Genomic DNA, 119,610 nt, shown 5'->3' with positions numbered 1-119,610 from the left:
AGTGACACAACGAATGGAGGATGGGAGTCAATATAAGGTAATATACAATCAGATAGGTGCAGAAACTCTGGATGGTACAGGGTTATTCCAGAAAGGTCCTTGAAGAAGGCCCCAGGAGGTCATTGCCCTGGGAAGTGGGGAGTGAGAGCAGAGAGGAAGAGTGGAAATAAAGAGTAGGGACGGACAGGCATAGTGAAATGGGAGCAGCCCAGGGACTGGCTGCAGTGAGGAGCTTCATGGGGGCACCTATGGAAGTGTTGCTTCTGGGGACTAGAAGAGAATCTTGAGAAGGTCTTCCTAGATGTCTTATCCACAAGCATTTCTCTGTCTCTGTTTTAAAGAAAACTAACTCAATCTCTGCACAGAAAGGATGCCTTATCCCAGAGGATTCTAAGAATAAGCTCTATCTTCCAACTCAACTCAGCTCAGCTCAACTCAGCTCAGTTCAGCTCCACGCAATTCAGCTCAGTTCAACTCAGCTCAATTTAACCTCTCTCTTTATATTACCTGCCAGTCATAGGTCATCACTACCTACCCTCAACTGCCAGAGACAAAAGTGGTGAAGCAGGTAAGACACACAGAGAACATTTCTTTCTCTTTTCTGTCCCAACATCAATCGTGACATGTCATTCCCTTTTACCTCCTTCTTCTCCCCACCCACGGTTGGCAGTCTCCAGCCATGATAGGAAAGCCTCTGTAGGACACTCAGTTCAGGTAAGAGTGTGACTCCTCTTCTCCCCCTGCAAACTGAGCCCATGGTGAAATGGGCAGGAGGACAGAAGTCCTCACTGTAGGCCCACAGCCCCACCTGACCTGCCACTGAGGTTGTGCTGGAACCCTAGTGAGACTCCAAAGTGTCCCTAGCTTGGCTATAAAGGTTATAAGAAGGTTCCTGAAGGACCTAGCACATGTGAGTTGCATAGCAAAGAAGGTTTGATGGAGCCCTTCTCTATTCCTTCTTTCAGAGCCTTCCTGGTTGGGAAATAGGCAGAGCTCTACAACCTTTCATTCTGGCCTCGAGCAGCACTGATGCATTTTAGCAACTCTTTAACCTCAAAGACCTGTGGGTCACTGGGGAGCAGGTCACATGCATCTCTGGCTGAGCCCACTGGCCTTATCACAACGTCCTTGATCTGTTGTTCATGGCCTATAGAGGCCATCAGGTGAAAAGTCATACAGTCCCACATTGCTCCTCATGGGTCAACACAAGAGACAGTCACTGATGAAAACATCTATTGTGTTCCAACAAATATATTGGGGGAAATGTCCCCCATCTCTTTTTATAACTTCTCTCAATGTTTGATATCTTTTATTCAGCTCTAACCTGAATTTAGTCTCACACTATAATGCAAACCAGTTCTTTTGGTCCATTCCTCAGAGACAGCCCATTGAGTGAGAAACTCCAGACTCTGAACATTATACTGGGAGTGGGATGGTGCGGGACAGAAACAAAAGAAGAGGGGAAATCCCCCATAGCAATTTCAAAACAAGCAGAACTGTGGTAGATGCCACAATCACTATGATCACTACTGTTTATTGAGCACCCCCTCTGTAGTAGACACCCTTTCCGGACTTTACAAATATTCCACTTGAACATCACATGTAGACCTCATTAGCTATTCTACAAATGAGGAAACTGGAGCCTCAGAGATGAAGTTACTTGCCTGATGCCATAGTAGTCGAGGGCAAAGCTCATATCTACATAAAGGCTTACTATTTCAACCTTATAATATTCATCTACTTAAAAAAAAAAAAAAACATTTGTGGAGTATCTACTACACGCCAAGCACTGTTGTAGGCATTGAGAACATGGGCAAATACAAACACAGATAAATATCCCTGCCTCACACATTTCAGAGACACTCACAGAATCACAGCTGCAGTGGGGATATAAGTAATCAGTACAGATGAATGAGACAGGCCCAGAGACACTGAGTGGCATCCTTGGTCACTTAGGATGTCTAAAGGCAGAACCAAGTGTCCTGACTTGGGCCTTTCCTTGCCATTCCCCCCACCTTTGGAATTCAACCTTTACCAGGCAGTCAAAAGGTCTTTTATTCCCTGGATTCCCTGGCTGGGAAGTCCTTCTCCATGCTTTGGAGGTGTTTTCCTTGCGTAGGACCTCTAGGCTTACGGCCTTGGGACCCTGGTGGGGCCAACGTCTGGTGTGCAGAGAGCTGCCTGGGTGCCTGCCACTTGCAGAGCGCTCTGTTCCTTGCCCTAGACCTTCATCTTTTAGAAGTATGTAAATGCATGGCATTAATTTTTTTTTTTTTAATGATTGGTATTTATGAGGTTTCCCCCCCCTGGGACCACACCATGTTCTGAAATGTGAACATGGCAAACAGGATGGATACATTTTTAGATCAGTAAGTACAACCAGATGTGTGGATGGGGCTGAAGAAACACAGCAAACTTTTGTGAGGTATGCAGAGCCCTTAGATGTGGCCTGGTTCTCTCCTCCCTGGGGAAATGAGTTCATGACTGGCAAAAAAAACCAAACAAACAAACAAAAAAAAACCCACACAGGTCTAGGTACTCTCCAGATGAGTACCAGCTCCATGTAGCCCCAGCCAGGTGGGGGGCCTGGTCCTGCATCCGTCCACTCAGCTCTCAGTGACAGCAGATAACAGGCAGGTGCTTGACATGGTTCTCTCTTATCTCACTCCAACACACACAGCCACAAAACTGATGAGGAAAATGTGGGTCAGTCTGGCTCAGTAACTTGGCCACAGTCACACAGGTAGGCAGAAGGCAGGGCTGAGATTCACAGCAGGATGACTGCACTCCAAAGTGCATTTTCCTTAGACCACTACCTAATTTCTCTAGACCATCCTTTTGCCCCCAGGGGCATGCTGGCCAGGGGCGGGAGACTGGCAGGGATCCAGCAAGCTGGGGAGGCTCTGTCCCAGGTAACGGACAACTAGAAACACCTCCTGGCAGTGTTGGGGCAGGCAGTGATAAGGGCGCAGGGGATAAAAAGTAGTAGTCAGCCTTGAGGAATTCAAAACCAATGGCGAGGCAAGACACGGGTTCATCTATAAGTTGTGAGTGGCACATGTCAATACACAAATATGCTTCACTCTGCTCCTGGGGAAACACTTAAAATGAGTGCTTTAAGAGTTCTGAACTTGACCTAGAATAATGTGGGAGGCATTTGGGTGGAGGGGTTTAAGCTGCACCTTGAAAGATGGGAAGAATTTGGAAAGAGAGAAGGGTGTCAAAAGTGTAAAAGGCTGAGTGTATAAAACGGCAGGAGCACAGCAGGGGATTAAAGAGGTGGGACTGGGGAGATGACAAATAATATATTAAGCACTGATCAAGTGTCATGAATGGTGCTGGGGGGATTGGATGTATTAGCTCATTTATTTAAGTCAATTATATTTAGTTTTAATTTACATGTAAGAAAATGCATACACTCTAAGTGTACAGCACAGTCTCGGTGACCTGTGCAATAATACCAGGCAGTTTTGTGTCCATGAAATTGGAATTCCAGAAAGATACAAGAGAGGAGGAAACAAAAAAAAAAAAAAAAAAAAAAAAGAAGAAGAAGAAATTATGGCCATATTTTCTCTCCAAATTTGATGAGAACTATAAATGTACAAATCCAAATATCTTACAAAATACGATTAAGTTTCTGAAAAACAGTGACAAAGAGAACATCTTGAAAGCACCCAGAGAAAAAAGACACATTTTGTACAAAAGAACAGAGGAAATTCATCACAGACTTATTATTAGAAACTATGCACTCCAGAGGACAGTGGAATGCATCTTAAAGTGTGTAAAGGAAAAAAAAAATATATCAACCCAGAATTTTAAATCTAGCAATAATATAATTCAAAAATGAAGGTGAAATGATGACTTTTTCAGACAGACAAAAAGATGAGGGCATTTGTTGCCAGTAGGCTTGAACTTAAAAAATATAACAGTTCTTCAGGCAGTAGGAAAATGGTGCCAGATGGAAACTTGGATCAACACAAAAGACTGGAGAGACCAGGAAATGGTAAATATGTGGGTAAAAATGAAAGACCTTTTTTTTCTCATTTAAAATTTTTGCAAAAAAAAATAATGATTTAAAGCAAAAGGATACATTGTAGTGTTAATAACACATGCAGCAGCAAAATGTATGACAACAATAGCACAAAGTACAGGAGAATGGCAATATGGAAAGTTGGGATGTTCTGGTATTATATTCACATATAATAATATTTGAAGGTAGGTTGTGATATATTAATTTTATTTTAAACCCTAGAGAAACTGCTAAAAAAATAAAACAAGGTGATACAGTTTAGCAAGTCAATGGGGGAGATAAAATGGAATACTAAAAAATGCACAATTAATGCAAGAAAAGACAAAAAGAATAAAAGGGGAACAAGGAACAGATGGGACAAATAGAAAGTAAGTAGCAAGGTGTAGATATAAACCTGACTCTATCAATAATTACATTAAATGTAAATGATCTAAACTCTTTCTCCTGATGAACAGATGGGTTTCAGAAACAGACTCCCTCCCCCTTGAGGTGCCTCAGGGAAGGGGGTTTAGTGCAAGGATCTGTATGGAAGGGATGGTGACCACTAGAACAGGAGCCTTGACTCAACTGGCTCTCATGGGAGCTGGGATCTGAGATGGGAAATATATCCTGAGCTAAGGCCATACTCCCCATCTTTCCAGGAACTGGGGCCTCTAGCTGTTGCCCGAGTGTCTGCTCCATGATCTTGTCTCTACCCCTCGCCCTGTCAAGCCCTCAGCCCTCATGTGACCATCACTGTGAGCACCTGCTTCTCTGTTCTTTCTGCACCACAACCTTCTGCTTTGGCACCCATTTCCAAATGTCAGTAGCCTCTCAGTTTCTCATGCTTACACCCTGAAAGAGGCATCTTAGTAGCCCAGATCATCTTTTTCACCAGGCCACAGCTCAGGAGAGGTAATCTCAGGTCAGAGGCCCACACTGGTAGGTAGTTGCACCTGAGGTGGGAGGAGGGGAAGTTTCTCGTGGGAGTGGGCTATAGTGAACAAGATTGGCCTCTCACCTGACATACTTTTCCTGAGTGGGAACAGAGAAGACAAAAGCCATCCTTTTGAGGATTCAGAAATGGCCCTTTTACAATACTCTCCAAAGAGAAGAGAGAGGTCATATTTAAACTTGGGGTTAATTCCATGGCACCTGGAATATTATAGAATTCACAGAAAAAAAGTTTCCATGTGAGAATAGGCAGACTCAGACCTTGAAGGCCTGAAAAGGAGCTAAGAGAACATTAGTTCTCATTGTCCTCCTTGCCCTCTTGGGAGAGCTAGGCGTAACAGCATAGCATTTGTAATTGACTCTCTTATTAAAGACCCTCCTTTTTGTCTGATTCCAGCAGAAGAGTTTTATAATTTGCTCTGTTAAATCCTCACTTTCCTGGGAGGGGGCAGGAGGTTAGAGTGAAATGCTGGCCAAGATAGATTCCAATTCCCTGCAGGTGTTAGACATAACAAACCGGCAGGTGTTCGAGTAGAAAGAGCATTAACCAACCTCCCCACTCCCAGTCAGGAGACCCCAGGCCACCTCCAGGACTCTGAGTCCTCCTAGCCATGGGCCAGGCCTGCTCCCCGTGAAGGCTGAGTAGTGGGGCCAGGCCCAGAAGGATTTGGAGTCAACAGAGCTGGGGCAGGGCCCCTGTTTCTAGCCCCACAGACAGCCCTGCCAGGATGGCTTGGAGCTGCTCCCTGGCCTGGGACCACCCCTGGGAAGCAACAGGCTACCGGCTCGGAGCCAGGGCATCAGATCAGGGCTGGAAAGGTCACAGAATCCTGCCAGAGCTGATGCTGACATGGCCACAGAGCAGCCTACCTTACCCAGGGTGGGGAGAGCAGGAAGCCCAGCCTTGCTCACACAACCTCCAACTGTCCACACTTTCTTATTATTGTTTTCATCATATTAACACAGAAATAACAAGTGTTTTCAACATCCTAAATCACATATTTGGAAGCTACAGCAGGTTAGAAAAACACAAAACCTACAAAGAGTTGGCCACTTGTCTGAGCTTCAAGAGGTTCCCATCACCTTGAGACCTGTCACACTTGATCCTGAACTCAGCCCAGCGTCACCAGGTTGTCCTGCCTCAGCAAGGCCAGACACTGTGGTTGTTCTTGCTAAGACACCAGCCAAGTTCCAATGTTCTATCCAAATGTCACCATCTCCAGAACCACTTGCAAGAACTTGGATTTGGAAATTGTCTTGGTAAAGAGAGCTTGCCATTAGAAATCCAGCCAGCTGCAGTGGGGGGCTGAGAGGGAGGGTGCCATGGAATCAGGGTGGGCAGGACTGCCTCAGGCCTCAGATGGCTGCATCTAGGCACTTGATCTCTGCCCCCAGAGGGACAGCACTATCCTCTGTTGTAACAGTTTGGACTGGCCCCAGCGGAGGGAACATATTCTCAGGGGTCTGCAGACCTCCCCTATTGCAGCATGCTGCAGGAATGAGTGAAGCCACATGCGAGGCTCTGGGAGAGCCCCCACCCACCCTTGTAGGGTGCTGCCACTTATAGTTGGGTCACCTTGGACACATTAAGAGATGTGTCTCAGAGATGGGAATCTCAGAGATGGGAATACAACCCTCCCTTGCCTTGCTCACTGCACCAGACTATAATATCAGTGTAAAATAAAAGAGCTATATAACTAACCAGGCACTGAAAAATGTAATGATAGCACCTACTGAAATGACGTTTAACCTGGAGGACATAACTTGTTACCCACTGCATTTGCCTGCAAAAATTCAAGTGGCATTTCTTCGTTCTCTTTTGCTGTACTAGACACCGAAAGAGATGCCTTCCCCCTCACTTTGTGCAAACTGCCTCCCACCAACCCATTGGGTAAAAGCCACTGGCCCTGTTAGCTACTGTGTGCAGCAACTCATGATCGTGGCTCTGGTTATCGTTAATTATTTCAGGGGTGGGCTAACTGGCTAGAAATTTAGAATATGAACGTAGCAAGAGAGTAGTGAGACCATCTCTAGGTGGCTGGATGTGTAACATAAACTCAAGAGCTGGAGAGCAGCCAGAAGGGCCAATGTTTTCTATCCTCTCTTGAATCTGGGACACAGAGCCCATGCAGGCCCTGCAGAGGGGATGCACCAAATTCGCTCCAAAGGCCTCCTCCGCTCCTCTCTTTTTTTTTCTCCTTAGCAGCGTTCAGTAGTTTTCAGTTTTCCTTGAGCATTTTTGGTTAGATTTATTCCTAGGTACCTGATGTTTTTTATTCTATTGTAAGTGGCATTTAGTTTTAACAGATAGATGTTGGCCAAATGGAAACCTGGCAGTCTTGTCTCTGACTCCTGGGGCCAGTTTGGGCCCCAGAGGAAGAAGGTTCTAAGGCCGCCTAGCCACTCTTTCTGCTTCATTCCTTTCTGGTGATTTGAGTTGCATTCTGATATCATTTCCTTCTGTCTGAAAAAAACTGCCTTTAGCATTTCTTTGTGCTGGCATCAAAATCTCTTAGTTTTCTTTCATCAGAAAATGTCCTTATACTGCCTGCATCCAAGAGGGATATTTCTGCCTGCTATAAAGTGTAGGGCTGACAGATTTCCTTTAGCGCTTCAAAAACACTGTTCTCCTCTCTTTTGGCCTTCACAGTTTCTAATGAGAAATTAGCTCTTTACTGAAGTACTGTTCCCTGGATATAAAATGTTGTTCTTTTCTTGCTACCTGAGCAAGGTTTGTCCTTTATATTTGGCTTGCAATAGTTTGACTCTAATATGCTTGGTGTTCTCTGAAATCTATAAATTTACGTTTTCATCAAATTTAGGAAATTTCCACCCATTATTTCTTCAAGCATTTTTTTCCCTGCCTTATTTTCTCTCTCCTCTCCTTTTGCAATTTCAATGACACGTATTTTAGACTAATGTTATCAGAGATCTCTGAGGCTCCATTTACGTTTTCAATCTTTAAAAAAAACCTTCATATTGTGTTCCATATTGGATAATTTCTACTGATCTACTTTTTCCTCTATGTCCACCCTGCTGTTAAATTTATCCAGTAGATTTTCCGAGTCCAGTAGATATAGGAGTATCTATTTTTGTTTCTATTTATTTGCTGAAATTTCCTCTCTAGATTCATTGTGAACATATTTTCTTTTACTTCATTGAGGATAGTTATGATGATAGCTGCTTTAAAGTTCTGGTCTACTAATTGCACACCCAGTTCAGCTCAGGGTTTTTTTTTTTTTCCCCCTCATTAATATTCCTTTCTCAAGAATGTGTTCCATATTCTTGGTTCTTTGTGTGTTGGGTACTTTGAGATTGTATCCCCTGGATGTTATGAAGGTTAAAGTAGGAAGACTCTGGATTATGGATTATGTTATTTTATCCTGATGAATTTTGTTTTTCTTTTTCTTTCTTTTTAAAAAATTCTTCCCTCCTTTCTTCTTTTTCTCTTTTAAAAATTTTTTTAAATTATTTTTAAGTTTATTTGAGAGAGAGAGCACGTGCACGCACACACATGCAATGCATGAGAGGGGAAGGGGCAGAGAGAGAGGGAGAGAGAGAATCCCAAGCAGGTTCCAGACCATCAATGTAGAGCCTAGATGCCAGGCTTGAACTCACAAACTGAGAGGTCACAACCTGAGCCAAAGTCAGAAGCTTAACCAACTGAGCCACCGAGGTATCCATCTTCTTTCTCTTTCTTTTTTTGTAAAAATGTTTTTTTAATGTTCATTTATTTTTGCGAGAGACAGAGAGAGAGAGAGAGAGAGAGAGAAAATGAGTGGGGGAGGGGCAGAAAGAGGGAGACACAGAACCTGAAGTGGGCTCCAGGCTCTGAGCTGTTGGCACAGAGCCCGATATGGGGCTTGAACTCAAGAACCTGACCCGAGCCAAAGTCAGATGCTTAACCAACTGAGCCATGCAGGTGCCCCTTCTTTTTCTCTTTTAAAGCAGGCATGTATCTTTGTTGGACTCAAACTGCAACCAACTCTTTCCTTGGCTGGCACTTCTAATCTCAATTCAGATCTTCTGTCCTCAGCAGGGCTGTTGTGAGTTAGCTCCACACACATGTGTTCCAGGGCTCAGCAGAGATGTAGGCAGACAGAATCTGGGGATCCTCCCCCAGCGTTTGTAGCTCCCCTGCACTCAGTCTTCTGGGTCCCCACAAAGACAGCAGTTCTTCTACCAGCAGCCCTGCCACCCCATGCACCACACTGACGGCCTAGCCCTCATCTAGAAGCTGTGGAAATGGACACTCATGCCACAGGATTCCCCCCCCCCCCCCCACAAACACGGCCTCCTCACCACAATCTGCCTGCTTCTGTTCACTCACCAGGGCCTTCAGATAGTTGTGTTTTACTTTAGAATTGTGCGCATTCTGTTCAGAGTTTATAGTTATCATCTGCAGGAGGGTTGGTCTGGTAGGGTCTTTCTCAGGCAATACCAGAAGTGCAAATTCCTGAATTTAAGTTTTAGTTTCACCAATTACTAAAGCTTTGTGACCTCAGACTAGCTGATTAACTTCTCCAGGCCTCAGTGTGCACATCTGTAAACTGGGATAATAAGAGTACTCACTGAATAGGGTTCTGATGGGGATAAGAAGAGATAACGTGTATCTGGTGCAGAGCAGTAAAGGGCAGCTATTGCGGGACTCTCCATGCTGCCGCATGGTGGCAATTCAGCTTCAGCAATGATAACGTCTTCCAATCTAACTAGATGCTCATCTACTGAGTGGCTACTATGTGCCCAGCATGAGAGATGAAAGTGATAGTAAACACCTTGCTCTCTGGAAGCTCACATCATAGTTGAAGCCCAGTGGGCAGAGAGGTAGCACAGGCCCTCGGGAAACAAAGATGTTAAGTACTGAGTAGAGGGGGCAGCAGGGACTCACACATGAGCACACAGTCTCCCCCCAGAACTGCACAAAGCTCCTTTTCCTGCTGCAGCAGGCAAGTTTCCCATGATGTTTCCAATAACAGGCGTTTGCGGTATGAATTTAACAATTTCATAGTCTGGCGGCAAATACATTTGTGCATTTGTGCTGGATGAGCTTGTCAGACACATCTTCCCACAGCGCTTCTGTTTCCTAGTCCTAGTGGAAGGCCTCCCCTCGGCCCCCCCCCCCCCCAGACCACAGTCAAACATCAATCAGACCTATGCAACCCGCAGACGAGGGAAACTCTTTCATACCAGTCCTCGACCCCAGGTTCCCAGGGTTTGACAATACCCTTTAGTGTACTGTACGGATACCCTCAAACATGCTTTAGCTGGGAGAAGAGCTGAAGTAATCCCTTTTTTACCCTCTGGGAGTCATACTTAACCAGGTCTATGAGCAGGTGGCCCCCCGTCTTGATCAGTTCAAGCTGCTCTAACAAGATACCATAGACTGGATGAATTATAAACAGCAGACATGGAAGTCAGACCAGGACGCCAGCATAGCTGGGTGAGGGCCCTCTTCCAGGTTGCAGACTTCTTGTTGTACCCCCACATGGTGGAAGATGCTAGCGGGCTCTCTGGAGCCTCTTTTATAAGGCACTGATCCTGTTTAGGAAGATTCCACTCTCATGCCTTGAGCACTTCCTAACGGCCCGCCCGGCCTCCGGATACCATCACTTTTGTCTGGTAGATTTCCACATAGGAATTTGGCAGGAGTGGGGGCTACCGACATTTAGACTGCCCCCTCCCTGCCACAAGCCATGACTTGAAGGCACTGAGAGGACTACTTCTCCCTCCCCCATATCTTTTTTCACTCTCCTGCAATTGCTGCTAATGGCTCAGAAAAGAAAGGCAGAGTGTTGCCTGTTAAGAGGGGCTCTATTCCCTAATTCAGTGACATTATACTACTTGTGTACAGATGTGGAGTATTGTGGTTGGCATAATTTATTGGAGATGCTATGGCCAGAAGGTAAGACATCAAAATAAGTAAACAAAACAGGACAAAAACAAGTTCTTTCCGTAGGGTCGATGTGTGTGCATTGGGTGCAGAGGAAGCCATTTATTCAACTTTCTACGTGCAACACTTTCTCAGGCCCACCATGTGTCAGTCCCTGAGATGGGACTGGTGACAAAAAGGTGAACTCGATACTGTTCTTGCACTTCAGGCATTCACAACCAGCCCAAGTGTCAGAAATGAAAAATCAATGGGCTCTGATACAAAAATCTGTTATGATGGAGGAATAAACAGAATATCAAGGGAACCCAGAGTGGGTGGGAGGTGTCAGAGAAAACACCAGAGGGGTAAGGGGCCTAGGGTTGAGCAGTACTTTGCAAGGCAGATGGGGTGAGTGGACAGAGGGCAGGTGTAAGGACAAAGAACAGTAGGTGTGGAGGCAGAGCTGAGGGAGTGAGTGGGTGTTCAGGGCTGTGAGAATTCCAGTGTGGCTGGAGCGCAGAGCACGTGGGTGGGAGAGTGGTCAGAGGGGGGTGGGAAGGTGGTCAGTGGTCAGACCACAGAGGCCCTTGTGTGTCAGTCTAAGGGATCTGGATTGCATTTCGTGGCCCTAGGGAGTCAGTGGAGCAGTGATCTGTGGAAGTAACACCCGGGAGCTGAGTTGAGAGGGGCAGGCTGGGGGAAAGTCAGGCCTGAGTAACCAGGCCAGGGCAAGGACAGGATAGGTGAGAAGAACATCGGCCATGGCCTCTGCCTACCTTACAGTCAAGCCCAGGGCTGTCCCCCCAACCTGAGGCTCCATGAAAGTTATGCTTGTTTCTTGTGATGCACTTTAAGGGTGTCATATTTGCTTGTTTTATATAAAAAGCCTTGCCTAAAATAAAATGTAAAAATCACCATTTTGATCTACTTCCCAGGACTCAAAATAACCTATGTGGCAACACAGCACAGACCCCCGGACCTGGGATGTTAGAAGGGAGCTTGGGTACCCTCTCATCCAACTCCTGATTTGATGGAGGGTCTTTCAGAAAAGGCTTGACCTTGACCAATTTCCTGCAAACAGATCCAGTGCAATCCGACCAAGCCCTCTGCACATGATGCGGAAGGATGGAGTGTGTCTGCCAAGAAAGTGGCTTTCAACCTTCCAGATACCATATTTTTGAAGTTTCAAATGGAATATTTTCCATTCTTACCAAGAATTACTCACATTTATGATTAACACTACTGAAGCCAAAACAATAATGCTGGGTATAGAGATCTGAAGCTGAGTATCAATCCTGTGGGTCCTGTTTTTCTATTGTTTTATTTTAGAGAGAGGAAGGGAGAGAGAGACAGAATCTTAAGCAGGCTCTACACTCAGCATGGAGCCCAACACGGGGCTTGATCCCATGACCATGGGATCATGACCTGAGCTGAAATTGGTGGATGGTGGGTGTACTATGGAATGGAGGAAAGTAATTAATCAATATATGTATATGTAAGCACACACACACACACACACACACACACACACACACACAACTCTGGATGAGAGGAAGTCACAGGTTAGATTCTCCGGAATCAGATACTGAAGCAGGACCTGGAGTGCAAGATACTCTTAGGGGGTGAATCCCTGTGAAGGGAAAAGGGAGAAAGGATGGGACAAGCGGGAGAAGCTGAAGTGTCATAAGGCCTTGGCCATCAGCAAGGAGCTCGGAAGCAAACGCTGTCCCCCAGAATTGTCTAAAATAGCTGTGCTTTTTTTTTTTTTTTAAGTAAATCCCTACCTCCAATGTGGGGCTCAAACTCACGACCCTGAGATCAAGAGTTGCGTGTTCTACTGACTGAGCCAGCCAGGTACCGCATTTTGAAAAGTGTTTACTTAAAGAAATAAATTAAAAAAAAAATAAAATTGCTGTGCCTTTACATCCTTGCCTGTTACTGGTTGCAAACCGTCTTCAGAAGGGCATGGCCTTGAACATGACGGCTTCCCACAGTGAGGTGGTTCTTTGCAGCTGAGGCCGAACCTGAGGGAGCTGGCCCCTGGAAGCTGCCCGCTGCCTGCACTGCCCCTGGATGGGCAGCAGGTCCTTTCGGAGGTAGAGATCCAGCTGGTGCATCTCATTTACCGCAGACCATGGTACCCTTACATTCTTGGCCATTTCATCCCGACTGCCTCTTTTGACCGACTATAACTCACTCTGGAGTTTCCTTCCCACTCCCTGTGCTGCCTCCCCCATTTCTCTTGGTTCAGTTTCTATCCTCCTTGCTCAACTAAAGGCAATCTGAGGGTGGGAAGGTGAAGAAGAAAAGAACTATCCCAGGCCTCTCCCTCCACCTCTCCAGTGCTGGATGTGGCTATGTGCAAATATTTACAGTTCCAATGACCTTCAATCCCTGAGGGTTGGCTTCAGCTTCCGACTTCAGAGTCATTAATCATTTATGATTATTATCCAAATCATTAATCCCCTGAAATAGGCCCTCCATCCTGCCTCTATTTATCACCTTTCTTGCAAACCCCCAAATCCCTATTCTCGTTGCTCAGAAACTACATTTGAGGCAACATTTCACTATACATTTTAAATCCTTTGTTTTGTGCACAAGTTTCTGCAAAAGTTAATAACCGAGGGGTAGGGATGTGCACCTTTATTATTCCCTGAAGTGCGTAGATAGTAGTGGGTGCACAGTGTGTACTGCTGTATTTTGAATTTTTTTTTTCAACGTTTATTTATTTTTGGGACAGAGAGAGACAGAGCATGAACGGGGGAGGGGCAGAGAGAGAGGGAGACACAGAATCGGAAACAGGCTCCAGGCTCTGAGCCATCAGCCCAGAGCCTGACGCGGGGCTCGAACTCACGGACCGCGAGATCGTGACCTGGCTGAAGTTGGACGCTTAACCGACTGCGCCACCCAGGCGCCCCAAGTACTCGTGTATTTTGTATTGAACCAAAGGAAATTTCTTTTAAAAGGTATGTTCAAAACATAACGTGGTTAAATTCCTATCACATACAAGCACTTCTAGCTGCTACAGTGTCCTATCTGGAGGAAAATGAGTGCTTGGGAAGGAGTCTGGAGAAGCAACATGTGGGAATTTATGTTCATTCATTTACCAGCCAGAAAAAACAGCAATTTTTAGCCATGTGGAATGGGCTCCAGGAGTCATACTGCAAAGGTGGAAGGAGTTAATGGATCCAAGTTAGAATCCACAGCTCCTGAACTGTTAACCTTGGGAGCCACTAGTTATTTTTTTTTTTCTATAAGGTTTTTTTTTTTTTTAAGTTTTTTATTTTTGAAAGAGAGAGAGTACAAGGCAGAGAGAGAGGGAAAGAGAGAATCCCAAGCAGGCTTCATCCACACTGTCAGTGTGGAGCCCGATGTGGGGCTGAAACCCACAAACCGTGAGATCATGACTTGAGCTGAAGTCAGATGCTCAACCAATTGAGCCACCAAGGTGCCCCCCACTAGTTATTTCATTAAAGAATCAGCAACTCCTGTGATCCAATTTTAGGCTCCACAAGATGCATCAAACAAGGAAAAAGTGGCATACTTCCCCCGTCCTTGGCATATTTTAAGATAATTTAAACTCATTCAAAACTGTTGGCTACCTACAGTGTAGTGTGGGGCTTCTGGGGGCTCTAAGACTTTTTCAGGGGATCTGTGGGGTCAAAACTATTTCATAATAATACTAGGAAATTATTTGCTTTTTTCACTTTCATTCTCTCAGGAGTATATAGTGGAGTTTTCCAGAGGACATGTGGTGTATAATGACATGGCTCTGGCAACTAATGGAATGTGTGTTTTGTGTTTTCTAGAACTTTCTAAGGTGATGGGTTGAGGGTATAAATATGTGCATTTTCAGACATTAACCAAGCATGTCTGCCATACTTGGACTGTGCTCTTACTAGCTTTCCTTATATCTGCTATAATTTCTATAACCTCATTATTGTCCAATGCATTGTTTTGAAATCCCAAAAATTTCCTTGCATCTCTCTGGAAACTCACCAAGAAATGAGTATACTTTGTTGTCACTTTTTGCAATAATTTAATTTTTTTAGAAACTTTTCAAATTTTAAAAATTGTCTCTAAAAAGTTTCTAGAATTTCTTATTCAAAGATAAAAAAATTCAGAGGAGATTTTTATTATTGGTAAGGGTAGACTGGTGGCCTGAAAACAAGAGATAAGAAGACTCACTCTTTCAAACCAGCCCTGTAGCCTCTATGTCCAAAGATACTGGAGAAAATGAAACTGAAGAATATCCACAGTTATCTGAAAAGGCTACTAAATTCCTTGTCTCCTTTTCCAACTACATATCTATGTGAGGCCAGATTTTCTTCATATGTTTTAACCAAAGCAACATATTGCAACAGATTGAATGCAGAGGCAGATAAATATAGCTGGCTGTCTTCTATTAAGCCAGATATTGAAGAGACTTTCAAATATTACAGCAATGCTGCTCTTTCACTATATTCCTACAAAACATATTTATTTTTCCCCAAAACTGTTATTTATGTTGATGTATGATGGGTTTATTATTTTTAAAATAGCAAATATATAATAAATTTGTCTTAATTTCTAAAAGAGTATTGTTAAATCAACAAATAAAAGGTTTTGAGGGTCATCAATACTTTTATAGAGTGTGATGGAGACCAAAAGAATTTGAGAACTGCTTTCCTAAACTGATAGGAGCCTAGGATTTTAGGGAAACGGGCTCAAGCAATGCTCTGTTCACCTTGACCTTCCTTCCCGCCCTGACAAGCCTGGAAGGAATATGTTCCTCTGCGCTGAATAGCACACATCACACATGTCACTACACAGGCCAGGATGCAAGGACAAGGCAAGAACTGGAAGTCACAAACCATTAAAATCAAAATACCACTTTCTTTGGCTTGATCTGAATTATGGTTTTCAGCAACATACCTCAAAAGTGTAATATTGTTCACAGAACATTCTATTAGAAACTGCTCCAGTGTGGGTCCCAAGGACAAGATTCTAAACATCTTGCCTTAAGAGAATGAAAGCACCTTTCTGGATGCCCATCAGGCATACACAGAAACATTTGGGAGGGACAACTCTGTGGTCTTTCACCTATGTCATACCATGGTCTTTGGTCTCTTTTTAAGGAAAAAAACTCTTATTAATTAGGTAGAAGAACTTCCCTCTTTTTACAGATGCACTACAAGTCATATGAGCCCCACTTCTCAGTAAATGGTAGGCACTTTAACTTCAAGCAAACCTGGCATCTTCTAAACCTCCAGCATTTCTAGAATCGGAAGATGTGAAGGCAGTCTCTTTACAGTTGAAAGGGGGTATATAATCAGCAGAATGACGCAATGAGACCTAAAAAGGTTGAGTCTCAATTTCAAAGTTAATAAAGTCAGGGACTTTAACTATAAGGCAGTTAATTAAGTCATAAAGTTAGAAAAAAGCACAGTGACTTTTTATCAAAGTTTTTGACATAAGGCAAGGGAAAACAAGAAGCCACACAATGCCATCTTGTTCTTCAATTCTTGCAAATCGAAGAGAATAAAATTTTAGGGGAAAAGACCATGTTTTATACTTTTAAAATATATGTACAATAGATACTTAAGTTGTTTTTGAAAATTAATTCATTCTTTCAACAAATATTTACTGAGTGCCTGCCATGAGCCAAGTAGTGAGCTGGGCACTTAGGGGTACAGCTGATAAACATGATGGCAATAAATTCTTTGCCCTGAAGAAGGCCGCAGTCATAACTAGCAATGATTCCATATGTAAAATGGGGAGGCCCCAAACAGATTAGCTGAAGGGACACTAGAGAGTTTTTCCAGAAACCTCAATCATGAAAGGAGCCACATTGGTTTTCAAAGTGTCAGGCAGCAGTTGATAACAATGTGGATTTCCTATGGGATGACACAGTTGTGATCATCTGTACTGGTACAAGATGGCTACCACAGGTCTTATGACATACTGCAGCCATACCCCATGCCGTGTGTGTGTGTGTGTGTGTGTGTGTGTGTGTGTGTGTGTGTCCTGGTCCCATAACCACAGCCAGGTTATAAAATGGAATGGTGCATTTGGAGAAAAAGAATTAATGAATCTCTTCTATGTCTACTGCCACATTTCTATGAGGATGTAAAAACATGAACTAAATTTATAGTAACTATACTATTAATTTCAAGGATAAATTATTTTGCTTTATGGAAGACTGAAACATCTTATGAGCACTGAAATAAAATCTGAACGGAATCATGGTTGGCTTTATTCTATCTGCTTCCCAGTAATTTGCTATGCAAGAAGTTTTATAGATTTTCTTCCCCATGAAGATTTAGAGATCATGTTTCAACGTTTTGACTACATCCTTCAATAAGATTACACATGTGGCCAACAGTATATAGAAGTGCTGGCTGAATTTATATTTTAGCCATGCTTTCAAGCAGAAAAAAGACAGACCAATTTTGATAAGAATTTGATTTCAGTTCTGCATTTCTACTAATGGAATCATAATGATGGATATAAGGATCGAAGAAACAACCACAACATTTATTGAGCACGTATTACATGCCAGGCACTGTGCTATGCACATCTCAAGGACTATTCAACGTAGCATTTCCACACCAGGATGAGGTAGGTGGATGAGGCAGATGAAGAAACCACGCCTGAGAAGTTAAGAAGCTTACCTGTTAGTAGGTAGCTGAGCCGAGGCACAGCCCAGGCAGTCTGACAACAGCTACACAGCTATGAAATAAATTTTAGTTCCTTAGAAGAAAAATGCTACATAAAGAACTTCCTTCAAGAAGGCCACAGTATTTTGTTCATGACAAGAAGCAAAGGCCAAGAGAGAACAGTGACTTGACCAAGATGACACGAGCAGTGGCTCCTCAACCTGAACGCGAGTCTTCCACCACCACCACATGCCAACTCTCTAAAAATCTCATCAGACCTCGTACAATGTTCAAGGGCATTGTTTTCCTTCTTCTTTTTAAAATGACTTTTTTTTTTTCAACGTTTATTTATTTTTGGGACAGAGAGAGACAGAGCATGAACGGGGGAGGGGCAGAGAGAGAGGGAGACACAGAATCGGAAACAGGCTCCAGGCTCTGAGCCATCAGCCCAGAGCCTGACGCGGGGCTCGAACTCACGGACCGCGAGATCGTGACCTGGCTGAAGTCGGACGCTTAACCGACTGCGCCACCCAGGCGCCCCTAAAATGACTTTCAGTACCATGTAACTAGGGTCTGTATTTTCACATATAGTTTCATCCAACTCCATGGTTATTGCCTTAGTGTTTCCAGCACTCATTTGTTCTCGATATCATTCATGGGTTTCCCCATTCGCCACAGCAAAGCCATCAGATTAGTTATTTCCTTGTCTCTTTTTTTAAAGCTACCTGGATGGACAGCTTCGGGCCCAAACTATGAGAGAGCAGTCTCTGCATTTCTTCCAAACATGAGCTTTTAAGTCCCCTTGAATCTCTTCACTCAATTAACAAGGACTGAAGGATTAGTAATCTTCCATCAATCAGTCCACTCACTAGAGGATTGGTTCAGTGAACTGAGACTCTAACCACAATCCATTTGAAAACATTATAGCATACTTAGAAACTTTCTCCATTTCCAAAGCAGCATCCTTTTGTGGCTTTACTGAAGTTCTAAATAGCTTTAAGGTGTTAGTATAAAGGCACTTTTACCTTTTGTAATTATATATATATATATATATATATACATACATATATGCCTTCTTTGTATTGGAACTCACTAGAAGCTACCCAAAATCTGAAAAAAAATGCATGCTTAAAAAAATCTGAACATATGAAGGAGGAAGATGATGTGGACACTCAGTAAGAAAACAAGATTAAGGACACAGATGAAGGGGAAAAACAAGTAGAGAAGTGTCTACTTAGTTTTTTCACTCCTGGGGCCCTGCATTCTGAATGTTCAGGCAGAAAACACCATCTGTGCTTTTTGTATCTATATTACTTGTATTACATATACTCTGAAACAACTTTTTAAAGTTTCAGATTTGGTGTTATTTCCAACTTTCTCTTTTAATCAAAGATCGTACTCTTCATTCCTTTAAATATCTAGTTGTACTTTTAGCATTTACTACAGTGGTGTACTTCGTTTTAAAGGGCAAGCTTTTCAAGAGGAATTATTTGACAGTCACCTGTTTTTGCTACACAGCTGTGGCATATTTAAAGATGATCCAAATGCACTGAAGAAGGTATACAATCTATTACTAGGAAAGTATTTTGATTTAAACACACACACACACACACACACACACACACACACACACACACACACAGTTTTAGTAGTGTATGAGCTAAGTAGATGATAAAAAGTCAGTGGTATAATGTTAATGGATGAATGGAAAGCACAGTTACGGATTCCCGTTACACTTTGCCTTTCCTGAAAAAGGCAGAAGAAATGCTGGCAAGAGGGCATCAATGGTCCAAACGTGTGAAGAGATTCTAGGAAAATACCCAGTTAATGTAAATATGTTCAAATATCCTGGCCTAGGTCAATTTTTTTTCCCTGAGAACAGAGTCGCCAAATAAGGGCTCTGAAGGCTGAGTCATCAGAGGTATTGAGGAAAATGGAAGGTGCACTGGAAGACCAGAGAAAGGCGATTCCTACCTTTAAAAAAGGGGAAGCAGGTGGTTTCACAAACTGCAGACCAATGAACTTGACATAATCCTGGGTGACATTCTGGGATGGATTACTAAAGGTAGGGCCTGTGAGAATTTAGGAAAGAAAGTGGTAATCTCCAGGAACCAGCGTGGGCTCACCAAGAACAATTCATGTCAGATTAACCTTACCTTTTCTCATATTACAAAATAACTTAATAGATTATGAAAACAGGTAGAGCAATCTAGATTTTAGAAGGACATGCAGTAAGGTTTTCATGATATTCCTGTCAATAAAGTGGAGAAATAAATAAGTGCATTATTAATTCATTCACTCACTTAGCAAATATTAAGGATCTACCCTGCGTTAAGCACTTTGCTAGGCAATGAGAATAAAACAGCAGACAAAATAGACACAGTCTCTGTTCTCAGTTTCTCAAGAGGGAGAGTCAAAACCCAACAACTCAAGTAAAATATATGCAAGTTTTTTGTAATAAAGACTATGAAGAAAACAAAAGCAGGGCAGAGACACAGAACAATAGGAAGGAAATCTTTAAATGGCGTGATCAGGTCTCTCGGAGGAGGTGACATTTAAGCTTAGGTGTAAAGAATAAAAAGAATGTCTTGCTACCTGGAAGCATGGGGAGATGAGAATTTCAGGAGGGAGCAACATGTGCAAAGGCCCTGAGATGTGAAAGAGACCAGAGCACTGGAGCCATTGAAAGGCCAGTGTGACAGGAGAGTAATGAGCAAGGGGCAGAGTAGTGCTAGAAAAAGTTGGGGAAACAGTCGGGGAACTCTCCAGATAATGAACTGGAGAATATGAATAAGGAGACTCTTTCTCCTTGGTCTGTTCTTTCAACACTTTACCAATGGTTTATAATCTATTTTTATCAGTTGTTGAAAATCTACTGTCCTCTTGAGATGTCAATAAAAAATGACAGTGTTAGAAGAGCCATGAATATGGCTAGCAATATTAGTATCCAAAAAATATAGTGGATAAGGGTTTGGGTTCTGGCCTCAGACCGGTGTTTAAATCTAGCTCTGACATTCACTCTCTGTGACCTTGGACAAGTTATTTAACCCCTGTAGGTCAGGTGTCAAAGACATGTAGAGGACTAGACACAGGCAGCTCAGGTAAATCTTATGTACTACAGAATAATCTGTTGCATCAGGTTAGATATGGTTTCCTGGGCCTGGAAGCTATTCTGGCAGCTTTCCCTGTATGATTATTTTAGGTAGATCACCCAGCCTCTGACAGAAGTGTTTATAGATCAGATGTAGACTCTTACATTTATTTTGTTCATGTCACCAATAAATTATACTGCCTCTCAGACTATCTGACTATTGGATATTAAATTTAGCATAGTCAAATTTTAGAAATTAATTTTGGCCTTCTAATCCTATCATCATTCAGGAAGAAATTGCTCTAAGACAGTGTTTTAAAGATATGATTTAGAAATTTATATCATCCAGTATTGGAACTACCATACCAAAATATTTCTCTGTTCCCGAGATGTCATTAAAATTCAGTAGTGTCTCAATTGCACCCAAGAGCACCTACAAAATATTTATAAAATTAGATGACAAGGTTTTCAGTCATTACAGTTCAATTTTGATAAGGGGTTTTAAAAAAGCCCTATAAATTTTAAATAATTCATCCTAAAAATAGAAGCTATAAAAGATAGGACGAAGTGCATAATTGTATGTATTTTAAAACAGATGAGAAAAGAGTAAACCATTTAGTGTAATGATAAATTTCCCTGAAGTTAAAAAAAAATACCCTAAAATCTTGGGTTTCCAGTCAGGGATAAGTAAACCCCAAGAGAAAGAAATGTCAGGTGGTAATATTATACATTTCTAAATGCAACCTTGAGTATTAAATAAAAATTCAATGCAGTTTTACACTTACTAAAATTAATGAGAAAAACTACCTCAGTCACGATAGCATTTGGGTGGTTAAATTCACGAACTCTCTCTTCAATCCTTTTTGCCATGCTTGCATAGCGCTTTTTGTCAGGTAAGCAAAACTTTTTTGATGTTCCTTTAGATTTTACTTAATTTTCCCATTTTCTCCATGAAAGTATATCTAGGAGTGATAAAGCTGTCCTTATTTGATCATGTTTTTTTGCATTGAAAAAACTTGCCTTTCAAAAATATACTATCTGTATTTTGCTATATTTAAAAAGATAGGATGCAGATTATATTAAATGGGAGATATTAGCTTGGCTTCCTATGATTTGCATGAATTTGGATAAAGTATGACAAATTTAACTCGAGATCTCTTAGGCAAGCAAATTGCTCGCCTTTCTTTACCCCAAACTGAGCTATTTTTTTTCTCTTGCAGCTTCAGATGTACTCCTCAGTTTAATTCTAGTGCTAGAAATCTGATCTAGGCAAATTTCACAGGGCTTCCTGTCTCTCTCCCGGTTATAATCCATTGTACAGCTGCTGGCATAATTTCTAATACTATCTTAAGATAGTAGATAAATTCAGACTCTTCAGTCTGGCACATTCAAATGCCACAAACAACAGGTTCTTCTCGCTCAATTCTGCCCTTCATTAGTTGCTAGTCATCACCGCACTTCCAGACCTGGCTTCCCCACCACCATCTGCTAAGTCCAATTATTAGACAGTCTTGTGATAAAACAGACCTAAGACACCAAATCATCCCGCCTCCACTTGGATCATTTCTGTTTTTCCTTGTCAAGCATGTAAGCACGTTTTTTAAAATTACTTTTTGCTTCGTCTATTTCCATATATTGTCATCATTAGACATTTATGTATTTGTCTGTGTCCCCACTAGTTTAGAAGTTCCATGTGGTAAGGGTTCTCCTACTGAAATTTTATTTGAAGAAACCATCAGTGACTGGGCCTTTGCAATGTCAGTTACTCTAACCCACTGACTGATCTGCCTCAAGAGTTGGAAGGGATTGAAGATGTAAAGCCCCCGCTGTTTCAAATAAGGGGTAGAATCTGTATACCATTCTCAAAATAATTCAAGGACTACAACCGTCTTCCTCTTTCTATATCTTATCACCTATCTGTATCCGTATCTTATAAACTTTCAAACCTTTCACTGTAAAGTCTCATGAAAAAATAGTGGAAGGATAATTAATAAATGTTGACAGCAGTTACCTCTTGGAAGATTACAAAAATGGGAGTTAGGAGAGGCAGGCTTGGGGCTGGTGATGGGAAATGATAGAGAAAATGACAACATGGACTGATTTTAAATTTGGGGGGCACATATTCTTTATAATCTTCAGTCCTTCCTAAATATTGCATAATGAACTGGCATTTCTCACATAAAAAAATCCATACTAAAAAAGATACACAGGGGCCACCTGAGTGGCTCAGTCAGTTGGGCATCTGACTTCGGCCCAGGTCATCATCCACGCTTTGTGGGTTGGAGCCCCGTGTCAGGCTCCGTGCCGACAGCTCAGAGCCTGGAGCCTGCTTGGGATTCTGTGTCTCCCTCTCTCTGCCTCCCACCCCCTACTGTCTCTTCAAAATTAGCATTAAAAAAATTATTAAAAAAAAAGATACACAAAGCTAATTTGACATAGGAAGCATGACAACCCAACTTGATATGGATAAAACTTTAGAGTGCAAGATTTAGGATTCCAGTAAGTAAAAACTTTTTCAAAAGTGAAATCCTCCACCTCTACCAAATCCTTCAGATTTTCAAAGAATCTAATGATATAGAATCTTGAATTGACAAACTAAGATAAATGTTGCCATAATTACCCTCCCCAAAGAAATACTTAGTCCCATGCAAAATTCCTACCTGTTGCCATCCTGTCCAATGGTCTGAAATACTATCCATAAGGGGACTCCCCTATTTCTTCCCCTAATTCTATGTTCATATATACAACTGCCTGCTCAATGTCTCTGTTGGGGTAACTAATAGAAATCTCAAAACTCAACATATCCAAGGGAGAATTCAATTTACACCCTCCATTTTGCTCCTCCACTGGTTTTCTGAAATCTCAACTAATGGCATCACCGCCTTTGCTCAAAATCAATCATTTTTGGGGGCGCCTGGGTGGCTCAGTCGGTTGAGCGTCCGACTTCGGCTCAGGTCATGATCTCACAGTTCGTGGGTTCGAGCCCCACATCAGGCTCTGTGCTGACAGCTCAGAGCCTGGAGCCTGTTTCAGATTCTGTGTCTCCCTCTCTCTCTGCCCCTCCCCTGTTCGTGCTCTGTCTCTGTTTCAAGAATAAACATTAGAAAAATTAAAAAAAAAAACTTAAAATAAAAAATCAGTCATTTTTTATTTCTTTCTTCCTCCCATATGATCCATTACCAGATTATCAGCTTTACCACCAAAAGAGACATCCTCAATCTGACCTCTCCCTATACCACCCCAGTCCAGGCTTTCACCATCTCTCACCTAGATGACTTCAATGGTCTCCTTTATTTTACCCCACTATAGGCTGTTCTCAATCTACTAGAGAAATAGAAAGCAGACCACGTCACTCTGTTGCTTAAAACCCTCCAATGGCTTACCATCACATTCAGAAAATATAAATTCCTTTCAATGCGCTCACAGTCTGAAGCAGTCCAGCCCTTGCCAATCTTTATCACCTGCCATTCCCCACCACACTCACTGGACTCTGGTCTTATAGCCATTCTCTTTCTCATCATATAAGCTCATTCCTGCTTCCAGATTTTTAGTTTCATTGTTTCTTTCATCAAAATGCTCTCTTCTTTGATCTCGGTTATTTTCTTTTTGTCATCCAAGGTCACCATTTCCCAGTGATCCTACAGATTTGTCTTGTACCCCAATGTATAACAATCACCTAAAATGGTGACTGGCACATGAGTCTTCAATAAATAATTGTTGAATGACTGGCTGAAAAGAATCTAAATATTCAATCAAGCCTCCTGGGCATAAAAACAGTTGTTCCAACTGATCCATACTTTGCAACAGCAACTCCTCCATTCCACCCCCAACTTCAAAACAACAACAAAACACAACAACCAAGCACTTTCCACAAAAATGCCAACCCCAAATCTCCTCAGAACATACCACATTTTAGAAGTCTATGTTCGGTATCAGCTGTTGCAAAAATAGGAAACAAAACCTGAGCCTCATAGATATACACTGTTTATGCATACACACACCATGCAGTATTGTCCCCTTAGGAGACTTTTTTTCACCTTTAAGCCAGCCCTTGGTGTGCATTCTTATTTAATTTCATCTAGGTAAAGTGCATGTGTTGGGCTACAGAAACAGTGGAGAAACTGGTGTGAGCTTCCCTGTGTTAACACACTCCCAGAGATGGACACAGGCCCTGCCTCTTTCCTAGGGGAGTGCTGACTCACTCACAGCCTCTGGGCCTCTACCAAAAAGCAACTTTATAGCTTTCTTTGCTACAAAAATAAAAGATCTAAGACCAGTCTCAATAATAAGTTACCAAACTAGTGTTTAGTGCCAGGGAGCAAAGGAAGCTTGGGATAAAAATGAATAGCAACCAGATCAAAACATCAAGTAAAAAGGTTCATAAACTCTGAATTTTGTCAAAGTGAAGCACAGAATTCAAGTTTCAATTTTTATGGCTCAAGCCATTATAAATCTTATATAAACATTCCAATGGACCATAAGAACACAGAACAGTTTGTGGAGTAGGATTATTTGGGCTCAATTTTTGTTGAAGAAATATAAATTTAATAATGACTCTTAATAACTGTATTTAAACCAAGCTGTTCCTTTTTCAAAAATTTTTTACTGTGTTTAGCCAGAAAATAACTGATGCATGCTTTCTTGTTGTAAGGGGACTGTATTACAAATAAGACTGTATCAGCAAGACTAAACTTTAGGTGTGGATAATCAAATTTGAATGGTACAAGGATAGTATGTGTGTATATATATATATATATATATATATATATATATACACAAGAATAAGGCCTCTAAATGATGTTAAATCAGATGGCAATATTATTGTTTAAAGTAATATTAACATCATAAATGTATATACGTATGTGTATACATCCATGTGTGTATGTGTGTATATGTATATGCATACACAGAGAGAATGAATGAATGAATGAATGAGAATGGATAGGAATCAGACCAACCTTTCCTTGGGTTAATTACTTTACTATGAAGATGTGTCCAAACTTCTAAAGAATTTCCTGGTTTGTATTAAAATGCACTTCAAAAAGACCATGAAAACAAAAATTTAGTTGACAGGCTACAGTGAGATTCAGAAAAAGACACAGTGAATATAGACTAAGGTGCAATTTCATGCTGGTGATTTTTCTTTTTTAAAATGTAAGCCACTAATTTTTTAAGAAAAAAATTTTAAACCAAAGGTTGCATATTAATATTACACACAAACTGGAACATGTGACTTTTAGCACAGTGTATACATGCTCACATAAAACTCAAATATTTACACATTTAAAACAATTTCCATTTAACATATGAAAGTTCTGAAATACATAAAAGCATTAATATTTTCTATAAAACTACAATTAGAACATCAATTTGCTACAAGCATATAAAACATCAAGTGTTTTCTTGGAGTTTCAAGTTTCCTCTTTAAAACAGGATCTTGCTTGCATATATAATCTTTCTCCAATAATCAGTAAGGACTTTTTTCTTTTCCAAGAGATTACTTTCCAGATACATTATAAGCTCAAGAAAACGGACCCAACAGTTATGCAATATAATTATGTCGTAACAACTTAATTGCACATAATGCTTTAAAGTAGGTTTGGATGACGTTCTCGAACACTTTGGTATATGTTCTTCAGGGACTTCTATTAGAAATAACAGGAATTATAAGTCCCCTCAATCCCCATTTTGCTTTAAAAATGGACAAGTCTTTGGTTAAAGTTCTACATTTTGGGCATTTATGACTAATAAAAATGGTCCCCAAACCAATAAATGGCACTGATATATTCTTAGTTCACAAGACTTCATTTAACTTGTTTCTGATAAAGTGGGAGACTAAAGATCTTCATTTATTATAACTGTCATTGATAGCTTCAATCTTTCATTTATAAGCAGAGAAATCAATAGGTTAGTCAATATTTCTCTGTTCATTTTGTGTTATAATCTAAACTGTACAGTAATGTGCAGTAACTATAGATACTGCTCCACAGTGTATGTGATTATGATTGGAAAGATGAATAGCATTAAATTTAGAATCTGCTTACTCAGAATAAGTCAATATTAGACTGTACAGTAATTCTGCATTAACTACAGTAGGTTGTCAGGTAATGCTTGTTTAAAAACCCCAATACCATTGCATTTATAAGAGAAATTGTTGCAAATGTATAAAACAGCAGATATACAAGGAGAACACCAAACGTACTTTATTAGCACAAAAAAGCAGCCATAACAAGGCACAGCAAGCAGAAACGTACATTAGCAGTCAAAGGGTTAGTGTTGCATACAAATATAGCTTTTCTTTTTTTGTAGCCTTGGCAATAGCCATCAGGATGTAAAAGAACTTTCTGTAGCAGCAGGTAAGGAAACCAAGGAGCACTCACCAGTGGTACAGAGCACATGAACAAAAAGACACAAGAATGGATTCGACTAGTGCAAAATGTCTAGGACAGAACTGTAAATTCAGTTCGTTACTAAGAAGCAAACACTAGAACTTGGTATTACTTCCAAAATAGCTCACTCAAGTAGTATTGCATACTATTCTAAGTGACAAAAAGGTGCTAAGTAAAGTTATTTACAGATACAATGGTTGTACAGTACCTTTTAAATCTGCAATGTAGGTTTCAGATTTTCCATTAGAAATTAACTGCACTGAAATTCTATAAATTGTACTTAAGCAATTCAGCTACGAGAGTTTACAACAAAGATATAAATACTGCCATCCAAACTGTTCATTACAGTTTAACAATAATGTCAACATCAGCAACCACTGTAGCTACTGTTATCTGACTTGGTTGGGCATCTTCTAGTCTCATTTCCTTCATGGTTCACAAACTCATCATGGGCACAGAAAGATCCAACTTTAATGAATGATTAGAATGCGTGTATTCACTTAAACAAAAATCACACACAGGACTACACTGCAGCTATTCCCAATGTGTTTTAAGTTAAAGCACTCATTTAAAAAAAAATACCTAAGGCCTTTAAATAAAATTCTACTACCAACTTTGTAAGCCTGAAATTTTAAGAACTATTTAGAAAACCTGGTTTATTTAACAGTACCTTTTGCAGAAGAGACAGGGGACTGACTATAAACTACATCAACACTTAAGTGAACTGCACTATGCCCTTGTGGCCAGAAAATTGCATTTTTTTTTCTCAAAGGAAGGCAGTCTTTATTTTTTGGACTTCCAAAGCTTGATTTATAGTAACTACAAACATCACTACTTTTGGAAGGTTATAGAAAAATTCTTAGAAAAAATAACAATTTCAAACATTAGTTACACTGTTGAAATACTCATCCAATATTAATAATTTGTTCTTCAGTAAGAAATAGAATTCTTCATAGCAAATGCCCCAGAGTTGCCTCACTCAATTACTACAGTCATTAAAAACCAAACCGTTAGCTCAATCGACAAAGTGTTTTTGTAGCCTCACTGAACACCTGTAGCTGTCTTCTGTTGTCTCAACAGGCACCACGTTTACCTGACTAACAGCAGACTGCATCTGACAGATACTAACACTAAGCCTACATACTGTACTGAAAAAACCTAACACTGATATGTGTGCTTGCTATAGGTGTACTGTCTGATGCACATAAAAGCAGATCTAGTTAATGCCCTTTGGGGGCAGGAGAGTTTACTTTGCCTTGACTGGTTCTCGTTCTAACCAGCGAACTCTAACTTTTTGCTTATAATGATACTCTTTCAAAAAATCCTGCAACATTGACGGTAAAGGGAGCCCATCAATTCCATCATATGTAGTGCATCTACAGATTACTGCACGGCAGATATACTGCAGGCTAAAAGGGAAAGTCCTGTTTAGTGAGATAGTAAGCAATGGTTCAAAAAACATGCAAGAACTGGGATCTTTATAATGTTCTAAGAGTCCTGTTACAGTGGAGGAGTGAAATACACATGGGTCATGGGCATCAAAACTAAAGTTGTGGTTCCACTGTTCAATCCGGGCGTGCAGGGACCTGTTGTAGCGCCGGAAGCTCACGGAGAAGAGGTAGTCCTCTTGCGCAGAGTCCCTGAGCAAGAATGTGCCTTCAGGTTTTCCTTCAAGGAGGGCTTCTGCTTCGTAACGGTCCATCACTCCCCAGTAACAGGGATTCCCTGTAATCTGAAGCAAATCAGGCACGAGGCAGTGTATGTAATCAATCTGTGTATGGACTTTCCAAGCTCCCTGTCTGCTAACGTGGGCATGGCTATCTCCAGACACCTGACGTTGCTTCTGCCTCCGAGACTGTAGACACAGGGTAGTAGTGTCCTCTTCTGAGTCACAATTAACTTGTGGAATTGCAGTATTGTCCCCACTTACTTCGGTCATTCCAGGAGCTAACTTTGGTCCCAGTTTATATAACGGATTAACCTGTGCGGTGGCTTCAAATGTATGTATTTGTGCGTTAGGAGGAGGGTCAACCCCCTCTTCAATACTAAGCCGTCTTCTCTCTCGAAGTCTATCTTCTTCATCTTCTGTAGAAACCAAGGATGGATCAAATGTATCAAAAAATGTTGAGTGTGGGCTCACAGGAGCTGTATGCTGTTTAATCAAATGCCATTTTTGGGCTAAATCTGAGCCGGCAGGAAAAGGGCATTTCTCAAGCATTAATTCAGAAAGGTGTATTTTTCTTTTATTAGAGAAGAGGGGTTTTGACTGCTTGCTGTAAGTTCGCATGGGAAAACACAAGCCCACCGTATCCTGCAACCTCTGTCTCAGAGAGCGACTTCCCACAGTTCTGCTGGACATGCCATCCATATCGTGCACCGAGCTTACGCCATACCGCCTCTCTCTCCTTTGAAGTCCGCTTCGAGTTCTACCAAACTTTTTATCAGTATCCAATGAACTCTGTGTCTTTGTAGAACAGGAATGTTTTTTCTTCCCACCCCATGGGGCATGCCGAGAGTAGGAATCTCTTCTTGCCAGTCTTGTTCCTGGGGTGACACATGAATCATTATCCTTTTCAATGCTTATTTCAACAATCTGAGGAATTTCAGTGGCACAGTTAGGGTTTCTCCTTGAAGAATTCTTTGAAGGGCTTAATCCCAGTTGTAAGGCAACATTTTCTCTTAAGGGACTGCTTTGTTGCTGAGGAGCTGAGTCTCCTATACTGATGTTTCTCTCTTTAACAGACAGATATCTGTTGGAGTTCATGTCCACATTTTCACTACGGCTCCCTCCCTCATGACCGAAGAGATTTTGACACCTGTATTTGAAGTTATTCCACATCTTCCCCACTTTATCCATTGATTATAAGATCTAAAGACAAAATAGGAAGAGAGAACACTAAGTTAGGTGGTATGTGCGAACAAAACAGGCAGTTCCCATACACCCCCCCCCCACCCCGCCCTTATCGTTGGAAATTTCAGTGATGCGGGTCAGGAATCTGCCCTCCCTTGCCCTGCTAAAGTGGTGAGGCAAACAATGCTGGTAGTGGTAAGGTCTCTGGCCCTTTCATGGCACTCACAGCACCACTAGTCAAGCTAGTCCTCACTCGCCATTTCCTTTCAGACAGAATACTCAGATCTCATGGGAAAGGAAACAAACCCTCTCAATTAAACTCTGGTTTCTTTTTCCCACGCATCAACCTAATGTCATTATGACACCGACTTTGGTCTCCTTACTACAACTAATTCAGGCACTGGCTCAAGTACTACAAAGGGAAGATATGTTCTGTATTGTTGAAACATATCTGTATTCAACTACTCTGAAGTTGAAATCAGGACATTTGTGTAACACATTAAAATTAGTTCAAAAATCTTTAAGTACTAATCTTCCTGACTTCACTTACCAACTGCTATATTCCACTCATCTGGCAACCTACAGCTTACAGATAAACCACTTGTAAAAATTCAGTATCCTCCCTTCCTATTCTGCAATGTATTGAATTTTATCCACAATCTTGAAGAAGCAGTTTGAGTAGAAAAGAAAGTAGGAGGAAAGAAAGAGAATATTTGGATTTAAAAGGAAAGGTGTCTTTCAGCTTCCCAATTCTTAATCCTGGAAAAGCCTGGAGATAACAGAGTAATAGAAAAAGCTATGATACCGCAGTAATTAACAAAACAAATAAAAAAATATGCAATTTGGCTTATTTTTGTTCCTTTAAAAAAAATCAAAAGCAGATTATCACACTTTACAAATTATTTTACGACTCTAACACTGACAGTCACACTGTCTCCTTCAATAACCTAAAAGTCAACATTAGAAGAAATGGAAAAATGTAAATTTAAAATCAAGTGGTTTTGTCACCAAAGGATAGCAGAAACTTTTTTTTTTAAAAGTTCTTTCTATTTTCTATTTCTATTTCTATTTCTTTCTATTTTCTTTCTATTTTCTATTTTCTATTTAAAAGTTCTATTCTTTCTATTTTAATGAGTATGGTACTTTTTTCCCCAGAATTTTGTTTTGTTCATGTTTATTATCTCATTATGTTTTACTCTTCATAGTTTACAATCCTGCCGGAATGTTTTTCTTACAGTGGTGACAGGCATTAGAGCTGACCTTTCTACAACTGTGCCTAATGCTCTTTGTGATAAATAGCTGGATTTTCAAGACATTGACTAGGGCTAAGACAACAATAAAAAATAAACTTTATATAGCTTCATTCTAGTTTCTTACAGAAAGGGCTCTTGGACTAATAATGATGCCAACATAGAGAATTTATGCCTATGAAATCATAAAATACACTTTCAGATTAGATTATTCTTTATTATAAGCATACTGTTAGGTATATAGCAGTTAATATACAGAGGGGCAATAGGTGAAAAGTCCATGATCACAGCAATTCCTGGTCTCCTCTTATGTGACCTGTTTTTATTTTGTGAGAAGTTGTGGTTTCTTCTTTTTATCCTTAGCCTGGGCCTTTTTTACATTCATCGTGTCCTTTCCATGTCCTTCCCACTGCCCCCGTCCCTCCCTCCTAAAAGTCCTTTTGTTAGACAACAGACCTCTTAGATTCATCTTCTGATTATATATATTTTCTTTTCAACATTGCATTTCTTTTTCTTTTCTACCGTCTGGAAGATTTCTTTGGTGTATCACTTTGCAACACTTCTACTGCAGTTAGAATGTTTCCTATCACAGCTTTAATTTCCAAGACCGTTTTTCTTATTCTCTGAATGTTCTTTTTAATAACATTCTATTCTAGCCTCTTGGATGAATATTTCATTTCTCAGAGGATACAAATTTTTCAAATGTTTTCTTCTTTTTTTTAACACTTTAAATGTTTTTATCTGTTTCTTTCTTTTTTCTCCTTAAATCTTTAGGTCTCTGTTTTTTATTTTGGAGGCTTTCCACAAGTGTCTGATGAGTCCCAGCCGTCCATCACAGATGATGCGGCCACTAACACGCTGATCAGAAGCTCTGTCTACGTGATGGTGCAGGAGGTTGGGTTGGGTACTTGTAAAATGACTGGCTTTCCCTACAAGGTGAGGAGGCAATGAGTTGGTTTTTTATTATGAAATCCACAAATGCCAGGATCTGTAAGTCTTGTCTCCTGGCTGCTTACCCTGGAGAGAAATACTCCAATTTCCTCTCTGGGACATGTCCACCTGACTGCCATGTTCTGAGAACAGGGCAAGGAGAATAGTAGGGTTTTAACCACAATATTCAGACTTTTGCTTAGTCCTTATTTTTAAAAAGGTGTTCTTATTTTCAAAAGATACTCCACTTCAGTCCTGACTGGACCTCTTAGATTAAATTTCTCCAAACTCTAACCTCTAGTTTTACCCTGGTAAAAAAGAGCAGTAGTCTCCTGACTGCTAAGGGTAAAGGAGGGCATGTGTGAATCTGAAACATACAGACTTTCCAACACTCCTATGTTCAGCTTCATATTTCACCCTTACCTTCTGAGCTAACTGGTTCCTCTAATTTCTGAGCCAACACTATAGATTGCTTTGCTTATTTTTAATATCTTTGTTTGCAGCCATTTATATCTGTTTTCTCCATTCTGTTAATTCCTAGTTACCTGCTTCTACTGAAAACCAGTTGATCAATCAGGCTTATTATTACTTCAGTCTCTCATTTGCTTTCTTATGGGTTTATGCCTTATGCCTTCTTTTTAAATTATTATTTGAAAGAGAGAGCACACACACCAGCACGCAGGGGTGAGGCAGAGAGAGGGAGAGAGAGAATCTTCTCTCAACATGGGGCTCGATCCCACGACCCTGGGATCATGATCTGAGTCTAAACCAAGAGTCGGACGCTCAACTAACTGAGCTACCCAGGTGCCCCCCTTATACCTTTTTTATTCCTTTAATTTTAGCGAGGTTCCAGGAGTGAGTAAAGTTAACATGCCAATGTTCAACCTGACATATTTAACTGGAAAGCCCTCTTTTCACTGTTACAGAGAGTGAATAGTACACCACACAGAAAACCTCCTACCCAGATTAGTGATTCTTTCCAAATGGATAAAACAGCAAATTTTTTTTTTTTTTCCCCCTGGGGTGAAGGATCCACACAATAAACACTGGCTGCATAATATAATCACCCGGAAAGCTCTTTACACTACATGATACACAGGCCACCTCCCGAGAGATTGTGATTCAATTGGTCTGGAGATGGGCCTGGACACTGCTGTTTTTTAGAAGCTCCTGGGTGATCCTAGAGTCGAGCCGGAAAACCACTGACCTACTCCAGCCATGGGCTCCAATGGTAGCTCTGAAAGACATAAGTAGGAGGACACTGCTCTGTAGCGGCTGGAGGGATGGGAGCAGAACTAAGTACACCACCCACCACAATCTCATCACTGGTTCTCTTCGTTTCATTTTTGCCATGTACACAAGAGGCCTATGGAATCTTAGGAAAGACTATCTACAGTAGTGCCTCTTAAACTACCCAGAATGAAGAGGCAGTTTCTTTTTAATTTCACAAATAGATTCTTTTGTAAGACATTCTAAGAATACATTAGAAAAGTGAAATGTGAAAAAAGACATATGAAATACAAGTGCCAATCTTATTAGATTGAATAGACATAAAATAACTATCAAATAGCTGTAGAATATTTTAAATGCTTCTTTTTAATTCCTATACTTAACTTGTCCCAGACTGTTAACAAACAACACTGGCACCAGTTCACAGCCCTCACAGTAGCTTGTCATCTAGAGCTGTGCTGTCCAACACATGGGTTATTGAGCCCCTGAAATGTGGCTGGTGCCATATATTAAAATGATAAATAGTTTGGATATAACTAGCCAAATATATTATTAAAACTAATTTCATCTGCTTTTTACTTTTTTATGAATGAGGTTTTTTCTTTTTAAGGATAAGTGCCAGCAGCTTATTTAAAATTTTATTTTGGGGCGCCTGGGTGGCGCAGTCGGTTGAGCGTCCGACTTCAACCAGGTCACGATCTCGCGGTCCGGGAGTTCGAGCCCCGCGTCAGGCTCTGGGCTGATGGCTCAGAGCCTGGAGCCTGTTTCTGATTCTGTGTCTCCCTCTCTCTCTGCCCCTCCCCGTTCATGCTCTGTCTCTCTCTGTCCCAAAAATAAATAAACGTTTAAAAAAAAAAATTTTTATTTTAATGTTTATTTTTGAGACAGAGAGAGAGAGAAAGAGAGAGAAATCATGAGTGAAGGCAAGTCAGAAAGAGAGGGAGACAGAATCTGAAGCAGACTCCAGGTTCTGAGCTGTCAGAGCGCTGTGCTGACAGCTCAGAGCCTGACACGGGGCTTGAACTCACAAATCGTGAGATCATGGCCTAAGTTGAATGCTTAACCAACTAAGCCACCTAGGAGCCCCGAAGTTTGTTTTGTTTTGTTTTTTATGTTTATTTATTTAAAAAAAAATTTTTTTTTAACGTTTATTTATTTTTGGGACAGAGAGAGACAGAGCATGAACGGGGGAGGGGCAGAGAGAGAGGGAGACACAGAATCGGAAGCAGGCTCCAGGCTCTGAGCCATCAGCCCAGAGCCTGACGCAGGGCTCGAACTCACGGACCGTGAGATCGTGACCTGAGCTGAAGTCGGGTACTTAACCAACTGAGCCACCCAGGCGCCCCTATGTTTATTTATTTTTGAGAGAGAGAGAGAGAGAGAGACAGAGCATGAGTTGCGGAGGGGTAGAGAGAGAGGGAGACACAGAATCTGAAGCAGACTGCAGACTCTGAGCTGTTAGCACAGAGCCCGACGTGGGGCTCAACACGAACTACGAGATCATGACCTGAGCCGAAGTCAGACACTTAACTGACTGACCCACCCAGGTGCCCCTGAATGATGTTTTCAAATGTTTATTTATTTATTTTGAGAAAGAGAGAGAGTACATGTGTGTACATGCGTGGGGCTGGGGCAGAGAGAGAAAGAGCATGAGCAGGGGAGAGGCAGAGAGAGCGAGAGAGAGAACCCCAAGCAGGCTCTGCACTGTCAGCTTGGAGTCCGATGCAGGGCTTGAACCTACAAACTGTGAGATCATGACCTGAGCCAAAATCAAGATTCAGACATTTAACCAACTGAGCCACCCAGGTGCCCCTGCCTTTTACTTTTTAAATGTGCCTACTAAAAATATTAAAAATTACACATATAATCCAAATTATATTTCTGCTGGAAAGTACTGATCTGGATCAGGGTCAGCAAATGATAGCCCAAAGACCAAATCTGGCCTGTGGCCTGTTTCTGTATGGACCCTAGCTGAGAACGGTTTTTACAGTTTTAGAGGGATAAAAAAACAAAAACAAAAAATCCACAAAGAATATTTGACAGAGACCACATGTAGCCTGCAAAGCTTGAAATATTTTCTATTTGGCCTCTTACAGAGAAAGTTTACTGACCTCGGTCTAGAGTATGTCACTGTGGACATCAGAAGAGCAGTATTCAAGAAGTCCAAAAGTCTCTCTTCTCCATGTTTATAAGATAAATTCTGTAGCTATTTATTTCAGCTATACCTGAAAAATGTCCATTTTAGAAAGCAACCAAACTTAAAACCACTTATTATCTCCTTATACAGTTCTTTATACGCTGTAAAAACAAGTGGGACATGTAGAAAACATGGACTTGCCAGGTTACAGAAGGCTGTTTCTAACACTGAACCTCAGTTTCATTTTCACAGAGCATGAAATTTAGTGAATTCTCCATTCCTAATCTGGAGACTGTTGCTAGACTGCATCGTGACAAAATATTCTAATTTAAAGAAAGACTATTATGCTTCCACATCCCTTGGGGATAGAAAGTAGATTTTTCTTGACATGGGGAATGTTATGTGGGCGGCTGTAATACTGCAAAGAAAAAAATACTGATAGTGATTCACAGATGAGTCCATGTAAGAAGAATCAGGAAAGCATTTCAACTATCTTAATATTTACAATGTCAGTTTTGAGGTTCTTCTCTTTGTTTTGTTGTTAAATTTTTGGAAATGTATTTAGCTGAAACTCTTTGAGGCCTAACTTACAAGTCCATTACTTTAGGGCTTTATATAAAGTTACACAGGACTAAAAAAGTGTTGAATTTCCTATGTACTGACTCTAGATTACAAGTTCATCATCCATTATAAGCTTTCATTCACATTTTTACACCTGCATAGCTGTCCTTAAAATGATCCAAAGCAAATTCCTAAAAAGTCATTCCTTCCCCCAAGGACAATCACAATTTAAAACTGGTTTTATAACTATTGTAAGTTAAAGAGCTTTTGTTGAAAAATGATATCTAACAGGATAAGCTATAAATCAAAATTATGGAAAATCAGAGGTCAAATTCCATTACTACAAAAATTTACATATATAAAAAAAATTAAGGACTATAGTCAATGGCCCTCTTAATGTCAAGCAGTATATGTTACAAAATTTCCACAAAACAAAATAATTGAAACAGTTCCTGGGGTTCATTTCAATGGGACTTAATTCATACTTTATTAGAAATAAATTAAATTCAACAAGTTTTAAGACTACATGGCACACAATAGTGGGTAAAGAAGGGGAATATAACTCAACCCACATCCCTCCGCTATCTATCTCCCTCCTCTTAGTCTATTTAGACTACTTTAGTCATGGTAATACCTGTCCAGTGAAAAAAGTCCTTCAGTCACAGTAACAAAAATCAAGACAACAGGGACTGATTAAAGTATTTTTGTGCCAAATTCAGGTACAAGAGGAGGTTCAGGAGAAATGAGTTTTGATAGATATTTTGGTGGCACTTCAATAATTTTTAGAAAGAGATGATACAGTGTTTAATATTAAGAGTAAAACGGAAATCCAGGGATGTATGGCTGTCATAGCTGTAGTCCCGTAAAGAATCTGGGAACCATTTGGGCTTTTACAAATGTTATTTTTTAATTGTTATTTATACACTCTCTTGTGACATGGTCTGTGTTATCTAACTGGATGCCTGTTTATCTTTTATACTGGTATTTAATATCATGTTTTGTGGGTAATAAATGGTCATATAATTCAACCTTATATACTTTACACTTTTACAACACACATAATATATTAATACAGTAGACCATGTACATGTGTACTCGAAAACCGTGAGGCCCAGGGGTGCCTGGGTGGTTCAGTCAGTTAAGCGTTATGACTCTTGATTTTGGCTCAGGTCATGATCTCACGGTTCGTGAGTTCGAGCCCCACATCAGGCTTCGTGCTGACAGTGCAGAGCCTGCTTGGGATCTTTTCTCATCCTCTCTCTCTGCCCCTCCCCTGCTCACTCTCTTTCAAAATAAATAAATTAAAAAAAAATGTTTTTTAAATGTGAGGCCCAATGATCTAGTACACCCAGATACTTCTGTTCCCACCAGTTGAGTTATACTTTTACAGAGTTAGTAGTTATGTTAGCTTCCAACACTGTCCATGTTATTTATACTTATTATTGTAACAGTGTGATTTAATTGTTAATTAACCTACTGAAATGTGGAGGAATGGGGAAGACTGAGTTGAAGGACTCTGAAATAATAAAAGGGAGATACCACTGTTGAAATAGGTATAAGAAAATAGTAAAAAAAAAAATCAGAAAAAATATTGCAAAGATCTACAAGGAATTCTAAAGTCAGAATGCATGATCAGAGTCTGAATTCTTGTTCTACCTAAAAAACCCAAACTGGAAATCTTAGATGATACATATAGGATATGGTTTCTACAAGATAAGCAATATGGAATTGCAACTAGTGAACCTACTCTCAAAGAAAAGATCTTGGCCCTTAATAAAAAATCTGGCAAATGAACATGCAGTCTTATTCTTGAAATTAGAGTAAAATATTTAAGGTATGTATCCCTTCTTATGACTTCTTCCTTTATTACACTTTGTAGGCCACTGGTCCTAAGTGAATCAGATAAGAGGTCTTCCTCAATAACCATTTAATTAAAATTTATAGTAGTGCCAAGAGGGTGTAGTACAAAGCCCTAAGAGTAGAGACATGACCTAGTTTATGGTGATGGTGAGCAAAGACAACTTCTCTCTGAGGAGGTGATAGTTCAAAATTTTGTCCTGACAGATGAATCAGGACTGTTCTATAGGCAGAGGGAACAGCATTTGCAAAAGTCCAAAAGCAGGAGTGAGCATGGCCTGTGTAATGGCTAAATGAGCAGAGACTGGCAAGTGAAAGGACGAGTGTATAGGTGAGGCTGGTGAACTTTGGAATCAATGAAATGAGAATAAGACAGAATGCTAATACTGCACTGAAGACTACTGCAGCAGACAAGTAGGAGCTCAGTAGCAGACCACAAGTAGGATGGTGATGGTAAACATGAATATGAAATGTTGAGAAGTCAAATCTATAGGAGTAATGACTGATTGGAAATGAGGAATGAAAAAGAGGCAGATATCAAAAATAACTGCCAAGTTTCTGGCTTGGGGAATTGGGAGTATAGAGATGCCATGACAGAAACAGGAAACACAACAGACAGAACAGTTTGGTAACTGAGGGTTGGAGAGAGTAATAACTTTAAGTTAGGAAATGCTATAGTTGAGACAGTTATTGAGATATCCAAGTGAAGCTTCATTGGTCCATAAATGTACGTTCATATAATGCATTACTATACGTATAGCAGGCATGATAAACTACGGTTGTTTGCATCTATATGTGAATCTCAAAAACATAATGCTTAGAGAAAGAAAGGATATAGATGATACCTACATGATGAATCAATTTACCTTTTAAACAGGCAAACCCCAAAATATATTGTTTAGGCATACCTAGATATATAATAAAAATGTAAAAACCAGGGAAATGGCTCCCTATTGAGGGGAAGGATACAGAATTAGAAAGAGGCACTTAGGGAGCTAACATGGTTGGGGGGTGCTGGTTGGCTTAGGCAGTAAAGCATGCAAATCTTGATTTCAGGATTGTGAGCTCAAAACTCCACATTGGGCATGGAGACTACTTTACATAATTAACGAACATGGGGCACCTGGGTGGCTCAGTTGGTTAAGCATCCGACTTCAGCTCAGGTCACGATCTCGCAATTTGTGAGTTCCAGTCCCATGTTGGACTCTGTGCTGACAGCTCAGAGCCTGAAGCCTGCTTCAGATCCTGTGTCTCCCTCTCTCTATGCCCCTCCCCTGCTTGTGCTCTGTCTCTCTCTCGCAAAAATAAACATTACAAAATTTAAAAAGAAAACAAACAGATAAATAAATAAAACACTGGTAATTTCTATTTCTTAGACTGGGTGATGAGTACATGGTTTTATTTATTAACTGTTCTTCAGATTGCACTTACATTTTATTCACTCTTTCCTGTGCATGATACATTGTATAACAGGAAAATTTTTAAATTATACAGGCCACATTTTGGCCACAATGGGAATTAATAACCAGATATTAAACAAACAAAAAAAACCACTAGGAAAATATAACTCTTAAGTAAAAGAGGAATCCAAAACTGAAAATTATAGACCATTAAGAAAACAACATATTCATATATTAGAGATTTTTTTGTGCATGGAAATTTGGGGATATTTATCAAAATGCTCTTACTTTTAATTTGGAAATTATAGATTTTAAACTAGATGGTTACCCTAAAGCAGGCAGAGTTAAAAAACAAAAACAGAAACAAAAAAACACAAAAACCAACACCAGAACAAAACTTGAAACAGATTTCTCCAATGTAGTACAGGTGTCAACAAAACTTTTTCTGTAAAGGGTCATATAATAAGTATTTTAGGTTTTCCAGCCCATACATTCTCTGTGGCAACTACTGAACTCTGCCATTATAGCCTGAACATAGCCACAGAAAATAAGTAAATGAGTAAGTACGACTGCATGTCAATAAAACTTTATTTGTGGTCAATGAAATTCAAATTTCACGTCATTTCCACTTGCGACAAAATTCTTTTTCTTCTGATTTCTTTTTCAACCATTTAAGAATGTAAAATTTATCATTACCCTCAAGGGTTGTACAAAAACAAGTGGCAAACCAGATCTGCCCTAAGGGACATACTTGGCCACCTTTGATATAACACATTATAACACCTTTGATATTATATTTCCTAAAACTAATGGACATTCTATGGAACAACTTAGGGAAACAATACCTTAAGAGGATAATCTTAAATTTGTAATGATAAAGGTATATGGATGGTTCCTAGAGCATAACAGCAAAAAAATTGGGAACTATTTCTTATAAAAATGAAACATATACATATTAAGGAAGAATTAAAGCACTATATAAACATACCAAAACAAGTCTAACCACACCTGAAATTCCACCACTCAGAGATAACCACTGGTTATGTTAGTATATGTTCTCTTTTATACAAGAAGCTATACATAAGATTCTTTTTTTTTTTTAATTTTTTTTCAACGTTTATTTATTTTTGGGACAGAGAGAGACAGAGCATGAACGGGGGAGGGGCAGAGAGAGAGGGAGACACAGAATCAGAAACAGGCTCCAGGCTCTGAGCCATCAGCCCAGAGCCTGACGCGGGGCTCGAACTCACGGACCGCGAGATCGTGACCTGGCTGAAGTCGGACGCTTAACCGACTGCGCCACCCAGGCGCCCCTAAGATTCTTTAATAATTAAAAAAAATCTCCTTCATGTTGGTGGCTATAGCCCTTCTCATTTCTTGAAAAATGTATTTTTATTTAATTAGCTATGTCAGAGATGGGATCAGATTAGTAAAAGAGAAAAATGTCTAGCAGCTATGTTTTTTAAACCAACAAATAAATCCAAGAGTCTTTGAAGTAAGCAATAAAACATCAAACAAACAAACGTCTAGCAAGCTGAACAAAAGAACAGTGGTGACAAGGATGGCTGAGGATGATTTCCATTACTGAATGCTAACCATGTGCCAGGCACTGATATAAAAATTTTGCTTCTCCCAACAACCCCGCGAGAAAAAATGATCTCAACTTTATAGATGCAGAAATGAATACAACAGAGAGATTAGTAATATCCTGGATGTAAGTTCCTTCCATTATTATCAGTCTGTTCAGGTTTTCTAGCTCTTCTTGAATACAGCTTAGAACTGTACACTAACAACTCTAAATCCAGGTAGTGTCATGACAAAGCTCTTTAAAACCTATAGGAATATATCATTTCTATATTTCTTCAACTATTACAGAACAAGGGTGGAACTGATATTAAAAGTTGACAAAGCCACGGGGGCGCCTGGATGGCTCAGTCGGTTAAGCCTCTGACTTCGGCTTGGGTCATGATTTCACAGTTCGTGAGTTCGAGCCCCACGTTGGGCTCTGTGCTGACAGCTCAGAGCCTGGAGCCTGCTTCAGATTCTGTGTCTCCCTCTCTCTTTGCCCCTCCTCGCTCCCTCCCTTCCTCTCCCTCTCTCTCTCTCTCTCTCTCTCTCTCTCTCTCAAAAATAAACATTAAAAATATTTTTTAAAAAAAGTTGACAAAGCTAACACATACATACTGAAAAGAAAACTACCGCTTGTTCCATTTTAATTGAAATGAGTGAAACAATAATCTGACCAAAAGAATGCCGAGTAAAAGGTGTATTCACAGGCTTACTGTGAATGTTTTACATGTTCTAAAGCATCCATGTTTCTCCCCAGGCTTCATGGTACAAATGTGGTGATGGGGTAAAATGGAAGTAACAAGAAAACTGATGTTTTATATAAGAAAACTATATATTTTTTATAGTTCACATATGTTTCTTTTGTCATTGTTTCATTATTTGTATAACTTCTTCATTTACAAAAGAAATATGTATGCCTATCTACTATGAAAGTCCTAACCCTTTGTATAGGCTTGTGTGCCACTCAGAAATGTTCTGACATTATTAAAACTAATGGATCTATGTAAATAGGTTCTACTTTTCTAGAATACTAGCAATAGTCAGTTAAGAATATGTTTGAAACCACATGCCTAATTTCAAGGGATGAAATTTAAGAAGTTCTTACATTTCTTCCTGCATATTAAGAGAAATACAGTAGCCCATTTAAAAAAAGAAGAAAAAGGGGACATCAAATTAAGAGTCAAGTCACAGTGTTAGACTGCATTAATACTTTCTTCAAAAAGATAACTGAAGGGCTATTTCTTTCTTTTTTTTTTATTTTTTCAATGTTTATTTTATTTTTTAAAAAAAAATTTTTTTTCGACGTTTTTAATTTATTTTTGGGACAGAGAGAGACAGAGCATGAACGGGGGAGGGGCAGAGAGAGAGGGAGACACAGAATCGGAAACAGGCTCCAGGCTCTGAGCCATCAGCCCAGAGCCCGACGCGGGGCTCGAACTCACGGACCGCGAGATCGTGACCTGGCTGAAGTCGGACGCTTAACCGACTGCGCCACCCAGGCGCCCCTCAATGTTTATTTTTAAGAGTGAGAGACAGAGAGACAGAGACAGAGACAGAGAGACAGAGCACAAGCAGGGGAGGGGCAGAGAGAGAGGGAGACACAGAAACTGAAGCAGGCTCCAGGCTCTGAGCTGTCAGCAGAGAGCCCGACGCGGGGCTCAAACTCATGAACTGTGACATCATGACCTGAGCTGAAGTCGGACGCTTAACCAACTGAGCCACGCAGGCGCCTTGAAGGGCTATTTCTAATAAAAAAACAAGTAAATAAAATTTGTATCTCCGTTTCTCAAATTTTACTCACACAATTCTAACTTCCAGTGTGTAGGAGGGTGCTACAGGCCATCAAAATCCCATTCTTAAACCCAAATCACTTGCAGAGATGCTGCCTGCCCTTTGCTTCCAGCAGCATAATGTAAAGGGCACAGGCATGAGATAGTCTATGAGGAGGTGGAGCAGGATACAAGGTTCAAGTCCAGCTTTACCACTTTAGAATGCTGTGAACTTGGATGTATTCATACTTGGATGAATTTCTGAACTTAAATGTCCCTCTTGGTAAAATGAGGATAACAACACCTACCTCCTGGGTTGGATATGAGAATCAGAAACCACATCTATTAAAGCCTTTCACATGTGAGACACTCAAAAGACAGGGGGCTTCAAAAATGCTACCAGTACTATCTAGCATAAAGTTTTAACTTTTAAATAATTCTCCCATTCAGTTCTGGGTCATGGCAAAATGTCAGTATCTGTCAATGTACAGTATCTGTCAGACTGTAAATTCTATTAACCATTTCAACTTCTATATTATTTCCTGGGAAACACTACAGGGATTTCAATGTTCCAAAGCAGTTGAAGCTATAGTTCATCTACAGCCTAAACTGAACATAGTTAATCTGCACAGTACTGGGCAAGGCCCAGAAACATAGTCCTCATTCATTTATTTTTTGCTCTAATATTCCTTGTTAATCTATAAAAACAGTGCCACAATATTACCATATAGATACTGCATACTAGAGGAGCATAAAATCCTAATAAGTTACACTTCATTTTCCATGGATAAAGTATCTTATGTAATAAGCTAACAAATATACCATTCACTGAAACGTTTCTTATCTGGCCAGCATTACTGGCAGACCGTGGTGGAACACAACGAACATATGCTTTAGCTTCAGAGAGCCCGAAAATCAAATTCAAGCACTCTGCTAGCTGTGTGAAATCTAACTCTCAGCCTTTCCATCTAAAAATAGGAACAATTAGCCCTCTCTTACAAGGGTTTTTAAGAGGATAACATGATACAAGGTAAGTTACAGCTGAGTAGATCGCAGGGGCTCAAAAATGGTAGCTTTTGCTTTACAACCAATCCGAGGCAGGAGAAGGTACATGTTGGTGACAGTAGCATAAAGCAAAGCTGTTTTATGTCTAGGGAGAGGTAACTGGTGAGTTAGTCTTTCCTTCATCTCTTGCCTCAAGGGAGGCCGCTTCAGTTAGGCAAATCAGGCACCTGCCCTAAGCGCTGTAACTGTGTGATTAGTACTGTAGATACTGCCTCTACATGCATACAGACACCTGACATCAACACCCCTGTCCCCCCATCTCCCTTAACACCAAAAGGCAGCTACAAACAAACAAACAAACAAACAAACACCAACAAAGCAAAACAACTCTCTGCTGAAGAATTTGGCAGAGCAAGTTACTAGGCTGGCTAGTCTTAATCCAGAAAAGAATCTCTGATTTGGGAAAGTGCTTAACAATGAGCTCCTTGTGATGGTGCTAATAATTCACAAAGAATATTCAGTTACTAATGGTAAATTTGTAACTGTAATCTGGACCATTTCCTTCTCCAGGAAGGGTAACCATTTTATAACCCCAGCAGTTTAGTATCACAAGAAATACAAAGACTCTAAGGGCTAAAATAAGATGATTTTTTTTTTTATAACAATACTTTCCTTTTACCCTTTTACTTTTTGTCTAAAACTACTGAGAATACATGTATCCTCCTCGTATAAACTAAAGGGCACTACTCTCTTCTATGCCAAATTTTAGGCCTGAAGAAAACTAAGGGTCTTCAAATAATTTGATAGCTTGTAATGAATCTAAGAAAGAAAACAAACATAATTAGGACAACTTTCCTTTTTTGATCTAGATTCTCTACCAGCTTAAGAAAGAAGAAAATTTAAACATCTTGAAATCAGTCTATTCTTTAGAATATTTGGGAGGGATCTTGGAAGAAGTAAAGGCAAATAAGGATACCATTTAAACACTTATGAAAACTAATATCAGGAAGAACACTTTGACCAAAATTACAGACTAGGAACTCCAAGTAATACACCCCAGTTTTGTGTTATCTATTACCACACAACATATATTAAAAAAAAAAAAGAGGACAATTAAAAAATCTTTAACTTGTTAAAAGAACAGAAATAAAACCTTATCTATCAAAAGCTGAGAAACAAGTAAGCTGAAAAGATGATTAAAAAATATACTCATTTTAACATTTACTGATACTGCATGTGGAAGACATTATACTGAAAGTTCACATTCTCAGATGAGAATACTTGCTCGATGCATATTTACTCTAAGCTGACCCACATTTTAAACAAACTTTATTCTCTGTTTACCAAGTATATAGCAGTTAGAAACTCCAAGTTAGAAACGGGGCCCGGGGTTAGTGTGCCCACACACGGACCAATCAAGAGAAGACCAAAACCCTTAGAAAGCACAATAGTCTAGGGTCACAAACTACAGGGATGAATACTGTAAGACATAAGGGGAACAAACAGAGATATAAAATAAAGATTTATGGGGTAAAAGGCTATTATGAAAAACTTTAAGCCAATAAGTTTAAAAAGAAGAAATGGCTAGATTCTTTGAAAAAATATAAATTTCCTAAGCTGACTCAAGAAGAAATTAAAAAATCAATAGCCCATAACCCTTAAAGACTTTGAGTCAGTAATTAAAAATCTTTGCACAGGAAAGCACCAACCCAGACAAGCATTCCAGGCAGAAGTCACTCTAACAACTGTGATTTCTAATCACTGGTGGCCAGAGCAAGAGCTTAGGGTGAAAAGAAAAGCGACAGCCAGCACAATATGGCTAGAAGAAGAAATAAATGCATACTAATTGGAAAGGAAGAAATAAAACTGTCCATTCTCAGATGACATGATTGTCCATATAGAAAACCTAAGGAATCTTAAGGAAGGAAGGAAGGAAGCAAGGAAGCAAAGAAGGAAGGAAGGATGGTCCTTCCAGCAGGGTCACAGGATACAAGATAAACACACAAATCAAATCATATTATCTATATGCTAAGTACAAATATATCTATATACTAACAACAAACAGTGGAAACAGAAATTAAATGACTTGCAACAAAGAAAATGACCTTAAAGGGCAAGAAAACAGACTGATATTTCTGTTAAATAATTCCTTTAACCAAAGTCCTAACTTCTATATGCTCCAGAGGATGATTAAAATGGAAGGGGGAAAATATGCTAGAGTTACCACTGCCTTTGTGCTTCCCTAGGGAGCAATGAACCGTAAGAATGTGGTCTACAGTCCAGCCCATAGCCGTGACAGGTCTGTCTGTTCTATCTCACTGCCCCTCTTCCAGGTTCAGGCTTCAGCATCATTTGCACGTCTGAGTTGTAACAGCTACCTAGCCTATCTTCCTCCTCTCCCTGCCCTCTGAACATCTTCCATAGTATTGATTCCAGGATTTTAAGCAGTTAAGAACAAAGTCTAGGTACTCTATATCTAGTTACTTCCTCCATACTTGAAGGACTATGCACCAAAGGAGCAACAAACTATAGTTCTCAGTATCATAACTTAGGAATACAAAGGTAACTAACATACCTGAAATTATAACACTTGGAGAAAAAATGTGACCAAATGGTTGTTTTTATGTGTATAAGGAATCTCTCTCTAAAAAGGAGAATTCCTTCGAAACTCTTAGGAAAAAAATTAATATTGCAAATAGTTAAAAATGTAAATAAACAACCAGAAGAGATCTGTGAGGAGTCTTTCATGGGAGATGTTGAAGAGGATAAGCAACCCTCTGTCTCTAGCCAACCCAGGTAGTCTTTCTTCCACAAGCAACTGAATTAACTAACCTCAAAGGGCTATTGATTTTTTTTTTAATGTTAGAATTAAAAAAAAAAAAAAAGCATAGCATTCCACAAATAGAGTCACATTATTTAAGATCTAGCAGCAGCACAGCAGTTACAGTTCTGATTCCTGATCACACTATTGTCCGATTAAAGTGTAATCCTAACATCCAACGTACAGAGCTGTCTAAATAGTCTCATTACCCACAGCTAGTCATGTTTCAGTCAAGTGCTGATTTAATGCTCAATTTAAACACTACAAGTCAGTGCTAGCTGAAAAAATACCTAATAAAAGCCATACTGTTCTGTCAATACAAACTCCCCCCATCCCCTGTCTCCCCCCAAAAAAACCTTCCTACAGAGTTAAGGGAATATTTACTTCCCATAAATATAGCTTAAAATAGGGGTTCTTTTTACAAATAGAGAAAAATAAATTTAAATAGTTTCAAAGATGAATCAAGCAGCTTAAAGTACAGTTAATTCTCATATTCTCCACCCTGTCAAATAATAATACTCTAATTTTCCCCTATGTCAAATTTTCCAGTTAAATACTTGGATCTAATGTGGATGAACCACTCCACAATTTCTATTTCTAAGTAGAAATCACAAATATGTATGTCAAAATCTGATTTTTAGAAATCTTGATTATTATGTTCAAACACCTAGTTTAAGGAATATCAAACCATCCACAAAGATTTTCTATGCTCTGTACCTGATCAAATTACTTCAATATGTGGTCTGCATTATTTTGACTTCCTACAGATATACTTTACTGGAATTACAACTTAATATTACACCCTCAACTTTTATTAAGAATTTATAAAATGGGGCATCTGGCTGGCTCAGTCAGAAAGCATGTGACTCTTGACTTCGGGTTATGAGTTGGAGTCCCACGCTGGGTGTAGAGATTACTAAAAACAGAGAAATAAACTTAAAAAAAAGGAATTTATAAAATAAATGGCCTGTATTATTCAATATTCTAAAAAATGGTATCTGTCATATAAAGACCCACACAAGAAAACTCCTCTTTGACTTTACTGCCAAGACTTCTCTCTCTCTCAAAAAAAAATCAATATGCTTCCTTTAAGCAGACAATGAAAAACAAAACTTATACTGTTCCTCCTCTTTTCTGCTATTATCAACAGGAAACCCACACGAAAGACCTTAGTTTATAAGTTTGTGATTGACTTGGAGATCCTCCTTCCACTCCCGTACATAAGGCTAGATCAACTATCATTATGCTAAATGTTCAACCATAGGTTTATTATTAATCATCTTTTTTCCTTCTGTTTGGAAGTAGATGGGAATAAAAATACAGCTAACAGTCCAATTTTCTGAAACTTGAAAACTGTGCTTCTGGGTCTATAATTTAGTCATCTCAAATGTTCCTATAAAAGGAATGGGTGAGAATTTTAATGAAGTAAATAGAAGGATAACCTCTCAAAAAAGACGGGAAAGCCTATTTAAACAAAATGCTGAAGAAAGAAACCAAAAGGAAATCCAAATACTTAATGATATAAAATTTTAAACTTTGGTTAACCAAAAAAACCCCCACAAACGAAATTAAAGGACAAATGACATACTATACCTTTAGACCAGTGGTTTCACAATTAGAAATTTATTCCAAGAAAATAGTCAGGTAAGGACATAGATTTACATACAAAAGATAGGCCTCATAACATTATTTTAGCAAAAATTTGGCAATAACTGTATTGTTTAGTTAATAGAGAATTTGTTAAATAACTTGTGCTACTTTCATATGCTGGAATAACAAAAAGACATTAAAAACCATGTCTCAGGAGTTTTTAAAATTTTGGCAATCTTCATGATATTAAACGAATATGGACATAGAACAATACATCTAAATTTACCTCAACATACACATATACATATAAACATATATTTACTAAAGAGATTACGTATAGGGAATACTAATGGGGTTATCTTGGGTGGGTTTTTTTATTATAATTTCATTTTTTTCCTTTTCTGTATTTTCGAAAACATTACATTCAAATGTATTCATTTCCTAGTTGGAAAAAAAATGCTATTGAAAAAGGAAGCAAATCTTGAAAAAGACCAAACTAATTTCATATTATAAACCCAGAATTATGTGTAAAACACATAAGAAATAAATAATGAAGTATTAAAAAAACACTTTTTAAGAAAAGGTGGGGGGACAATGAGGGAGGAAAAAGTCACACAAAGACGGGGGTGAGAGAGGTCGGCGAACCAAATCAACGGGGAAAGGAATAATACAGAGAGAGAGATCTCCACAAAGCCAGCCTGATTTTCTCAAACAGTACTAAGTAACAATGGATTGGGGGGAAAAAAAAACCCTTTCTAAAAGAATACCAATAATAAGTAATGTGCATTTTTTGGTACATGGAGATACTATGTATAGGACAACCAACAGAAGTAGATTATGCGATGCCATCCAACAATACCACTTTTGACACAGCTGAGGTCAAAAGACAAGTTTCTAAAATGTAATCAAAAGGAGAAGGGAATAAGCAGTGGTAGCAATGGTGTGTATTCCACTGCCATGAAAACATTCTCAAGTTGTTAATCAAAAAAGTAGCACTCTGATATGAATTCAACTCTTCTGGTATCAGTCTCTTCTGGCTGCAGAGTACGGACATTCACTTAGGTTGGCAAATGTCATTGTGCATGGTGGGGGCCAAGGACTGGTTCTAAGTATGAATGTGAGGATAAGGGAAGTAGTAAGAATTCTCACAGAAATCCAACAACAAAACCAGTAACACACGTGGGGGTAGGTCTCAAGGACACTGGACCTGAGAACCTGGTCTGGTCCCAAGGCTGCCCTAGGGGATGGAGCAGAAGGAGTTGGTGAGTCCTCATTCTAGTGCCCCTGCTATTGTGGTGACTCAGCAACTCCCTGGGTGCCAGCTTTTGGTATCTGATTTGCCTCCAGCCACCAGCTCGTCTCTCTGCTCCTACAGTCTAATTTCTTTTTAACCCCATGGCCACCACTTTGTCATACCTTTCGCTAATTCTTGGTGCATTACAGGTCTCTCCTATCTCCTTCTCAAATTCTGCTTCTTTCCACTGCTTAACTGCAAAATCTTTGACTTTTTCTATGTTCTGTGATCCAACATCATTGTGTGTCTCCTTACAGCAACCACCACTCCCTTCTACTTGTCTACCCTGAGTACATCCAGACAGAAAATTAAAAGTTACATTTAAAAAAAAATTTTTTTTAATGTTTATTTATTTTTGAGATAGAGAGAGCAAGCAGGGGAGGGGCAGAGAGAGAGGGAGACACAGAATCTGAAGCAGGCTCCAGCCTCTGAGCTGTCAGCACAGAGCCTGATGCGGGGCTCCAACTCACAAACTGCGAGATCATGACCTGAGCTGAAGTTGGACGCTTAACCGACTGAGCCACCCAGGTGCCCCAAAGAGTTAGATTTTTTTAACCAGCCAATGAGATCTGTGGGAACCTGACTGGTTGGGCTGGTTCCCATCTGGACAAAACTCTCTGCGCTAGTGCACCCAGCTGGCCAGTGGCTGACCTATAACTGGCGCCTCTGATTTGGGCACCCACACCATTCCAACCACCTACAGCCAAATAAGAGAAGGTCATTTATAATGTAGAGCACAGCTGCCTTGGTTTACTCCCTCGGCAAATGTTCCCCTTAGACATGACTGGGAAAAGCAGGAGCTGAAACTGCTCTGTGACAACACATAATAATATAGAGATGTTTACTACTACTCCAGAATCCTACTCTAGAATTTCATAAATCATGTTCTTTGGATTACTAGTACGCTATAAAATATCAAAAGGCATTCTATACATAAAGCTTCCAGTTTAAGTAAGATAATGACTGAGCTCTCTGAGAGAAGATAACTTCCTGGGCATTAGTGCCCAGACTTATTTGACAATGGCTACCTTATTAAGATTAGATAGGACACTAATATTCTATCAGTTTGGAAAATGCTATCTTATAGTGCTACAACTTTGCCCACAATCCAGAATCCACCTCGTTAGTTTCAAGAAAGCAGGGACTTTGTTTTGTGCCACGTTTGGTATGTATTATATGCTCAATATATGAATGTTTGTGAAGGTCATTAACAAGGAGGCTGAAGGAAAAACAGCAAATAGGAGGCTAAGCGGGGAAAAAAAAATCAAGATCAAGAGGATACCGTATCTGGTAATGACAGACTAGGATTTTTCAGACCAAACCTCCTGCTGAAAACAATTAAAAATCCCTAAATACAAAAGAAAGAAATTAAGAAAGAAATTAAGAAAGAAATTAAGAAAGAAAGAAAGAAAGAAAGAAAGAAAGAAGAAAGAAAGAAAGAAAGAAAGAAATTAAGAAAAAGAAAAGAAAAAGAAAGAAATTAAGAAATTAAGAAAGAAAGAAATTAAGAAAGAAAGAAAGAAAGAAAGAGGAAAGAAAAACACCACCACCAACAAAAACCCCAAGCCCCAAAAACAACTTAAAGTAAAAAGCTGACAGAATGGTGGGAAACTGCCAGAAAATTCAAGGGGCAACTGGGACCCCAGAGAGGTAACAGGACCCCCCTGAAGACACTCTGGCCCTGAAGGCATTTGCAGGTAGAACACAGCAAATAAACCTCACAGGGTGGGGGGAATGACTGTCAGGGTAAACATGCCTCAAAAGGTGGAGAGTATAAGGGAACTCTTTCCCACATTTACCTGGGACCCCGAAGGGCTATAATCCTAGGTAAAGGTAAACTGTAACAAAACCTAAACCCTGGGGCGCCTGGGTGGCGCAGTCGGTTAAGCGTCCGACTTCAGCCAGGTCACAATCTCGCGGTCCGTGAGTTCGAGCCCCGCGTCGGGCTCTGGGCTGATGGCTCAGAGCCTGGAGCCTGTTTCCGATTCTGTGTCTCCCTCTCTCTCTGCCCCTCCCCCGTTCATGCTCTGTCTCTCTCTGTCCCAAAAATAAATAAACGTTGAAAAAAAAAAATTAAAAAAAAAAAAAAAAAAAAAAAAACAAACCTAAACCCTAATCCCAACCCCAGGGGATTGTAGGGAAGGTTGCTTTAGCCTAGAGAAAAGCAAGAGAAAGGAAGCATGGTGGGTAGGAAAACCAGGATACAAATCCCTAAGACTTTGTCCACCCCAGACAGGATTTGCAAACAGGGTTTGCAGTCTGGGTTTGCACGGCATATTCATGTGGTGGAGCAGAATGGGTACAATGGATTAGAGAAATAAAAATATCATACATATAGCATATGGATGAATGGCACAAAAATCAGTCAGACACAAAAGACTCCATATTGACATATATACATATGCCTACACATATGTGTACAAAAGGGCAAAAATAAACTACATCATTTAGGGATGCACACACAGGCAGTAAACTTTACAGAGAAGGAAAAAATGATTGTCACCGAAGTAGAAATGTTACTTCTGGGAGATGGGATAGGGTAGAGAGAGCTGGGCTCTGATCGGGAAGGGGCACTGGCAGGCACTGTATGTGGTTGAACACAGACAGTGCTCTACTTCTTAATCTGGGTGGTGTGCTTTTTAATTAGTCATTAAAATGACCCTTTATATTTTATTCACTGTTCAATATATATGTATATTTCACCATAAAAAGGGAAAACAAAGAGCAAAAAGGCAGCATACACGAAGGAACAAAGAAAGCAGAAAGCAGTATTTGCTGTAGGCACTAGCAAAGTGCTGCTAACAACCACCTCAGGAATCTTTAGTGAAACTCAAGTTAACAGTCCATCTCTACACTAGACTATCGTTTCCCTTATTATATGACCTTTATCAGTAGTGTAACATGCTACATCTTAAGACAATTTCTAATCTAATTGTAAGAGAAACACTCCTTTGCCAAGTTTCTTTTCCTACTTGACTCCATATGGTTATATATATTTTGCTATATACACAAAGAGCCATTCCGAGAGAGAAAGCCATAAACATTTGGCATAGCAGATCCAACAAAATGTTCCACTAAAGAAAAACATGAAATATTCAATTACATACTGGCAGATTACTTCTAATGTTATGAAATTAAACTACACGTTAAGTAGTTAATCCAATAACTTACAATAATACTTAAGAACATAACTCTCCGTGGCATGATGGTATTCTGCCACAATACTGATTTATTCTAAGATGTTGTTCTTTATGAAAGAACCTAGGTTCTTGCCCCTGTTCTACATCCCATTAGCCATGTAAGCAATTTGGATTCCACTTTCCTATTTAACAGCGTGGGAGAAGAACTTCAGTTTCCTGGGTGTAATTTATGAACTATTTTTTAGTTGAAATGAAGCTAATGGGAAAAAAATTTGTTTGATTTTAAGAGTTTTCACATATATGTAGAAGCTGTAAGAACATGTGTTCTTGCCTTTACCGTTAGTATTTTCTAGGACCAATTCTTACGTCGTCAAATATAGCTGGATGTGTATGAGAAGCACACTTCCAGACGACCCATTCCACCCACTTTTCAGTCCCAATAGCCTAAAAAGTCTGCCTCAATTTGGCTATTCCCAATTGTACTTCATATTCACTATATCTAAAATTATCTTAAGATTCTCCCCCAAATTGGGATATCAGTACTCATTTTCTACAGAATTTCTCAGAAAAATTTTATTTTACTCTTCTTCCACTTCCCACCCTTATATTTAATGTTACCTAGTTCACCAGTTGCTTTTTCCAGGATGACTCTCACTGCCAGGAGCCTTGTCCAGATTTCTACTGGCACACTCCTAAACTTCCACAACACCTTAGTCTCTCCTCTCTTCCTAGACTCTTAACACTGCTAGACTCCTCTCCTTTCAGGAACTGTCAACAGTCACATGCAGCATCTTTTACCCGACTTTCACTTGCTGCCATCCATCATTAAGCCCTGTTTAATCCCAACTTAATTCTTCTTCCTCTGAAACACCTTCACTACTCCGTAGTTCGCCATTCAATTCAATGTTTAATGTCTATACCAAGCCCTAATTTCTCAAAAAGGGTTTACTGCTAACATCACAGTTTGTTCTCTTCTCCTCAGATTGTTGCAGGCATGTTAACTGTATCTCTATAATGGTACTGTGAGATTCAAAAGACAAAGAAGTCTTCTACTTCTTTTGGTAACTCAAAATACCTAGGTGAGGGATGGGAATTTATATCCAGATGTTTTTGGAAAAGACAGAAAGGTATCAGAACCAATGTACTCTATTCTATTCTGGCTCTTCAGTCTTGGCTCAAGCAACGGAGTGAATCAACTGCTGGCTCGTAAGGTGGCTAATCAAGTCTGATTCACCATTTTGCCAAACTGACCAAACAATCAGCAGCAATGGGAAAGTGTTTTGAGATTCTGCTTCAACCACTGTACCTGTACTCTACTTAGATAATTAATTGAAAGCTTGATCTGAGAATTTTAGTAAACATATTAGAATACTATTTGGACTATGTGACCAGTTGGATAGAGGCCAAAACCGGGAATTTTCTAGGCAGCAGTCATATTATTGGCAATCAAATATTCAATCATTCTTGTCACTAAGATAACTTCCACTTAATAACAAAGGGGGTCAGATGATAGGAACAGAGCTAATTTTCCTTACTCCACCCTTCTTATTCTACTTCAATGCTAGAGAATTTCATAAAAGCAAACCACCAAGCTACAGCCATAATTTCTTTCTCATGGTCCAGTGACAGTAAAATCTCTGTATTTTGTTTATTTATTTTATCTCTACACCCAATGTGGGGCTCAAACTCACGACCCTAAGATCAAGAGTTGCATGCCCCTCCAACACAGCCAGCCAGGAGCCCCTAAAATCTCTATATTTTAAAATGATAGGGACTCACAGGTTGTACTCTCCTATGGCTTTAACATATAGCAAGAGACTCTTAATTAAAATGAAATCTAATCTTTTCTTGTGAAAAGCCACTTATGCTTCTTTCTAATTCCACTCTTGTACCCATTTTCCAGATTTCACACCATGATGTTTTTCATAATTTTACTTTTTAGCTTATACTTCAGAAACTGTGATTGGGAGAGGGGAGTACATTACTTCCCATAAAGCTGTGTTCCTAATATAGTGATTGTTTTCATCTTCTTTTTTTAAATTTCTTTAAAAAAAGGTATATAATTATGTGGTTTGTGTTTGGGGATAGTGGTGGTGAAATTAGAATAAGACTGCATCTTTCTTGAGGATATTTGTAAAAAAAAAAAAAAAAAAAACAACTCCCCAAAACAGTGTAACACAGCAACCCAAACATCCACTGACAAATGAAAGGATAAATAAAAGGCAGTACCTATACATGATCATACTCAGCCTTAAAAGGGAAAGAAATTCTGACACAGGCTACAACATGGATGAACCTTGAAAACATTATGCTAAGTGAAATAAGCCAGTCACAAAAGGACAATATTGTATGATCCCACTTATATGAGGTACCTAGAGTGGTCACATTCGTAGAGACAGAGAGTGGAGTGGTGGCTGCCAGGGCTGGACAGAGAGGAGAATACGGAGTCAGTGTTTCATGGGTACAGAGTTTCAGTTGGGGAAGATAAAAAAAGTTCTGGTGATGGCTGATGGGGATGGTTGCACAACAATGTGAATGTACTTAATGCTGCAGAACTGTCTATCTAAAAATGGCTAAAATGGTTAACTTTTATGTGTCTTTTGCCACAGTTTAAAAAAACCAAGTATAACACAGAGAAGAATATACAATCTTTTAAGTAACTTTGTGTTCTGTGTGGTTAATTTAGAGGCATTACTGAAAAGGAGAAGCCACACCCTCTTATCATTGGCAGTGTCCTCTCCACGTAATGGAGAAAATGGAAAAAAAAATTAAGTCTAAGAAATCAGTGTCTACATAAGCAATTTCCTTGTTCACATGGGTATTTAAATATCACTGGCTGCTTAGGCCTCTGACAATTTTGCTGTCTTATCCATTCATTCAATACTCTATGAGCATGAACTATGTGCTAAACTTTATGTAAGATGCTGGAGATGAAAAAGAGAGAGAAAAAAAAAGAAAAAGACACTCAGCCCGAGAAGTCCACAATCTGGTGGAGAAGGCAAACAAATTACAATGCAACCTAAATTCTAATTAATTCTAATTAGCGCTGCTGGGAACACAAAGCACAAAGCAACTACCTCGAGCTGGGGAAGTGTGGCACACTGCTAGCTGCACCCTATACTTGTCCTCCCCTTCTTCCATAATAATATAATTAGCTGGTACAAAGCCACCAAGAATAAAGACATTTGTGCCAACGAGGTGCAAACAGATACATGTTTGAGGGACCCAGGAAACTCTGTATGCCCTTAGTCCCTTTTTTGTTCCTTCCTATGTCAGGCTGCTTAAAACAGATACCTCCACTTTGGACCATGAGGACAAGGGTCGAATCTGAAGGATTTTGGAGCCATGAGCTGGAAATTACTTCCCTAAAGCCTTTATGGAGAAGAGCAGTCATTTTAGCCCTACACTGCAAATTCTGAACTCTGATAGGAGAGAAAGAAATTCTCTCCTGTTTTTAGGCCACTGTTATTTTGGAGGTTCTATTACTTGCCGTTGAACCTGATCCTAGCTAATGCAGGGGATCAGGGAAAGGCCTGACAAAAAAGGTGACTTTCAGCTAGGTTTTGAAGAATGAAGTTACCTACCAAGTGGAGAAAGGCATTTCAAGCAGAGATCATGCAAAGGTAGAGACTCAGGAAAGGGTCTAGCTTTCCAAAGGGAGAGAAGTGATTAAGACTGCTGAAGTACAGGGCAGATGGAATGGAGTAAAAGAACAAGCAACCTTTAAAGCTGGGAAAAATAGACTTTAAAGGGTATTACATGCCCTGCTAAAAAAAGTGCTTTTATTCCTGTACTTGGCCACATTAAATGACCATGACTTCATCGATGATTCTCTGCATATTCTAATTTTTTTTTTTTCATTTTATTTATTTAAGAGAGAGAGAGAAGGAGTGAGAGAATCTGAAGCAGGCTCTGGAGCTTGCTCCCATGAGCCTAGGATCATGACCTGAGCCAAAATCAAGAGTCGGACGCTCAACTGACTGTGCCCCTCTGCACATTCTGGAAGAGCCAAACGGCCCAGTCAGAAAACAATCAAAACTGTATGGATTAAAGTATGGTGATGACAGGGGTTAGGGAAGAAAAGAAAATCTTATTTCTGTAAGAGTAAGGCTCACTAGTACTTCTGCAAATGTTGAGGACTAGAAGGAATAAATATCTGGCACAAAGAAAAGATTAGGACTCCTGAGAAAGTGAAGGGAGAGGGATAATGGACAATATGGAAAACAGTGAGCATATGTAAATTTTGGCAATGTGTGCACAGATAAAGATTAGAATACCCACCTTCCTTTTAAAGCAAACTGAGGTCTATGAATTATAACTATGAGCATCTGATTATAATTTTATTTTTATTAGATGCTTATACCCATGGTTTCCTTTCACAAGTGGCTGTCATAAGTTAGTAAGAGCCAAAGAACACTAATCCTATAGTAGGAATTTGGTATTTGATGATCAAATACCTTTTCCTAACAAAGAAGAGTTATAAATATGAACAAGGGAGAAAAAATAACCTGTGCTCTTTAAGGTTTTTAAGAGTTTTAATTTTTATTCAAGCAAGTAGTATTCTTTTGTTTCTGCAGTAATCATGTATTATTATTCTGAATTTTTAGTTTTTAAAAAAAATTTCTTTAACGTTTATTTATTTTTGGGAGACAGAAAGAGGCAGTGCATGAGCGGGGGAGGGGCAGAGAGATACAGAATCTGAAGCAGGCTCCAGCCTCTGAGCTGTCAGCACAGAGCCGGACGTGGGGCTCGAACCCACGAACCATGAGTTCATGACCTGAGCTGAAGTCCGCCGCTTAACTGACTAAGCCACCCCGGCGCCCCTGAATTTTTAGTTTTATAATTCAAAAAACCACCACTAATGCCTCATCAAAAAAATTTAAAAACAGCAACTGTTACCTTATAGAAGTATCAGGGCAACTGAGAGGGTCTATGGCCTCTGAGAATCTCTAATACATTAACACATTCTGCAAAGATTCAAAGATCAAAAAATTCTTTAAAAAACGTCTTACAATGTTTCTGTTATTTTTGTGTTTAGCTCTTCCTATATTTATGTACCGCATTTTAGCCTTTTAACAAATATTTACTGAATGCTGATCATACAAGACTGTGTGGGATAACAGAGTTTATTAACTAGAAAACTGTAGGACATGATTTTTTATGTTTTATCCTGATATTCTTGTTTTCAATTAGTTTTAGAAAGGGTTTTTGGTACCTTCAATCAGATCATGAGATGCATTCTATCGTGATAACAGGCATCAAAACACTTGCAAAGGAACACTAAGAAAAATGGCTTAATATTGTAAAGAGTGAGGTAGATGCTTTCTCAACTTAGACTTACAATTCATATTGTTTGTATCTAACTTTTGCTTAAAAGGACGCAGTTACCTCACTTATTAGCCCCTTAATTTCTTCTGATATTTATCCATCCTTTACAATGGTTATTCTATATTATAAAATAACTGGGGCAAAAATAGGAACTCAATAGGCAAAGAGATCTTTGACCCAAGTAACTATTTCTTAATGAATGCACATTACAAGAAAAAAAAAATTCTCCAATGATGAATCACCACACCATTTTTAAGCATCAGAAAAACAAAGCTAACAGTGAAACTGGCTATTGTGAAAACTGGTTAGAAAGTCACCTGACTCATTCATCACCATAGAGAAGACTCTCGTGGCCCCACTCCTTAAACTCAAGAAATGGGAGTACAGTAATAGTGATGTCTAGGAACACAGAAAGGGCACACCTCCTAGTAAGCATCTACAGCTTTTGTAATATTCTTAAAGGGGTCAAGCCCATGCAAGATCCACCCTGGATCCTGCTCACCTCACTAGAATCCCAGACTCCACCTGGGCGTCCTTCAATCTGCCCTCTGTATGGTCACCAGGGAATGCCATATACACCAGTCTCAGAAAATAAAATTCTCTGTTCAAAATGTCTCAGTGTTCTCTACCCCCTTGAGGGGCAAAATGAAAATGTTTTTAAGTGGCAGATGGGGCCACTGAGAATCTGGCCCCTACCTTTTAGACACTACGTTTTAATAAGTGTTTCCTTTTCCTTCCAAGTTCTAACCATCTTTAAACCCTGAACTATGTGTGAGCTTCCCGAACACACTGGGCTTCCATCTGCATGCTTTTTGAGGTTGCTCTTCCCCTTGTCTGGAATGCCCTCCCCTTACTCACACAATACCCGGCAAAACACTACACTCATTCCTCAGGTCGAAGTTCAATAGCCATCTTTTCGTCAAGCCCTCTATCACTCCTCCTCCAGGCTGACTGAAGAGCTCCTGCTCCCTGGTGTGTTGCTAAACTAGCTCAGAAGGGGAAAAGAGCCCTGATACTGTCAGTTCTCCGTACATCTGTTTTGAAAACTCAGATTTGCTTCAGGGTGCTTGTTACACCGGGGAACAACACAAGCACAGCCCCAGTCCCATTTGCTTGTGTGCCATGAAGTGAGAACTGTACCCAGTGGTACCCAGCCCTGCGTGCCCACCTCAAACATTTCCCAGCTACCTCTGTCAGCCTTCTGTGTCAGGGCCATCCCTTTCCACATCTGGTGTTACCTTTCCCTCAGGTTTCAGACACCTACTTAGACAACTTCACAATAAGTCACAACAGGCAACCTTTCTTACGCTCACTTCCACAAGCCGACTTCAAGTTTTTTTTTTCAAGGTAAAGCACCGTAGTTAATATTTATGTTCCTCTTCATCATTTTAACATGTAATAACTCTGCTGCCCTTTTTATCTCGTTCCTACCTTTTTTTTTTAATGTTAGTGAGGAAGTTTTTGTGTTATGTCTCGTTTTTCCCTAAGCCTGGTGATTTTCAGAAATGCACACGTCTCGTGATCGCAGAACTGACTGTATGTATGTAGCATTTGCTGATTTCTGTGGTATACAGACCACCACAGACCATTTCAAATACTAAGAGCTGGGCTCTAATGTCCAGCTTGGCTCCAACACAACATACCCACAGTCTGTTACAGGTTTTTATCATAGCAACCATTTTTTTTCATAACAACCATTTTCCTGTTTAAAGACAGTAAGCTCCTGGGGGGCAGGACCCTTTTCACCTTAATACCAACATTCCTTAAATAGTATTCAGCTGTTAAGTATGTTAGTACTCTGCTAATGTAGACACCACAGAGTAACAAGACTAAAAATGTAACATGAATAATGCTAACTATAGAGGTGCCTGGGTGGCTCAGTTGGTTAAGTGTCTGACTCTGGCTCAGGTCATCATCTTGCAGTCCATGAGTTTGAGGCCCTACTCAACTGACAGCTCAGAGACTGGAGCCTGCTTCAGATTCTGTGTCTTCTTCTCTCTCTGCCCCTCCCCTGCTCACACTCTGTCTCTCTCAAAAAATAAATTAACATTAAAAAAAGTTTAATAATGCTAACTATAAAACCTATTTCTACAATGGAAAATTAATATCTGCTCTGCCCCAACCCCTGCCACCCTATTAGTAAGAGGAGAGATGGGATTCAAACAGTGTTTCTAACTCCAAAGTTTATCACAAGACAATGCTTCATAACCAATCTACATATATCTACTAATCTACATATACTTTAAGGTATATGTGGCTTACAGACTAATTAAAAAAAATAATCTGGAGATGTGGTCTAATGGATTTTTCCCCCTGATTGGTAAATTTATATAAAATGTCTTACAAGGGGTACCTGGGTGGCTCAGTTGGTTCAATGTCCAGCTTCGTCTCAGGTCATGATCTCACAGTTCGTGAGTTCAAACCCCATATTGGGCTCTGTGCTGACAGCTCATAGCCTGGAGCTTACTTTGGAGTCTGTGTCTCCCCCACTCTCTCTGCCCTTCCCCTGCTCATGCTCTGTCTCTCTCTCAAAAATAAATAAACATTAGAAAAATTTTTTAATGTCTTATAAGAGTATGCAAATTTATCTTAGTTATACATTTAATATTCTGCAAAAATAAAATAAAATTACACAAAATAGGACCTATTCTCCAAATATGGGCCATTTTACTGAACCCAAACTTAATCTAAGCCAGTATCAAAATCTAAGTTGATTTCTTTACAGACATACATACATATATGTATACACACACACACACACACACACACGTACACACATATTTAAAACTTTAAAATTTGTAGTATTTACATTTCAACTACTGTTTTCTTAATATAGACAAGTATGATTTTAAAGCTGTATGTTAGTGATTTCAATAAAAAAATTAGTTTACTCAGTAATATCTGAGTCTCAAACAATGGAGAAAAGTTTCTTCAGCTTATTTCCAAATTTTGCTAAGAAACTAAAACATACTTAGTGCCTGTGAATCCTACAGCACAGAGAGCGGCTGCTCAAATTTAGCTTGAGTCCGGACAAGTGAAGCTGATCAAAACGAATTACTGGGCCCCAGTCTCAGAATTCTGATTTAGTAGGTCTGAGGTGGGGCTACAGATACTGCATTTTTAACAACTTCTCAAGTGACTCTGATGCCATTGGTCCTGGGACCACACCTTGGGGTCAGAAATACCTGTGTTCAAATCCTAGCCTGTCACTTAATATCTGTGTTCTCTGGACATGGTTTAAAATTTTTACCCCTTAATTTTCTCATATTGAAAAGCCAAAGAGTTGCCAGAAAATTAAACAAATAATATATTTAAAGTGTTGAGCACATGATGAGGACTCTAATGATAACTACCTATGTTGGCTGAATAAATGAATGTCATACTTCAAAGTACACACTACAAGTAGTGGCTGAGATGGGATGAGAACACTCCATACCCTGTCTCTCCTACTGAATCTGATTATAAAATCTAAACACAATGCATGGGGTAGTTATTTAAAGACTGTGAAAAGTAAATGGTAGCAGGCAGACTGGGAAAGAAAACCAGAATTCAAAGAACCATAGAAGCAGCATAGGTTTACTTTTCCTGCCTTGTATCTTGCTGCCTAGACTGGGGGAAACTTATTAGTGGCATCAGTGTAGGCAGTGCTCCAGGAGAAGCCCTGTAGTTCTGGCTGAGCAGGGAAAGGGATTCTACTGGCAGGAACAGCAAGGGGCCCATACGTACCCTAAAAGTCTGAGTAAAGTCCCTAAGCCCAGAAGCTGTGGTTTCAAGAGGGTGTTGCAAACCACTCTCCCAACTTTCCCCCTCTCTCTTTGCTCCCACCACTTGTCCCTGGATGTGGGCACAACTGCAACTGACTTCTTGTCAGTAGAGTAGACAAAGTTTTCTGGCTGGAGAACTAAAATGGGAGCCCCCAGGGAAGTAGAAAGCATAAGGGAAATCGATGAATGGGAGAAACTCAGAAAAGCAACTCCATAACATTATGACCTCCTGGGGCTCACTCCAGAGCTAAACATGTCGTGGAGCTCATCCTAAACAACAAACCAGAAACTCTGAGAATTGAACAGAAAGAGAGTCACCTATCTCCAACTGACCAATGGGCAGTATACTCATAGGACAGATCCAAATAGCAATGTGCTGCAGGCTTTGAAAACCAAACTGACACTGAAATCGCAACCCACAGAAAGCTGGCTGCAAGCTGCAAGCTGAAACCAAAGGGGATGACTGCATGCTAAAACACAAAAATGAACAGTCTCCATAGAATTTAAACAAGACTCAGGGTCTTATAATACCATAGAATGCAATCCAAAATTGCATAGGAAAATCCCAGCTTGCATGGGATAATAAACAGACATCAACAGTGAGATGACACCAAATGTTGGAATTATCTGGTAAAGACTTTAAAGCATTATTACAAAAATGCTCCAAGAAGGGTGAACACTCTTGAAATGAACAGAAAGTCTCAGCAAAAAAAGAGAATCAAATGGAAAGTTTAGAACTGAAAAATAACTGAAATAATTCACTAGATAGGTTCAATAAGTAAAATGGAGATGACAAAAGAAAGTCAATGAATTTGAAGACAGACTGATAGAAATGATTTAGTCTGAACAATAAAACAAAAAAGTAACAGAGCATCAAGGACCTTTAGGATACCAAAAGGACCAACAATGGTGTCACTGGCATCCTAAAAGGAGAGTGAAAGAGTGTGGTGCAGAAAAGTATCTGAGGAAATCACAGCTGAAAACTTTACCAACTTGGGAAAAGACACAATGTATACGCAGATTTGAGAAGCTCAGAGAACCTAAAGAGAATAAACCCCTAAGAAATGCATGCCTAGACACATCATAATCAAATTGATAAAAACTAAAAATAGTGAAAAAAATTGAAAATAACCAGAAAAAAAAAAAAAAAGCAATGCATTATGTATAGGGTACAGGGGAACAGCAACTTGAATGAATGTGAGTTTCTCACCAGAAACGGTGAAGTCCAGAAGGAAATGGCATTGTTAAGGGGTTAAAACAAAAGAACTGTCAACACAGGATTTCCATATCCAGTGAAAATACTCCTCAGGAATGAAGGCAAAATAAAGACACTCTCAAGTGAAGGTAAAACTATGAGAATTCATTGCCAGAAGATCTATTCTAAAAGAATCACTAAATGGCAGAAGGCAAATGATGCCATGGGAAAAACAGAACGTTAGTAATGATGAAAGAACAAAGAAATGATAACCATCTGGGTAAATATAATAAACTATTTTTTTCTTCTTGAAATCCTTAAAATACATTTGGCAATTGAAACCCAAAACTATAACACTGACTGGGTTTTCTATGTATGTAGATAGAATATATAAGGCATTACAACAACAAAAAAGAGGAAGGTAAACAGACACATATAGTGTTAAGATTTCTACATCCCACTTAAGTGTAAAAATATTCTAAGTAGACTGTAAAAACTTAAATACATTACCTCAGAGATATTGGGGTTCAGTTCCAGACCAATGCAATAAAGTGAATATTACAATAAAGGGATTCAAATAAATTTTTTGGTTTTCCAGTGTATAGAAAAGTTATGTTTACACTATGCATAGTCTATTAAGTGTGCAATAGCATTTTGTCTAAAAAAAAACCAATGTACAGGGGTGCCTAGGTGGCTCAGTTGGTTATGCATCCAACTTCAGCTCAAGTCATCATCTCATGGTCTGTGAGTTTGAGCCCCATGTCGGGCTCTGTGCTAACAGCTCAGAGTCTGGAGCCTACATCGGTTTCTGTGTCTCCCTCTCTCTCTCTCTGCCTCTACCCTGCTCACACTCTGTATCTCTCTCTCTCTCAAAAATGAATGAACATTAAAAAAAAAATGTACATATCTTAATTTAAAAAATATTTTATTGCCAAAAAATGCTAACCATCAGCTGAGCTTTCAATGAGTCATAGTCACTGAACACAGATTACCAAACAAATATAATAATAATTAAAAAGTTTGAAACATTGTGAAAATTACCAAAATAGGACACACAGACATGATGTGAGCAAATGCTATTGGAAAAATGGTGCCAGTAGACTTGCTTGATACAAGCCTGCTTCATAAGGCTTCAATCTGTAAAAAAAAAATGCAGTACCTATGAAGTACAATAAAGCAAGGTATGCTTTATATTATATATTATATATTATAACCTCTAGAGCAACCACACACACACACACACACACACACACACACACACACACCCCCGAACACTAGAGTGAGATACAGTAAAAACAAAACAAAACAAAAAAAAAACACAATAGGGAAGTTAAAATGGAATACTAAAAACTGTTCAAACAACCCAAAAGAAGGCATGAAAGGGAAAAAGATGAACAAAAAAACAAAAAGAACAGATGGAAAGCAAATAGTAATCATAAAATAGTAGCACTGAATCTAAACACATAAATAATTATATCAAATATAAAACACCTAAACATACCAATTAAGAGACAGATTATCAGAATGCCTTTTTAAAAAAGATGATCCAATTATATGCTACCTAGAAGAAGTATATTTCAAGTATGATCATATGGGTAGCTTAAAAGTAAAAGGATGAAAAAAGGTGTATCATGGACATACTAATCAAAAGAAAGATGGAGTGGCTATATTAATATCAAATACAGTAAACTTCAAAGCAAAGAAAATTAACAGACATAAAAAGGGGCATTATATAATGATAAAAGGGTCAATTCACCAAGAAGATATAATAATCCTAAATGTGTATGTACCTAACAAGAGAACTTCAAAATACATGAAGCAAAAACTGACAAAACTAGGAGTAGAAATAGACAAATCTCCAATTATAGTTGGAGACTTCAACACTCTTGTCTCTGTAGTCTGTAATTAATAGACAAAAAAATCAACAGGGAGATAGAACTGAACAACACCATCAACCCATTGGATCTGACATTTATAGAATACTCCATCCAAAAAGACCAGAGTACATTTTCTTTTCAACTACACAGAGAATGTTCACTAAGACCGTAACTTGGGTCATAAAACAAATCTGACAAATTTAAAAGAACTGAAATAACACAAAATATGTTCTATGGCCATAATGAATTACACTAGAAATCATTAACAGCAAGATAACAGAAAAATCTCTAAAAACTTGGAAATGTAATGATGCACTTATAAATAATCCACAGGTCAGAGAAGAAGTCTCAAGGGAAATTAGAAAATATGTTTAACTGAAAGAAAATAAAAATACATCAGAATTTGTACAATGTAGTTAAGCAATGTTCCGATGAAAATTTATAGCATTAAATGCTTTATTAGCAAAGAGGAAAATTCTCAAACCAATAATGTAAGTGTCTATCTTAAAAAGTTATAAAAAAAAAGAAGAGCAAAATAAACTCAAATCAAGTAGAAGGAAAAACATACCTACACTTAATATACAAAACTGTGAAAGACTGAATACTTTTCCCCCTAAGACTGGGAACAAGTCACTGATATTTACTCTCACTGAAACATTGCACTTGAAGTCCTAGCCAGTGTGAGAAGTCAAGGGGATAAAAAAGCATACAGAGTAGGGTGGGGAAAAAAAGTCCCTATTTGCACACAACATGACTGTCTACTTAGAAATCTCAAAGAATTTACACAAAATCTCCTAGAGTAAGTAAAATTACAAAGCCCTAGAACACAAGGTCAACACAGTATCATATATCTACATATTAGCAACGAACAATTGGAAGCTGAAATTTAAAAATACTATTACAATACCTCCAAAAAAGTTGGAAATACTGAGGTACGAATCTAACAAAACATGTACAAGAGCTATGTGCTGAAAATTACAACACTATTAAAGAAATCAAAGAAGACCTAAATAAACAGGAAGGCATCACTTTCATGGACTGAAGTTCAACATACTAAAGGTGTCAATTCTTCCCATTTGATCTATAGCTTAACAGAGTTCTAATCAAACCACTGCCCCACAAAATATATTTTGTAGCCATAGACAAATTTATTCTAAAATCAAAAGCAAAGGAACTAAAATAGCCAAACAATTTTGAAGAATAAAATTCAGTGAATCATACTAACAGGTTTTAAAACTTACTCTAAAGCTATAGTAACTAAGACAGTATGATACTGCAGAATAAACCAGTCTTGAAAGGTTACATACACTACATAATTTCATTTACATAACATAAATCGTTGTCAGGGATTAAGGGTGTGATACAGATGGTTAGCAGGAGGGAGTTTGGGGGTGATGACATTATACTGTATCCTGATTGTGGTGGTAGTTCCATGGATCTATATATGAATTAAAACTTATAGACCTACACATCTCCCAAAATCACTTTTACTGCATGTGAATTTAAGAACTTTTAAGCTTCTAAAAAATACACAGTATAAATTATTTTAGGACTTTCTAGTTTTTTTACAAATTAAGGCTCGAAACCAAATGTTTTGAGAATGTGTACATCACTACAATCAGAACATGTAGAGGTAGGAGAATTCAATTTTTAAAAATTACTCACAAAGATACAGTATAGGTATAAATTATAGACTCAGGAACAACTATACCCCTCAACCAATCATACAGACTATTAATGCCTAATATCAACTAAACACATGTTTAATATTGTCTTGTAAAAAAGAAAATGAGATAAAACAAATACAGCATATGTCAAATCAAAAGGAAGTCTGAAGACTCCACATTCGTATGAGATATTCATTTACTCCTTTGAATGGAAATGATATTGTGCATTATCAGTATGGTATGTACCTTGTCTTTTCAAACAGCAGTTAAAGATTTACAATGGTTTATCCATATTTTTTCTCATCTGATTTCACTTGACACAAAAAACATGCACTTTCAGGAATGCTGACTGGATGAAGAAAATGTGACACATATATAATGAAGTATTATTCAGTCACAAATAAGGGAAGAAGTTCTGGCATTTGCAACAACTTGGACCAGCCTAAAGGACATAAAGCTAAGTGACAAAAGCCAGACAGAAAGACAAGTGCTATATGATCTCACCAATATGCATAATCTATGAAAGTTAAATTACAGAAGCAGAGAGTAGAATGGTGGTTGTCAGGCACTGGAGGGTGAGGGGAAATGGAGAGACGTTGCTCAAAGGGCACTAACTTTCCGTTACACGATGAATAATTTCTGGGGATAAAATATACGGCATGGTGACTATGGTCAATATCATATACTTGAAATTTTCTGAGAGTAGATCTTGAATGTTTTCACCAAAAAAGAAGGGGCGGGGGTGTAATTACTGAAGGCAATGGATGTATAAATTAGCTTGACTATGGTAATCATTTCACAATTTATGTTTATCAAATCATCACACTGCATACTTTAAATATATACAATTTTTATTTGTCAATTATATCTCAATAAAGCTGGCAGGGGTCTAGGGTGGGCGGTAAGAATGCTGACTGGAACCAAGTACCAAGACTGGTCATAATTGCACCAACACATAACCCATCCTAAGAAGGCATTAACTGTTTCTTTTTTTTCTTCCTAAGAAATAAAGTCATAGCAAATGAATCTATCAAAACATGTGGAGGATTATAATTCAAGATAGCTATTCTCTATAATCATATATATTTTTGGATGACTGCCATAAAAATTAGTAGGTCTTCTCAGATTGTGATTTGAAAAAACAAAAACACAGCTAAATGACCATAAATCATTTTATTTAAATAAGTGAGCAACCTCACGGTCCCTGACTTTTCCTAGTTCTTAAAGCATTAAATGTAAATTATTTGTGGGAGCACTCAATTGCTTTCAAATGATAACTCTTTTTCATATAAAATCTTCTGGGGATATGAACTTTATAAAGAGCAAATCCAACTCTATCAAGAGCTGAAAGGATGTTAAAAGGTAGTTTGGTGCCATTAAAAAATTGACAAATATTTACCTATTGATTGAATGCTTAAAATATTTCAATTCCTAAGGGTAATACAAGAGATCAAAACGACATAGGTCCTCAAGGACTTAGCTGAGGAGATGATGCACACCCTTGAGATAATTAGACACTGGAACTATAAATAAGAAAGTAACTATATAGAACAATTAGAGATAACATCTAAATAGATGTCAAAACATTCTTTAATAAGTGTCCCATATAAGTCAAGTGGTATTTCAGAAGAGAAAATAAATTGAGCTGATGTAGGGAGGCACTGGGATCCAGCGAAGAGAAGAGCGTGCTGGGGTCCAGAGGCCTGCTTCAGCTCTGCCATTAAAAACCCTTGGCTACATAAGTCCCAACCACTTCAGTGCCCGGTCAGCACACGTGGTGCTTGACACACACAGAAAAGGACATTTGCTCATTCACCTCTGATTTGGATATGGCAAAGCAAGGAAGGGAGGCAGGCCAGGGGCTCCTACTAGAAGAAACACTCAGAATATCTGCAACTCAGGACTACGGCAAGCTCATTGCTTGAATTCAACACTGCCTTCTCACAACCCTGTGAAAGAAAGGATGCTGACACCCAAAAGAAGGAGCTGGCTGCTCTCCTGGCCTCCTCCAGAGAGCAAAACCCTTATACCAAGGTCTCACTGTCCTGGGCCCAGCTGCACTGGCACCTCACGGTCCCAAGAACCCCCTGTGATGCATCAGCTGTCTGGCTTAGTTTCAGTCTGCTTCTCTGGGTCTTGGTAAGCTCATCTCAAAGAAAGCAAACTGGATCAGGTCCTTTACAACATCACAATCTATAAATATAATAAATTACACATAGAAGCCATAGAACATTAACCTTATTAAGTTGTCACCTAGAGTAAAAATAGCTTGTTAAATTTATTATCTGGACTTCACTTTTTTGTTTTACAAGAAATATCAAGCCGTTTTTACAAATGCCAAATTGGAAAGGCAAAACTACTGAATTCCTTAAAAGAATGATTCGTACCTTCATCTCAAAATATCAAAATGGCTAGATCTCACAGTAAAACATAACCTGTGCAAAGATACATCACAGTTCTTCATGAAAGTGAGTTAAATTTTACAACACAGAACAACAATATTCTTACACATCAAGTAGTATTAGTACCTCTACAATACCAGCCCACTAGGGTTCCTAGCAATGTCTGCAGGGAACAAGAAAAGATCAAGAGTGCCTCCTTAACTGCCAGGATTCAAATCCAGAAGTAGAAGAAAACAAGTCATCTTAACAACTACTGAATGGCAAGTAGGAGCTCGGCACTGTGCTGGTCACTTTACATGGGTTACCTTATTTAGTTCCTACGATGATATTATTAGGTAGCTAGTTATTATTGTTTTAATGATGAGAAAATTGAGACTCAGGAAGTTAAGAAATCTGCTTACAGCTTCAGAGACCTTCACAAAGCTTAAAAATAAGGTGATCCACGAAGGATGTACCACTGTCCCAAGCCTTCAGGAAAACACACTGATCAGCAGACCCAACTGTTCACGTCCCTTTGGTAGATGTAGCCCTACTGTCACAATGTGCGCCATCAAACAATCACGGCTTGATATTATTTCTTAACATAATTTAAGAAATTAATGTTGTCTTCCACATTAAGTCTTTAGTAAATTTGCTTAGCATGCAATCACTTCTTGTGACTAAAATGAGTTTCTGGATCTACAACTGCTGAGGAACAGACACCAGACTACTCAAGTTAAGGTCATTCTCTGAGGTCTGGTATGAATGGCACCTCCCTGGAGGATGTGTCTATTTCTTTTTTTCCATTAACCACAACATTCCTTTGTCTCTTCTTTTGAATATTAACTTTCTCTGTTGGATTGCTGACATGTTCTAAATATAGCAAAAAATGTGAAGCTGAGTCACTACAGTGAGTTCCTGAAGAGCACCAGGTCCATATGCTCACGATGCCAGGCAGAGAAACAGCAAATATAACATTTTATTGAGAGAACTAAAGACTATGACTTCTCTCCTTTCTTTAAAATAAGGATATCACATCTGCAAGGAGGTGGACAGTAACAGGAAGACAAAACTCCTTTACAAAAACCCAAAAGCTCTGGGAAACAGAAAAAGGGAAAGAAAGAAAGCAATACTCAATCTCTTCAAGTGTACAAAGAAGTGCTTGATAGAAACCCACAATTTTAAACTATATAACATGAGAAATTGCCTCAGTTTAGAAAAAGTTTAGAACATATACTACACATATACTGTAAGAATAAATGTCTCTTTCACTAAATTTATACTGATAAAGCTCAAGCTACAGAATCTGCAAACACGGAGAAGAGTCATGATCAAGAGGAGAAGAACTAAAAATCACTTAATTCCTTCTTCCCTCATCATCCCAGTCATTAATTTTAACACAATTTTAAAAATTAAAGCAAGTTGTATTTTGGATGATTATTAACATCACAGTACATGGTTTCTGTAGCAAATGAGAAAAACATTAAATAGTATATGAGATGAATGAAAAATAACTCATTATCTCACTACTCAGCATATTTTATATTCTATCTTTTATTTATTTATTTTTTAAACATTTATTTATTTTTGAGACAGAGAGAGACAGAGCATGAATGGGGGAGGGTCAGAGAGAGGGAGACACAGAATCTGAAACAGGCTCCAGGCTCTGAGCTGTCAGCACAGAGCCCAACGTGGGGCTTGAACTCACGGACCGCGAGATCATGACCTGAGCCGAAGTCGGCTGCTTAACTGACTGAGCCACCCAGGCGCCCCTATATTCTCTCTTTTAAATGAAGGTTTCCTTTTTGGGGCGCTTGGGTGGCTAAGTTGGTTAAGCGTCTGACTTTGGATCAGTTCATTATCTCATGGTTCATGAGTTCAAGCCCCGTGTCAGGCTCTATGCTGACGCTCAGGGCCTGGAGCCTATCTCTCCCTCCTCTCTCTCTGCCCCTCCCCTGCTGGTACTCTGTCTCTCTCTCTCTCTCAAAAATAAATAAAAAACATTAAACAAAAAAGATTTCCTTTTTAAGAAACTCAAATGTATCACCTTACCTTTTTCATTTACTACACTATGGACATTTTCTTATACTTCACGCCCTTAAACATGCTAAATCACATGATTTTTATCACCAATCATCTTTAGTATACTAAACAAAAACGTTAAAGAACACGATTTATAATGGTTTTATAGTTTTTGGTCATACAGTGGCATAACTTAATCAGTTAAGGGGTTCCTCATTTTTTAACATTATAAATAGCATTGTAATGAATAAGTAATACACACCTGTACATACATTTATATGCATCTTTTATTTCCTTATAATAATTATTATTTAATTATTAAATAATTTCCTTATTTCCTTATAATAAATCCTAAAGACAGAATTTTTGGGTAAAGGATACTGAAGGATTCTATTACCGCACTGGCATTGCAATGGACTGAATGTTTGTGTCCCCCAAAATCCACATGCTGAAATCTAATCCCTGATATGATGATATATGAAAATGGGGCCTTTGAGAGGTAATTAGATCATGAGGGTGGAACCCTCATAAATGGAATTAGTGCCCTTATAAGAAGAGGCCACAAAGCTAGCCAGCTCTTTCTACCATGTGAGAAAACAAGAAGTCTGCAGTTGACAACCCTTAAAAGGCTCTTCACCAGAACACAGCTATGCAGGCGTGAGCCTTACCTAGGGCTTCTAGCCTCCAGAACTGTGAGAAATAAATTCTATTCTCTATAAGTCCCCTGTCATTTATAATACTGTAAGTTTATGGTATTTTGTCCTACCAGCCTGAGCTAACGTAGCCATTTAGAAAGTGCTATCAATTTATGCTCCCACCGAAATCAGGAATTTGCCAACACTTGATTCTTTTTAATATGACAGACCTATTAAAGCATGGAACCTATGACATAATGATTCTAATCTCTTAGACTTTTTCCATAATTTTGGGAAATAATACCTCTTAGTGTAAATAAATATTTATCTGTGGTTAAGCAATTTTTCCCGTGTTGATTTTTAACAAATTTATCTCTGTTAATTAAGTAGTTAATTGAAATATGAATTGCATAATCATTTAAAAACTAAAGTTATTCTTCTATGTGTATATTTGCAATAAGAGATGTCTGAAATAAAGAAGATGACCATGGTAAACTTGGTTTTGAGATATTTAGTTATTTGCTTTCTTTCTTTTTATTTTAAAATCTTTACTTATTTTTAATTTTTACACTTGGAAGATTTTAAAACATTTTCTTGGGGCGCCTGGGTGGCGCAGTCGGTTAAGCGTCCGACTTCAGCCAGGTCACGATCTCGCGGTCCGGGAGTTCGAGCCCCGCGTCGGGCTCTGGGCTGATGGCTCAGAGCCTGGAGCCTGTTTCCGATTCTGTGTCTCCCTCTCTCTCTGCCCCTCCCCCGTTCATGCTCTGTCTCTCTCTGTCCCAAAAATAAATAAACGTTGAAAAAAAAAAATTAAAAAAAAAAACAACAACATTTTCTTTCTTTTTTTTAAAAAAAAACTTTCTTCTTTGTATGTCTCTGGTATAGTGTGAAATAAAATATGAGCTAGCATTCTTTTAATGAAGCCATACTCTAAAAAGCATCACGTATCAAAAATTATGATGCTTTTCAAAAGAAGAAAAAATTAAAATCCTACATGTTTATTTCCAGTTATGCTGGAGTAACTGGTACTGGGCTAGACCTCCTGATATGAATGACCACAAAACTGGGGAATATATATGAAATATTATTTTCAGATACTGGGCAGCACAGATCTGTGATTCCTGAGAGAAGGGAAACAAAGATTTCTGAATGCCCTGGCTTTTCTGCTTGTGCCACAAGGAAGGAAAACCCAGAAAGAGTACAGAGATCTCACTGAGTTGAGGAAACAGAACTTGAAGTTTGAAGCTACTAAAGTCCCTGGAATTTAACGGGCAGAATACAAGAAAGAAGAGCGCCGTGGAGAGAAAAAGTTTCAGAAATCTGTAGAGAGATCTTCTAATTCTTTACCTGAAGACTAACCTGCATATGCACAATGCAAGACTCCACAAGGCCAAAGAATAAAATCTGGGGGAAAAACAACTACAGAAGGTGAGCTGAACAACTACAGGAGCTTGCAAAGGTCTTGGAGACATTCAAATTCCTGGCAGGTGGAGTGGAGAGACTTCACTGAACATTACATGTATTTATTTGATAGTGACCCCAGGAAGGCCATACCTCTGTATTGGGGCTAAGCTAGTCCTAGAATAAATAAAATGCTAAAAACCATAGATAAAAAGAATTGCGAAAGCAGAGAGGTTAAAAAAAAAAAAAGTATTACACCAAAAGAATAATGGTAAAAACGATCACTAACTTCTTTTATTTATTTATTTTGAGAGAGACAGTATGTGGGCATGCATGCACAAGCAGGGGAGGGGCAGAGAGATAGGGAGAGAGAGAAACCCAAGCAGGCCCCACGCCATTGGTGCAGAGCCCGACTTGGGGCTCAGACTCACTAATTCTGAGATCATGATCTGAGCTGAAATTAAGAGTTGGGACACTTAACCGACTAGGCCACCCAGGCGCCCCTGATCACTAACTTCTTATCAGTAAAATTTAAGCTAGAAGGTATTTAAATGATGACTTTAAAGTACTACAAGGGGGAAAAGGTATCAACATAAAATTTTATCAGGATCATTCAGTTTCCAACAGCCCGGGGTTCATGTGATGAACATGTGAGGCAATCATGGGAGACACAAGAAGTGGGTCCAAACTACCCTACAATGAAAGCTATTCTAGAACTACCAAAACTTAAACCCCAAAAATCCTGAAAACAAAACTCAAAAGATCAAGCTGATCCACAAATAAATTAACTGCCTGCCAGTATACAACTTAATACTCAAGAAAGAAAGAAAAAAAAAAAACAAATCAAGACACTCAACATAACTTCATAACAAATTACTAGACATAGGAAAAAAAAAAAAGAAAAAGAAATGGCAACTTATAACCACGATCCAGAAGTGGCAGAGATAAGGAGAACTTTTAATACAAGGATTTTAAAATAGCTATTAAAAAAATCTAAAGGCTTAAAGGAAAACATGAAATAATGAAGAAAAGAGAAAAATTCAACAGACAAATGGAAATTACTTTCTAGAAAAACCAATAGTAATTCTAGAATGATATATATATACACATATATATAATAGTTATATATATACCTGACATTAAAAATTAACTGGATGGAAATAAGCGTATTAGACAAAAGAGACCTGGGAAAAAATCAGTGTACTTGAAGACAGAACAGAAACTTTCAAACTGAATGAAAAGAAAAAAAGATTGGAAGAAAAATGGACAGAGTTTCAGTGACCTGTGAATTAATATTAAGTGGCCAAACAAACACATGCAGGATTGAAGTCTGAGGAGAAAAGAAACACTGGGGAATTGAAGATTTTGAAGATAGATGGCTAAAAATTTCACAAATATGATGAAAACAATACACCCATAGATTTAAGCTCAACAAACAACAAAGATAAACAAAACCACACCAAGCAGCATCATAATAAATTGCTGAAATCCAGGCACAGAGAAAAAAATCTTAAGAGTAACCAAAGGGTAAAGGCATATTACATATAGGAAAACAAATATAAGAATCACCATAGAATTCTTGTCAGAAACCATGCAAATAATAAAAGAACATTTTTAAAGCGCTAAAAGGAGAAAAAAAACCCATGAAAACCTAGAATTCTGTATCCACTAACAATAGTTTTCAAAATTGAAGGCAAAATAAGTGGGTAGGGTAGCTGCAATGTAAAAAATGTAAAAGAAGTTTTGAAACAAAACGAATATGGTAGCTAACATAAACCTGGATCTACACACACAAAAAAAGATATCTAAAGAAATGGTTAAAATGAAGATAAATATTAAAGACATTTTCTTCATTTTTAATTGCTCTAAAAGATAAGTGTCTGACAAAAGCAAAAACCAGCAATGGGGTTTAAAGCCCACATAAAATAAAAATGTGTGACCATACTGGGTCAGAAATCAGCCCTCCACAAGTACAAAAGATAGAGATCATACCTTGCATATTTTCAGACTACAACACTAAGAAACTTGAAATCAACCACAAGAAAAATCTGGAAAGACCATGAATACTTGGGAGATTAAATAACACCCAACTAAAGAATGAATGGGTTAACCAAGAAATTAAAGAGCAAATGAAAAAGTACATGAAAGCCAATGAAAATGAAAACACGACATCCCAAAACCTCTGGGATGCAGCAAAGGCAGTCATAAGATGGAAGTATATGGCAATCCAGGCCTTCCTAAAGAAGGAAGAAAGATCTCAAATACACAACCTAACCTTATACCTAAAAGAGCTAGAAAAAGAACAGCAAATAAAGCCCCAAACTGGCAGAAGGGAAATAATAAAGATTAGAGCAGAAATCAATGATATAAAAATCAAAAAAACAGAACAGATCAATGAAACCAGGGGCTGGTTCTTTAAAAGAATTAACAAAATTGATAAAACCCTAGCCAGACTAATCAAAAAGAAAAAGGAAAAAACCCAAACAAAATCACAAATGAAAGAAGAGAGATCACAACCAATAGCAAAGAAATACAAACAATAATGAGAATATCATGAGCAATTATATGCCAACAAATTGGGCAATCTGGAAAAAATGGACAAATTCCTAGAAACATATAAACTACCAAAACCAAAACAGGAAAAAATAGAAAATTTGACTAGACCCATAACCAGTGAAGAAATTGAATCAGTAATCAAAAATCTTCCAACAAACAAGAATCTAGGGCCAGATGGTTTTCCAAGGGAATTCTACCAAACATTAAAGAAGAGTTAGCACGTATTCTTTTGAAGCTGTTCCAAAAAATAGAAATAGAGAGAAAACTTCTAAACTCATTCTAGGAGGCCAGCATTACTTTGGTTCCAAAAGTAATGGAGAACTAAAAAGGAGAACTACAGACCAATTTCCCTGATGAACATGGATGCAAAAATTCTCGAGATACTAGCAAACCAGATCCAGCAATACATAAAAGAATTATTCACCACGATCAAGAGGGATTTATTTCTGGGATGCAGGGCTAGTTCAATATCTGCGAATCAATCAATGTAATACATCACATTAATAAAAGAAAGGGTAAGAACCACATGATCCTCTCAACAGATGTAGAAAAAACATTTGACACAATACATCATCCTTTCTTGATAAGAACCCTCCAGACAATAGGACTAGAAGGATCATACCTCAAGATCATTAAGGTCATATATGAAAGACCCACTACTAGTATCATCCTCAATGGGGAAAAACTGAGAGCTTTCCCCTTTCCCCCTAAGGTCAGGAACGTGACAAAAGATGTCCACTCTCACCATTGTTACTCAACATAGTGATGGAAGTCGTAGCCTCAGCAATCAGGCAACACAAAGAAATAAAAGGCATCCAGATCAGCAAGAAGAAAGTCAAACTTTTCACTCTTCTCAGACAACAGGATACTTTATGTGGAAAACCCAAAAGACTACCAAAAAACTGCTAGAACTGATCCATGAATTCAGCAAAGTCACAGGATATAAAATCAATATACAGAAATTGGCTGCATTTCTATACACCAATAATGAAACAGCAGAAAGAGATATCAAGGAATCAATCCCCTTTACAATTGCACCAAAAACCATAAAATACCTAGGAATAAACCTAACCCAAGAGATGAAAAATCTATACACTGAAAACTATAGTAAGCTTATGAAAGAAACTGACCACACACACACACACACACACACACACACACACAAATGAAAAACATTCCATGCTCATGGATTGGAAAAATACTGTTAAAATGTCGATACTACCCAAAGCAATCTACATATTCAACGTAATACCTATCAAAATAACACCAGCATTCTTCACAGAGCTACAACAAACAATCCTAAAATTTGTATGGAACCAGAAAAGACCCCAAATAGCCAAAGCAATCCTGAAAAAGAAAACCAAAGCTGGAGGCATCACAATTCTGGACTTCAAGCTGTATTACAAAGCTGTAATCATCAAGATAGTACGTTACTGGCACAAAAACAGACAGATCAATGGAACAGAATAGAGAACCCAGAAATGGACCCACAAACATATGGCCAACTAATCTTTGACAAAGCAGGAAAGACTATCCAATAGAAAAAAGACAGCCTCTTCAGCACATGGTGTTGGGAAAAGTGGACAGCGACGTGGAAGAATGAACTTGGATCACCTTTTTTGGAGCATAAACAAAAATAAGCTCAAGATGGATGCAAGACCTAAACATAAGACAGGAAGCCATCAAAATCTTAGAGGAGAAAGCAGGCAAAAACCTTTTACCTTGGCTGCAGCAACTTCTTCCTCAACATGTCTCTGGATGCAAGGGAAACAAAAGCAAAAATGAACTACTGGAACCTCATCAAGATAAAAAGCTTCTACACAGTGAAGGAAACAATCAGCAAAACTAAAAAGCAACCGATGGAATGGGAGAAGATATTTGCAACTGATGGAATGGGAGAAGATATTTGCAAATGACATATAAGATAAAGCATTAGTATCCAAAATCTATAAAGAACTTATCAAACTCAACACCCAAATAACAAATAATTCAGTGAAGAAATGGACAGAAGACATGAATACTTTTCCAAAGAAGATACCCAGATGGCTAACAGACACATGAAAAAATGCTCAACATCACTCATCATCAGGTAAATACAAATCAAAACCACAATGAGATACTACCTCACACCTGTCAGAATGGCTAAAATTAACAACTCAGGCAAGGACAGATATTGGCGAGGATGCGGAGAAAGAGGAACTCTTTTGCACTGGTGGTGGGAATGCAAACTGGTGCAGCCACTCTGGAAAACACTATGCAGGTTCCTCAAAAAATTAAAAATAGAACTACCTTATGACCCAGTAATTGCGTACTAGGTATTTATCAAAAGGATACAAATATGCTGATTTGAAGGGGCACATGCACCCCAATATTTATAGCAGCACTACTGACAATAACCAAAATATGGAAAGAGCTCAAATGTTCATCGACTGATGAATGGATAAAGAAGATGTGGTGTATAGTGGAACATTACTTGGTTATCAAAAAGAGTGAAATCTTGCCATTTGCAACAACGTGGTTGGAACTAGAGTGTATTATGGTAAGTGAAATAGAGAAAGACAAATACGATTTCACTCATATGTGGAATTTTAGATGCAAAACAGATGAACATAAGGGAAGAGAAACAAAAATAATATAAAAACAGAGAAGGAAACAAACCATAAGAGACTCTTAAATACAGAGAACAAACTGAGGGTTGCTGGTGGGGTGCTAAGTGGGGGGATGGGCTAAAAGGGCGAGGGGCATTAAGGAGGACACTTGTTGGGATGAGCACTGGGTGTCATATGTAAGTGATGAATCACTAAATTCTATTCCTGGAAAAAAGAATGTGTGACCAAAAAAGCCTCCAAAATGAGAGGAATTGGGAGTATATCATAATGTAAGATTTCTGCACTATAAATGAAATGGCATACTATTTGAGGGTGGACTGATATTTTTTTTGGAGGGGGGAAGCATTCTTTTATTTTTATTTATTTTTATTTTATTTTTTTAATATTATTGTCAGGTTGGCTAACATACAGTGTATACAGTGTGCTCTTGGTTTTGGGGTAGATTCCTGTGATTCATCACTTACATACAACACCCAGCGCTCATCTCAACGAGGGCAGACTGTTATTAAAAAGAACCCATCTAAGGGGGACCTGGGTGGCTCAGTCAGTTAAGTGTCCAACTTCAGCACAGGTCATGATCTCGCAGTTCACGAGTTTGAGCCCCGTGTCAGGCTCTGTGCTGACAGCTCAGACCCTGGAGCCTGCTTCAGATTCGGTGTTTCTGTCTCTCTCTGCCCCTCCCCTGCTCATGCTCTGTCTCTCTCTCTCTCTGTCAAAAATAAGTTAAAAAAAACAACAACAAAAACTTTTTAAAAAGAACCCATCTAAAAGCAAATAGAAAACCAAGACCATGTAAATAGTCTAAACCAGTGGTTGGCAAACTTTTTCTGTAAAGAACCAGATGGGGCACCTGGGTGGCTCAGTTGGTTGAGCGTCTGTCTGACTCTTGACTTCGGTTCAGGTTATGATCTCATGGCTTGTGAGATCAAGCCCCGTGTGGGGCTCTGTGCTGACAGTGCACAACCTGCTTGGGATTCTCTCTCTGCTTCTCTCTGTCCCTCCCCCACTCTCCCCCCTCCCCCAAAATAGATAAGTAAATTAAAACAAAATAAAACAAAACAAAAAGAACCAGAAAATATTTTAGGCTTCAAGGACAATATGGTCTCCGTCCCAACTACCTAACCTTGACACCACAGCACAAAAGCAGCCACAAACAATATGTACATGAATGGGCACAGCTGTGTCCTGATAAAACATTTACACAAACAGGTAATAGGCCAAATTTGGTCTGCCAGCCATAGTTTTGCCAACTCAGAGTCTAAACATACCAAACTTACGAAGTTGTCAGACTAAATAAAAAAGCAAGACTCAACTACATGTTGTGTACCAAAAACCCACTTTATATATAAATGACATAAATAGGTTAAAAGTGGATGGAAAAATATATACCATGCAAATATTAATTAAAAGAAATATAATAAATTTCTAAATTTCATAAATTTAGTATCACACACAGAGACTTCAGAACAAGAGACGTTACCAGAGATAAAGAGGATATTTCATGATGACTGAGGGGTGAATTCATCAACAACCATAACAATCCTAAATGTGCTGTAACACACGTAACAGTGCTTAAAACATGAAGCAGATCTGATGGAACTGAAAGGAGAAACAGACAAATCCAAAACCATAGGTGAAAACTTCAACTCTTTTCTTGATAGAACAAGTAAACAGAAAATTGGTAAAAACATGAGAAAATACAGAGATCACCCTAACTTAACTCACTTACGGAACATGGCACCCAACAACAGAAGATACATTCTTCTCAAGTACACACTGAACATTAACCAAGATACATCACATGTTGGGCCATAAAACAATCAAAAAGCTTAAATGTATTGAAATGTTTCTTTTTAATTTTTTAAGTTTATTTATTTATTTTGAGAGAGAGAGAGAGAGAGAGAGAGAGAGACATAGCAGGGGAGGAGCAGAGACAGAGGGTGAGAGAATCCCAAGCAGGCTCCACACCACCAGCGCAGAGCCCAATGCAGGGCTTGAACTCGTGAACCACGAAATCTTGCCGAGCTGAAATCAAGAGTTGGACACTTAACCAACTGAGCCACCCAAAAGCCCCTCCACTGAAATTATTAAGGGTATGTTCTATGACCAAAATGCCATTAAATGAAAACAGTAATAAAATAACTAGAAAATCCCAAACATTTGGAAATTATTTGACAACACTCTTCAAAACAAACCATGGGTCAAATAAAAAATTACAAGTGAAAACAGAAAATATTTTTAATGAAATGATAATGAAAATGCATAGCTTTAAAAGTTGATAATGCATAAAAAAAATTTAAATCAATGATCAACCTAACTTAGATCAATGCTCTAAGCTTTCACCTTAAAAGCTAAAAAATGTATAACAAATTAACCCAAAGTAAGGAGGGGATAAGGAATTAATGAAAGAGCTCCACTCATAAGCTTAGAAAACAGATAAGCCACAGAAAATCAACAAAACCAAAAGCTGACTATTTGAAAGGACTGATAAAATTGATAACTCCTAGCCTGACTAATCATGGGAGGAAAGGAGAAAATGCATCTAATATCAGGAATGAAAGAGGAGGGGACATTAGTACAGATGCTACTGACATTAAAAGAAAACACTTTCATAAAATGTGTATTTTCAAGATGATAAATTTGATAAATTAGGTGAAATGGACAAATGCCTCAAGACACAAATTACCAAAACAGGAATAAAAAGAAAAACAAAATCTCAATTGTCTTATATTTATTCATTTACAAACTGAATCCTTTAACAAATAAACAAACAAAAAAACCTCCAGGCCCAGATAGCTTCATTGGTGAATTCTATCAAGCATTTAAGGAAGAACATCAATTGTACCCAAACTCTTCCATAAAAGAAAAGAAGAGGAGACATTGTTGGTAGGAATATAATATGGTAAACCCACTTTGGAAACTGTTCTGTCAGTTTCTCATAATGTTAAACATACATCCATCCTATAATGCAGCAGTTTTGACTTCTAGGTATTCATTCATCCACAAGTAAAGAATATATGTGTCACAAAAGGCTTGTACAAGAATGCTCATAGGAGCTTTAGTCTTAATAGCTGAAGACTAGAAATAATTCTTTCCCACAGTAATAACAGATAAATTACAGCATATCTATACAATGGAATGCGATTCAGCAACTGAAAGGAACTATTGTTCCATGTAACATGGATGAGTCTATATTTTAAAGAAGGGCTTTGCATAAATTTTATGCCCAAGAAAGTTTGAGAACCACTGCTATAGAAGCACATACATAATAAGAAAACAAAAAGGGGAAATATAAGAGATTTAGGTAGTTTATAAACTAATCAGTGCCATATACAACCATAAATTGTATGTAACAGTTGTCATTTTCCTTAGGTGCTTAATTGCAATTACAATTATGGTTACAATAGTCCTCTGTTCACGTTGAATTTTCTACTGATGTGCTTGCTTCAAGGACTTCCAGTTCCAAATTTTAGTCTTTGGTCCTCTAACTACCCTAATTTCTCATCAATTCCAACTTAAACTATGCATTTTAGATAAGGAATCCTGTTGACCAGTTCCTTTGCTTTTTTTCTTAATGTTCTACTTCCTTGGTACAGTTTTCCCCACCTCTTAATAGTGTTATTCTTACTGTTTCCTGTACAGCCTTGACTTTCTACCTCCTTTAAAACTGAACCAAAAACTCATCTTTTCCACTAAGTGCAAAACCACCTCAGATTCTTTCCAAATTCCCTCAGCACTTGAAGATCTTGCTCCTAATAGATGGGCTATTTATTTTACAGAGTTTGGACACCTCCTCTTAATGACTCACCAACTCCATCCCCTGGCTTAGAGAGGAGAATCTTTGGAAGAGAATTGAAAAGATTACAGTTCTCTTCAAGGTTCTTTCTCTTGTGATGTTTTTACTTTTCCCTCTTGGAATGCATTCTATTTGCCAGAACCTTAAGCTCTATAGTGCTAGAGGGGCAGGAGAGAAAGAGAGGCAAAGAGATGGTTGATTAGGACTCCTCTGGACTAGATTTTTTGAAGAAGGCAAAAAAAAAAAAAAAAAAAAATGCCTTCAGGCTTCAGTATCTGTTCAGACTACCTCACCAGCCCAAGGAAGCAAACAAGACTCCAAAGAGAGTTTCAGTGAGGAATAAGAAAGTGCATTTGTTACGAATTCCTTGTGTTGTATTGGGATGGCCAGTGTACTACAGCACACTGTTTCAAGGACACTAAAATATTTCTGGCTTTCTGGCAGCAAATATTTCTACATATTCTTTGTAAGGCTATTTGGTGGTGGGGGGGAGGTTGAGTTGAGGGAGGCAAAAGGTAAACACTAAAAAATGTCTACACTCTTGAACTAAATACCAAATTTGCAGTTACTTTTTGTTCTGCATACATTATTATTTAGGAATTATGGTTATTATTCACTTAATTTCACAAGCTTCAACTCTATAAACTTTTTGCCTTCCAAATCCTATCTATAAACCTGGCCATACTCCTGAGCTAGACCTATATTTCCAACTGGTATCTTGGTCATGTTATTACTTACCTAAAAAAGTATAACTACTTACCTGAAAGCAAACCCAATATTACCCCCTCTCAAACTTGCACATATTATTCAACTTCCAAGTCAAGATCCTTAAACTCATCTTCAGTTTCTATCACTTCCAAACACTAACCAAGTCTAGAAGATTTAAACTCCTATATAATCTGTGAAATCAGTGCTCTTGTTTCTATCCCCACTACAAATTCCTTAATTCAGACCATCATAATCTCTTTCCTGATCTAGTGCAGAGCCTTAAATGGCATCCCTGCTTGTGATCTACCTATCAGAGGCCAGAGAGAATGCCCCATTCACTCACCCTGCCATATACATTACTTGTTGAATAAATGTCTCCAATCTCTATTCCTCCAAACTATTCTCTTTATTACTGCTGTAACCAACTGGTTTTCTACAACAGCAAACTATTTGTGTCACTTCCCCACTTATAAAACAAAATAAATATCCAAACTCCTAGTATGGTATATAAGACCATTAACAATTTGTTCCCATTCTACCTTGATTCTAATTGGATTTCCTAATTTTCTTTTGTACTCATTTTGACAGATCAAATTTCACCCTTCTCCTTAGCACACTATGCCCTTTCATTTTTAATAATCTAGAATAAACAGAAACTCAGTCCAGCTTGCTTTATTTTTATGATCACCCTTATACTATTTAAAGCCATTAGCTAAACCTGTACAGAAGTAATGAGTGAAGAAATAATCAGAAGATACAGCCAACTCTCAATTAGCTTATTTTCATAGCCTTATTAACATGGTCAGTGTAGACTAAATGGAAAAGTGAATAAAATGTTTTAACCACCTGCTGAGCTTCTTCCTTACAATAAATTAATGTTAAAAGTCTTCAGTTACAGACTTATTACCTTTCTTTTGATTGACAGGCACAAAGAGAACTATAATTCAAGTTTTCTCACATCTATCCTTTTCCTTCATCTTTAACACTTCCCTTTCCCATTTCTGCTGTTTCTCCTCTGGTACTATCCTCCCCCTGCTATCTTAGTATTCACAGCACGCTGTCTGTCCACTCTTCACAAGAACATTAGTATTCCTCTATCACTCTTAATTGGTAGAGAACCTAAAATTTTATGAAGTATTTTCACATATACTTACTCATTTGATTCTTGCAACTTCACTTTTTTTTCCAAAATCAACAAATATCAAGGATGTGGGGGGGTGGGGGAGGGGGAGTTATACTGTGAAAATTAAAAGGAAACAAGGAAACCTCACTTAGAATGGAGTCAGGGGCCAGCAGGGGGAGCTCACACACCTACCACTCACTTCAATTGCAGACCCAAAAAGAAGACAGAGGACCTTTCAAGTCTGTACTCCTTTAGCTACTACTTTACTATCCCAGCAAGAGGGGCAACAGCCCAGCCAATGAGAGACTGTCACAACTCAACCAATGAGAGGCCACCATACTGCCAACTCCTAGTTTACTCCAATGAACTTTTTGTTTATAGCAGCTTTCCCACTTTCTCCTTTCTCCATAAAAAAGAGGTCTTCTTTTTTGTTTTCCAGACTTGCTTGTAGTTTTGCCATAGCTTGCTCGTCCTGGATTGCAATTCTGTTATTTCCAGGTAACCCATTTTTGCCAGTAAAATAACTGTCAGTTTTAGTTCTAAGGTTAACAATATGTAGCAGATGCTGCCCATCTAAGTAAAATTTAAGATACTTTCTTATAATTTAACTCAAGTTTGAGGAAATCCCAGTTCAAAAAAGTTCAGTTATTCATCTAACATATTGCTATTCCTTCTGCCTAGAATTCCACAACTCCTCTTCACCTGCTCATCTCTCAGGACCCATCTCAAGTCTTCCCCTACTCCCAGAGCAAGAACATTACCACTATTTCAATGCTATCCTAATGTTTTTCACACCACTATTTCACGCCACTAGAAAAATCCAGGTATCTGGACTCTTACTCTAATGTCTTTTCCACCAAACAAGATTTTCCTTATTAATGCCCACTAATGATCCAACATTTTATAGTGAAGAGGAGAAACATTTAATGCATGGCCTGTGCTGATTTTCCAATTTCTAGAGTAAATCTGTACACCAAACTATCCCTTACCTTACCTTTCCTTAAAAATCAGGAACTTGATATGCTAACTAATTTGGATGTAAATTTTAAAAAATAAAAAATAAAATAAAAAAAAAATCAGGAATTTGAGGAATGTCTCCAAATCCTCTCAAAATACATAGATATGGTCTCTCCTGGTAATGACATCCAAAGCTGCCAGAGCAAAGGAGTAAAACAGCATTTCATAAACCCTAAATTAAACTATTATAAATTTTAAAAGATACCTCTTAATATCTTGGGAAACATTTAGGATTAACAATCAAGAGATGAGGACCTTTGTCCCAACTCTACTACACACTGGGTGACTTGGGAAAGTCACTTAACCTCCTTAAGTCAAATTTCCTTTTTTGATAAAACTGGATAATGCCACTTACATTTCAGAATTAAGAGAATACAATGAAAAAAATGACAGCAAATCACTTAGCCTGGAACACACTAAAGAGTCAGAAATCAGTAATCTCTTTCATAATTATTTTCATGTACATCATTTTTGTTTTCAGAATTATGCCCAACAGCCCTCAACATGTTCCAGGACTTTGTGGCCCAGCAGCAACAACAATAAATGCCTTCAAAGAAGTTATCTCCATGACTTCTGGATCCCCTTCCTGGGTCACAATTCAGGTCCTGTAAATACCATTTGGAGTATCTCCTCCTAAATGCATTATCTTGTTCTCTGCTGCATGGAAACTCATCAAAGGATGTTCCTGTAGCTTCTCCGTGTTTGCCTGGCTTTCAACTACCTGGAACACACACAGAGTCAACTGCAAATCTGGCAATTTGCACCGCCAGTCTGTCTTTTAAATAATTTATTAAAATGTTAAATAAAATTGGTCCCAGCACTGATCACTTGAAGGGCAATGAGGCTGGACTACTGTTCTCATGTTAATAACCAAAGTCAAAGACTAAATAATTAGATAAGTAAGCTCCCCTTTGGCTACATGCATATTTTAACCCTTAAAAAAATACTTGGACTTCTCCCAACGTTTTTATTTAATGTCTAATAAGTTTATTCTCCAGCTTTGAGATATGTCACCAGTTTTCCTAATACAAAGACATGCTAATCTGCAGAACCCAGGACCTATGTTAGGGCTAAACTTCTATAAAATCCTCATTTTCCTCCACATTTTTCTCTATCCAACCTCCAATTCTTAACTCCCCTATCTCAAGGTTACATGAAGCCTTGAAGTTCAGTTCCCAAATTAATTCTGTTCCACCATTCCACCTTCCATGTTCCATTTTGAGTATATGTATTATTTAAGTACGCATCTATCCTTTTTAATTGCTTGAAATACAGTATATCAATACTTGATTACCACTCTAACTGAAGAATCTTGCCCAGAATAGAAAGACTGGATATTATTCCTGTTACAGGAGAATTCAAATAAAATAAGGAAGTCATGATTTGAAGACAATCCCAGAGCAGACGCACAATTTCAAAAATATTTTTTCAAATTATCTTCCTCACTGCTTCTTCTTATCAGCTTTGATAAAAGATTATTGTATGACATCTCATCAAAGCAAAGGCAAATTTACTTTTGGTGCTAAACATCACATAAGTAAAATGCTTATGGACTATCATTAGGGAAACTGTGGAAATATATTCTTACTCTACCGTACTTAGCAATAACTGTCATTATGATTATGGTCTGTCTCAAGTCATTCCTTACAATTTTTCACCTACATGTCCAATAAAGGCAGGTAACTAATTCTCAGTTAAATTCAGATGTAAACTTACCCAACATTAACATGAATCAACAGTCCTGCTAGTTACCCTTCAAGATTACTTCTGCTCTAACCAGATTCAAAAGCCTTTTGCCATTTCTCCCTAAAATAAGATACTTGGCTAATTCAGAAAAAGAAATTTATTAAGTTGAGTAAAGCAAATGATTCATATTTTCCCTCAGTCATTCTCTAACAACTACACTGAAGCTAAGAAAGTAGTTTGAGTGGTCCATAACTATTCAGTCCTTGTGTCTATGAATTTTAAATATGAATAATAGGCAACTCACAATGCCATAATTATTTTTAAACATATAAAGAAAACGGCAACTTAATGAAAAATTGAGCAACTATCGGTTATATTTTATTAAAACATGGTATTTCTAATATCTTTTGAAACCACATTTAAATATTTTGTTCATGTAATTAGATTATGTAATAGATCTAAAGAAAAGATCTGCATGTCTAAGTTCTACGAAATTCCTAAAAGCATTTCATGATTCCAAAAATATCCAATAAATTATAATTGCATAATCTAATAGTTAATCAAAAAAAGATTAGTAGGAGCTGGTCACTCTCAAAATGTGATCTTGGAAGCTTTTGATGGCTCCATGTAATGCATTACTTCCAACTAAAGGGATGACCCATGTATTTATCACCTGAAGTACGTACCAACAGAATGCCTGAGAGCTGAAACAAAATAGCATGAATCTACTACTAACATAATAAAAATGCTTTTGCGCTACACTTGTTTCTGATTTTAATCTGTAAACTGTAAAATGCACTCAATTCAATGAGACTCTACAAATAAGGGCAATTAAAAACATTACGTGATATACATTTTTTTAAATAATTGAAGTTAATGTTTAAAAAGAGGCATAAAAAAAGTGAGCCCGTGTGCGACAGACAGGAGGAATTTACATGTTTCTGACAGGAGGCAAAGAAGCATGAAAACTAAAGTTAAGGGGACTATAAGCGGAAGAAAAGCTGCTATAAAAGCAACAGAAGAACCTGGCAGGGCAGAACCAAAGAACAGACAGAAGAAGCCCACCACCGTCATATTAAAAAAACATTTGCTAAACCACATGTTCATGACACTAATTAGACCAGGGTTACAGCAAAGTAAAAAGAACAAAATGCTACAAAATTGGAATTACACAAATTTTATCACTAAAACCCAAAGCATTATAAATGAAGTCATCAGCTTCACTGACCGAAAGCGACTGCAATTAATAATAGATCCTATAAGTTTCCTCACTTAAGCTTACCCAGTTAGCCTTTGGAACTCACTACATTTTCACTAGAATACCTACAAATCAGTTATTGGCATTTTGATTCTAGAATAATGTCACTGCAACAAGGGTCTCCAAATGACATTTAGATAAATGCACATTCCAACTTGATCTGCATACCTAATTAAAGGTCCAAGACGAGCAGAAGACAGAGAAAACAAACATGAGGGCATCATTTGCACTAAGCGCCCCTTAAGACAATTATGTGATCATGTATTAATCTAGGAATTTTTTGTAGTCTCAAAGTGACTTCATTAATAGCAAAGAAACAAATGGGCATACAAGTGCCTGTATACACCTAATGAACCATAAAGAATGGTGTCTATTATCCGTACCCTTTGTACCTTTACTGTGTGCTAAGGAAAGAAACACTTTTTATTTATTTATTTTTATTATTTTTATTTTTTTCTTGTTAGCACTTTTCTTTTTATTTATTGTCAACTTAGCTAACACACAGTGTAGTCTTGGCTTCAAGAGTAGATTCCCATGATTCCTCACTTACATAAAACACCCAGGGCTCATCCCAGGAAGTGCCCTCTTCAACGCCTATCACCCATTTTCCCCACCCCACAGCCCCTATCAATCCTCAGTGTGTTCTCCGCATTGAAGAGTCTCTTACAGTGTGCCTCCCAACACTTTTTTTTAGTGTATTTTTTTAAATATTTACTTTGATTTTTGAGAGAGAGAGCATGAGCAAGGGAGGGGTAGAGAGAGGTGGGGACAGAGGATCCTAAATGGACTTGGCACTGATAGCAGTGACTCCCATGCGGGGCTTGAAAACGCGAACTGTGAGATCAGGACCTGAACCGAAGTCCAATGCTCAACTGACTGAGCCACCCAGGTGCCCTAGAAAGAAAGACGTTTAATCCTCACCACGATCCTAAGAGGTAGGCACTTTCATTACCCTCACTTTACAGATGAGGAAACCTAGGTACACAGTGGTTAAATCACTTGCCCAGAGATCATGTTATTAAGTGACTGAGATACAAAGCCAGTCTTTCTCTATTACAACTATGATCGAAGTTATGTGTTCATGATCATCATGTAATTCTATTACTGCTCTTATTTTTAAAGGTACCAAGATCCGTTTTAACATAACCCCCACACTTCCTGAGAATAATTTTCATATAATTTACTTTTAAGATACAGGAGCCTTTTGAATTCTGAAAATCTTGTAAGCAATTTATTTTTAGAATAAAAATGACAGAACACTAACCTGCTCTAAAAAGTCCATCTAATATTTTAATCTAGATGACATGATGATTTGTCTCTTTCCAATGAGAGAGAAATATCAGCACTTCCACTAACAATGCAGCATATTGTTTAAAACTTTTCAATAAAAGCTCATCCAGTTTTACATCATTTCATGTATAAAAGTAGTCAACTCAAACTTCCCCATCCTTAACAGAGAACAACATCACAAATAATCCAAACACCGTTTATAACTGGCACTACAACTCTTTAGAAATAAACAACGTGAATGTGATAATATAGAAAAACCCTGGACGAGAGTCCAGAGACCTGCCCACCCATCCTGGCTCTGTCACTAACTAGTCATCTAGTCCCTTTCACCGCTCTGGGCCTTGGTTTCCTGATCTGTAAAATAATCACCTCCACAGTCTACTCTTCCAGCTCTAAAAGAAATGTGACTCCTGTACATATATCTTTTCTCCAAGCTTCCCATTCCCATTCTACTTAGTTATCATTACACTGCAGGCATTAAACATTATTTTTCCTTAGTTCTACAAAAAGAGAAAACAGCCCATTCTCAACTAAAGTGATAAGGGAAAGCCTTCCGGACCACTAGTTTTCCATAGATGAGTCTCAAGGTGAATAATGTAGAAGCTATTATAATGCTAAAAGGTGTTAGGTTTCAATATTTTAGGCTACTGTTTGGTGTGCCAGTACATTCTCCCTAAGGACAAATAGTAAAATTCAAGGACAATAGGGGGAAAATTTGTAATTATCCATCAGTTATTGAAGAACTAAAAAGGTGCCAAATGAAAATATTAATACTTTTTTGCAGAACATTTTTCTCTGATGAATTACATTACAGGCAACGTATCACCAACAAATTTTCTCAAATATGTTTAAGTACTTCCTAAAAAAAACAAAAAGCTTTCCTTTTTTAAATTGTGAGGAATTAGTAAGATAACATACATATGATTGAGAAAATATTTAAAAGATTAATGATCTAGCTATGCAATTCTTAGCTTCCTCTTCTCAGTGACATGAAGAACCTCAAAGGGGTGCCAGAGGTGGATTCTGTGGACTGCCACTGCCTAATCCTGGTATGCATTTTCTGTGTTCCTTACCCATTCTCAAGAGTGTTATGCAAATACAAGGTTATAAAAATTAAACTAAGGATCTGACATTAATATTCCAACTGTCAGCTCAACCTGATTTCAGTACTGCTTTCTAGAGCTGCTAGCTTACCAGTATCTTTCCAGTACAATACTTAAAGATGACCTTGTAAAGAAACAATTAAAAGCCAGGGAAAGAAAGCGTGCGAATTGAATTACTTAATATTATCTTCTGGAATAAAGTCAGTAGCAAATTCCATATTATCTTCTGGAATAAAGTCAGTAGCAAATTCTAACAGTACAGTCTACTCTAAATGTTAAGTCAGGAAGAAGTAAGCCACCGCTGTAGAATGAGAGACCTGAAGAAAGGATTTTCAGCAGATGTAGAGGCAGCTACAAGAATTTCAAGGTACACTTATAGGCATTTCCAGCAAAGCTAGTAACTGGTAAAACATCAAACACATACGTACATTTTGTACATGAAGGATAACTGGCAAGTTCCAGGAGCAAGCCTCCTCTTGGTTGGAATGCCAAAGTAAAATGTCAAAAATCACCTCACGAATCCAATCCCCCAGCCTTTCAAAGTTCGGAAACAAACCGACATGTGTACTTAAACTGCTTCGTAGCATCCTTCTTTAAATGCAACTCCCTCTCCAGAAAGTCAGTTCGCTTCAGCTATTTGAATGCCCAAATCTCAGCACCAAACGATCGTAGGAGTCCAAGTAGTTGAAGGGTCTTCCAGCAGCCGCCTGCGCACCCCTTTCCACCTCGGGTTAAACCCCCGGAGGTGCTCCAGTCACTTCCCCCATCTAAGCTCCCCAGCTCTCTCTCTCATCTCCCAGTGGACCGCTTCTCGTTGACCTTGAAGACCCCCCCGGATCGGAGCCTTGGAGCCCAAGTGACTTAGCCGGTGGCCCGTTCCCCACAGAGCGCGTAACTGCCCCCCTAGTCTCTGTGGCCTCTCACGACCCCGATCGCTAGCGCCCTCCAACTAGCCCTGGACGACCCCCTTCCCCTTAGGCACCCAACATCCCTCCAACCAGAAAAACAATTCCTCAGAAACGCTTCGAGAGCCTACTAAGCACAAGCCCCACTACGCATGGCGCGGTCTGCACAGGGCTCGCGGCCCGGACTCGCGGTCCCCCGCCCGCCGTCCTCCTCCCGGCCCGAGGGCCGGCGCTGCCTCTGCCCCGGTGTGGAGGCGCCGGCCGGAGGCGGACTGTGCCGGGCGCGGGCACCGGGGAACCGGCAGGCGGCCGCTAACGCTGGCGCGGGGGCCGGGGAGCGGGGGCTGGCCGGGCCAGGCGCGGGCCGCGGGGACACTCACCGGTCGGGGCGCGCGGAGCGGCCTCATTCAGGGGCACCTGCGGCCAGGCGGACGGGCCCGGACGGCGCAGTCACCGAGAAGGCGAGTCCGCCTGCTCGCCCGCCAGTCCCGTCCCGTCTCCTCCGACTGCCTGATCGAGCGCAGTCTCGCTTCCTCAGGAGGGAGCGCGGGGACCCCAGCTCAGCCGGATGCCCCCGCCAGGCCCCCACCCCCTTCCCTGGCCGCCTCCCCCCTTCACCCTTTTCCCCTCCCCCCCCTCCCCCCAACCCCCACCGGAATGGAAAATACCTCCCGGGGCGGGGGTCGGCGGGGCACGCCTCTTTGAAGGGCAGCCTACCGTGACCAATAGCAGGCGGGGCTCTGGAGGGGCGGGATTTCTAGCGGCCAATCCGGAGGCGTGTAGGTGAAGGCCGAAGGAGGGAGGCAGGGAGCGAGAGGGGGGCGGCCCGGGAGTCAGGGAGGTCCAGCCGTTCGGGTGCGGGCTGTGCGCGGCTGCCATTTTGGAGTCGGGCAGCTGAGAAGGCGGCCGGTCCGGCCCGGGGGAAAGGAAGGAGCCAGTCAGGTAGGAAAGAAGCGGTCACATGGGCTTGAGAGGCGGGGTAAAGAGGGCTGCAGCCCGAGGGGAGGGGTCGGAGGCGGCGAGTCACGGGGGCTGCGAAGAGTCACGTGGTCGGAGAAGGGCCAACGGTGGGCTCGGGGGCGGAAGGTCAACCTGAGTTGGGAGAGGGAAGAAAGCTTTGTCCCTGGCTTAAACTCTGTTAGGGAAAAGGAAAGGAAAAATGATGAATGGAGGCCGTGAGTGCCGGGTCGGAAAATGTGAATGAGTCTTCCTGTCTCTCTCCAGCATGGAGCCACCCAGTTACTAAATTCCAAGATCCACGGAAAACTGGGCACTTCATTTGATTCAAGTAGTCCCATACCTGCTCCCCTCTGTCACAAGCATGACTCCCAGAACTGGTGGAGGGGTGATGGCCCTCCACTTTTTGCCTGCACTTTACATGGATGGGCCCCCGCCCTAGAAATGGCTGAAAGGGTAGAAGCATAGTTGAGGCATTGTGACGCCAGCAGGGCTCTACATCTGGCGTTTTAGAAACCGTGTCGTCATTCACAAATTTACTACACTTCTCTGTTGAACGTAACCATGATCATGTTCAAACGCCTCCGAACTTAAACAAAAACAAAACAAAACAATTTGCCCATGAGTCCCTGTTCAATTCATGCTTCAAGTACAGGCTAAATTAAATTCCCCGCTAGTCCACTTGAAAGTGCTCCTCTTAAGGCTATCGGTGACATCCATATGGCCCAGTTCAAGGGTCACTTTTTCATTCTTATTTGATCTCCATTGCAGGAAACTCTACGAAGTACATCCCTCTTTAAGCTTTTTCTGCTCCCCAATGCACCCCTCATCCCAGTTTCCTTGAGACCTTAAACACTCAGATTGTTAACCTTACTAAATCTGTTATCTGTTGGCTCTTTAAGAGAGTCCCAAGAGCTGATCCCCAGTCCTCTCCTCAGTAGGTACCAAGTCATTCTACTGCACACTAGATGACCTAACCATTTTTGATGGCTGAGTGTACCTTTAATGAGGTCCAGATCTGTTTGTCTAAGTGTTTTTGGACATCTCCACCTGAACCTCATTATGACCTGTCTAACTCAGACCTCAGATATGCTCATAAGTCCACAAAATTTGCTGCTTCTCCTCGGCTCCTTATCTTCTTTGATAATGTCATCACCACTCACCCAAGTCCAGAACCAGGAACCTGGGAGTAATCCTCCATGTTACTCCCTCACTGCTGTAAATACCCTCCCTACCCATTCTAACTTTGTCATGTTGATTATACTTACTGGATGCCCTTTCCTCTATTTCTAGAGGGAATCCACTGCCTCACCTGGGTCACTTATTCATTAGGCCAATATTTACTGAGCACTTTGCCATGTTCCAGGCATTGTTTGAGATACCCAGGATACAGCGGTGAACCAAAGTGCAAGGTTCCTGAATGGGGTGAGACAAACAGTATACGAGTAAACTAATAAATGAACAAGAGTATTCAGGGGGTGATAAGTGCTATAAAGATAAAAAACAAAAAACAAAACAAACAACAACAACAAAAACCAATAGGGAAACCTGTAAGAACTTCCTAAATTATTGTGTATCTCTTCACCTCAAGTCCTCCCCACCCACACCCCATATCTTATCCTTTCTTTTTATTCTCAAAGAGGGAATGGCCCTGATACTTTCATCTGGAGTTTAATTTCATTCCCCTTCATCTGTCATGACTTCCCTCTATATTATAGCTGCCTGAATATGAACCCCTCAACTAGAAGATAAGCTACTTTGAGGGCAGGGATCATACCTTATACATCTTCATGCCTCCACAGTGTGTTGGCTCAGAATAGGTGCTCACAAAATGAGTGTTAAATGGGAAGTTCCCGGACACCCGAATCAGGTTGCCACAAAAGCATCTCCAGCCCAAATCAGAATGGGAAGGTCAGTGAACTTAGCTGTTAGAGTGTACTGGCAGTGGTATGTCATGGCAGGGTGGGGTGATGAATGAGATCACCTCCTTTGGTCCCTTCCGGGCCTGGGCTTCCATGATGCTGTGCCCCGTGAGTGGCAGTAGTTGCTTCATAAACACTATTTTACTTGATAGTGCCAAGTACATGTGGACAATTCAAAAGTACTCTTTGTTTCTGATGATGAGCTTTAAACCTAGAGCATTCTGGGTAAATTGCCAGGATAGGCCCTGCAGGAGAAGGTTGCAGTTGCCACTTCACTTTGTATTTCCAGGCCCTTGGGTATTGCACCCCAACAGGGAGCGAGATGTTGCCAGTTCCGTCATAGTCATTGTAATTAAATCCAAGTTCTGGCAAAGGGCAGTGCGTAATTACGAAGTATTATTATGGTTTTTATCATTATTAGGCACCCAGCTGCCCAGCCCAGGAAACCACAGTAGTAAAACACTGAGAAGCCAAGCTCCTCTCCCAGCTGGCATGAATCAAGACCAGGTGTATTGGCACCGGTCTTGCAGCTCCACTCGTCAAGATGAGACCTTCCGTCCCCTCTTTTTGGCAAGATAAAAATTTAAATGAATGGAAAGAGGAAATGTGAAGGACCTTTGCCACCACCTCTGAATCAATTTCTTTTTTTCCCCATCTACCCAGAATGGTCTCATCTATGATTTATTGTGTAAATCTTTTACAACTTTATCCTTGACCTGCTAGCTTCCTAAACATTATCCCACAACGTCTACTGAGGATATATTAGGGTGGGATATAAAGAGCAGAAAACTGTTTCTACTTTCAGAAAATTTATGATATGGTCTAATTCAGAAAGTATAGTTAGGCTTAACAAGACATCTGCCTTCTGTTGAGCACCTACTCAGTACCAAACTGGGCACTTTCAGATGTGCTCTCTGACTTAATTCCTTCCACCCTGCAAAGTGGATTTCGTTATCCTCATTTTCATCAAGGTATCAAAGACTTAGTAAATAACAGAACTGTGATTCCAACAGAAATATACAGATTTGGTGATTATATACTCATGGTGGATGTGTCCACACTGGTAGATGAATATAGGTGTCAGATTTCACCTCTTTCTACCAAATTAAAAAAATTTTTTTTTTTTTTTTTGTACAAAGTAGATTTTAAGTTGAGCACTTTAAGGACAATTCAGAAGTGATGCTGAGGGAATGGTGCCAAATGAAGAAGCCAAATTGGCCATAAGTCTAAGATCAATCAATAAGGAGAGATTTCTTGTTCAGCAATGTCATATTGTATTCTTCAAGTACTTTTATTGTCTCACCTACTCCAAATGCGGAAGTCAACCCCGGTCGTACAAGGGTGGGCTGATGAGAGAGGAGGGTATTTTAGGTAGGGAATATGGATTTGAATGGAGAACTCCGAAATGGCCCATAAATTGACATATCTAGTACTGGCTTCTGGAACAGCCAGTGTGTTGTACAAGGCAGTTTGCCTTTATATTTAGTGCTGTTTTTTTTTTTTAAGGGATTGAAGATTTCAATAAAATCTTTGAGACCTGTATGCCCTTGTAACCACTACCATAATCATGAAATAGAACATTTCCATCATCCCTAGAAGTTCTTTCTTGCCCCTTTTCCATAGGAATTTTAATACAGTTTGCATTTTGATGACTCTAAAGTTTAGATCTCCAGCTTCAATCTTGCTTTCTAAGTCTAGGCCCATATTTTTAGCTACCTTTGACATATCTACCTGGATGTTGCAAACAGGCACCTCAAACCAAACATGACTGAAAGATAAAGCAGACAGTGCTTATTTTTGCTACAAGAAAACCCCATCTCCAATTCCCTTCTGAAATCATTTTTCTGTATTCTTCAATTTGGTTGAGATAATCATCTACCAAGTCACATAAGCTAGAAATTTTTAAAAATAATCTTTACTCCTCCCTCTCTTACACCTCCCCAGGAGTGAGTCTTACTCACACATTTTTAAATCAGTCCTTTGCATTTCCAGTATCCTCATTCAGATACTTACCCTGCTTGCGCGATCACCAAAAAACTCCTAACTTATTTGTTCATGCTCCAATTCATCCACCAATCTGCCACTTTAATTTTGTTTTGAAAACCCAGATCTGACTGTTTCAATCCTTTGCTTTCAGGGACTGCCCAACTGCATAAAAATGGCACTGAAAATCTTTAACAATATGGTCCAACTTCCCCATCTGGACTTCTCTGCTCTTTGCCACATTTTCATTCCACTGTGCTTTTCATCAGATATGATTCTGAAACGTGCCTCCTCCTCCACCTGAAAACTCCAGCTTAGCTTTCAGAGCCCCATTTATATGACTTTTCTTCATGAAACCTTCCCAGACCGCTCCAGATAAAAATAGTCTCTCTCTTTTACACTTGACCTCCCATACCATGTTGCACATGCATTTATCACACTGAATAGACCGAGTGGTGAAATAGAAGAGAGCTGAGTCAGAAGATCTGAGTCTGACTTAAAAATCTCATTCATTGCTTGCTGTGTTATGCAAAGCAAATGACATAACTTCTCTGGGCCTCAATGATTTTATCTGTGAAATGGTAATAACAACTAGAATAATATCCTACTTCATAGGACTCTTGTGATCAAATCATCATAAATGTGAACACGATTTGCAGTAATCAGATAATAGATATTAAAATTACAAAGCTGTATCTTCTCATGGGTTTTGTACTTCTTGAGTACCAAACCAACATCTGGTCATCCACCTGACACAGTGCATGGCCTTCTCGTTGCCTAGATTGGTTTATGATAATTTATCATTTTTGGTAGGATCATATTCTCTCAATTAACTATCAATTCTACTTTCTACAGTGTTTCTTCCAAAGCCAATCAGGACATCCTTATTTCTTTTTATAATTGTTCATTGCTTTTTCAATTAAATAAAAGCTCATTAAAAGGTCTCTAAGGAAATGAAATAAATATTGTATCCACGATTAATGTTAAATGCCTTCATTTATTTAACAGAAACTTTTAAGAGCCATTATGTGCCCAACCCTGTTCTAAGCCCTTGTTATAGATGGAAAATAAGAAACTTCTCAGAACTTACATTATAGTGGGGACAATAAGCACAAACCAACAAGTAAGATGTTAATCTATACAGTTAAAGGTGCCACAAATAGAAGAGCATTGAGGGTGCAGCTGATGTAACTGGAATGGTCAGAGAAGGCCTCTCTGAGAAAGTGGTGTAGAGTGTCAGTGATGACAAGGAGGCAGCCATACAAAAAGAAGGGGAAATAGCCTTCCAGGTGAAGGGAAGAGCACAGACAGAGGCCCTGAGGCAGGAGCAAAGTAGATGAAAGGATAAAAGGCGGCCTGTGTGGAGTAGAGGAAGTGAGGGGCAGTGGTAGGAGGCTAAGTCAAAGAAGCAGACAGGGGCCAGATCATGTAGGGCTTGGAAGGTCAGGTAAAGAGTTAAATTTTTATTCTAATTGTGATAGGAAACCACTGAAGGGTTGTAAGTAGGAGTGTGATGTGATGTGATTTAGTTTTTAAAAGATAACCCTAACTGTGAATGGAGAATACATTCTGGGGGTGGTAGGAGAGCAGATTAGAAGGTAGACAAATTGTTTTAGTCCAGAGCAGAGTTGTTGGTGGTCTGGATTAGGGTGGTAGTGCTAAGGATGGTAAAGAGTAGTAGGTTTGGGAGTATGTTTGGCAGTAGGACTGACAAATCTTACTGATGGATTTAATGACACCAATTGGGGGAAAAACATTAAAGATGGTTCAGGAGTATAATCTAAGCCAAGCCATTAGGTGGATGAAAGCTCAGTTTACTGAGTCCACAGGGCACCTGTGGAGACTCCGTGCTAGGCTCTGAGAATACAAAGCTCAGTGAATAAGACAAAGTCCTTGGCCTCAAAAAGCTCACAGTCTAGTGGAGAGGACTGCCTCCCACCCCAGGAGGACTTCTGTAGGAGGTTTTAAGCACAATTACAGAGCCATGGAGAGGTTATGAAAGCATCAAGAAGGACTGCCCTACCCCAGTCTAGCCAAGTGAGCCAGGAGTCCTGTCTTCTTGGGAAAATTACCAGGGGACTTTCTCAACACTTGTGAATATGTGCAGTAATCCTCACTCCAGTTTAGCTGAGCTCTTTATGAATGAAGTATAATAGCTGTCCGCAGCATCTTCCAGGATCTCTGATTTGTTACTTCTTTTAAGAGGAGAGGAAAGAGATACAGAAAAAGAGTAAGGATGCTAAAGATTGGGCCGAGAGGCAAGATGTTTAGCTAACAAGTATGAGAGTCCATACGGTCTAGGCTTCTGCTGTGCAGCCCCCTACTCAAACCTACCAACAGTATGCCCTTGGTTGAGGATAGATTCAGGATGTTTTGTTTGGTTTTGTTTTGATTTTAATTGCAACTTCAGCTTTTATGAAATGACCGTATGACTCCCGAATGACTTTTCTCAAGCTTGTTTTCATTTTGGTATTTATTTAATAACTTCTGTTTGACCAACTGACACATTCACATTTCAAAAATCCAAAGAAGAAGGTATGTAATGAATAGTCTTCTCTTTTCCTGCGTGCCCCCAGTTCGCTACCCCCACCCACCCTGGTAGGTATAGATGACTATCCTGATTTTTCTACGTATCCTTCTAGTGTTTCTTCATGCAGATACAAGCAATTCTTACATTTCTTCTCTTCCTGCTTCTTACACAAGAGGTGGCCTACTTTATCCTCTGATCTGGATCTTGTTTTTCTCTCTAACAATGTATCTTGGAGATCGTTCCTATCAGTACTAGGAGAGCTTCCTCATTCTTTTAAACAGCTGCATGGCATTACACTGCAAGATCTGTCATAGTTGATTTAACTATTCCCCTATTGATGAATCCTTGGGCTGTGCCCAATCTTTGCTATATATTACAAACAGTGCTATAATGGATAACCCGGCACATATGTCTACAGGTATAGCCTTAGGATAAATCCTCAGGAGTCTTACAAATACTTTAATAAAATGTTCTAAAAGAATGTTCTGAGATAGTGTGACTGGGTTGCCAAATTAGAACCTCAGCTTTCCAGGCATTAATTCTCACATTCCATCAAGAGTAGTTCCTCATTCTTCAGCCTGTAAATTGTATCTTTGTATTTTTCCCAATAAGGAATTTAAAAAATATGTAATCGGCCTCTCCTACAACCAACAATAGTTGGCATGATATTTTAAAAAAGAAGAAAAAAAGACTAAAATTTGGTTGGCTTGTGCTCCAGTTAGTGAATTGCAAGCTCTAGAAAATGCTTGAGTTTTCTTAAATTTTTAATGTTTATTTTTGAGACAGAGAGTGCGAGCAAGGGAGGGGCAGAGAGAAAGATAGAGACCCACACTCCAAAGCAGGCTCCAGACTCTAGGCTGTCAGCACAGAGCCCCATGTGGGGTTCGAACACACAAACTGAGATCATGACATGAGCTGAAGTCAGATGCCTAACTGACTGGGCCACCCAGGTGAATTTTCTTAATTCAATACACAGAAGCATCTGTAGAATGAGGTCTCAGATGGGGATGATAGGCTTGGAGTTGAGAACTTGCAAGATGTACCCTGCTTCAACCAGCTCTTAGTGCTACCCCAGCTTTAGGGCCAAATACTCCTTGGCCATTTTTTATTGGCATCTTTTTCTTTTCTTTTCTTTTTAAATTAATCTTTATTTTTGTGACAGAGAGAGAGAGTGAGCAGGGAGGGGCAGAAAGAGAGGGAGACAGAATCTGAAGCAGGCTCCAGGGTCTGAGCTGAAAGCACAGATCCTGATATAGGCTCGAACTCATGAACCATGAGATCATGACCTGAGCTGATGTTGGCCGCTTAACTGACTGAGCCACCCAGGCTCCCCTACCATCTCTTTTCATTTCTCTTAGTAACTCTTCATTTTTCCATAGTTGCTTTTGGAAAATAGGTTTAAGGTCTTGGTGAAACATATAGTCTTTGGTAAATGTGCTTTATAACTAGGCCATCTAAAGTAAGTATGCTATTTTTATAATACCCCCCCAAGACTTTTTTCTTATTTATTATATTCCAGGTATATGGGACCAGGATGGAAAAATCCTAGGGCACTTAATCTACCTGAAATCTTTGGGAGAACATATATAGATGCTGAAATATGCACAAGTGATGTGGGCCTTAAAAAAAACAACAACCCATATATATATCTGAAGAAATTAGACTACCGTATTACTATCATTATTAGAAAATAAAATTATCTTTCCACGTAGTGCTTCTCTTTAGTTTGGTTCCATGTATGTGGAGGTGTTTTGTTTTTGTATAATATAGCATGAGAGAGAGTGTTAAAAATAAACCATGAAGTTGACAAGTTACAGCAAATAGCCATCCAGAAAGCTTTTCTTAACTCTAAAGCTCTTTCCCTTAGGAATGACAAAACCTACAAATTGTAGAACTGTCTAGTCTCTGTGAAGAGCACCTAGCTCCAGCTCTAGTTGAAATTATCTTACATTTTTAAAATGTCTCACATAAAAATTCTACAGTCTTCCTTTTGGCCATTACTTTTTCCCCTTAGCTGGTAAGACGTGGGGTCTCTCTTTTAGATGTAATCAGAACTATTCCTCCCTCCCCATCCTGCCACTGCTGTAGCCTCTTCTTCTTCCTTTCCTCCTCCTCCTTCTTTTTTCTTCTTTTCACATTTATTCTTCCATAAGAAAGTTATGACAGTTGTCAACTTTTAAAAACTTCTGTTTGGATTTTGGTTGGCGTTGAGTTTTCCAGGTAGACAATTGTATCATCTGTAAATAATAGTAAATCTCATTCATATTTTTGTTCCTTTTGTATCAGCAGAATTCCTTCTTAAGTGAAAAATAATACTTGCTGACATTATTTGTGCATCTGATCCCTGAGTATCTGTACAGAACATCCATTCAACTAACCACCCTCTCATTTTGTTCTGGGGACTATGGTCCTCCCTTACTCTTAGTCCCTGGGCTTGGGGAAAAGAATGATGTCTCCACCCCCCTGCTTCAGAAGTGTAACATATGACCTTAGTCTAGGTCATCTAGTATATCCTATTCCTCTGACCACAGTAATCCATTCTAGACTTACTAGAAAGTTGGTTCTGAATTTGAACCTAGAGGCAAGTACTCCATGGAGTGGCTTGCATCCATATTGGCTACATGAAGAGACACCTTGCCCAAGAATGAAGCCAATATTGAATATGCTGAATTGAGAAATGGAGAGAGAGAAATGAAGTCCTAGGTCACCCTGTTTGAACCTTAGAGCAAGCTTCACCTGAACCAGAACCTCTAAATTATTCAGTTACGTGAACCAATAAATTTACCTTTTAAATTAAGTTAGTTTGGATTACATTTTTCATCTTTGGCATGCAAAGGATTTTTAGTTGATGCAATATCTTCTAACAAAATTAGGCAAATTAAACTCCTGTTGTTTCCATGGTTTGACAGATTACATGATTTCCCCAGCTAATTCTCGGATTCCTGAGAATCTCGCACTTGGAGTGACTCTACCGTTGCAGCATACCCTTCTAAATACCAAGCCAGAGTCCTCCTCCCCTTCCCCCAAGGACTCCTCCAGTTCTGTGCTTAAACCCAGCCCACTGGTGAAGTTAAAGAAGGAAGGGAACAGATGGCAACCTGATTCATACTGCTTTTATAGGGAATTAAGCCAATTTATTTGGGGGGTCAATTTCAGTTCAGTTCAGCAATGAATGAAGTTGTTTGAATCCATTTTTGGTTCAGGTCTATAATCATCTGAAGTAATCCCAAGTTCTTCACATGGGAAAAATACTTGCGGGGGGGGGGAGGTGGTTAATGTTTGTTCCAGTTTGAGAGAACTATGTAACACGGAATCAAGTTGCACCTGTCTTATTAGGCCTTCTGTGCTAAAAGAGGTAGCATATGGGCAGGACAGGGAGGCGATTAATAGTATACTTAATACTAAAATAATCAGCCTAGACTGTATCCATAATAAGCAGTGTTATAAAATCTATTCTTTGGATTTGCTTTTAATATTTCCAGTCCACATCACAGCACACTTTGAAATATCATATCACATAGTATTGGCCAAATTATTAGAATATAGTTTGAAACATTTTGCCTCTTTTAGAGGAACATGCATTTTATAGGTAAAACATTTATGGTCTCTGTTTGAAAATTATTTCTGATTAGACTGTATTCTGTCAGTATCTTGAGGTGCTAAAACTCAGTGAGCAGTTTTCTGGAAAAATGTTATTGAAAACCTAGGCTCAGCATAGGGAATGTAGTCAATGTATAGTAATAGCGGTGTATGGTGACAGATGGTAGCTACACTTGTGGGGAGCACAGCATAATGTATAAACTTGTCAAATCACTGTGTTGCACACCTGAAACTAATATAACATTGTGTATCAACTATACTTCAATTAAAAAAAAATCTAGGCTCAGAATAGTCACAGGACCATTTTTCAATTGCTTCAGGTAATCTAATGGATATGTTCTGATAGGAAACATTTTTTGTTTCATTGCTTCCATAATAAATACATATATATTTATATGTAATACATAAAAATAACTAAATAAGTGAGATTTCACAACACAAAATGTTCAGCTTGTTCCAAAATATTTTTTTGTTAGTTGATTGTATGCAAACAAAAAGAATGACAGATGCCATCCGTATACAATTTATGAAGACACCTCTTGCTTCTGCATGTGTAAGGAGGACATCGGATTTGACAAGGTGCAAAGAGATGTCTTACAGATGGTACACACGAGGCCCATGAGGACAGGTCTTCCCAAACGAATGGAGCTGTGAAATCAGTTGTCATGTGCACGTCTGTTACACCTGTTCTACAGAGAAATTCCCACTTGTAAATATGGTCTTCAAAATCAGAGCCCAAGGCTGGCTGAGCTTAGTTTAGTTTTCGATCAGTTTGAGAGAGACTACAACTACTAAAATGGATTTCATATCTTTCTGTGACTCTTCTTTGACTTATGCATTTCACTGACATTGTGTTTTTTAACGTTAAAGCTTAAGATTAAAATTCTTTTACTTGGTCCTCAAAGAAATAGCCGTAATTTATCTTATAACATTAAATTCATTGGCAATGTGCTTTGGAGGGAATAATTTGTGTTCTGCAAAAGGGCTTGGATATACAGAATTTCAATGGTTCAAATGATGTAATTTTCTATAATATTTAGCCTGCCATTTTTAGTTTGGTATTTGTATAATAGGAGATTTCGAAGAAAAAGCTAAAGAGAGGCTAATTTGCTTGGTTAGTGCTTCTGTTCTTTTGTTCTTTTAGAATCTAAAATTAACCAACATCTGCAGTGTCAACAAGGACTCCATATGGCATTCAAGTTTGTACTTTTCCTAAATAATGCATTTGAGGCAATATAATCTGAGAGGAATTCTGAGGTGATAATGAGTAGAATTGTATATACCACTTTACGGTTTCAAAGTGATTTAACAACTAGGACCTTGTTTGGTCTTCACAATGATGTTAAGAGGCAAGGAGATCAGGTGTTTCTTATTTTTGTTGAACAGATGAGAAGATCGAGGTCCAAAGTATTGAGGAGAAATGGCCGTAATCACAAACCTGGTGAGTAGCAGCATGAGAAGGAAACCCAAGCCATCTGGTATCTAATCCAGTGCCCTCTCTACCATATTACTAGGACCACATTATTGACACCCCATGTTAAAATAGCACATTTCCAAAATAATAGACCCCATAACTCTATAGGAAAATAAAGAGAACTTAATACTAGAAAGTAAATAACAAACATGCGTATTTGGTTTTCCAGAGTTTAATGGATTTCGTTTGTTCAGTTAACAGATGATTTCCACAGAAGTTCTTGTACTTACTCTTGTGATTTCTTATTTTACCTACAAAAAAAAAAAGAGTTTCTGCCAAAATGCTTTTTCCTTGCAAAATCATACCTCATAAATCTTTGTCATATCTAGAAAATCTAAAAACTTCTCCTATAAGAGGTGTTGCAGCTGAGAGTGTTTTCTTCACAGTAATACATTATAATTTAAGTCTACCTGAGTTTTGAAACATTTCATTTCATCTCAAACTTCTGTAAATTTCTGCAGTGTAGCAATCATTCAGAATTTCTGGGATAAGAAAAAAAGTAGGTTGAAGTAAAAGAATGTATTAGAAACATAGCTTGTGACTGATACACAGGCATAAATTTAGCAAGAACCCATTTTTGAAAGTGTAAATAATGTTGTTGCCAATCCATATTTTATAGAAATTTCTAGCTATGTAATATTACCATTTCTACTTAAAAATGCAGAGAAATTCAGTTGCTTCCACTTCTTGAAAGTTTGAGGCTTAAAAATTATGAATGCCGGCATTCTTGAAGAGGAACACTGTGAGTTTGTAATATCGAAAAGGTACTGGCGTTCTTTTACATTGACAGGCAGATATATTTCCAACAAGTGGAAACACAGGCCTATACTGGCATAAGGAGAAGCCAGCAAGAATTTTAATCAGGATTTGGCTCAGTCTGCGCTGGTTCTGACTTCACAAAAGTGCATCTTTAGGAAGCACCTTCCACCAAGTGGAAAGCTGGCAAGACACAGCGTTAGAGGTTGCTGACACCAAAGCAAGCAAAGCTGACTGAAAACTTAAAATTTTTCCTCCCCGTTAGTTGTTTGGATATGTCTCAAAGAACTACAAACAAAAAAGCAATATTTAAAATTGATATTGTCCAAAACTCTAATATCCTACCTACTCTGTGTCCAGGATTAGTGGAAATACACCAAACATTTTTGAAAAGGTCATCTAACCTAAGTAGAAGAATATTGTCTTTCCATGCATGAGCATACTTGGACATGGGAGCTGCGAAAACGAGATACAGGGAGAAAAGGACAAGGGAAACACTATGCAATGTACTTTGCTGGGAACGAGTAATTGGGAGGATTGGGGGGAGTTAAGGAATTTGGGTAGGAAAGCCTTAGAGATGGGAGGGTTAAATCATTGGAGTTGGCAATAACTCCATCTGGCTAGATAGGGGAGTCTAGAGGGAGGGGCCCAAGGGTGCTAGAAGACCGTACTTGTGATGGTAGTGCTCAGAGTTAATCTGACTGCGGAGACATGGCATTGCAGAGGCAGGGAGAGAAGGCAACAGCATGAGGAAGGGAAGTGCCCGAGGGACCATGAGAAACCCAACTGCAGTTCTTTTTGTTTATTCAGTCAGATCCAGTTTTTCCTACTTCCTCGTCTCCACACCTCTGCCCCTCCCCACCCCCACCCCTGCAAGAAAAATCCGTGTTCACTGGCCCAAGTTTCTTTAACTTAGTCCTCCTTCATCCCCTGAATGATTTGTGGAGCCTGGGGCTGGTAATCATTATTTAGCAGTGACTTCAGCATTAATCAATTAGAACTGGAATGATATAACTTTGTTCCCACTCAGCCCACTCACAACCACAACCTTTTTGTGCTACAGAGAAGTAACGTGGTCCCTTGGCTATCTTGCTGCTGATTAATGGACTGTTGGAAGGGCCAGTACGACTCCCACAATAGTCTAATGCTTTCCTGCCAGATTGGCTTAAAAAAAAAAAAGGCAGCTGATCGTGTCAAACCACGTTAGCCAATACCTGTATTGTCTGTCTGAATTATAAAGCACAACAGTACATCTCGTTCTCTGCAATTCATGATTAGAAGAAAGAACATGAGGAAGTATTAGACCATGCCTGTATCATATGAGATAGCTGGACAATCTTGCTCACTCCCGCACTGCCCACTGGAACATGTCATCTGCACACTGATACAGTGATGATGACTCTTAAAATTACATACAATAGCACTCTCTCCTCTCCTCCTTGCCTGGATGCAGCTGAACAATGACTCTCAGAGACGGTGGGAGGATATGGCCTTGCCAGCTGATGCCAAGGACCCAAGATTTAAGTACATAAAAATAACTCATTAACCTGCCCCTCCCAAGTCACCCGCTCCACATACATCATTGCCCTAAGAGGAATCAGGTTCCCTAAGGTCATCCTAAGGGTGTCTGTGGAATTTTTGACTTCCTCCCTCCACAGACACCCTTACGCTGGTCTTTTGAGGCCTGCGCACTCCCAGGAAACAAAAGCAAATTTCTCCTGTGTGAAAACATCAAGAGCCAGAAAGAATAGAACACTGCATGATTTATCTCTGAATCCCTCATCCTGCTGGATAATGCCCCAGGGTGGAGTTATTCTTGCTGTCACAAATAATTCAACCCTGAGTGGATCAACATGTTTAAAAGAAGTTTCCAAATATGTCTAAGACTCTAGGTGCAGAAACTCAAAGTGCCAATTAGCAAGGGCAATTTCAAATAGAAGAGAAATTGGAAATTAGAAAAGCAAAGAGGCATGGGCTACAGCAGAAGGAGCCAGCTCTGTCGGTGACTCGTTGTAGGCTGTCAGTCATGATGCCCATGTCTCGGTTTCCTTGACTCCAAAATAGACACTAAGATGAAAGGAATTTGGTGAGAGAAACTTTTGAGAGATGTTGATTTATGTTCTGTCTCTGTATTTTTCCTTTTCTCTCTCTCCCATTATGGCTGGCTTACATGCCTTTACCTCAGGAGAGACTTGGGGGTTGGACTTATAAGCTTTAGTTCCAGATAAACCCATGAGGAGAATAAGGTTTGAGGAAAGTTGTATTTTCCAGACTAAAAAGATCTGTTCTCCCAGAAGCAGCAAGGATGTTGCCCTATGTGAGGGGCAGTCCCCTCACTATGTATCCCTCGGGGAGGCTGTGTCTTTGCCGAAGAGCCCTCCTTTTCTAGAAATGCGTTTTGGGACTTACCCATGTGGGGGTAAGGGCCACCAGATATTCTTGCTTCTAAAGATGCCTAGTCCCTGCCAGAGCCCTCAGTGTGTGCATGAAAGATACGTCTCACTGACCTGAGGTGGATTTCCTGTCTGCCTTACAGCACAGATGCACCAAGTTTAAATTGAATTATCATACTCTCAAGACTCTAGGGAATCATCAGTGGTAAGGTGACCATTAGTTTATTATCTATTAAAGCTAAGTATTAACAACTCTTCTACACTATAGGGAATCCACTTTCTTGGGGCTGAATTCATGGAGGGTTTACTTTTGCCAGCCCTGCTTATCATTCCCTTTTCCACACCAGCCCTTTCTGGTCTCCATGTTTTCTCATTTGGGGTGCTTGAGAATGGCTGGCAGCACCTTGAAAAACAGCATGTGCCTCCTCCCAGATCCCTGCATGTTTTCTTTAAAGCTGGAAAGGAGTGTCTTTCATCCCCAAGTATACATATCTGACGTCTGTGTTGCCCTGAGGAGCAGCTCCAAATAACACCACATAGCTAGAAGACCAGGTCTTCAGTAGGATTCTCTGGGGGCTATGTGCCTTTTTGAAGTTGCTAACAAAACAAACAAAACAGAACAAAATAAACATTGAAAGATCTTTTATGCAATTGTCTTTGTTGTTACTACTGCTGTTTGGTGAAAAGTACATTTATTGCTTCAGGACTGTGCCATAATTAGAAAGGGGCAAAATATTAGTGCAAGTGAAAACCTTCCAGAACAAGCTGCCAGCTTTTGGGATCTCTGAAAGCACTTATTGGACATGATCTCATGTGTGTTTTTCTTGGTAGCAGCCATAAATTGCCATGTTCTTTCTGCTATGGCTTGCTTTTCTCTTTAAATATTTTAGGAGGAGAAAATGTATTTTCTGTTTGTTTTGTTATGATGATAACGATGGTTTGTAATTTAGAGAGTCTATATTCTTGATTCAGTCAAAATAATCTTTGGGTCTCTTCATATTTCATGCCTAATAGTCTTTCTCAGAACTTGGAAAACAAAGTAAAATGGTACCCCAAATGTTCCCTTTCCTCTTATCTTTGTAAATCCTCTCATATCTCCAAGGAATCAACATTCTCGGAGGGTGAGGGGAGGAAGCCTCCCTCTAAGTTAAGACCTCCTAAATCTGAATTACCTATGTTGTTCAAAGAACTAAGTATTCTGAAAATTCTAGAAACCATAACTCAAATATTCCTCTCCCAATAGAAACTACTAAAAGTAGTCATGTGGTCTATCTCTAAAAGTAGAATTTATTCGTTCTTTCTTAATTAAATAAGAAATAAAAGGAAGTCATGCACCAGCTTTCAGAGCAATGACTATAAAATAAGAAATGTAGTTCCAGCCAAGAAAGAAAAGAAAAGGATGTTGCAATATAGGAGCAATATGAGGTCTTACTCAAGTGGATTCTTATGCTTCAACCAAAAGCTGGAAGAATTAACAAAAGCTCTAAATAAAGAAAGGTAGAAGAATGCAGACAGTGGAGAAAAGCAGAGGGGTACAGAAAATAACAAGTGTATAAAGTAATAAATTGGAGTCTGGGATGATTCTTAACTAAATTACTTGCAAATTGCAGTTTCAAAATAAAATACGAAGCTGAAAAAATTCATTTCCAGAACAGATAACAAAAATCAATGTGTAACAAAAGCCATTTTGCACGAAGAGCCTTCAGAGACAAGGTCAGCTCCCTGGAGAGAAGCTGAGACGAAGCAAAGTGGCACAGTGGTGTGCATTCGCTAAAAACCATCGTGGCATGACTCTGTCCACCCTATGTGACAGACAGTGCTCTCAAAGGCAACTGTCTTGCCTCATGTGGTCCACTTCCAAAGGGAGATGGGGCTTAGTCAACCGTATTAGTTATTTATTGTCGTGTAACTAATATCTCAAAACTTAGAACTCAAAACAACAACATTGTTATCTCACAGGTTCTTTCTGTGAGGGATCCAGCCACACGCAGCTTACAGCCGCACGCAGCTTAGCTGGGTTCTCCTGCTGAGAGTCTCTGTCTTTTACAAGACTGCGATCAAAGCATCCACCAGCAGGGCTGAAGATCCATCTCCCAGCTCACTCAGTGCTGTGGGAGTGAGGACCTCGGCTCCTCACTGTATATTAGCCAAATACTGTCAGTTTGGTGCCTTGTGCCACGTGAGCCTCTCCACAGCTCCCAACACATTGCAGTTGGCTTCCCTCAGAGCCAGTGTGTGACAGAATGCCAAGAGAATGTACAAGATGGAAGTTAATCTTTTGTAATCTAATCTTAGTACTGACTTTTGCAGTATTTTATTTATTAGAATCAAGTCACTAAGACTAGTTCACACTCAAGGGCAGGGGATTAAATAAGGGTGTGCGGGGCGCCTGGGTGGCTTAGTCGGTTAAGCATCTATCTCTTGACTTCGGCTCAGGTCATGATCTCATGGTTCTTGAGTTCAATACCCACGTAGGGCTCCACAGTGCAGAGCCTGGTTGGGATTCTCTCTGCCTGTCTCACTGCCCCTCCCCCCTGTTCTCTCACTCACTCTCTCTCAAAATAAATAAGTAAACATAAAAAACTAAGGGCGTGAAACCAAGACGTAGTATCATTGGGAGCCACCTTAAGAGCTGCCACGTACTTCAACTTATTTTATTCTTCCCTGAATTTTATAGCATAGAAATAATAGGCTGTCATCTTCAAGACCAAAAATACTTTCTTTGGAGAAAAATGCTCCAGAAATCTTTATTTCCATTGTCTCTTTTATTGACCAGCAAATGGCTTTATTTGTTTACATCATTTATATGGCAATGAGTAGCCCAGATCATCTTAGCCAACAGGCAAACTGTTTGAATAAATGAAGGAAATATTCTTTCACACATTTCATTGGGATGTAAGCACTATGAGGGCAGAGATGTTATCTGTCTTGTTCTCTATTGTATTCCCAGTGTGTACCATAGAGCTTAACAAATAGTTGTTAAATGAAAGGCTTAAACTTACTGGATTGTTATGATATGCCAGCCACTTGATTTCACTCCTTTAGAAATTGAGCATTAGAAATACTTGCATTTCAGGGCACCTGGATGGCTCAGTTGGCTTAGCGTCTAACTCTTGATTTCAGCTCAGGTCATGTTTTCAAGGTGGTGAGATCAAGCCCTGTATCAGGCTCTGTATCAGCAGGGAGCCTGCTTAAGATTCTCTTTCTCTCTCTCTGCCCCTACCCCGTTCATGCTCTTTCTTTCTCTCTCTTTCTAAAAAAAAAGAAAGAATTGCATTTGTACTCAAGAGTGGAGGGAAGAGATTTTTATCACTTGGGATTTCCAAAAGCAGCCCCCATTGGTGACCATCTTTGTTAACAATTCAGAGAGTCTACTGAAAAAAAGGCCAATTCCATTTTCTCCTAAAGGGAGAGTGTGGCCTTTTCTCCTTTAACACATCTTCCTTTCTGTGGCCTATTACTCATTGTTTGAGAGGAGTGTAAAGGACCACAATGAAAAAAAACTTAAACTAGGTTTTAAAAAATCATGAAAATAAAATATACACATCATTTTAAAAAGTATAAAAGCATATAAAATGGTGAGTAAATTCTCACCCTTTGATTCCATCTCCAGTCCCACCTCAACTTCAAAAGTAAGGCATTTAACTGTTTCTTAGATATGATTACAAGTATTTTCAATGCAAATATAGTGTGTGTGTGTGTGTGTGTGTGTGTGTTTATATATATGGTTTCATCATAATATTGTTCTACACCTTCCCTTTTTTTCACTTAATGATATGTCTGGGAACCCACACAGACCTATCTTAATTTTTATTGGCTACATAATATTCCACTGTAGGGATGTGCCATAATTTATTCAATTAGTCCCCACCTATAGATACTCATTTCCACCACCACCACTCCAATGTTTTAGCTATTAAAAACAGTGCTGCAGTGGACACATCTATACAGATATCTTTGCATATTTTGGTGAGTTTATCTTAAATTTTTTTCTTAGTGTTTATTTTTGAGACAGAGAGAGACAGAGCATGAGCAGGGGAGGGGCAGAGAGTGAGGGAGACACAGAATCCGAAGCAGGCTCCAGGCTCTGAGCTGTCAGCACAGAGCTGGACGTGGGGCTCAAACCCACGAGCCGAAGTCAGAAACTTAACCGACTGAGCCACACAGGAGCCCCATTTGGTGAGGTTATCTTAAAGACAAACCCCTAACAGTGGAATTACTAGGCCAAAGAATGTGTGCATTTAATTTTTTGAAAGGCTTTTTTATTATAAAATAAAATACAAATACAGAAAACCAAACCAAACAGTTGCAGAGCTTAATGGATTGTTATAAGACAAGCACCCTTTTAACCATCACCCAGATCAAGAAACAGACTGTCAGCCACGTCGTAAGCCCTCCATGTGCTCTATGATCACAACTGCCTCCCCCTCTGAAACTAATCACAGTACTGACCTCTGTAGAAGTGACTTTCTTCTATTTTTTTAAATGACTTTACCACCCAAGTGGCATCCATAAACCTGATAGTTTAGTTTTGTCTATTTGAAAAAAAAATCTGATCTTTTATACCTCTTTAAACTTACAGTTTTCCCCTCCAAACTTTTCTTTTCCATTCAATTTCTCTGTTGAACAACTCAGGGCATTTGACCAGTGGAGTTTCCTACAGCCTGGATGTTGCCAACTATGTACTCTTGAGGCAGTTCAGCGTGTTCCTCTGTCCTCCAATTTCCTGCAAACTGATGGCTGCATTTGGAGGCTTGATGAGGCTCAGGTTTGATTCCTTTGGCAAGATGATGAGTGGTACATCAGGAGCTACATAATGTCTAGTTGCCTCTCTTTGTGACTTCAGCAATTACTGATGTTCAGTGCTTAGAACCATGCATTTATTATGGGCTGCAGAATATTCTATGTTCTTTCTTTTTCACTTATTAGTTGGAATATTTCTGTAAGACACTTCCTCTCATCTATGAGTTGTTTAAACCTAATGGTACCATTCAGATAGGAGGGCAAAGTAAATGCTTAATTCTTTGCTTTACTTACCAGTTTCCAAGATAAGGAATGTTCTCTACCATCACCCTGCAAAGGTGACTTTTTATTTTACTCATCATGAACTCATGTATTCATACATGTATTCAGCATATTTTATGAGTTTCAAGTCATTGCAATCATTATCTTTTCTGCAGATCAATTTGTCCCATCTTTGGCCTCTTCCATTGGTACTTGAATCTCTTTGACATGACCCTAGTTAGTGATCTGATAGTTTCCTTGCTATCTGATATGACAAGATACTCCAGCCTCACTCTGTATGTCTCATGCCCCAGACTTGAAATCTGCCACTTCTCCAATAGGCCCTGGGTTTTTGTTCAAATTTAAAGTAGAAAGTGGTATTTCAAAATGACAGTCTAGGCACAAACTGTTTCTAAGACTTTTCAATGGACAGAGCTGGGAAATAGCTGTATGTTTGTAAAGAGAAAATACTTCATGAGTTCATTTAAATACTTCCAACATGAATTTAGTACCGTAGGTTTTTATAACCACGACAGGTTCAGAACAATAGTACTAGTGCTACCACCACAAATATGATTTTGCTAAAAGTTACATTTAAAAAAAAAAGTCAATATTTATTTTTATTTATTTATTTATTTTTCAGAGTAAGCTCTACTCTCAAGGTGGGGTTCAAATTCACGACCCTGAGATCAAGAGCCACATGCTCCACCCACTGAGCCAGTCAGGTGCCCCAAAAGTTACATTTTTTTCATTTGCTCTCTGCATTTGCCTCTATTGGTCAGAAGTAATTTTTACTATACCCACATTGTCAGAGGATAGCCATTGCACACAGGAATCACTCTCATTTACCCCTCACTTAATCCTGATGCTTCAAGTAGCTCTGTGTTTAACACTCACCATTATTTTTGGTATTGATGTGTCTCTAGTCACTCTGGAGCTTGTTTTCTAGGAGATACACAGGAAGTGTTCACAGGAACTGTATCTCCTGAGTCCTTACATGTTGACAAAACTTTGTGTCCTTTGTGCCCGAAAGTCAGTTTTTCTAGATGTAAAATTATCAGCTTATGTTTCATTATGAATCTTAAATGTATTTGTTACTCCATTTTCTTTGGACGTAAGTATTGTTGAAACATTTGATGTTAACCTAATTGTCTTTAAAAAAATAAAAACAAAAAATAATTCACTGCCTTTTAAAAACTATATGCCCAAAGGAATTTTTCTCTTTCTTTAAAATTCAGTAATTTTATTAGACCATGTCTTGGTTCATCATTCTGAATCAATATTCTCAGGGACACAGTATGCTTTTCTATATGTAGTTCCCTCTCTCTCTCTCTCTCTCTCTCTCTTTCTTTCTCTCCCCCCCTACCCCTATGGACTTCCTATGGGTATTTGCTTTAAATAAATAAATATATATATATATATATATATATATATATATATATATATATATACATACACATATATATATGTATATATATATTATTTAATATATATTTAATGTTGATTTATATTTAATATATTATAGTTATTTAATACATAATTAAATATGTATTAATTTATTTCAAGGAAGTTTCTTAAAGATTTTTAAAAGAAATATTTGTTCTTGTTTCTTGCCTTGGGCCTCTTCTTCAGGAACTCCCATTATTGTTTGTTGGGTCTTCTTTGCCTACTGTCACTACTGGTCACAATCTCTTGAACCTTTTTACTTCTTCCTTCATTTCATATAGATTTGAAAGATTTTCCCCTCATTTTTACCTTACACTTAGTTTAAGGAATTATTTGTTATATTCCTTTGCTATTGTGTTCCTTCCTTATAATTTCATTTTTACTTCTGAAATAATTTTTTCTTTTATTTCTTAAAAAAATTTTTTTTAACGTTTATTCAGTTTTGAGAGAGACAGAGAGACAGAGCGTGAGTGGGTGAGAGACAGAGAGAGAGGGAGACACAGAATCCAAAGTAGGCCCCAGGCTCTGAACTCTCAGCACAGAGCCCAACACAGGGCTCAAACTCCCAAACCGTGAGATCATGACCTGAGCCGAAGTCAGCTGCTTAACTGACTGAGCCACCCGGGCACCCTTTTTTCTTTTATTTCTAATTCTCTTCTGAGTTCTGTCTCCTCATTTCTGATTTTTTCCTAATTTTGATTTATGTTATCCCTTCATGTATAACTTTCCTGATATCTTTCACTTCATTTTGAAATGATAGGTTACTTGTTCTGATCCTGTTTAAGGACTTGCCTTTCTGAAGTGACTTCATTGTTTGTAGAAATATCATTCTGTCCCTTAGTTTCTTTTTTCTCACAATGTTTGTATGAAATTTGAACTTCATTCTTTTCTGTTGCTCATTTCTATGTAAAATTAGATTTCCTAACCTTTTAGAAAGAGGCATGGTTTAGTTCAAAGGCATGACTGAGAAGTTAGGAAAGCTGACTTCACGGAAGTCCCTTTTGTTTTTGTGAAGTGTTCAAAAACAAGGTGGCTGGCTTTCTAGGATTTCCTGGCTGTGTTCTTCTCTCCATTTTTATCTGAAATTTCTCTTCCTTTGTCTTTCTTGTCCTAGTCCAGCTCAATTTTGGTTCTGCTCCCAAAAGTTCCTCTCCGTGGAGGCATCTTGAAAAGATGCCCTGGCTGGTCTAAAGAGTTCATAGGGTTTACACAACTTCAACCTCTTCAGTCCTTCTTACTGAAGGCTCCATGCAGTCACCAACTATAGAGCACAAAATTCTCCTAGATTTAGCTGTTTTTATCACATTGACCTACCATGCTTTCCAGTGAATACCTGTTGGCCATTTTTGAGCTTCCCTGGATACACAGTGCCTTCCCTTTGCTTCTTCTTGCACAGAACCATCTGTGCAAGATGCTGATAATGTGCCGGTCTTGCGGCTACCCGCTTCTGCTTGTGTTTTGAAGTTCATGGGGATACTTTGTCACTTAGCTTTACTGCAAACATTTTCGAGGGGTTTTGGATTTTCTGTGGAGTTATTCTGTTTTTGTGAAGGGACCTGGAGAGAGTCAAAGCTATGCTGCTACCTGCTCCATCTTCCCAAAATTTCTTCCCCACTTGAAAATGTGGTTGGTGTTACCAAATTACCTGAGGGGTGATATACTTCCTGTGGACATCTGCTTTAAATTAACGCACTTCCCATTTCTAATCAGCAGAAGGAAAACAGTGAACATTCTGGGAGGAGACCGTACGTCCTAAGCATTTTCATTCTGAGCCATAAGTCTGCAAGTGGTGTCAGAGAACTTTGTAAATAAGAGCTGGTGGGATCTTAAATTTTGCAGAATATTTATAGAACCTGTGTGGGCCACTCTGAGATGATCGGTGCCCCTGGAGGACGGACTGCCTTTCAGTGGCCCAGTCAGGAGGAAGGTGCATATGCCACAGCATCTTTGGAGCAGAAACTTAAGATCATTGCAGGATCAAGCTTGAATATAAATATGTTGGAGGAATTCATTTGGGCATTTCTCAAGCCACAGATCACATGTCTGTGTTTTTTCAGGTCTCTTCAAAAATTAAGTCAGCTGGGAAGGACAGTTGGTTTGTATTATATTCCCCTATTCCAACAGGCTTCTCATTAACAACAGGCAGCTTCTGACAGGGACTTTTAGTTATGTTCTAAAAACACTAGCTTTTTTGGACCTCATATTTAGTTTATGTCTATACTGTAAAAATGAGTCCAAGGCCCCTAAAATTAGCAATGGGCATGGTATTGTCTAGTCAGCTAGTGCAGATATTTAAGGTGGAAAAAGAAAACATTCTGTGTTTGACTTATCTTTCCAGACTGATGTGTGGATGTGTTCCTAGCCATTGACTAATTGTGTATTTTAGAATATTAGACTTGGCCATCTTCTTCCTTGTACTTGGGTTGACATTTGTCCCTGTGAATTTTGTGTTCACTCCCAATTCAGTGAAATATGAGGCCACCTGCTTAGTGTCCGGATCGTGTAAAGGCATCTCCATGCAGCCCAACTGGCACTGAACCTGCCACTAGCAAATTCAAGATGAAAACCCAGTAGAGGCTTTCTCTGGGGAGTTTCAAGGCCAGTGATGGTTCTCTAAACTAGACAAAATGTGTTTAGAGTGGACAACAGTTTGGCGAAAGATTGAAGAAAACCTGGCGCACCTGTACTACTGATTCTCATTTACTTTTTTGTTAAAGCTTTTCCTGAGTGATTGGGTACACTGCTGCCTTCTTTCAAGATAGACTACAGAAACACTTAAAAGCATCTACTTCTAGAACTAATTAATGTATTTAAATGTGTGTTGCTATCATATTCATATGAATTCTACTGACTACTAGACCACAGGCTATCCGGAAGGTCCCAAAGGGAATATTACCCCTGAAAACTTGAAACCTATACACTCCATCCATTTCTCATCAATCCACCACATGATTTCCATTCATCCATCAAAAACACTCACAGAGTTAACTAAACTTCCACCAGATGTCTGCATGAAGAAATATAACCGACAGGATAGTACAGTATTTCTCATGTAGTTATTAGAGTAAAGCCTCATCAATTATTTACTATCCATTTCCTACACACAAGGTGCCATGCTAAATCATACCCAACCTTATGGGGTCTAGTTTTAAAGCAGTCAACTATGTAAATGCAACTTTTACAATTGACATATGTTAAGTAAGAAACGTCAAAAACTGTATTTTTAAGTTCCATGCACAGAAGGTATGGTTAATTGCTAACATTTATTTGGCTTATGAGACCTATTTTCTCCTCACTGCACTGGCCACACGTTAGCCAGAGAATGAGAAGTCTTTTCTTTTTGTTGTGTTTTTTAACATAGACTCTGTGAAAAAAAGATGAGAAAGAACCCCTACAGTGCAGAAGAGAAAATGGAGTTTAGTGAGGGAGTAGAAATGCATTAAAGAGAAAATGGAAGTGTATGGGGAATAAAGAGAGGGTTTGTTGTTTGGTATTATTCAGGAGACAGGAGGGATATGTTGTTTTTTGTTTTGCTTTGCTTGTTTATTTGCTTTGAACACACAGATGAATGCTTAAGTGTAGATAGAAAACCAAAATCAGAGAAGAGATTGCAGCAGCAGACAAGGAGTTTTGAAGGAACGTTCTAGACAAGTGTTTGCTGCAGTAGAGCTATTTTGTTCATTTGCTTTTGCAGTAGGGAAGTTCATACAGCGAGGAAATGTCTGGATAGAAAACATGGATTGATGACAAATGGTTGTGTGACTTAACTGGCTTGTTTATTATTAAAGAAGTAGGTAGGCATCAACCTGGATATATATAGAACAGAGTAGCCTACAGCTCACCTGCTTATTGCCTACTCTTGGAAACCATACACATCGATACAAACATGAAGAACTAGAAAAGGTCCAGAGGACTAGTGAGCTACTGCATGGGGTAAAGACTGAACAGGAACATTATTAAATTATTGAAAGTATGAAGTTCATATACTGTATAATCAGGAATGACTCACCAGATGATCCAGTGCTAAAACTAAAGGAGAGAAGAAGCCCTTGAACTTTGAGAGATGTAATTTTAGAACATGTAAGAGAAATTGTACTTTACTCTTGGAGTTATAAATTGGTCACACAAAGAAGTGATACAGACATGGACAAAATAAATGCAATAGAAATTTAGGTAACTGCATGGAGAAAGAACTCATCATGGGTTTCTTAAAGGGAGCTTGAGCTGTTTAGGATATGGCTATAATTTTGTAAAGATGATATCCTGCAGATTAGTTTTATCTTTCCACGAAAACATCTCTTGACTTGTCTATCAGAGTAGTCTTCTGAATGAATGATACTCGGTCTTACCAGCTGGGACATCCAGTACTTAGCACAGTGCCTGGTAGGAAGTAGTCTGTTGGTCTTTGATTTGTTGAATCTCTTTTATACCTTGAAGAAGTATGGCCCTCAGAAACTGATGTTGTTGACCTAATATCTGGATGTTTAATTTGGATAAGGAAGTCATTTGAGCAGTGCAGATAATGATTTATTATTAATAAATAAACGGAATTAATTGCTATTAGTAATGGGATGTTAATGCACAGGATGAAAGACTGGGTTCCACTGTGGTTTCTACTACTGCCCAAGGACTGGTCCAGTCCCCTAGATAAGTGAAATGACACAGATAAACAAGGTTCGACGAAGACAAACAGCTGCCTTAATAGCAATCTGGTATTGCTTCAAACCCATATTCTTTAAATACGTGCTTCATATTTAGTTAAAGGCAGCCTGACAACCACAGGTGAAAGAGGATAGGATCAGTCTCTTTTCCATTGGCTTGAATAATTTAGTTCTGACCCAAACTTGTACCCTGTGCTCAGCAGAAGAGCTCTGCTGTTAACCCCACCCCAAACCCCTTTGATGGCAGGTGAGTGAACTTCTGTTGTTCTTTGAGCAGCCCCCTTGGGGGCCTCAGCAGCGCCTTGGAAATTTCCCACCCCAAACAGCTTCCTGAGGTGTTCTGAGTAAGCATAAGTGTCTCTATTTTATTACATTTCAGTATACAGATTGGGCTTCCATTTCATTTATAGAATGATGCCTGGAGTCCTACCCTTAATTCAGCTCTTCAGATAAAAGAAAGGGTGAGAAACAAAGTCTAGTAAATTTAAGATTTTTACTTAAGTTATTTACAGTAGCCATAGATGGTTACTGGATTGGCATCCCATGAGGGTAGAGATTTTGTGTTATTTTTGCACCCTCATCATCTAGCCCTGCATGGACAGACAGAATGTTTTTAGTCAGTGCTGATGGAGATAGCACAGGGATGACTGACAGACAACAATGCTGGATCACTCTCTCATCCTCCACTTCGTGTGGTCCACGGAGGCACTCTAAAGACCGCCGTACTTTATTCTCAAATTGACTTAAGGTGATAATCAGTTCAAGCTGATGAAAGGAGGAGGCATCTTTGGGAGAGGGCTACTCATTTTATGCTAGAAACAGCATAGGAAGTTGAGTTTTTCAAGCCCAACCATTTAAACTGTTCTGTTCTTTCTGAACAGCTCAATGTGCATTGTGTTAGATTGAGCCGTATGAAATAGCCTGTTTTCAATCTTTTTTGACCTATAGAGAAGCTCATCACAGTGGAAACAGTGTTACTTTCAGCATGACCTCGTAGACAGAACATGAGGATCAGATTCTGAGTTTTGAATTCAAGTCCCAATACTGTGAAACCTTAGAGAATCCACTTAACCTCCCCGTGTCTCACTTACTCATTCAGTAAATACTGAGCTGCTACTATAGGCAAGAAACTGTGGGGATCAGAGTTTCTGCCTCCTCTGGGCCCACAGTTGACTTGGGGAGATAAAATTCACTTGCAAAAAATTATAATCCAGAGCAGTATATGATAGCATCGAAATTGCATTTTTTAAATTAACTGCATCCCAGCAAGAGAAATTATTTCCTGCTGCAATAATCAGGAGGACAATGGAGAATAGAGGACAGTTGAGCTTGGGTTTAAAAGATGCTTAAATTTTGTTACACAGAGGATTGGGGGAGGGCAGTTCAAGCAAGTGACATGGCAGGAGCAAAGGTGCAGAGGCAGAAAACACGATGCTGTTTTGGTGTGGCTGGACAGATGGTTTGTGTGGGCGAGCTGTGGGAGAGAAGACTAGAAACCTGTTTCTTCCATGGCACGTGGTAGGAACTTTTTTGTTTTCATTGCTACACTGAATAAGTAAATTAAGGAAGATTGGTAGAAAGAAACCCCAGAGTGAAAAGCGGGAGACCAGACATCGGCTTTGTCACCAATTCTCTGAACTCCTTTAAGCGACTCACAATGGGGCTGTGTTGTCCTCAGCTGTGGAATGAAGGTAATTGGACTATGTGGCCCTGAGGGTTACAAGGGTGAAATGAACAATCAGAAAGAAAACTCTTGGAAGAGTAAAACTGCTTTTCCCCCTAACGGGAGTCATTACAGATTAAAGTAAATTTAGATACTCCTGGTAACAAATGTGTGTACTTTCTACCTAGAGTACTTTTCAGGATAATCTCATTTCTCATTTACAATTGAAAGAAGCTGTGTGAGTGGGGGAGCAGGGAGCTCAGCCTGTGATCATTCGGGTCAGCTAACAATACAATAAAGTCTCCTGGATGGAGGCATGGACGGAGGGGATGTGGAAATAGCTGCTCCATATCAAACGAGAAGCCCATCGTTGTACCTGGAATGAAGCCAGGGAAGCAAGCCTCCTGGAAGTAGGAGACTGGATGGAAGATTCTTTGAGCCCAGGAATCTCATCAGATTGCAAAAAGCCTCCTGGTGTCCTTCCAGTTCTACACCATGCCCTTGCTCCAGCAGCTCATGACCCGTGCACAGGTTGCTGATGCAGAA

General features: G+C 39.1%; 1 protein-coding gene across 4 annotated transcripts; it reads right to left on the bottom strand.

Moving 5' to 3' along the window:
• Positions 1 to 25,520: 25,520 nt before the first annotated feature.
• SOCS5 (suppressor of cytokine signaling 5) lies at positions 25,521 to 91,479 on the bottom strand. Of its 4 annotated transcripts, none has more exons than XM_047068575.1 (2): positions 91,393 to 91,479; positions 25,521 to 29,819 (listed from the first exon to the last, which is right to left on the bottom strand). In XM_047068575.1, the coding sequence occupies exon 2, from the start codon at positions 29,805 to 29,807 to the stop codon at positions 28,197 to 28,199; it is 1,611 nt and encodes a 536-aa protein (XP_046924531.1). In that variant the 5' UTR covers positions 29,808 to 29,819; positions 91,393 to 91,479; the 3' UTR covers positions 25,521 to 28,196. The 4 variants fall into 4 exon arrangements, with proteins under 4 accessions (XP_046924531.1, XP_046924533.1, XP_046924530.1 ...); XM_047068577.1 differs by having other exon boundaries at positions 91,344 to 91,418; XM_047068574.1 differs by lacking the exon at positions 91,393 to 91,479 and adding an exon at positions 91,056 to 91,250.
• Positions 91,480 to 119,610: the final 28,131 nt, after the last annotated feature.

The sequence above is a fragment of the Lynx rufus genome, unplaced genomic scaffold, assembly GCF_022079265.1.
Source record: "Lynx rufus isolate CCGP_SWC_20201006 ecotype Redwood Valley unplaced genomic scaffold, mLynRuf1.p SCAF_8, whole genome shotgun sequence".
NCBI classification, from domain to species: domain Eukaryota; kingdom Metazoa; phylum Chordata; class Mammalia; order Carnivora; family Felidae; genus Lynx; species Lynx rufus.
This window is presented reverse-complemented; position numbering and strand designations above follow the sequence as displayed.

Excerpts from the sequence above, each read along its gene's own strand:
- SOCS5 (XM_047068575.1), bottom strand. The coding sequence starts at position 29,807 with ATGGATAAAGTGGGGAAGATGTGGAATAACTTCAAATACAGGTGTCAA.